Here is a 144,179-nt window from a genome sequence, read left to right as displayed (position 1 = left end):
AAGACCTGAATAGATATTTTCCAAAGAACACATACAGATGGCTAACAGCCACATGAAAATATGCTCAACATCTTTAATTACCAGAGTAATGAAAATCAAAACTACAATGAGATATCACCTCACATTGGTCAGAATGGCTATTTTCAAAAAGACCACAGATAAGAAATGTTGGAAACTATGTGGAGAAAAGGGAACCCTAGTTCAGTGGTGGTGGGTTGAAAATTCGTACAGCCACCATAGAAATGGTATGATATTCCTCAAAAAATGAAAAATAGAACTACCATATGATACCACAATTTCATTCCTGCGTATATATCCAAAGAAAACAAAAACACTAATTTGACAAGATATATGTACCCCAATGTCCATAGTAGCATTATTTGCAATAGTCGAGTTATGAAAGCGCCCTGTGTCCCTCAACAGATAAATGGATAAATAAGATGTGGTGTATATATACAATGGAAATTTACTCAGCCATAAAAATGAATGAACTTTTGTTATTTGCAACAACATGGATGGACCTGGGGGTTATTATGCTTGTTAAGTAATTCAGACAGAGAAAGTCAAATACTGTATGTTTTCACTTATATGTGGAATCTAAAAAATAAAACAAAAGAATAAATATAACAGAACAGAAACAGACTCATACATACAGAAAACAAACTAATGGTTACCAGTGGGGAGTGGGGTGAGGAGAATTACAAGAAAAGGGAAGGTGATTAAGATGTAAAAAACACTAGGTATAAAATAAGTAAGAAACAAGTATGTAATATAAAGCACAGAAAATATAACCAATATTTTATAACAACTTTAAATGGAGTATAATCTATAAAAATATTGAATTACTACATTATACACCTGGAATTAATATAACATTATAAATAACTATTCTCCAATAGAAAAATAAAATATAATAACATAAATTTCTCCAGAGAGAGTTTAAAAAATACATGCATAAAATTATTACATCAAATATTTAACATATGCATTCAATATTCATTAACTTCTTTATTTTGACTCTATAATTTCATAAGTAGGTGCACAAGTTTGATCAGCTTTAAAACACATGGCAAGAAATTTTTACTAAGTATTGTTATTTTTTTTTAAATTGGAGTATAGTTGTTTTACAAGGTTGTGTTAGTTTCTGCTGTACAGCAAAGTAGAGTTCCCTGTGCTATACAGCAGGTTCACATTAGTTATCTACTTTATACATATTAGTGTATATACGTCAACTCCAATCTCCCAATTCATCCCACCTCCCTTTCCCCCCTTGGTGTCCATACTTTTGTTCCCTACAACTGTGTCTCTATTTCTGCCTTGAAAAGTGGTTCATCTGTACCATTATTCTAGATTCCACATATATGCGTTAATATACGGTATTGGTTTTTCTCTTTCTGACTTATTTCACTCTGTATGACAGTCTCTAGGTCCATCCACGTCTCTACAAATAACCCAATTTCATCCCCTTTTTCTGGCTGAGTAATATTCCATAGTATACATGTACCACATCTTCTTTATCCATTCGTGTGTCGATGGGCATTTAGGTTGCTTCCATGACCCATCTATTGTAAATAGGGATGCAATGAACATAGGAATCCGTGTGTCTTTTCGAATTATGGTTTTCTCAGGGTATATGCTCAGCAGTGGGGTTGCTGTGTCATATGGTAATTCTATTTTTAGTTTTTAAGGAACATCCATACTGTTCTCCATAGTGGCTATATCAATTTACATTCCTACCAACAGTGCAAGAGGGTTCCATTTTCTCCACACCCTCTCCAGCATTTATCTAGATTTTTTTGATGATGACCATTTTGACTGGTGTGAGATGATACCTCATTGTAGTTTTGATTTGCATTTCTCTAATAATTAGTAATGTTGCTCATCTTTTCATGTGCCTCTTGGACATCTGTATGTCTTCTTTGGAGAAATGTCTATTTAGGTCTTCTGCCCATTTTTGGATTGGGTTGTTACTTTTTTTGATACTGAGTTGCATGAGCTGTTTGTATATTTTGGAGATTAATTCTTTGTCAGTTGCTTCATTTGCAAATATTTTCTCCCATTCTGAAGGTTGTCTTTTTGTCTTGTTTATGGTTTCCTTTGCTGTGCAAAAGATTTTAAGTTTCATTACATCCCATTTGTTTAATTTGTTTTTTATTTCCATTTCTCTAGGAGGTGGGTCAAAACAGATCTTGCTGTGATTTATGTCAAAGAGTGTTATTCCTATGTTTTCCTCTAAGAGTTTTATAATATCTGGTCTTACATTTAGGTCTTTAATCCATTTTGAATTGATTTTATGTACAGAGTTAGGGAGTGTTCTAATTTCATTCTTTTACATGTAACTGTCCAGTTTTCCCAGCACCACTTATTGAAGAGGCTGTCTTTTCTCTATTGTTTACCCTTGCCTCCTTTGTCATAGATTAGTTGACCATAGGTGCGTAGGTTTAGCTCTGAGCTTTATATCCTGTTCCATTTATCTATATTTCTGTTTTTGTGCCAGTACCATACTGACTTGTTTACTGTAGCTTTGTAGTATACTCTGAAGTCATGGAGCCTGATTCCTCCAGCTCCGTTTTATATTCTCAAGACTGCATAGGCTATTCTGGGTCTTTGGTGTCTCCATACAAATTTTAAGATTTTTTGTTCTAGTTCTGTGAAAAATGCCATTGGTAATTTGATAGAGATGGCACTGAATATGTAGATTGCTTTGGGTAGTAAAGTAATTTTTTGCAATATTGATTCTTCCAATCCAAGAACACGGTTATATCTCTCCATCTGTTTGTGTCATGTTTGATTTCTTTCAACAGTGTTTTATAGTTTTCTGAGTACAGGACTTTTACCTACTTAGGTAGGTTTATTCCTAAGTATTTTATTCTTTTTGTTGCAATGGTGAATGGGATTGTTTCCTTAATTGCTCTTTCTGATCTTTCATTGTTAGTGTATAGGAATACAAGAGATTTCTGTGCATTAATTTTGTATCCTGCAACTTTACCAAATTCATTGATTAGCTCTAGTCATTTTCTGGTGGTATCTTTAGGATTTTATATGTATAGTATCATGTCATCTGCAAAGAGTAACAGTTTTACTTCTTCTTTTCCAAACTGGATTCCTTTGATCTCTTTTTCTTCTCTGATTGCCACAGCTAGGACTTCCAAACTGTATTAAATAATAGTGGTGAGAGTGGACATCCTTTTCTTGTTTCTGATCTTAGAGGAGATGCTTTTACTTTTTCACCATTGAGAACAATGTTTGCTGCCGGTTTGTCGTATATGGCCTTTACTGTGTTGAGGTAGGTTCCCTCTATGCCCACATTCTGGAGCATTTTTATCATAAATGGGTATTGAATTTTGTCAAAAGATTTTTGGCATCTATTGACACGATAATATTGTTTTTATTCTTCAATTTGTGAATGTGCTGTATCACATTGATTGATTTGCATATATTGAAGAATCCTTGCATCACTGGGATAAATCACACTTGATCATGGTATATGATCCTTTTAACGTGTTGCTGGATTCTGTTTGCTAGTGTTCTGTTTAGGATAGTTACGTTTATATTCATCATTGATATTGGTCTGTAAATCTTTTTTTGTGATATCTTTATCTGCTTTTGGTATCAGGGTGATGGTGGCCTCGTAGAATGAGTATGGGAGTGCTCCTTCCCCTGTAATTTTTGGAAGAGTTTGAGAAGGATAGGTCAGCTCTTCTCTAAATGTCTGATAGAATTCACCTCTGAAACCATCCGGTCCTGGACTTTTGTTTGTTGGAAGATTTTTTCAACACGGTTTCAATTTCAGTGCTTATGATTGGTCTGTTCATATATTCTATTTCTTCCTGGTTCAGTCTTGGAATGTTATACCTTTCTAAGAATTTGTCAATTTCTTCCAGGTTGTCCATTTTATTGGCATATAGTTGCTTGTGTAGTCTCTTAGGATCTTTGTATTTCTGCAGTGTCCATTTAACTTCTCCTTTTTCATTTCTAATGTCATTAATTTGAGTCCTCTCCCTCTTTTTTATGATGAGTCTGGCTAAAATTTTATCAATTTTGTTTATCTTTTCAAAGAACCATCTTTCAGTTTTATTGATCTTTGCTATTGTTTTCTTTGTTTCTATTTCATTTATTTCTGCTATGATCTATATGATTTCTTTCTTCTAACTTTAGGATTGTCTGTTCTTCTTTCTCTAGTTGCTTTAGGTGTAAGGTTAGGTTGTTTATTTGAAGTACCTCTCGTTTCATGAGGTAGGAGTTTATTGTTATAAATTTCACTCTTAGAACTGCTTTTGCTGCATCCCATAGGTTTTGGGTCATCGTGTGTTCATTGTCATTTGTCCCTAGGTATTTTTTAATTTCCTCTTTTATATCTTCAGTTATGCATTGGTTGCTTAATAACATATTGTTTAGCCTCCAAGTGTTTGTTTTCTACAGTGTTTTTTTCTGTAATTTATTTCTAATCCCATAGCATTGTGGTAAGAATAGATACTTGATACATTTCAATTTTCTTAAACTTACCGAGTCTTGATTTGTGAGCCAAGATGTGATCTGTCCTGGAGAGCATTCTGTTTGCACTTGAGAAGAAAGTGTATTCTGCTGTTTTCGGATGGACTGTCCTATAAATATCAATTAAATCTATCTGGTCTATTGTGTCATTTAAACCTGTGTTTCCTTATTAATTTTCTGTCTGGATGGTCAGTCCATTGGTGTAAGTGAGGTGTTAAACTCCCCAGGAATTACTGTGTTTCTGTCAACTTCCCCTTTTTATAACTGTTAGCATTTGCCTTATGTATTGTGGTGCTCCTATGTTGGGTGCATATATATTTATATTTGTGATAGCTTCTTCTTGGATTGATCCCTTGATCGTTATGTAGTGGCCTTACTTGTCTCTTGCAATAGTCTTAAAGTCTACTTCATCTGTTATGAGTATTGCTACTCCAGCTTTCTTCTGACTTCCATTTGCATGGAATATCTCTTTCCATCCCCTCACTTTCAGCCTGTATGTGTTCCTAGGTCTGAAATGGGTCTTTTGTAGACAGCATATATACAGGTCTTGTTTTTGTGTCCATTCAGCCAGTCTGTGTCATTTGGTTGGAGCATTTAATCCATTCACATTTAAGGTAATTATCGATATATGTGTTCCTTTTACCATTTTCTTAATTGTTTTGGGTTTGTTTTTGTAGGTCTTTTTCTTCTCTTGTGTTTAATATGTAGAGAAGTTCCTTTAGCATTTGTTGTAGAGCTTGTTTGTTGGTGCTGAATTCTCTTAGCTTTTGCTTGTCTGTAAAGCTTTTGATTTCTCTGTCTTATCTGAATGAGATCCTTGTTGGGTACAGTAATCTTGGTTGTAGATTTTCCCTTTCATCACTTTAAATATATCCTGCCACTCCCTTCTGTCCTGCAGAATTTCTGCTGAAAAATCAGCCGATAACCTTAGGGGGATTCCCTTGTATGTTATTTGTTGATTTTCCCTTGCTGCTTTAATATTTTTCCTTTGCATTTAATTTTTGATAGTTTGATTAATATGTGTCTTGGCATGTTTCTCCTTGGATTTACCCTGTATGGGACTCTCTGTGCTTCCTGAACTTAACTGACTATTTCCTTTCCCTTGTTAGGGAAGTTTCCAACTACAATCTCTTCATATATTTTCTCAGACCCTTTCTCTTTCTCTTCTTCTTCTGGGACCCCTATAATTCAAATGTTGGTGGGTTTAATGTTGTCCCAGAGGTCTCTGAGACTGTCCTCAATTCTTTTCATTCTTTTTTCTTTATTCTGCTTTGTGGTAGTTATTTAGTTATTTTTACCATTCTATCTTCCGGCTCACTTATCCATTCTTCTGCTTCAGTTAGTCTGCTATTGATTCCTTCTAGAGTATTTATAATTTGAGTTATTGTGTTGTTCATCACTGTTTGTTTGTTCTTTAGTTCTTCTATGTCCTTGTTAAACGTGTCTTGTATTTCCTCCATTCTTTTTCCAAGATTTTGGATCATCTTTACTATCATTACTCTGAATTCTTTTTCAGGTAGACTGCATATTTCCTCTTCATTTGCTTCATCTTGTGGGTTTTTACTTTGCTCCTTCATCTGCAGCATATTTCTCTGTCTTCTCATTTTGTTTAACTTACTATGTTTGGGGTCTCATTTCCGCAAGCTGCAGGGTCATAGTTCCTCTTACTACTGGTGTCTGCCCCCAGTGGGTGAGGTTGGTCTTGTGACTTGTTTATGCTTCCTGATGGGGGGGATTGGTGCCTGTTTTGCAGTGGGTGGACCTGGATCTTCTCCCTCTGATAGGCAGGGCATCCGATGGTGTGTTTTGAGGTTTCTGTGAGGCAACCTCACAGAGGCTGAGGCAACCTGTCTGCTAATGGGTGGGGTTGTTTTCCTGTCTTGCTATTTGTTTGCCATGAGGTGTCCAGCACTGGAGCTTGCTGGCCGTTTGGTGGAGCCAGGACTTGGTATTGAGATGGAGACCTCTGGGAGTGGTCTCGCTGATTAACATTCCCTGAGACTGGAACTTCTCTGGAGATCAAACGTCCTGGAATTGGCTCTCCCACCTCAGAGGCTCAGATCCAACCCCTGGCCAGAGCACCAAGACCCTGCAAGCCACATGGTACAGAAGAAAAGGGGAAAGAAAAACGGAAACATACAGACAAACAAAACCCCAAGATGAATAGTAAAAGCAAAACCAAAGAGACAAAAACACAAAAAGTAACACACACACACACAAAGAGAGAAAACAAAAAAGAGAGCAGCCAAACAAATAAACAAACCCCAAAATGAAAACAAACACTAAAAACTAAACTAACAACAACAAAAAAAACAAAAATCAAAGGCAGAAAGCAAACTAAAAAAAGGTAAAGAAAGCATAAAACAAACACACAATAAAGATCAAACAAAAGATAAAAACAAAAGAAAGAGGAAAACACAAAACACCAGAAAAGTAAAGTAAAAATATAAAATATAGTTTAAAAAGATAAAAAAAAAGTAAAACAAAGGGGAAAAAAACTAAAACAAGGACAAAACACAATACAACAAAAATATAGACCTAAATAGACATTTCTCCAAAGAATATATACAGATTGCCAACAAACACATGAAAGGATGCTCAACATCACTAATCATTAGAGAAATGCAAATCAAAACCACAATGAGGTATCACCTCACCCTGGTCAGAATGACCATCATCAAAAAATCTACAAACAATAAATGCTGGAGAGGGTGTGGAGAAAGGGAACCCTTTGACACTGTTGGTGGGAATGTAAATTAATGCAGCCACTATGGAGAACAGCATGGAGGTTCCTTAAAAACCTAAAAATAGAACTACCATATGGCCCAGCAATCCCACTACTGGGCATATACCTTGAGAAAACCATAATTCAATAAGAGACATGTACTATAATGTTCAATGCAGCACTCTTTACAGTAGCCAGGACATGGAAACAACCTAAGTGTCCATTGACAGAGGAATGGGTAAAGAAAATATGGCACATATATACAATGGAATATTACTCAGCTGTAAAAAGAAATGAAATTAAGTTATTTGTAGTGAGGTGGATGGACCTAGAGTCTGTCATACAGAGTGAAGTAAGTCAGAAAGAGAAAAACAAAACCATATGCTAACACATATATATAGAACCTAAAAAATATGGTTCTGATGAACCCGGGGCAGGACAGGAATAAAGATGCAGATGTAGAGAATGGACTTGAGGACACAGGAAACGGGAAGTGTAAGCTGGGACAAGAGAGAGTAGCATTGACATATATATACTGCCAAATGTAAAATAGATAGCTAGTGGGAAGCAGCTGCATAGCACAGGGAGATCAGGTCTGTGCTTTGTGACCACCTAGAGGGGTGGGATAGGGAGGGTGAGAGGGAGGCACAAGAGAGAGGTGGCATGGGGATATATGTATATGTATATCTGGTTCACTTTGTCATACACCAGAAACTAACATAACATTGTAAAGCAATTATACTCCAATAAAGATGTTAAAAAATAAGAAATAGAAAAAAATAAAATAAAAATTATGTTAAAATAAGTATAAAAAGAAAATAAAAATAAATAAAAATTAAAAGAATAATGAAAAAAAGAACAACAATAGAACAAAATGAAACAAAAAAATACTAATAATAATATTTTCCTTGGGCCTCAGCTGTCAGTGTCCTTGCCACCACAGTGAGCCACAGCCAATCTCTGCCTACCACGAAAGTCCTCCAATACTTCCAGGTAGGTCCCTGGACCTGCTGTGGCACTGTATGGCCAGCTCCTTCTCTGACCTGGCCTTATTCCTGTGTGTACTTTCCTCCAAAGTCCACACTGTCCACAGTCCCCAAAGTCCACAGCCTCAATTGTGAGAACATGTTGTGTATTCAGATTTTCTACAGATGCAGTGTTTACCAAGTTGACTGTGGGGATTTAATCCGCTGTTCCTGTGGCTGCATGGAAAGATTTCCCTTCCTCTTCTTTGGTAGCACCACCACTGGGGTTCAGCTTTGATTTTCGCCCCACCTTTGTGATTGGGCCACCTTCAGGCATCTGTTTCCCACCCAGGCAAGAGGGGCAGCAGCTGATTAGGGCTCACTTGCTCACCCAGGCTGGGGAGAGGAAGGGATACTGCAGTCACAACTGGGATGTTCAGGGAATGCTTGCAGTGGCAGAGGCCAGCAGGAAGTTGCAACTTTCTGAGGTGCATCAGGTGCTCTCCTGGGGAAGTTGGCCCCAGATCGTGTGGCGTGACACTTGGCAGTGGTGGGCTGCACAGGCTCCCGGGAAGTTGTGCGCAGTGACCTGCATTTTCTCACTGGACCCTTGGTGGCAGTGGCAGCAGTGGTAGCCTTCTGCACCCGCCCCTGGTGTTCAAGATATCAGCCATGTCTCATGCCTATCCCCAGAGCTTGCGCAGGTAGCACCCTGTCGCCTGTGAGCACACAGAGAAAGAAGTTCCTATGGCTGGCCTGCCCCTCTCCTTGTGCATCCCTCAACTATGGTCCCTTGCCACTCCAGCAGGCCCAGGTCTCTTCCCGGACTCTGTCAGCTATGGCATACCAGTGCCCCCCCCCAGGGTTTCTTCACACAGCCAACCCCAGTCCTCTCTCTGTGGTCTGACCTCTCAAGCCCGAGCCTCAACACCCAGCCCCACCTGCTCCAGTGGACAGACAAGCGTCTCAGACTGGGGAGTGTTGGTCGGCATCGTTCCAATCCTCTGTGTGGGATTCTCTCTGCTTTGCCCTCCACGCCCCTGCTGCTGTGCTCTCCTCTGAGACTCCCCTGTCCCCACCAGTGAGAGGACTTCTTACTGTGTGGATAATTTTCCTCCTTCACAGCTCTCTCCCAGAGGCACACATCCTGTCTCAATTCCTTTGTCTCTCTTTTTTTTTTCTTTTTCTTTTTGCCCTGTCCAGTTATGTTGAGATTTCCTTGTCTTTTGGGAAGTCTGGGGTCTTCTGCCAGCGTTCAGTAGGTGTTCTGTAGGAGTTGTTCCACATGTAAATATATTTCTGATGTATCTGTGGGGAGAAGGTGATCTCCAGGTCTTACTCTTCCGCCATCTTGAAGGTTCCCCTGGTGATTGTTGTTAGTTAGACTTATTGTCTAGTTATCATTATGTTATATAACTGAAATTAATATAATGTTATATGACAATTATATCTCAATAAAAAATTTAAAATAAATAAATAAATACACCAATTAAATGACAGAGATTGTCCAGGTGGGTCAAAAATCTAGTTCCAAGTATATATTTTCTACAATAAACTTACTTTAAATGTAAAGACACATATAGATTAAAAATAAATAAATAGTAATAAGTATATTATGCTAACACTAATCAGATGCTAGCAGAAGTAGCAATATTAATTTTAGACAGAACCAACTTCAATGCAAGGAAATTTATCAAGGATAAAGAAGGACATGTCATAATGATATGGGATAAATTCTTCAAAAAGACATATCAATCCTTATTATGTATGCACCCTAAAAGAGAGAATAAAAATGCATGAGGCAATAATTGATAGAATTGTAAGGAGACCTAGATGAATCCACTATCATACTTAGAGAATTTACTAACATACTACACATCCATCAGGCATAATATCAGTAAGGGCATAGTTGTACTCAATGACATCATCACTCAACTATATATAATGGACATCTATAGACTACTTCATCTAAAAATAACAGCATACACATTATTCTCAAGTTCACATGGAACATTTGCCAAAATAGATCACATTCTTGGCCATAAGATGCACCTTAAGTGATGTCAGAATCATTGTAGTATAAAGTGTCCCTCATTTTTGTCCCTCCTCTCAACAACAAAAATTTGGTATCCATCCACAGATATGTGCCTTTGAAGGATCTGTGGAATCCACCACCACATACCAAGTGATCCAGGAGGAACCGTGCCCACCCAAATGTACAGTAATGGGCAGACAAAACTTGGTTCTGGCTGTGGAGCCTGCAGTGGCATGTTAACTTGCTCCAGCTCCTCTCACCCAAAGTTCAGGTGCCCCTGGAAAATACTGACTTAGTCACCCACAGATGAGAGAAACTTTGTGAAAATACATGTTTCCAAGAGGTTCCAGAACACATCTGGACCAGAAAAATATGTTTTGATGCATTGAAATAAGTGAGAGTAACAGATTGACTACCTGCATCACCTCTCCCACATGGTGACACAGGTTAGAGCCAAGAGAGATCTTCCTTGGCTCATAATTTATCTCACAAGGGAAAGGGAGAACATGTGGATGAGCACCTAGCTTCCTTAGCTGTGTGGCCTGCTGCCAAAGGGGATCATTTCTCTCTCATCCCATCACTGAACTGTGATCTACATGACCTGGGAGGGGTAAGAGGAGGAGAGAGAGGCAATTAGAACTCTCAGAAGACATTAAAGGAACAGAGATATACTAAATATGTCACAGGATCTATCAACAAACCCACCCACAAGCTGCTGGGAATGCCTCACCCACAGATACCCATAAATGGCACATGAGAAGTTGCAGTTCTCCACTTGCCTCACTCAAACACTCCCCCAACCTGTGGCCAGCTTACTATTATTGTTCTGGATATCAGAGTAAGCAGGCTTTGGCTAATGCCTAGTGAGCATGTGCAGAAAGTTGGCGAAACCTTGGGGCCAGAGAAAGACACAAAAACTTAAGATTTAGTACCACCTTTGTGAACACAAAAATGAGGCTGTAAGCAGCACTCTGTCTGGTACATTGCAAGACCCAGAGAAGGCACCAAGCTTAAGAATTCTGACAAAAGAGGGATCAGGAAGCATGGAGCAGGGGTATATATAAAAGTTCTGAAATCCTCAGTATCAATAGCAGGGCTGACAGAAAGTATCTCTCTTATAAAGGCATTTAGTAGAGAATGAAGGAGGTGACTGCTATTGCAAATATGAAGATGACAAGGTAAAACTTCAAAGAACATGAAAAATCAAGGTAACATGATAATATCAAAGGATCAAATTAATTTTCCTGTATCCAAATCCAAAGACATGGAGATCTGTGATTTAACAGATAAAGAATTCAAAATACTTGTTTTAAGGAAACTCAATGAACTACAAGAAAACACAGAAAAAAAATCAATGAAATCAGGAAAAAAACATGAACAAAAATAGATGTTTTACAAAGAGACAGAACTCATAAAAAAGAACGAAATAGAAATTCTGGAGCTAAGGAATACAAGGATAAAATGAAAATGAAATAGAGAGCTTCAACAGCATACTTGAGTGAGCAGAAGAAATAACCTGTGAAATTGAAGACATAAACATTGAAATTATCCAATCAGAGGAGAATAAAGAAAAACAAATGATAAAGAGTGAATAGAGTCTATGTAATATATGGATACCATCAAAGAACCATTATGAAAATTATTGGAGTTCCAGAAGGAGAAGAGAGGGAAAAGAGAAAAGAAAGATTATTTAAAGAAATAATGGCTGAGAATTTCCCAAATATGGGAAGATATTTGGTTATCCAAGTTCATGAGGCTCATAGGTCTCCAAACAATAACAACTTAAGGAGATTCTCTCCAAGACAAACTATAATAAAACTATCAAAAATCAAGGAAATGAAGAGAATCTTAAAAGGATCAGGGGAAAGAAACTTGTAATTTACAAGGGAATCCCCATAAGGATCAGGGAATTTCTCACTAGAAACCTACAGGCCAGGAGACAGTTAGATGATATATTCAAAGTGCTGAAAGAAAAAAATAGATTCCAACAAAGACTACTTTACCCGACAAAGCTGTCCTATAGAAACAAAGAACAGATACAGAAATTTTTAGAGGAAAAAATAATCTGAGGAAGTTCATCACCACTAAAATTGCCTTATAAGGAATGCTAAAAGGAATGTTTCAAGCTAAAATGAAGGATAGACATCCCAAGATGGCAGAGGAGTAGGAGGATGTGGAGTTCATCTCTCTCCATGGATGCATCAGGAATACATCTATAGATGCAACAATTCTCACTGAACACCAGCTGAACACCAGCAGAAGACCTTGGACACTGGAAAGGACTATAAAGATCCCTGCATAACTGGGTAGGATGAAGGAAAGAAGGGAGAAGGAGGAGGAGAGGCCGTGGGATGGGACATGCACCTCAGGGCCAGGGAGCTTAAGCAGAGGAGAGATTCCTGGATCAGGGGAAACCACCTCTCTGATGGGGAAACCCCCTCTCCAACGGGGAAATCGATTGGGACAGAAGGGAAGCATTTGAAGCTGTCAGTAGAGGGTGAAGAGGCTGATCTGTGGAAGATGGGACAGAGTGAGAACTACACAGATGGTCTGTACTGTGGTCTTACATGCCCTGGACTGGGACATGTGTTCACAGCTGTGCAAGGGGGCTGGGAGCTGGAGCATGGGGACTGGAGAACAGGCCCAAGGTGAGAACTGCTGGTGGCTGTGGGGAGATGGACTGAAGGGGCTGGAAGGAGGAAATCTGCAGCAGGGAATGCCTACGGAGGAAGACTGGACTGCCATGGAAGTAGGGCACTACTGCTGAGTCACACGCAGGGAGAGGAGCCACTATTGTAGCCTCTCTCTCCCCACACACCAGCACCTGCTGACAGACAATAGAAAAAGCATTCTCAGGGCTGGCCCTCGCACACCTTACTCCAGGCAACAGAAAAGGCACTCACTAGGGCCATATCTCTTGTGCTTGTGGCCCTGGCTTCCTTGTGTATGTGGCACCACTGGGGGTCCCACAATCCAAGCAGTCATACCACCTCTGCACCCTGTCTTCACTGGGGCACATCCAAAAGCTCCAAGTCAGCCCCAGGACAAGACTCATATGGGTGGACCACACACAGAGGTGGGGATAAAATCAAAGCTGAACCCCAGGGATGGGGAGACTAAGGAGGAGGATCAAAAATCTTTCCATCAGCTGCACAAGTTGCAGATTAAATCCCTGTAATCAGCTAGGTAGACCCTGCATCTATGGAATAGCTGAGTAGACAGTGAGTGCTGCCACAAATGAAAACGGTCTAGCTCTGGTAGCCATGGACTTTGGGGGTAAGCACACGCAGGAATTGGATTTTGGAAGCAAGCACCCCAGGGATGGGGTGACTAATGAAGAGGATCGAAAATCTTTCCATCAGCTGCACAAGATGCAGATTAAATCCCTGCAATCAGCTAGTTAGACCTTGCATCTGTGGAATATCTGAGTAGACAATGAGTGCTCCCACAAATGAAAATGAAGATGGTCTAGCTCTGGCAGCTGTGGACTTTTGGGGCAAGCACAAGCAGGAGTCTGAGTGGTCCCCACAGAGCCCACAGCAGGACCAGACACCAACCCAGAGGCAGAGGAGGGCCTCTTGGAGAGGCAGAGGGGGTGTGTGGCTCATGGCGTGTGCAAGGACACTTACAGCTGAGACCACAAGGAAACATAATTATTACTATTATTTTTATTATGTTTTGATTCATTCTGTTGTTGGTTCAGGCTTTTGTTCATTGTTTTGCTGTTTTAATATTTTTTTTAGGCTTTTGGTATCTTCATGTTTTATAACATATTTTGTATTTTTAAATTTTTATTATATATTTCTATTTTTACTTTGCTTTTGCATTGTTCTGTGCTCCTTTCCCTTATTTTTCTTCTTCATTTTCTTTAATATATTTTTATATATTTTTTTATATTTCCATTTCCACTTTGCTTTTCTGTTGTTCTGTGCTTTCCTCCCCCCCTTTTTTAAAAATCATTTTTATCAGTTTCTTCTGTTTCTTTACTTTATTCTTCAGTTGGCACACTGCTTTGCATTTGGTTTTAGGTTTTGTGTTTTTCTTAGTTTTGACTCTAATTGTTTGATTTCGTTTTGGGGTTCTTCTGTTTGGTTGTTCTCTTGCTTTTTGTTTTATTTGGTTCTGTATTTGTTTCTTTTGTGTGTGTGTGTGTGTGTGTGTGTGTGTGTTTCCTGGTTTCTGTTATAGTTTGTTTGATTTTGTTTTTACCATTTGTCTAGGGTTTTGTTTGTCTTTATTTTTGTTTAATATATTTGTTATTATTTTTTTTATATATATTTCTATTTCTACATTGCTTTTCCATTGTTCTGTCTTCTTTCCCCTTTTTCTTTTTTTAATCATTTTTGTCAGTTTTTTTTTTTTTGTTTCTTTGCTTCATCCTTCAATTGACACTCTGCTTTGGTTTTGTTTTTTCGTTTTGTGTTTTTCTTAGTTTTCTTTTTAATTATTTGATTTCATTCATGGCTTCCTTTGTTTGTCTGGTTGTTCTCTAGCTTTGTGTTTTATTTGGTTCTGTTTTTGTTTCTTTAGTGTATGTGCATGTTTCCTTGTTTCTGTTTTTGTTTGTTTGATTTTAGTTTGTCTGGGGTTTTGCTAGTCTTTATTTTTAATTTTTTTTTAATCCACCTTATTGCCATGATGAACAACTTGTGGTGTCTTGGCTCTCCGACCAGAAGTCAGGCCTGAGGCTCTGGGGTGGGAGCACCACTTCCAGGACGCTGAAACACTAGAGAAATCCCAGCCCCATACAGAGAATATTAATTGCTGAGAGCTCTCACAGAGACCTCTATCTGAACGCAAGACCCAGCTCCACCCAACTACCTGCAGCTCCCAGCACAGGACGGCTCACACCAAACAACAAAGGAGACAAGAACACAAACCCACCCAATAGCACACAGACTACCTACAGTCATACTAAGTTCACACACAGCCCAAAACACATCTGACATGGACCTACTCATCAGAGGGAAAAGGCTCAGCTCCACCCACCAGAACACAGGAACCAATCCCTCCCATCAGGAAGGCAATGCAAGCCACTGGACTGACCTCACCACTGATGGCAGAGAACAGAAGCAAGAGGAACTACGATTCTGCAGCCTAGGGAAAAGAGACCACAAATACTGTAAATTAGACAAAATTAGAGACGGAGAAATATCTTCCAGACAAAGTAGCAAGATAAAAACTCACAAGATGAAATAAATTAAGAAGAAATAGGCAAATTACCTAAAAAAGAATTAAGAGTAATGATAGTAAAGATGACCCAATATCTCAGAAAAACAATGGAGGCACGGACTGAGAAGATACAAGAAATGTTTAACAAGGATCTAGAAGAAGTAAAGAACAGATATCAGAGATGAAAAAAAATAACTGAAATGAAAAATACACTAGAAGGACTCAACAGCAGAATAACTGAGGCAGAAGACCAGACAGGTGAGCTGTAAGATAGAATGGTGGAAAATGCAGCATAGCAGAATAAAGAAAAAAGAATGAAAAAAAATGAAGACAGTTCAGAGACCTCTGAGACAACATTAAGTGGACCAACATTCAAATTATAGGCGTCCCAGAAGAAGAAGAGAAAAAGAAATGGTCTGAGAAAATATTTGAAGAGATTATAGTTGAAAATTTCCCGAACAGGGGAAAGGAAATAGTCAAATAAGTCCAGGAAGTGCAGAGAGTCCCATGCAGGATAAACCCAAGGAGAAACATGCCAAGACACATATTAATCAAACTATCAAAAATTAAATGCAAAGAAAAAATATTAAAAGCAGCAAGGGTAAATCAACAAATAACATACAAGGGAATCCCCATAAGGTTAACAGCTGATCTTTCAGCAGAAACTCTGCAAGCCAAAAGGAGTGACAGGACATATTTAAAGTGATGAAAGGGAAAAACCTACAACCAAGATTACTCTACCCAGCAAGGATCTCATTCAGATTTGACAGACAAATTAAAACCTTTACAGACAAGCAAAATTTAAGAGAATTCAGCACCACCCAACCAGCTTTACAACAAATGCTAAATGAACTTCTCTAGGTGGGAAACACAAGAGAAGGAAAACACCTACAATTGCAAACCCAAAACAATTAAGAAAATGGTAATAGGAACATAAATATCAATAATTACCTTAAATGTAAATGGATTAAATGCTCCAACCAAATGACACAGACTGGCTGAATGGGTACAAAAACAAGACCCATATATATACTGTCTAAAAGAGACCCACTTCAGACCTAGCAACACATATATACTGAAAGGGAGGGGATGGAAAAACATATTCAATGCAAATGGAAATCAAAAGAAAGCTGGAGTAGGAATACTCATATCAGAAAAAAAAGACTTTAAAATAAAGACTATCACAGGATGGACCTAGAGTCTCTCATACATAGTGAAGTAAGTCAGAGAGAGAAAAACAAATACCATATGCTAACACATATATATAGAATCTAAAAAGGAAAAAAAAATGTTTCTGAAGAACCTAAGGGCAGGACAGGAATGAAGACACAGACGTAGAGAATGGACTTGAGGACATGGAGAGGGGAAAGTGTAAGCTGGGACTAAGTGAGAGAGTGGAATGGACATATATACACTACCAAATGTAAAATAGATAGCTATTGGGAAACAGCCACATAGCACAGGTAGATCAGCTCCGTGCTTTGTGACCACCTAGAGGGGTGGGATAGGGAGGGTGGAAAGGAAATGCAAGATGGAGGAGATATGGGGATATATGTATATGTGTAGCTGATTCACTTTGTTATAAAGCAGAAACTAACACACCGTTGTAAAGCAAGTACACTCCAATAAAGTTGTTATTAAAAAAAAGACTATCACAAGAGACAAAGAAGGACACTACATAAAAATTAAGTGATCAATCCAAGAAGAAGATACAGTAATTGTAAATATTTATGAACCCAACGTAGGAGCAACTCAAAACATAAGGCTAATGCTAACAGCCATAAAAGGGGAAATCAACAGTAAGACAATAATCATAGGAGACTTTAACACCCCACTTTCACCAATGGACAGATCATCCAAATTGAAAATAAATAAGGAAAAACAAGCTTTAAATGACACATTAGACCAGATGACCTTAACTGATATTTATAGGACATTCCAGGCTTCACTGGTGAACAGTGGTTAAGAATCCACCTGCCTATGCAGGGGAAACAGGTTCGGGCCCTGGTCCAGCCAGATCCCACATGCCATGGATCAACTAAACCCTTGAGCAACAACTACTGAACCTGCGTTCTAGAGCCCACGAGCCACAACTACTGACCCCATGTACCAAAACTACTGAAGCTTGCGTGCCTAGAGCCTTTGCTCTGCAACAAGAGAAACCAACACAATGAGAAGCCAGTGCACCACAAAGAAGAGTAGCCCCCACTCTCCACAACTAGACAAAGACCACATGCAGCAATGAAGACCCATTGCAGCGAAAAATAAATAAATGAAATAAATACACTTATTAAAAAATATAGGACATTCCACCCAAAAACAACAGAATACACTTTCTTCTCAAGTGCTCATGGAATATTCTCTAGGATAGATCATGTCTTCGGTCACAAATCAAGCCTCGGTAAATTTAAAAAATTGAAATAATATCAAGTATATTTTCCGACCACAATGCTATGAAACTAGATATCAGTTATAGGAAAAAAAAACTGTAAAAAATACAAACACATGGAGGCTAAACAATACACTCCTAAATAACCAAGACATCACTGAAGAAATCAAAGAGGAAATCAAAAAATACCTAGAAACAAATGACAATGAAAACACGATGACCCAAAACCTATGGTATGCAGCAAAAGCATTTTTAATAGGGACGTTTAGACCAATACAATCCTACCTCAAGAAACAAAAGAAATTTCAAATAAACAACCTAACCTTACACCTAAAAAATTAGAGAAAGAAGAACAAAAAACCCCAAAGTTAGCAAAAGGAAAGAAATCATAAAGATCAGATCAGAAATAAATGAAAAAAGAAATGAAGGAAACAATAGCAAAGATCAATAAAACTAAAACCTGGTTCTTTGAGAAGATAAACAAAATTGCTAAACCATTAGCCAGATTCATCAAGAAAAACAAGGAGAAGACTCAAATAAACAGAATCAGAAATGAAAAAGGAGTAACAACTCACACTGCAAAAATACACTGGATTATGAGAGATAACTACAAGCAACTATATGCCAATAAAATGGACAACCTGGAAGAAATGGACAAATTCTTAGAAAAGTACAACCTTCCAAGATTGAACCAGGAAGAAATAGAAAATACGAACAGAACAATCACAAGCACTGAAAATGAAACTGTGATTAAAAATCTTCCAACAAACAAAAACCCAGGACCATATGGCTTCTCAGGTGAATTCTATCAATCATTTAGAAAAGAGCTAACACCTCTCCTTCTCAAACTCTTCCAAATTACAGCAGAGGGAGGAACACTCCCAAACTCGTTCTAGGAGGCCACCATGACCCTGACACCAAAACCAGAAAAAGTTGTCACAAAGAAAGAAAATTACAGGTCAATATCACTGATGAACATAGATGCAAAAATCCTCAACAAAATACTAGCAAACAGAATCCAACAGCACATTGAAAGGATAATACACCATGATCAAGTGTGGTTTATCCCAGGAATGCAAGGATTCTACCAAATAAGGTGATACACCACATGAACAAATTGAAGGGTAAAAACCATATGATAATCTTAATAGATGCAGAAAAAGTTTTGTCAAAATTCAACACCCACTTATGATAAAAACACTGCAGAAAGTATGCATAGAGGGAACCTAATTCAACATAATGAAGACCATATATGACAAATCCTAAGCCAACATCATTCTCAAAGGTGAAAAACTGAAACCATTTCCTCTAAGATCAGGAACAAGACAAGGTTGTCCACTCTCACAACTATTATTCAACATAGTTTTGGAAGTTTTTGGCATGGCCATCAGAGAAGAAAAAGAAATAAAATGAATCCAAATCACAAAAGAAGAAGTAAAACTGTCACTGTTTGCAGATGACAAGATACTACACATAGAAAATCATAAAGATGTTACCAGAAAACTATTAGAGCTAATCAATGAATTTGGTAAAGTAGCAGGATACAAAATTAATGCACAGAAATCTCCTGCATTCCTATACAATAATGATGAAAATCCTGTAAGAGAAATTAAGAAAACACTCCCATTTACCATTGCAACAAAAAGAATAAAATACCTAGGAATAAACCTACCTAAGAAGAAAAAAGCCCTGTATGCAGAAAACTATAAGACACTGACAAGAGCAATTAAAGACAACACAAACAGATGGAGAGATATACCATGTTCTTAGACTGAAATAATCAACATTGTGAAAATTGCAATACTACCCAAAGCAATCTACAGATTCAGTGCAATACCTACAAAAATACCAATGGCATATTTCACAGAAGTAGAACAAAATATTTCACAATTTCTATGGAAACACAAAAGACCCCAAATAACCAAAGCAATCTTGGGAAATAAAAATGGAGAATGTGGAATCAGGCTCCCTGACTTCAGACTATACTACAAAGCTACAGTAATCACGACAGTATGGTACTGGCGCAAAAACAGAAATATAGATCAATGGAACAGGATAGAAAGGCCAGAGATAAACCCACACACCTTATGTTTGATAAAGGAGGTCAGAATAAACAATGGAGAAAAGACAGCCTCTTCAATAATGGTGCTGGGAAAACTGAACAGCTACATGTAAAAGAATGAAATTAGAACACTCCCTAACAACACCACACACTAAAATAAACTCAGGAAAGTAGCTTCAAGATGGCAGAACAGTAAGACGTGGAGATCACCTTCCTCTCCACAAATACATCAGAAATACATCTACATGTGGAACAACTCCTACAGAACACCTACTGAACGCTGGCAGAAGACCTCAGACCTCCCCAAAGGCAAGAAACTCCCCACGTACCTGTGTAGGGCAAAAGAAAATAGAAAAAAACAGAGACAACAGAATAGGGAAGAGACCTGCACCAGCAGGAGGGAGCTGTAAAGGAGGAAAGGTTTCCACACACTAGGAAGCCCCTTCGCGGGTGCAGACTGCGGGAGGCGGAGGGGGGGAAGCTTTGGAGCCACAGAGGAGAGTGCAGCAACAGGGGTGCAGAGGGCAAAGTGGAGAGATTCCTGCACAGATGGTAGGTGCTGACCAGCACTCACCAGCCCGAGAGGCTGCTCTGCTCACCCGCTGGGATGGGTGGGGGCTGGGAGCTGAGATTCCAGCTATGGTCAGATCCCAGGGAGAGGACTGGGGTTAGCTGTGTGAACACAGCCTGAAGAGGGTTAGTGCTCCACAGCTAGCCAGGAGGGAGTCCGGGAAAAGGTCGGGAACTGCCAAAGAGGCAAAAGAGTTTTTCTTGCCTCTTTGTTTACAGGTGTGTGAGGAGAGGGGATTAAGAGTGCTGCTTAAAGGAGCTCCAGAGACCAGCGCGAGCCACGGCTATCAGTGTGGACCCCAGAGACAGGCATGAGACGCTAAGGCTGCTGCTGCAGCCACCAAGAAGCCTGTGTGCAAGCACAGGTCACCATCCACACCTCCCCTCCCGGGAGCCTGTGTAGCACACCACTGCCAGGGTCCCGTGATCCAGGGACAACATCCCCAGGATAACACAGGGCATGCCTCAGGTTGGTATAACGTCACGCCAGCCTCTGTAGCAGCAGGCTCGCCCCGCACTACGTACCCCTCACTCCCCTTGGCCTGAGTGAGCCAGAGCCCCCAATTCAGCTGCTCCATTAACCCCCTTCTGTCTGAGCATAGAACAGATGCCCTCAGGCGACCTACACGCAGAGGCAGGACCAAAGCCAAAGCTGAATCCGAGGGGCTGTGCGAACAAAGAAGAGAAAGGGAAATCTCTCCCAGAAGGCTCAGGAGCAGCGGATTAAATCTCCACAGTCAACGTGGTGTACCCTGCATCTGTGGAATACCTGAATAGGCAATGAATCATCCCACATTGAGGAAGTGGACTTTGGGAGCAACGATATATATATTTTTTGTCCGTTTTTCTCTTTTTGTGATTTTGTATGCGTATGCTTCTGTGTGTGATTTTGTCTGTATAGCTTTGCTTTTAGCATTTGTCCTAGGGTTCTGTCTGTCCGTTTTTTGGGTTTCTTTTTTTTCTGTTTGTTTGCTTTTTAGTATACTTTTTAGCACTTGTTATGATTGGTGGATTTCTTTTTTGGTTTGGTTGTTCATTCTTTCATTCTTTCTTTTTAACTACTTTTAAATTTTTTTCAATAATTATTTTTTGGTTTTTATTTTAATAACTTTTATATTTTATTTTATTTTATTTTATCTTAATCTTTCTTTCTTTCTTTCTTCTCCCTTTTATTCTGAGCAGTGTGGATGACAGGCTCTTGGTGCTCCAGCCAGGCATCAGGGCTGTGCCTCTGAGGTGGGAGAGCCAAGTTTAGGATATTGGTCCACCAGAGACCTCAGAGTTCCATGTAATATCAAAGGGCGAAAAAAACCCAGAGATCTCCATCTCAATGCCAAGACCCAGCTCCACTGAACGACCAGCAAGTTACAGTGCTGGAAAACCTATGCCAAAAAACTAGCGAGACAGGAACACAGCCCCATCCATTAGCAGAGAGGCTGCCTAAAATCATAATAGGGTCACAGACAGCAAAAAACACACCACCAGACGTGGACCTGCCAACCAGAAAGACAAGATCCAGCCTCATCCACCAGAACACAGGCACTAGTCTCCACCATCAGGAAGCCTACACAACCCACTGAACCAAACTTAGCCACAGGGGGCAGACACGAAAACAATGGGAACTACGAACCTGCAGCCTGCAAAAAGGAGACCCCAAGCACAGTAAGTTAAGCAAAATGAGAAGACAAAGAAGCACACAGCAGATGAAGGAGCAAGGTAAAAACTCACCAGACCTAAAAAATGAAGAGGAAAAAGGCAGTCTACCTGAAAAAGAATTCAGAATAATGATAGTAAAGATGATCCAAATTCTTGGAAATAGAATGGAAAAAATACAAGAAACGTTTAACAAAGACCTAGAAGAACTAAAGAGCAAACAAACAATCATGAACAACACAATAAAGGAAATTAAATATTCTCTAGAAGGGATCAATAGCAGAATACAGAGGCAGAAGAACGGATAAGTGACCTGGAAGATAAAATAGTGGAAAAAACTACTGCAGAGCAGAATAAAGAAAAAAGAAAGAAAAGAATTGAGGACAGTCTCAGAGACCCCTCGGACAATGTTAAATGCACTGACATTTGAATTATAGGGGTCCCAGAAGAAGAAGAGAAAAATAAAGGTACTGAGAAAATATTTGAAAAGATTATAGTTGAAAACTTCCCTAATATGGGTAAGGAAATAGTTAATCAAGTTCAGGAAGCACAGAGAGTCCCATACAGGATAAGTCAAAGGAGAACCACTCCAAGACACATGTTAATCAAACTATCAAAAATTAAATAAAAGAACAAATATTAAAAGCAGCAAGGGAAAAGAAACCAATAACACATAAGGAAATCCCCATAAGGTTAACAGCTGATCTTTCAGCAGAAACTCTGCAAGCCAGAAGGGAGTGGCAGGACATATTTAAAGTGATGAAGGAGAAAAACCTATAACTAAGATTACACTACCCAGCAAGGATCTCATCAGATGTGGCGGAGAAATTAAAAGCTTTACAGACAAGCAAAAGCTAGGAGAATTCAGCACCACCAAACCAGCTTTACAACAAATGCTAAAGGAACTTCTCTAGGCAGGAAACACAAGAGAAGGGAAAGACCTACAATAATACACCCAAAACAACTAAGAAAATGGTAATAGGAACATACATATTGATAATTACCTTAATGTAAATGGATTAAATGCTCCAACCAAAAGACATAGACTGGCTGAATGGATACAAAAACAAGACCCATATATATGCTATCTACATGAGACCCACTTCAGACCTAGGGACACATACAGACTGAAAGTGAGGGAATGGAAAAAGATATTCCATGCAAATGGAAATCAAAAGAAAGCTGGAGTAGCAATTCTCATATCAGACAAAATACACGTTAAAACAAAGACTATTACAAGAGCAAAAAAGGACACTAAATCATGATCAAGGGATCAATCCAAAAAGAAGATATAACAATTGTAAATATTTATGCACCCAACATAGGATCACCCAAACACATAATGCAAATACTAACAGCCATAAAAGGGGAAAGCAACAGTAACACAAACATAGTAGGGGACTTTAGCACCCCACTTTCACCAATGGACAGATCACCCAAAATGAAAATAAATAAGGAAACACAAGCTTTAAAAAATACATTAAACAAGCTGGACTTACTTGATATTTAAAGGACATTTCATGCAAAAACAACAGAATACACTTTCTTCTGAAGTGCTCGTGGAACATTCTCCAGGATAGATCATATCTTCGGTCACAAGTCAAGCCTTGGAAAATTTAAGAAAATTGAAATCATATCAAGTATCTTTTCAGACCACAGCACTTTGAGACTACATGTCAATTACATGACTAAATCTGTAAAAAATACAAACACATGGAGGCTAAACAATACACTACTTAATAACCAAGAGATCACTGAAGAAATCAAAGAAGAAAACAAAAAATAACTAGAAACAAATGACAATGAAAACACGATGCCCCAAAACCTATGGGATGCAGCAAAAGCAGTTCTAAGAGGGAAGTTTATAGCAATACAATCCTACCTTAAGAAACAAGAAACATCTCAAATAAACAATGTAACCTTACACCTAAAGCAATTAGAGAAAGAAAAACAAAAAACCCCAAAGTTAGCAGAAGGAAAGAAATCATAAAGATCAGATCAGAAATAAATGAAAAAGAAATGAAGGAAACGACAGCAAAGATCAATAAAACTAAAAGCTGGTTCTTTGAGAATATAAACAAAATTTATAAACCATTAGCAAGACTCATCATTAAAAAAAGGGAGAAGATTCAAATCAACAGAATTACAAATGAAAAAGGGGAAGTAACAACTGACACTGCAGAAATACAAAGGATCATGAGAGATTACTACAAGCAACTCTATGCCAATAAAATGGACAACCTGGAAGAAATGGACAAATTCTTAGAAATGCACAACATTCTGAGGCTGCACCAGGAAGAAATAGAAAATATGAACAGACCAATCACAAGCACTGAAATTGAAACTGTGATTAAAAATCTTCCAACAAACAAAAGCCCAGGACCAGATGGCTTCACAGGCGAATTCTATCAAACATTTAGAGAAGAGCTAACACCTATCCTTCTCAAACTCTTCCAAAATATAGCAGAAGGAGGAACACTCCCAAACTCATTCTACGAGGCCACCATCACCCTGATACCAAAACCAGACAAAGATGTCACAAAAAAGGAAAACTGCAGACCAATATCCCTGATGAACATAGATGCAAAATTCCTCAACAAAATACTAGCAAACAGAATCCAGCAGCACATTAAAAGGATCATACACCATGATCAAGTGGGGTTTATCCCAGGAATGCAAGGATTCTTCAATATACGCAAATCAATCAATGAGATACACTATATTAACAAATTGAAGGAGAAAAAACATATGATCATCTCAATAGATGCAGAGAAAGCTTTCGACAAAATTCAACACCCATTTATGATAAAGACCCTCCAGAAAGCAGGCACAGAGGGAACTTACCTCAACATAACAAAGGCCATATATGACAAACCCACAGCCAACATCGTCTTCAATGGTGAAAAACTGAAACCATTTCCACTAAGATCAGGAACAAGACAAAGTTACCCACTCTCACCACTATTATTCAACATAGTTTTGGAAATTTTAGCCACAGCAATCACAGAAGAAAAAGTAATTAAAGGAATCCAAATAGGAAAAGAAGAAGTAAAGCTGTCACTGTTTGCAGATGACATGATATTATACATAGAGAATCCTAAAAATGCTACCAGAAAACTGCTAGAGCTAATCAATGAATTTGGTAAAGCAGCAGGATACAAAATTAATGCACAGAAATCTCTTGCATTCCTATACACTAATGATGAAAAATCTGAAAGTGAAGGTAAGAAAACTCTCACATTTACCATTGCAACAAAAAGAATAAAATACCTAGGAATAAATCTACCTAAGGAGACAAAAGACCTTTATGCAGAAAATTATAATACACTGATGAAAGAAATTAAAGACGATACAAAAAGTTGGAAAGATATACCATGTTCTTGGATTGGAAGAATCAGCATTGTTAAAACGACTATACTACCCAAAGGATTCTACAGATTCAATGCAATCCCTATCAAACTACCACTGGCATTTTTCACAGAACTAGAACAAAAAATTTCACAATTTGTATGGAAACACAAAAGACCCCGAATAGCCAAAGCAATCTTGAGAAAGAAAAACTGAACTGGAGGAATCAGGCTTCTGGACTTCAGACTATACTACAAAGCTACAGTAATCAAGACAGTGTGGTACTAGCACAAAAACAGAAATATAGATCAATGGGACAGGATATAATGCCCAGAGATAAACCCACGCACATATGGTCACCATATCTTTGATAAAGGAGGCAAGACTATACAGTGGAGAAAAGACAGCCTGTTCAATATGTGGTGTTGGGAAAGCTGGACAGCTACATGTAAAAGAATGAAATAAAACACTCCCTAACCCCATACACAAAAATAAACTCAAAATGGATTAAAGACCTAAATGTATGGCCAGACACTATCAAACTCTTAGAGGAAAACATAGGCAGAACACTCTATGACATAAATCACAGCAAGATCCTTTTTGACCCACCTCCTAGAGAAATGGAAATAAAAACAAAAATAAACAAATGAGACGTAATGAAACTTAAAAGCTCTTGCACAACAAAGGAAAGCATAAACAAGACGAAAAGACAACACTCAGAATGGTAGAAAACATTTGCAAATGAAGCAACTGTCAAAGGATTAATCTCCAAAATTTACAAGTAGCCCATGCATCTCCATATCAATAAAACAAACAACCCAATCCAAAAATGGGCAGAAGACCTAAATAGACATTTCTCCAAAGAAGATATACAGATTTCCAACAAACACATGAAAGAATGCTCAACATCATTAATGATTAGAGAAATGCAAATCAAAAGTACAGTGAGATATCACCTCACACCAGTCAGAATGGCCATCATCAAAAAATCTACAAACAATAAATGCTGGAGAGGATGTGGAAAAAAGGGAACCCTCGTACACTGTTGGTGGGAATGTAAATTCATACAACCACTATGGAGAACAGTATGGAGGTTCCTTATAAAACCAAAAATAGAACTACCATAAGACCCAGCCATCCCCCTACTGGGCATATACCCTGAGAAAATCATAATTCAAAAAAGTCATCTAGCACAATGTTCATTCCAGCTCTATTTACAATAGTCAGTACATGGAAGCAACCTAATTGTTTATCAACAGATGAATGGATAAAGAAGATGTGGCACATACATACAATGTAATATTACTCAGCCAGAAAATGAAACGAAATTGAGTTATTTGTAGTGAAGTGGATGGACCTAGAGTCTGTCATACAGACTGAAGTAAGTCAGAAAGAGAAAAACAAATACCATATGCTAACACATATATAGGGGCAGGACAGGAATAAAGACGCAGACCGACTAGAGAATGGATTTGAGGACATGGGGAGGGGGAAGGGTAAGCTGGGACAACGTGAGAGAGTGGTAGTGTATATTTGGACATATAAACACTATCACATGTAAAATAGATAGCTATTGGGAAGCAGTCACATAGCACAGGGAGATCAGCTCAGTCCTTTGTGACCAGCTAGAAGGGTGGGATAGGGAGAGTGGGAGGGTGGGTGACGATAGAGGGAAGAGATATGGGGATATATGTACATGTATAACTGATTCACTTTGTTATAATGCAGAAACTAACACACCATTTTAAAGCAATTATACTCCAATAAAAACGTTAAAAGAAAAAAAATCTCAAAATGGATTAAAGACATAAATGTAAGGCCAGAGACTATAAAACTCTTAGAGGAAAACATAGGCAGAGCACTCTATGACATAAATCACTGCAAGTTCCTTTCTGACCCACCTCCTAGAGAAATGGAAATTAAACCAAAAATAAACAAATGGGACCTAATGAAACTAAAAATCTTTTGCACAGCAAAGGAAACCATAATCAAGAGGAAAAGACAATGCTCAGAATGGGAGAAAATATTTGCAAATGAAGCAACTGACAAAGGATTAATCTCCAAAATATACAAACAACTCATGCAGCTCCAAAGCAAAAAACAAACCCAATCCAAAAATGGGCAGAGGACCTCATAGACATTGGTCCAAACGATATATACAGATTGCCAACAAACGCATGAAAGAATGCTCAACATCACTAATCATTAGAGAAATGCAAATCAAAACCACAATGAGGTGTCACCTCACAGTGGTCGGAATGGCCATCATCAAAAAATCTACAAAAAATAAATGCTGGAGAGCATGTGTAAAAAAAGGGTACCCTCTTGCACTGTTGGTGGGAATGTAAATTGATACAGCCACTATGGAGAACAGTATGGAGGTTCCTTAAAAATCTAAAAATAGAACTACCATATGACCCAGGAATCCATCTCCTGGGCATGCACCCTGAGAAAACCATAATTCAAAAACAGACATGTACCATAATCTTCATTGCAGCACTATTTACAATAACCAGGATATGGAAGCAACCTAAGTACCCATCAACAGATGAATGGATAAAGAAGATGTGGCACATATGTACAATGGAATATTACCCAATCATAAAAGAAATGAAATTGAATTATTTGTAGGGAGGTGGATGGACCCAGAATCTGTCATACAGAGTGAAGTAAGTCAGAAGGAAAAAAACAAATAAAACAAATACCATATGCTAACATATATATATATATATATATATATATGTAATCTAAAAAAAAAATGTTCTGTTGAACCTAGGTACAGGACAGGAATAAAGATGCAGATGTAGAGAATGGAGTTGAGGTATTGGGGAAAGGGAAGCTGGCATGAAGTAAGAGAGTAGCATGGACATATATACAGTACCAAATGTAAAATAGAAAGCTAGTGGGAAGCAGCTGCATAGCACAGGGAGATCAGCTCGGTGCTTTGTGACCCCTCAGAGGGGTGGGATAGGGAGGGTGGGAGGGAGATGCAAGAGGGAGGGGATATGAGGATACATGTATACATATCGGTACACTTTGTTATACAGCAGAAACTAACACAACATTGTAAAGAAATTAAACTCCAGTAAAGTTGTTAAAAAATAATAAAATAAAATGAAAAAAGGTAAATAAATAAAGACAAAAATAAACAAATGGGGCGTCATTAAACCTAAAATCTTTTGCAAAGAAAACCGTAAATGAGATGAAAAGCCCACACATGGAATGGGAGAAAATACTGCAGATTATGTTACCGACAAATGATTAATCTCCAAAATATAAAAACAGCTCATGCAGCTCAATATAAAAAAAAAGAATTAATGGGCAGAAGTCTAAATAGACATTTCTCCAAGGAAGACATACAGATGGCCAATATGCACATGAAATTATACTCAATATCATTAATTATTAGAGAAATGCAAATCAAAACTGCAATTAGGTATCACCTCACGCAGGTCGGAATGGCCATCACCAAAAGTCTACAAACATACTAGCTATCTATTTTACGTTTGGTAGTGTATATATGTCCATGTGCTTTGTGACCACCTAGAGGGGTGGGATAGGGAGGGTGGGAGGGAGGGAGACGCAAGAGGGAAGAGATATGGGAACATGTGTATATGTATAACTGATTCACTTTGTTATAAAGCAGAAACTAACACACCATTGTAAAGCAATTATACTCCAATAAATATGTTAAATAAAATGCATTAAAAAAAAGTCTACAAACATAAATGTTGGAGAGGGTGTGGAGAAGAGGGAACTCTCCTACACTGTTGGTGAAAATGTAAATTGGTACAGCCACTATGGAGAGCAGTATGGAGGTTCCTTCAAAACCTAAAAATAAAACTACCATATGGTCCAGCACACCCACTTCTGGGCATATATTCATAAAAAACCGTAATTCAAAGAGATACATGCACCATGATGTTCATTTTAGCACTGTTTACTATAGCCAGGACTTGGAAGCAACTTAAATGTCCATTGACAGAAGAATGGGTAAAGAAGATATGGTATATACATATATATATACAGTGGAATGTTACTCAGCCATAGTAAAGAATGAAATAATGCCATTTGCAGCAACATGGATGGGCCTTGAGATTATCATAGTAAGTGAAGTAAGTCAGAGAGAGAAAGACAAATATCTTAATGATATCATTTATATGTGTAATGTGAAAAAATGATACAAATCAAGTTATTTACAAAACAGACTCATAACAGAATCATAGACTCATAACAGACTCATAGACTTAGAAAACAAGCTTGTCTTTACAAAGGAGAAACGTGGAGGAGAGGGATAAATTAGGAGTTTGGGATTCACATATACGCAGTACTATATATAAAATAAATAATCAACATGGACCTACTGTATAGCACAGGGAACTCTACTCAATATTCTGTAATAACCTATAAGGGAAAATAATCTGAAAAAGGATGGATATATGCATGTGTATAACTGAATCACTTTGCTTTCCACCTGAAACTAACACAATATTGTAAATCAACTAAAAAATTTTATGCTGCTTAGCATTTGTTAGTCTGTATTTTATGTTAAGCATATTTTTACTTTTGTAAGAAATTTCCAAACTGTATTCCAATATGAATATACAATTTTGTATTTCAGCAGCAATGAATGAAAGTTCCTGTTTCTCCACATCCTCAAAACGTTTGATGTCAGTGTTCCAGATTTTGGCCATTCTAATATGTGTTTAGTGCTGTCCCATTCTTGTTTTAATTTGCATTTTAATGATGATGTTATGTCGAACATCCTTTTATATACTTATTGGCCATCTGTATATCTTCTTTAGTGTGGTGTCTGATAAGGATTTTGGCCCGTTTTTATTGGATTGTTTGTTTTCTTACTGTTGAATTTTGAGAATTGGGATAACAGTCTATTATCAGAGATGTCTTTTTCAAATATCTTCTCCTAGTCTCTCTTATTGTCTCATTCTCTTGACTTTGCCTTTTTGAGGTAATATTGATTTATAACATTATATAAGTTTTCTGTGTACAACATTATATTTCAACTTCTGTATATGCTGCAGTGTGGTCACCCCCAGAATTTAGTTTTTATCTGTGAACATATGGTTGACTGTCTTTACCTGTTTTTCACTCCCCTCATCCCTTCTGGTAAACACTATTTGGTTATCTATATCTACATGTGTGTTTTTCCTTGGTTTGGTTTTGTTCACTTATTTTGTTTCTTTGTTTTCTTGCTTTTTATATTTCACATATCAGGGAAATCAAACCGTATTTATCTTTGTCTGACTTATTTCACTTAGCTTAATACCCTCAACGTCCATCCACATTGTTGCAAATGGCAAGATTTCATCTTTTAATGGCTGAGTAGTATCACATTGTATGTGAGTATGTGGATAGATAGATGATAGATAGATAGATAGATAGATAAATAGATAGATAATAGATATACATACCACATCTTTTTTATCCATTCATCTGCAAATGGCTACTATTATTCTAAGGTTGTTTCCATATCTTGGCTATTGTAAATAATGCTGCAATGAATATAGAAATGAATATGTCTTTTCAAATTATTGTTTATGTATTCTTCGGATAAATACCTAGAAGTGGAATAGCTGAATCATGTGGTAGTTCTATTCTGAATTTTTGTGGAACCTCTATACTCTTTTACACAGCAGCTGCACAATTTACATTCCCACTAATAATGTTTGAGGGTTCCCATTTCTCCACACCTGTTTTTTCTTGCCTTTTTGGTAATCACCATTCTAACATGCTTAACAAGATATCTCACTGTGATTTTGATTTGCATTTCTCTAATTGGTGTTATATTTCATGTGCCTTTTAACCATCTGTATGTTTCCTTTGAAAAAATGTTTATTCATCTCCTTTGCCCATTTTTAAACCAGGCTGTTTATTTTTTGTTGTTGAGTTATGAGTTCTTTATATAGTTTGGATATTAACCTCTTATCAGATATATAATTTGCAAATATCTTTTCCCATTCAGTAGGTTGTCTTTTCACTTTCTTAATGGTTCCCTTTGTTGTGCTGGAGGATTTTAGTTTGATGTAGTCCTATTTTAAAAATTTGATTCTGGGCTTCCCTGGTGGCACAGTGGTTGAGAGTCTGCCTGCTAATGCAGGGGACACGGGTTCGAGCCCTGGTCTGGGAAGATCCCACGTGCTGCGGAGCAACTGGGCCCGTGAGCCACAATTACTGAGCCTGCGCATCTGGAGCCTATTCTCCGCAACAGGAGAGGCCACGATAGTGAGAGACCCGCGCACCTCGATGAAGAGTGGCCCCCGCTTGCCGCAACTAGAGAAAGCCCTTGCACAGAAACGAAGACCCAACACAGCCATAAATAAATAAATAAATAAATAAATAAAATTTAAAAAAAATTTGGTTCTGTTTCCCTTGCCTGAGGAGACATATCCAGAAAGACATTGCTAATGTAAATGTCAAAGAGCATACTGCCTATGTTTTCTTCTAGGAGTTTTATAGTTAAAGGTATTACATTCAAGTCTTTGATCCATTTTGAGTTGATTTGTTTGTATGATGTGAGATAGTTGTCTAGTTTCATCCTTTTTCATGAGTCTCCCCAGTTTTCCAGACACCATTTATAGAAGAGACCATTCTTTCTCCATTGTATATTCTTTGCTCCTTTGTCTAGACTTAATTGTCCATATAAGTGTAGGTTTATTTCTGGGTTCTCGAATTTTTAACATTGATCTATATGTCTGTTTTTTTGACATTACAGTGCTGTTTTGATTACTATAACATTGTAATATAGTTTGAAATCAGCACGTGTGATATCTCCAATTTTGCTCTTTTTTTCCCTCAGGATTGTTTTGGCTATTTGGGATCTTTTGAAATTCCATACAAATTTTAGGATTTTTTGTTCTATCTTGTAAAAAAAATGTCATTTGGAATTTGATAGGGATTGCATTGAATCTGTAGATTGCTTTAGGTAATATGGGCATTTTGACAGTGTAAATTCTTCCAATCCTTGAGCACAACATATCTTTCCATTTTTTATGTGTCTTCTTCAATTTCTTTCAAGAATATTTAATAGTTTTCAAGGTACACACTTTTCACCTCTTTGGTTGAATTTATTCTGAGACATTTTATTCTTTTTGTTGTGATTTTAATTTGGAGGGTTTTCTTAATTTCTCTTTCTACTAGCTTATTGTTAGTGTACGGAAACACCACAGTTTTTGTATATTGATTTTGTACTCTGAAACATTACTGTATTCATTTACTATTTCTAATAGTTTCTTTTTTTGTTGTTTTGTAGAGTCTACAAGGTTTTCTACATGTAAAATCACAATATTTTCAAATAGGGACAGGTTTACTTCCTCCTTTCCAATTTGGATGCTTTTTATTTCTTTTCCTTGCATAATTTTTCTGGCTGGAACTTCCAATACTATGTCAAATAAGAGTGGCAAGAGTGAGCATGCTTGCCTCATTTCTTATCTTAGAGGGATAGCTTTCAGTTTTTCACCATTGAGTAGGATATCAGTTGCAGGTTTGTTATATATGGCTTTTATTATATTGAATTATTTTTTCTATACTCATTTTATTGAGTTTTTAACATAAACGGGTGCTGAATCTTGTCAGATGCTTTTTCTTCATCTATTGAGATGATTATGTAATTGTTTACTTCATTTTGTTAATTTGATGTTTCACATTGGTTGCTTTGCAAATGTTGTACCATTATTTTTTTAAATTAATTTTTATTGGAGTATAGTTGCTTTACAATGTTGTGTTAGTTTCTACTGTACAGTAAAATGAATCAGCCATACATACACATATATCCCCTCCCTTTTGGGCTTCCTTCACTTCCAGATCACCACAGTGCTTTAAGTAGAGCTCCCTGTGCTATAGAGTATGTTCTCTTTAGTTATCTATTTTATACATAGTATCAATACTGTATATGTGTCAATCCCAATCTCCCAATTCCTCCCACCATCCCTTTCCACCTTTGTATCCCTACATTTGTTCTCTACGTCTGTGTCTCTATTTCTGCTTTGCAAATAAGATCATCTATAACATTGTACCATTCTTGCATCACTGAAATAAATCCCATTTGGTCATGCTGTATGATTATTTTAAAGTATTATCAAATTTGGTTTGCTACTTTTTTTTTGAGGATTTTTGCATCTATGTTCATCAGAAATATTGACCTGTATGATTCGTTTTTTGTGTCTTACTTTTTGGTTTTGATATCAGGGTAATGTTGGCCTCAAAAAATTTAGGAAGCATTCCCTCTTCAATTTTTCGGAAGAGTTTGAGGATAGTTATTAAATCTTTGAATGGTAGAATTCATTGTGACACTGGTCTTGAACTTTAGTTTCTTGGGAGTTTGTAGTTATTGTTTTAATCTCTTTATTTGTTATCTGTCTATTCAGATTTTCTATTTCTTCATGATTCAGTTGGGAAGTAGCATGATTCTAAGAATCTCTCCATTTCTTCTAAGTTGTCTCTTTTGTTCACAAAGAGCTGTTCATAATATTCTCTTACAGTCCTTTGTATTTCTATGGCATCCATTTTTATTTCTTTTTTTATTTCTGATTTTATTTATCAGAAACTTCTCTGTTTTTATTCCTAGTGACTCTAGCTAAATTTGTCAATTTTGTTTATGTTTTCAGACGTAACTCTTAGTTAACTCTTAGTTAAAAGAAAAAAACTCTTAGTTTTATTGATCTTTTTTATTGCTTTTTAGCCTCTATTTTATTTATTTCCACTCTGATATTTATTATTTCCTTCCTTCTACTGACTTTAGGCATTGCTTTTCTTTTTTCTTCTTTTTCTAGTTTTTTTTTTTTTGGTATAAGGGTAGAATGTTTCTTTGAGATTTTTCTTGTTTCTTGAGGTAAGTCTGTATTGCTATAATCTTCCTTCTTATCACAGATTTTGCTGCATCCCATAGATTTTGGTATGTCACATTTTCATTTTTATTTGTCTTCAGGTGTTTTTTAATTCCTCATTTGATTTCTTCTTTGACTTGATAGTTGTTCTGTAGCATGTGGTTCAATCTTTACACATTTGTGATTTTTCCAGCTTTCTTCTTGTAGTTGATTTCTAATTTCATACCATTCTGATTGGAAAAGATGTTTGATACGATTTGAGTCTTAATTTTATTGAGACTTATTTTGCATCCCCACATATGGTCTATGCTTGAGAATGTTCCATGTGTACTTGATAAAAATGTGTAATGTGCTACATTTGGACATAATATTAGCTATAAATCTATCAAATCCATCTCATTTAATGTTTGATTTAAATCTGCTCTTTCCTTGTTGACTTTCTTTCTGGATGATTTATTCATTGCTGTAATTGGGGAGCTAAAGTCCCCTATTATTGTGTTGCTGTCAATTTCTCACTTTAGGTCTGCTACAAATTGCTTGGTATATTTTGGTGTTCCTGTATTAGGTGTATATATATTAATAACTCTTAGTCTTCTTGATGAATTACCCCCCTTATCATTATATAATTCTTGTCTTTGTCTCTTGTTACATTTTTTTCCTTGAAGTCTATTTTGTATGACATATATATGGCTACACCTGCTTTCTTTGGGCTGACAATAGCTTGAGGTATCATTTTTCATCCCTTCACTTTGAGAGTATGTTTGCCTTTAGAGCTGAGGGGAGTCTCTTCCAGGGAGCATACAACTGAGTCTTGTTCTTTAATCCATCCAGCCACTCTGTGTCTTTTGATTGGTGAATTTAATCCATTTACATTTAGGGTAATTATTGATAAATGAGAACTAGTACTGCCATTTATCTTTCATTTTCTGGTTGTTCTATATCTCCATTATTTATTTTTCCTTTTGTTTCTCTCTGCCATTTTAGTTTGGTAGCTTTCTATGATTTTTTTCACTTTCCACTTTCTTATATCTTGTTGTTACCATGAGTTTTTTTTTTAAAAATGTCTATATAGGGACTTCCCTGGTGGTGCAGTGGTTAAGAATCACCTGCCAATCCAGGGAACACAGGTTCGAGCCCTGGTCTGGAAAGATTCCATATGCCATGGAGCAACTAAGACCGTGCACCACAACCACTGAGCCTGCACTCATCAGTCCATGAGACACAACTACTGAGCCCATGTGCCACAACTACTGAAGCCCGTGTGCCTAGAGCCTGTGCTCTGCAAAAAGAGAAGCATATATTCATGCCTCCTTTATCACAGATAAGGTGAACATATGTGTGTGGGTTTATCTCTGGGCTTTCTATTCTGTTCCATTGATCTATATTTCTGGTTTTATGTCAGTATCATACTGTCTTGATTACTGTAGTTTGTAATTTACTCTGAAGTCAGGGACCCTGATTCTTCTAGCTCTGTTTTTCTTTCTCAAGATTGCTTTGGCTATTCGGGGTCTTTTGTGTTTCCATACAAATTGAGAAATTTTTTGTTCTAGTTCTGTGAAAAATGCAATTGGTAGCTTGATAGGGATTGCATTGAATCTGTAGATTGCTTTAGGTAGTATAGTCATTTTCACAATGTTGATTCTTCCAATCCAAGAATGTGGTATATCTCTCCATCAGTCTGTATCATCTTTAATTTCTTTCATCATTGTCTTATAGTTTTCTGCAGACAGGTCTTCTGTCTCCTTAGGTAGGTTAATTCCTAGGTATTTTATTCTTTTTGTTGCAATGGTAAATGGGAGTGTTTCCATAATTTCTTTTTCAGATTTTTCATCACTAGTGTATAGGAATGCAAGAAGTTTCTGTACATTAATTTTGTATCCTGCTACATTACCAAATTCATTGATTAGCTCCAGTACTTTTCTGGTAGCATCTTCAGGATTCTCTATAGTATCTTCTCATCTGCAAACAGTGACAGTTTTAGTTCTTCTTTTCCAATTTGGATTCCTTTTATTTCTTTTTCATTTCTCATTGCTGTGGGTAAAACTTCCAAAGCTAAGTTGAATAATAGTGGTGAGTGTGGACATCCTTGTCTTCTTCCTGATTTTAGAGGAAATGGTTTCAGGTTTTCACCATTGAGAATGATGTTGGCTGTGGGTTTCTCTATATGGCCTTTATTATGTTGAGGTAAGTTCCCTATATGCCTACTTTCTGGAGGATTTTTATCATATATCTGTGTTGAATTTTGTCGAAAGCTTTTTCTGCATCTATTTAGATGATCATATGGTTTTTCTCCTTCAATTTGTTAATATGGTTTATCACATTCATTCATCTGCATATGTTGAAGAATCGTTGCATTCCTGGGATAAACCAAGTGGGCTTGATCATGGTGTATGATCCTTTTAATGTGCTGTTGGATTCTGTTTGCTAGTATTTTTTTTAGGATTCTTACATCTATGTTCATCAGTGATATTGGTCTGTAGTTTTCCTTTTTTTTTTTTAGTTTTCCTTTTTTGTGACATCTTTGTCTGGTTTTGGTATCAGGGTGATGATGGCCTCGTAGAATGAATTTGGGAGTGTTCCTCCCTCTGTGAAATTTTGGAAGAGTTTGAGAAGGATAGGTGTTAGCTCTTCTCTAAATGTTTGATAGAATTCGCCTGTGAAGCCATCTGGTCCTGGGCTTTTGTTTGTTGGAAGATTTGTAATCACAGTTTCAATTTCAGTGCTTGTGATTGGTCTGTTTATATTTTCTATTTCTTCCTGGTTCAGTCTCAGAAGGTTGTGTTTTCTAAGAATTTGTCCATTTCTTCCAGGTTGTCCATTTTCTTGGCACATAGTTCCTTGTAGTAATCTCACGATCCTTTGTATTTCTGCAGTGTCAGTTGTTACGTCTCCTTTTTCATCTGCAATTTTGTTGATTTGAGTCTTCTCCTTTTTTTTCTTGATGAGTCTGGCTAATGGTTTATAAATTTTGTTTATCTTCTCAAAGAACCAGCTTTTAGTTTTATTGATATTTGCTATCATTTCCTTCATTTCTTTTTCATTTATTACTGATCTGATCTTTATGATTTCTTTCCTTCTGCTAACTTTGGGGTTTTTTTGTTCTTCTTTCTCTAATTCCTTTAGGTGTAAGGTTAGGTTGTTTATTTGAGATTTTTCTTGTTTCTTGAGGTAGGATTGTATTGCTATAAACTTCCCTCTTAGAACTGCTTTTGCTGCATCCCATAGGTTTTGGGTCTTCATGTTTTCATTGTCATTTGTTTCTAGGTATTTTTTGATTTCCTCTTTGATTTCTTCAGTGATGTCTTGGTTATGTAGTAGCGTATTGGTTAGCTTCCATGTGTTTTTACTTTTTATAGTTTCTTTCCTGTAATTGATATCTAGTCTCATAGCTTTGTGGTCAGAAAAGATACTTGATACGATTTCAATTTTCTTAAATTTACCAAGGCTTGATTTGTGACCTAAGATATGATCTATCCTGGAGAATGTTCCATGAGCACTTCAGAAGAAAGTGTATTCTGTTGTTTTTGGATGGAATGTCCTATAAATATCAATTAAGTTCACCTTGTTTAATGCACCATTTAAAGCTTGTGTTTCCTTATTTATTTTCATTTTGGTTGATCTGTCCATTGGTGAAAGTGGGGTGTTAAAGTGCCCTACTATTATTGTGTTGCTGTCGATTTCCCCTTTTATGGCTGTTAGCATTTTCCTTGTGTATTGAGGTGCTCCTATGTTAGATGCATAAATATTTACACTTGTTACATCATTTTCCTAGATTGATCCCTTGATCATTATGTAGTGTCCTTCTTTGTCTCTTGTAATAGTCTTTATTTTAAAGACTATTTAGTCTGATATGAGAATGCTACTCCAGCTTTCTTTTGATTTCCATTTGAGTGGAATATCTTTTTCCACTCCCTCACTTTCAGTCTGTATGTGTCCCTAGATCTGAAGTGGGTCTGTTGTAGATAGCATATATACGGGTCTTGTTTTTGTATCTATTCAGCCAGTCAATGTCTTTTTCTGGGAGAATTTAATCCATTTACATTTAAGGTAATTATCAATATGCATGTTCCTATTACCATTTTCTTAACTGTTTTGGATTTTTTATTGTTGGTCTTTTTTTTCTCTTGTGTTTCCTGCCTAGAGAAGTTCCTTTAGCATTTGTAGTAAAGCTGGTTTGGTGGTGCTGAATTCTCTTAGCTTTTGCTTGTCTGTAAAAGTTTTATTTTCTCCATTGAATCTGAATGAGATCCTTGTTGGGTAGTGTAATCTTGGTTGTAGGTTTTTCCCTTTCATCACTTTAAATATGTCCTGCTACTCCCTCTGACTTGCATAATTTCTGCTGAAATATCAGCTGTTAACCTCATGGGGATTTCCTTTTATGTTATTTCTTGCTTTTCCCTTGCTGCTTTATTTTTTTTTCATTGTTTCTAATTTTTGATGGTTTGTTTAATATGTGTTTTGGCATGTTTCTCCTTGGATTTAGCCTGTATAGGACTCTCTGCACTTCCTGGATTTGCATGACTATTTCCTTTCCCATATTAGGGAAGGTTTCAACTATAATCTCTTCAAATATTTTCTCAGTCCCTTTCTTTTTCTTTTATTCTTCTGGGACCCCTCGAATGTTGTTGCATTTAATCTTGTCCCAGAGGTCTCTGAGACTGTCCTCAATTCTTTTCATTCTCTTTTCTTTATTCTTGTCTGTGGTCGTTATTTCCACTATTTTATCTTCCAGGTCACTTATCCGTTCTTCCGCTGGAGTTATTATGCTACTGCTTCCTGCTAGAGAATTTTTCATTTCATTTATTGTGTTGTTCATCGTTGTTTGTTTGCTCTTTAGTTCTTCTAGGTCCTTGTTAAATGTTTCTTGTGTTTTCTCCATTCTATTTCCAAGATTTTGGATATATTTACTATCATTATTCTGAATTCTTTTTCAGGTAGACTGCCTATTTCCTATCCATTTGTTTGGTCTGGTGGATTTTTTACCTTGCTCCTTCATCTGCTGTGTGTTTCTCTGTCTTCTCATTTTGCTTAACTTACAGTGTTTGGAGGCTCCTTTTCACAGGCTGCATGTTCGTATTTCCCATTGTTTTTGTTGTCTGCCCCCAGTGGGTAAGGTTGGTTCAGTGGGTTGTTTAGGCTTCCTGGTGGATGGGACTGGTGCCTTTGTCCTGGTGGATGAGGCTGGATCTTGTTTTTCTTTTGGGCAGTACTGTGTCTGGTTGTGTGTTTTGGGGTGTCTGTGAACTTACTATGATTTTAGGCATCTTTGCTAATGGGTGGGGTTGTGTTCCTGTCTTGCTAGTTGTTTGGCATGGGGTTTCCAGCACTGGTGGTTGCTGGTCATTGAGTGGAGCTGGGCCTTAGTGTTGAGATGGAGATCTCTGGGAGAGCTTTTGCCGATTGATATTATGTGGGGCCAGGATGTCTCTGGTGGTCCAGTGTCCTGAACTTGACTCTTCCACCTCAGAGGCTCAGGCCTGACACCCGGCCGGAGCACCAAGACCCTGTCAGCCACATGGCAGTGAATGTGGTAGTCTCCATTATGAAGTCAGATTATGAGGGTCTACAATAGCTATTCAACTAGAACAGGCTGACTTGGTAGCAATTTGTCTTTGAGGCTGTCTCCAGCACCTGGTGGCTAAAAGAGTAGGTCTCTGCATGTGCTGTCAGAATCTTAAACGTTTATATAGAGGCCTCACTGGGTTCAGTCACGGATTCAGTACAGATGGTCTCAAGAACACCTTAGTCTCTCAAGGTTGTGTGCTTGAAACAGCTCTTAAGCCTGAGGGTCTACAAGCTGCAGGAAGACGAGACCTCCCGGGGTGGCCTGCAAGCCATGATCTTGCCACGAACCCTGCTGCTGCTGTCATGGAATCTGGCTTCCCCCGCCACTCTGCAATTTTTCAGTGAAGCTTTCTCTCTGTGCTGATGAGATTCATGCTACCTAAGTTGCCCAAAGCCATAGAGCGCTTAAATGTTGGGACTGGGGTACAAACCGAACAAATCTGGCTCCAAGGTCTGTGTTACCTCACCCAGTGAGAGTGGGAAGGCCACACACCTAAATGCCTCACCCCTGCGAGCTGCTTCCTCAAACCCGCGTTGCTGCAGGAAGAGTCGCCCACACTGACGCTCAAGAAATCAACTTATTGCCTAATGAAGATTCCTTTGTAGGCTACCATTTCCCCCCAGTTTCCTGTAAAATTTTTTCTTTGTCATTGACTTTTGACAGTTTTAATATAATTTGCCTTGGAGAAGGTCTTTTTGTGTGATGTTAAATGTTCCCTTAGTTTCATGGACTTTTATATTCATTTCCTTCCCCAGGTATGGGAAGATCTTATCTATTATTTTTTTAAATAAACTCTCTTCTCCCTTCTCCCTCTCTTCTCATTCTTGGATACCCATTATCTTAATGTTGTCCTTCCTGAATGAGTCAGATAGTTTGCATAAAATTTCTTCTTCTTCTTCTACTCCTCCTCCTCTTCATTATCCTCCTCCTTTTTCTTCTTGATCTTTAAATATCTCTCCTCTCCTCCTGTGTCATTTATAGATTTCTATCCTTGAGCTCGGTATTCTCCCTTCCATATGATTTGTTCTATTTCCAATGCTTTCTAATGCATTTTCACTTAATTTATTGAGTTCATCAGCCTTAGAATTTTTTTTTTTAGAGTTTCAATATCTTTGGTAAAGTATGCCTTCTGCTCATTAATTTTATTCCTGAGATTGTTGAACTGCTTTTCTGAGTTTTCTTGTAGCTCTTTGTGTTTCTTTATGACAACTGTTTTGAATTCTCTATCAGAATGGAATATTCCATTATTTTAACTTTGGCTTCTGAATAATTGCCATTTTCTTTTTGACACATTGTTACATGATTACATGTTACATATGGTTCTACATGGAGCTTGATGAGTTGTTCCTCTGCAAACTTATCTGAAGTGTTGAATATCTTTCTTTAAATAAAGATTTTTTTCTTTTTCTTGACTCTAATGATTCAAGGATTAGAAATTAGAGGGCTTTCTTTTGTTATTCAGTAGGTGGTGTTATAGCACAAGTTTTAGTTTTCTCTAATCTGGACTGCTTCTGGTTATATTTGATAATTGACACTTTTTTCCCCTCCACTGCCTCTGTCATAAGCATTGCCTGGTGTCTTCATTTCTGCTGCTATAGCCAGGAGGCCCAAGTTGTGTGCACTGCCTCCTTTGTGTTACTGGGTTCTCTGGGGCTGTGGGCTCAGCTGCTGTGGCTGGGGGGGGGGAGTTCAAGATCACTGGCACCATCTTTGCTGTTCCCCGGTTCTGTCTACTCTATGTGTTCCAGTCCACTCAACTATAGATGTACAGATGTGTGGTATTTTCCAGAGCCCTGGTGTGTTGGGCAGAGGAAACTTTGTTGAGTTGTGGGTGTTTTACCGGTTGTAGACTGAATGGGAGATAAAAAGGGGATATCCCGCTTCACTCTGATCCTTATTTCACTCCCTCTAAACATTGTCTTTTGCAGAGCAGGAGTTCTTCATTTTAATGAAGTCTAGATTATCAATTATTTCCTTCGTTGGTCATGCCTTTAGTGTTATACCTAAAAAGTCATAACTATAGTCTACATCATGTAAGTTTTCTTCTATGCCGTCTTCTAGGGGCTTTATAATTTTGTGTTTTACATTTAGCTCTGTAACCAAGTTTGAGTTAAATTTTGTGAAGGCAGTAAGGGCTGTATCTAGATTTATTTTTCGGCATATAATTTTCCACTTTTTCCAGCACTATTTGCTGAAAAGACTTCTCTGCTTTATTGTATTTTCTTTGCTCCTTTTTCAAAAATCAATTTACCATACTTATGTGTGTCTATTTCTGGGCTTTCTATTCTGTTTCATTTATCTATTTCTTTATTCTTTTGTCAATACCAAACTTTCTTGATGACCATAGCTTTATATTGCCTTTGTATTTGGTAGTATCAGTCCTTCAGTGTTGTTTTTCTCCTTCAATGATGTGGGCTATTCTGGTGCTTTTGTCTCTCCATATAAACTTTAAAATGAATTTGTTGATATCCACAAAATAACCTGCTGGGTTATTAATTAGCTTTGCATTGAATCTAAGGATCAAGTTGGGAAGAACTGACATCTTGAAAAATTGTGTATTCCTGTTTTGGGCATGGACTATCTGTCCATTAATTTTAATTAATTTAATGTTCCCTTGAGAACATTTGGATGGGAATGCTGGCTTGGTTCCCAGCTCAATGAGCCTTTAAAATGGACTCTGCAGTTGCCTGTGTTTTATGGTCAGGCTTACAAGATGATTGGGACTGGGCACTATGCTCATCAGTATACTGGGAATAAAGCTGATGTAAATGTGGGAGTGCAGTATCTCTTTGAGAAATTTCCTTTATCTCCTTTGGATATATGCCCCGAAGAGGGATTGCTGTATACTGTTTTCCATAGTAATTGTATCGATTTACTTACCAACCAGCAATGCATAAGACTTCCTTTTTTCAACATCTGGGCTAGCATTTGTTATTTCTTAGCTTTTAATGATGGTTATTCTACCAGGTTTATTAGTATCTCATTGAGGTTTTGATTTGCATTACTCCAATGATTAGTGATGTTGAACATCTTTTCATATACTTGTTGACCATTTGTAAGTCTTCTTTAGAGAAATGTCTTTTCAAGTCCTTTGCCAGTGTTTTAAACGTATAGTTTGTTTTTACTATTGAGTTGTATGAGTTCCTCAAATATTTTGGATATTAACCCCTTATCTGATATATCGTTTGCAAGTATTTTCTCCCATTCCATAGCTTGCCTTTTAATATTGTTTATTTCTTTTCTGTGCAGGAACTTTTTAGTTTGATGTAATCCCACTTGTTGATTTTTGATTTGTTGCCTGTACTTTTTGGTGTCATAAACACAACGACTTTGCCAAGACCAATGACAAGGAACATTTTTCCTACATTTCTTCTAAGAGTTTTATTGTTTCAGGTCTTATGTTTACATTCTTAATTCATTTTTATTTAATTTTTGTGAATGGTGTAAGATAAACATTCAATTTTATTCTTTTGCATGTGGTTATCCAGTTTTCCAACAATATTTATTGAAGATACTACCCTTTACCCATTGGATATTATAGGCTCCCTCGTCAAATATTAGTTGATCATATATGTGTGGATTTATTTCTGGGCCCTAATTCTGTTCAATTGGTCTATGTGTCTGTTTTTATGACAGGACTAAACGGTTTTTAGTACCATAGGTTTTTAATATTTGAAGTCAGGATTTCTAATACCTCCAGCTAGGCTCTTTCTCAAGATTACTTTGGCTATTAAGTCTTTTGTGGTTACATAAAACTTTTAGGATTGTATTTTTTATTTCTGTGAAAAAATGCCATTGGAATTTTGATAGAAATTGCATTGAATTTGCAGATGGCTTTGGGTAATATTGACATTTTAACAATATTAACTTTTCTTATCTATTTATACAGGCTATCTTACCTATTATTTGTGTCTTCTTTAATTCCTTTCATAAATATCTTATAGTTTAGATATTTCAAAACCATAGATCTATAGTATAGGTCTTTCACATTTTTGGTTAAATTTATTCCTAAGTATTTTCTTGTTTTTGATGTTATGGTAAATGGGATTGTTTTCTCCATTTCTTTTTCAGATAGTTCATTGTTAGCGTATAGAAATTCACCTGATTTTGTATGTTAATCTTGTATCTGGAAACTTTATGAATTTGTTTAATATGTCTAATAGTTTTTGGAGGAGTGTTTAGAATTTTCTTTATATAATACTTTATCAGCACAGAGTACTTCTTTTCCAATTTGGATGCCTTTAATTACTTATTCTTGCCTAACTGCTCTGGATAGGACCTTCCACTACTACATTGAATAGGAGTGGAAAGAGTCATCACTCTTATCTTCGTCCTGATTATAGAGAAAAAGCTTTCAACCTTTCACCATTGAGTATGGTGTTAGCTGTGGTTTATCATATATGGATATATTACATTAAGGTATGTCTCTTCTATACACAATTTGTCAAGAGTTTTTATCATGAGAGAATGTTTTAATTTGTCAAATGTTTTTGGATCTATTGAGGTAATTTTATCGTTTTTGTCTTTCATTCTATTAATGTGATGTATCCCATTTATTAATTTGTGTATGTTAAAGCAATATTGCATCCCAGGAACAAATCCATATTGATCAGGGTGAGTGATCCTCTCAATGTGCTGTTGAATTTGGTTTGCTAATATTTGTTGAGAACTTCTGTATCTATATTCATAAGGGATGTGTCTGTAGTTTTCTTAGATTCTTGCCTGGTTTTGGTGTCAGGCTGATGCTGGCCTTGTAAAATCAGGTTTTTCCCCTGTTTGATTTTTTTTGAAAAGTTTAAGAAGAATTTGCATTAATTCTTCTTTAAATGTTCGGTAGAATTCACCTGCAATGTCATATGGTCCTGGGCTTTTCTTTGTTTTGAGGTTGTTGATTGCTGATTCAAATTCCTTACTCATTATCAGTCTGTTCAGATTTTCTATTTCTTCCTCATTCAGACTTGGTACGTTATGTTTCTAGAAATTTATCCATCTCTTCTAGGTCGTCCACTTTGTTGGTGTATAATTGTTCAAAGTGATCTCTTATGAGCCTTTGTATTTCTGTGGTCTCAGTTGTAATGTCTCCTTTTAATTTATAACTTAATTTATCTCAGTTATTTCTCTTTTTTTCTGGTAAGCCTAGCTAGTGGTTTGTCAATATTTTTTTATCTTTATAAAACACCAACTCAGTTTTGTTGAACTTTTCTATTATTTTTCTATTTTCTAATTCTTTTCTTTTCTGCTCTCATTTTTGTTAGTTCCTCCTTCAGCTAACTTACAGCTTTTCCCCCCTGGTTCCTTGAGTTGTGAATTTAGATTGTTTATTTGAGATATTTTTTCCTTTAGTGTAGGTGTTATTGCTATAAACTTCCCTCTTAGCACTGTTTTTGCTACATTCAATGAGTTTTGGTATGTTATGTTTCCATGTCTCTTTTAAATTTATATTTTTGATTATTTTTCGTTTCATCTTTTATCCACTGGTTGTTCAGGAGTGTGTTTTTGGTTTCTACATATTTGTGTACTCTAGTTTTCCTCCTGTTATTGATCTCTAGTTTTATACTATTGTGGTAAAAAATATACTTGCTATGATTCTAATCTTTTAAAATTTACTGACTTGTTTCATGACCTAATATATGATTTATCCTAGAGAACATTCCGTGTGCACTAGAAGAGAATGTGTATTCTGCTGCTGTTGGATTGAAAGATCTATAATCTCTTATAGGTTCATTTGGCATAAAGTGCAATGTTTCCTTTATGATTTTCTGTCTGGATGATATATCCATTGTTGAAAGTGGGGTGTGATGTTTTTTATAGTTTTCTTTAGAAATTATTAAAGCTATATCTATTTTATTATTTTTTCTCCTTCAATCTTTACACTAGAGTTAAATGGTTAACACACTACCATATTGCAGTACTATAGTATTCTCAGTCTGATTATATACTTGCTTTACCAATGTGTTGCTTAATGTCATATGTGTTCATGTTTCTAATTAATGTCTTTTCATTTCAACCTGGAAGAACTTTCCAAGGGTGTTCACATCCCCCAACACAATAAGTGTTACTATTTCCTCTTTTACGGCTATTAGCTTTTGCCTTTTATATTGAGGTTCTCCTATGTTGGGTGCATATATATTTACAATTGTTATATCTTCTTCTTGGATCAATCCCTTGATTTTTGTGTAGTGTCCTTCTTTGTCTCTTGTAACAGTCTTTATTTTAAAGTCTATTTTGTCTGATATGAGTATTGCTATTTCAGATTTCTTTTGATTTCTATTTGCATGGAATACCTTTTTCTGTCCCCTCACTTTCAGTCTGTATGTGTCCCTAGATCTGAAATGAGTCTCTTGTAGAAAGCATATATAAGTATTTTGTTTTTATATTCATTCATTCATTCATTGTCTTTTTGTTGGAGCATTTATTCCATTTACATTTAAGGTAATTATTGATATGTTTGTTCTTATTGCCATTTTGTTAGTTGTTTTGGATTTATTTTTCTAGGTCTTTTTTCTTCCTTTACTCTTTTGTTCTTTTTTCATCTGATTTGATGACTTTCTTTAGTGTTATGTTTGGATTCCTTTTTTCTTTTTTTGTGTATGTATCCATTGTAGATTTTCAGTTTGCTGTTACCATGAGGTTTTGATATAGCAGTCTATATATATATATACACAATATTGTTTTAAGTTGCTAGTCTCTTAATTTCTTTTGCATTTCATATATCCTGCATTTGTACTCTCCTCTTCTCACGATTGCTGGTTTGGATATAATATTTCTGTGTGGATGATTTCCTACCTTTACTGTATTTTTGCCTTTACTGGTGAGCTTTCCTATTTGTAAATTTCTTTTTTTTTCTAGTTTTGAATTTTTCTTTTCAACCTAGAGAAGTTCTTTTAGCATTTATTGTAAAGCTGATTTAGTAGTGCTGAATTCTCTTAGCTTTTGCTTGTCTGTAAAGCTTTTGATTTCTCTGTCGAATGTGAATGAGAGCCTTGCTGCCTAGAATATTCTTGGTTTCAGGTTTCTCCCTTTCATTACTTTAAATATATCATGAAACTACCTTCTGGTCTGTAGATTTTCTGCTAAAAAATCAGCTGAGAACATTATGGGGATTGTCTTGTATTTGTTGCTTTTCCCTTGTTGCTTTTAACATTTTTTCTTTGTACTTAATTTTTGTTAGCTTGATTACTGTGTGTCTTGGTGTGTTCCTCCTTGGGTTCATCCTGTATGGGACTCTGTGCACTTCCTAGACTTGGATGACTGTTTCCTTTCCCATGTTAGGGAAGTTTTCAGCTATTATCTCTTCCCATATTTTCTCAGGTCATTTCTCTCTCTCTTCTCCTTCTGGGACCCTTATAATCCGAATTTTGCTGCATTTAATGTTCTCCCAGAGATCTCTTAGACTGTCCTCACTTCTTTTCATTCTTTTTTCTTTATTCTGTTCCATGGCAGTGAATTCCAACATTCTGTCTTCCATCTCATTTATCCATTCTTCTGCCTCAGTTATTTTGCTATTCATTCCTTCTTGGGTATTTTTCATTTCAGTTATTGTTTTGTTCAACCCTTGTTTGTTCTTTAAATCTTCTAGCTCTTTGTTAAACATTTCTAGTATCTTCTCAGTCTGTGCCTCTATTCTTTTTCCAAAATCTTGGATCATCTTTATTTTCATTATTCTGGAATCTTTTTCCAGTAGATTGTCTATCTCCACTTCACTTAGTTGTTCTTCTGGAGTTCTATCTCATTCATTTGTCTGGAACATATTCCTCTGCTGTCTTAGTTAGTCTGACTTTCAGTGTTTGTGGTTCCACAGGCTGCAGGGTTGTAATTCCTCTTGCTTCTGGTGTCTGCTCCCTGGTGGGTGAGGCTGGGTCTTGTCTCTATGGTGGACAAGCCCATGTCCAATGGTGCTTTTAGAGGTGGTTGTGGGCTCAGGACGACTTTAAGCAGCTTGTCTGCTGATGGGTGAGGCTGTGTTCCAGCCCTGTTAGTTGTTTGGCCTGAGGCGTCCAAGCTCTTGAGCTTACATGCTGTTGGGTGGGGCCAGGTCTTGGTGAGAAAATGGCAGCTTCCTGGAGGGCTCATGTCAATGCATACCCCCCAGAACTACCACCTCCAGTGACTTTCTCCCCGCAGTGAACCACCACCGCCCTCTGCCTCCCCAGGAGACCCTCCAAGACCAGTAGGTATGTCTGACCCAGGCTCCTATGAAGTCACCACTTTTTCCCCTGGGTCCCAGTGTGCACGGAACTTTGTGTGTACCCTCCAATAGTGAGGTTTCTGTTTCCCCCAGTCCTGTGGTTTTCCTGTGATCAAACCCTGCTGGCTTTCAAAGCCAAATGGTCTGGGGGCTTCTCCTCCTGATACCAGACCCCCAGACTGTGGAACCTGATATAGAGCTCAGAATTCTCACTCTTGTGGGAGGATGTCTGCAATATAATTATTTTCCAGTTTGTAGGTCACCCTCCCAGTGGATATGGGACTTTGATTGTATCATGAATGTGCCCCTCCTACTGTCTTGTTGTGACTTATTTTTCTTTGGAAGTAGAATATCCTTTTTGGTAGGTTCCAGTCCTTTTTTGTCAATGGTTGTTCAGCAGTTAGTTGTGATTTTAGTGTTTTCATGAGAGGAGGTGAGCTCAGGTCCTTCTACTCCACCATCATGTCCTCTCTCCCTTTTTCCTTTTCTTTTGTGCTTCATCTAGTTTCACTTTCTCATAGGGTATCACATGCAGAGGCCTCACATGTGGCACTAAGGCCAGAGCTCCTCATGGGAAACCGATGTGCCAGACACCTCAGTTCAGTTGGCCATGTCTGTGTCTTTTAAGTTTTTAATTACTCAACAGGGTAAGCTCAGAGAGGAAGGTGTTGAGCCCCGAAATTGGCTTCTTGCAGCACTCGGCTCTGCACACCTCTGCCTCATGCCAAGATGGGTTCTCCCTTGGGCTGCAACATGTTAACCAAGTTTTGTTTCTTTAAATAAGCTTTCTACCTCTTTATCCCTCTTTGCTTCTTTTGGGACACCAATGACACGTAGATTATTTTTCTTAATCATGTACCATAAGACCTATAAGATTTTTTCCTTTCTTTTTTTTTTTTTTTCTCCTCTGATGGATAATTTTAAATGATCTGTCTTCAAACTCACTGATTCTTTTTTTTTTTTCTTGATCTAGTCTTCTATTGAAGATGCTTATTGAATGTTTTAGTTAGGTCACTGTGTTCTTCAGCTCCAAAGTCTATACTTCTTTTTTATGTTTTCTTTCTTTTTTTTTAACTTATCATTTTATTCTTGTATTGTTTTCCTGGTATTGTTAAATTGTTTATGTTTGCTCTTGTAGCTCTCTGATCATCTTTAGAACAATTCTTCTGGATTCTTTGTTGGGCAATTCCTGTATCTCCATTTCTTTGTGGGCCAATTACTGGAGGCTTACTGTGTTCCTTTTGCAGAGTCATACTTTCTTGATTCTGATCCTTGTAGTCTTGAGTAGGTGTCTGCACATTTGAAGAAGCAGTCTTCTCTCCCATATTTCATGGACTGATATCTGTGAGGAATGGTCTTCACCTGTGTGTAGGGGCACACTAAAGCATGTTGTGACCTTGGGTCTAACGGTGCAGGAAGCCAAGTGCACAAGTTATAGCAGCACTGGGTCTGTGGGGGATGGTGACTAATCAACTCTGGCCATTGTGGTTCAACAACATTGACAACTGCATGGTCCTTAGCCAGTGTTCTGGGAGGTCTGCAGAGTGTATAAGGGCTGTTGGGGTTCTCAGCATTGCCTCCTGGTTTAAAAGCTAGTGTCTAGAGAAATCAGCAGTAGTGGCCAGATCCAGTGGTGTGCACATGCTTAACTTCAAGGACCAGCTACAAGTGCCTGTGTAGTGGTAGAGGTTGGTTGTAAACATACATGTAATAGTAAGGGACAGTATAGACAGCATGAGTTGAGGCCAACTGTGGGTATACTGGCAGCTGTGGTGGCACTGTCTGTCATTGTGCACTGCTGTGGCCACTGGATCTTACCATGGCATATGGTAGTGGAGGCCAATGATGGGGGTCAGGCCATGAACATCAAGGTGCTCTGTTGGAGAGTCTATCTGCAGTTTGGCCCAGGGTTGTAAGCTTGTGACAGAAGACAGCCATATCTGGCGCCTCAAGGACTTGGGGATCTGGTTTTTGGCATGCTCTCCCTTGGCAGCAGTCTCCCCATGGGCATGCACAAGGTAGTGGAGCCTGGAGATGGGGGTTGGGATGGGGATATGCAGGTGGACAGCAGGGGGGTTACTTGAAAGTGAGCCAGTGGTGCAAACCAGTGGTATAGGATAAGGCCAAATCTGGGCCATCAAGCACCTGTGGCGGCCTTGGCTATTGGTATGGTATACTATGACTGCAGGATCTTGCCTTGGATGAATACATGACAATGGAGGCTGGTGATGTGCCTCAGACCGGCAGTGTGCACAGCTGGAGAGGTTGAACCCCAGCACATTCATGGTAGTAGTAGTCAGCTGTGGAGGTCGTGCTTGCATCTTGCACTCACACAGCTGCAGAGGGCTGACTGCTGGTAGAGTTCTCAGGGTCTGGCAGTGGCAGCAAGTGGGGATGGGAGGGATCAGGGAAGGAATCAGGTAGCTGGCATAAGCAAATGAGCTTATGGTATTTCCTGGTATAAGCAAATACCTGTGGAGCAAAAAATGGTAATATCTGCAAGGAGTCCACAGCAGCTGTTCTGACCATTGGTTTCTTCAGTTGTGAAAGCAGCAGCTTTTGTCTACAGAGCAGGTTGCTGGGGATCACAGTCTCTCCTGCTGTTTGATTAATACTGGTATCTCCTGCTTATCTTCTTGTTCTTAGACAACATCTACACTCCAGAGACTGCAGAAATTATTCAAACTAGCCAATTCTAAGTTTGTTTACTATACCTCATCCATTCCTTTGCACAAAAATGCAATGAAGGCTCTAGTTATTCTCCCCACTCCCTACCTCCTGTCTAACCCTGATGCTGTCTTGCATAGAGCATCAAGGCATGGTATGCCACTCCTCTTGGAAACTGTGAGCAAAAATCTACATTTTCCATGGGTTATTTCCTGATCTTTTGACCTCACCATACCTGAATAATAGTAGAACATATTTTAAAGTAGTATCCTTCAGTCATTACCTTCAGTACTCCTCATCTTCTTCAGCCCTAGGCAACTATTAATCTACTTTCTCTCTGTATGTATTTGCCTGTTCTGCACATTTCCTATCAATGGAATCATGCAATATGCGGTCTTTTGTAATTGGCTTCTTTTACTGAACATAGTCATTTTGAGGTTCATCCATGTTGTACATGTATCAGTGCTTCATTCCTTTTATGGCCAAATAATATTCCATTATATGGCTATATCACATTTTGTTTAACTGTTCATCAGTTGATGGACATTTGGGTTGTTTTCACTTTTTTTTGCTATTATAAATAATGCCACTATCAATGTTCTTGTTCAAGTTTTTGTGTGGATATATCTTTTAATTACTCTTGGGTATACACCTAAGAGTTAAATTTCTAGGTCATATGGTAACTCTATGTTTAATTTTTGAGGAATTTACAAGCTGCTTTCCAAGGTAACTACACCATATTACATTACCAAAAGTAGTGTACTAGGTTGCCAGTTCTTCTATATGCTCACCAACACTTGTTATTATCTGTCTTTTTGATTATAGCTAAAGTAGTGGGTATGAAGTTAGGAACATATTTTTTAGCCCATATCCCAGATAGAGGCAAGTTTCCTTGTGATCTAACTGGGCAAATGGGTAGCTTTTTGAAGGTCACAGCTTTATGTAAGATTATTAATTCTAAGATCCTGCTTAATCAAGTACCAAGGATTGGTCTTCTGCCTCTGACCAAGCATTAAGATCCAAGTGCTTGACTGTCACCTGGTATGACTCCAAAACTATGCATACCCTTTATAGCATCGGCTCATTATATAGTATTCTGCATTGCCATTCCATCTTCATTTTGGAACCTAGGGAATCTGTTTCTTAAAAGCTTGATGCCACATTAAAATATTTTATTTATAATTTCTAGTTGCTTAAAGCAGAACATTTCCATGTTCTTTTAATTTGTTATTTTATTTTAAATAAAAATCTTCCAGACTATTTTGTTAAACAAATGAAAAATCTCCAAGAAATGGAAAAAAAATGAAAAGAAAAGAAAATTACCAGAGAGTATGTAAAGTAGTATCTCATATGTGTAACAAATGGGAGAAAGAAATCTGGACCCAGAAAGACAATAAACTATGGTAATCTCTGAAGAAGAGAATGGGATAAATTGGGAAGGGGGACCAATTTTTACTTTTAACTTATACATTTTGTACTTATTGATTTTTAAATAATGAAAATGTTTTACTTGTATAAAGAAAAATAACTTTTCTAAAGAAAATAATTAAAATAATATCAAGTCAACTGTTTCCTTTCTGCCCTCTACACAGAGACAAAAAATGCCATTTCCTCACTCCTTCACTGACTGTGGTAGGCTGAATAATATCCCACACAAAGATGTGCCTGTCCTAATGCCTGGAATCTGTACATTTGTTAACTTACATGGCAAAAGTGACTTTGAAGATATGGTTAACTTAAGGACCTATAGATGTAGAAAATATCCTGGATTATGTACGAGAGGCCAATGTAATCACAAGAGTCCTTATAAGAGGGAGGCAGAAAGATCAGAGTTAGAGAGATGTGAGAGGGGAAGCAGGAGGAGAAAGGCGATGTGATGAAGAGCCATGATTCAGGGATTGCAGGCAGCCTCTAGAAGCTTGAAAAGACAAGAAAATGTATTCTCCATTAGAGCCTCCAGAAGGGACGAGTCCTTGCCAACACATTGATTTTAGCCCAGTGAGGGGTATTTTGGATTTTTAATTCTAGAACTGTAAGATAATAAATTTGTATTTTTTAAATCATTAAGTTTGTTACCACGTCTGCGTCTTTATTCCTGTCCTGTCCCTAGGTTCTTCAAAACCACTTTTTAATTTTTTTAGATTCCATATATATGTGTTAGCATATGGTATTTATTTTCCTTTTTCTGACTTACTTCACTCTGTATGACAGTCTCTAGGTCCATCCACCTCACTACAAATAACTCAATTTACCAAATGTAAAATAGATAGCTAGTGGAAAGCAGCCGCATAGCACAGGGAGATCAGCTCAGTGCTTTGTGACCACTTAGAGGAGTGGGATAAGGAGGGTGGGAGGTAGACTCAAGAGGAAGGAGATATGGGGATATACATATATGTATATCTGATTCACTTTGTTATAAAGCAGAAACTAACACACCATTGTAAAGCAATTATACTCCAATAAAAATGTTAAAAAAAAATAGGTAGATAGGACTTCCCTGGTGGTGCAGTTGTTAAGAATCCGCCTGCCACTTCAGAGACACGGGTTTGATCCCTGGTCTGGGAAGATCCCACATGACTCAGAGCAGCTAGCTAAGCCCATGTGCCACAACTACTGATCCTGTGCTCTAGAGTTCGCGATCCACAACTACTGAAGCTTGTGCTCCTAGAGCCCATGCTCCACAACAAAAGAGGCCACCGCAATGAGAGGCCCATGCACCACAATGAAGAGTAGCCCCCACTCACCGCAGCTAGAGAAAGCCCGCATGCAGCAATGAAGACCCAACACAGCCAAAAATAAATAAATAAATAAAATTTTAAAAATAGATAAAGTAAAATGACAAAATACTCACAGTTGGTAAATTTAAGTAACAGGTATTTGAGAGTTCATTGTACTATTCTTGCAATTTTTCTGTAAGTTTATATATTTTTGAAATAAAAAGATGGAGAGGCAGGCATATAAATCACCAAGCCAAAGGCAATGAAATCAGTGTTTTCTTTCACAGTTTTTCTTTCATTCCTTTCAAGAAGGAATAAACTGGAGGAATAGAGAAGCCAAAGGAATTTACCCTTAATAAAAGCTGTAAAGAGATGAATGCTATTGTGACAGGTTAGATAACATTTGAATTGAACCTTAAAAGGAAGGTTCAGGCCATTCTAGGATGAGGCATGTGTCAAAAAATCATCAGCTGGGACTGGAGCCAGCATGATTTCCAGTCCCATCTGCAGCCCTGCATTGTGTGGCATCTGGCAGATTATTGCCATTCTCTGGACCTCAGACTACCAATCTACAAGTAATATAATTTCTATGAAGAAGGTGAGAGAAATACAGAGCTTTCCAAGCACTTTGCTGTGATTGAGCTACAAGTGTGCAGAAATTTCACCCTTTCAGACATTTGGGTGGTGAGTGGATTTGCTCCTCTGAAGCCCTAGCTGTTAGCAGCCTTGTCTGTTAACTCTTTGGGCGATACAGCATTCTTCTTTTCTAAATGTGATACGATATGAAAAGGTTAGGGAAGCATCAGTTATAAATCACAATCCTTTCTCATATGCATGGGTAAAAGTATTTCTAAAAATTGCATCTATTCTTAGGTGATTTGATTTTTTTTAACCTAGAGGAGGAAGATGAAGTAAGGCAGAGAGGAAAATGTTTCTGCTGTTTCACCTGCTTTAATACTTTGGGACTGAGTTTGGGTCTAGACATTAGGATGGCCAGTTCTTTTATTTCTAATCATCCCTCTGCTCTCATGAAACAAACAAAAATAATAATAAATAAATACATGAATAAATAAATAAATAAATTAATTAAATAAGCTCTCAGTATGATTTGCATATGCAAACAAACCAGTCTGGAGTCCATACCCCACCTACCTCCATTTATCAGTCTTCTTTAGTCTGACGCTATCCTCCTGCCCTAAATCACCCAAGGGCCAGGTACCAGACAACCAGTATCACCCTTAAACCTTAGAGATTGCCAAAATTATTCAAACTATCCATTCTTAAACTTGCTCAGTTTGCTTACACTGCCTTGTCTATTCCTTTCCACAAAAACCACAATAAAGGCTATTGCCTATGTTTCACCCCCATTTCTTCAGCTTCCTGACCAACCCCGGTGCTTCCTTGTGGTCTTGCATGGCATAGCATGTCCCCTCTTCTTAGAAAATGTGTATAACAAACTGCATTTTCAATGGCAGTTATCTGATCTGTTGGCCTCTCCATACCTAAATAATAATAAAACCATTATTATAAATAATAATAAAACCAATACTTAAAACAATTAAGTATTTTGAATACTCCATTTCCCCCTCATTAGGGGGGAATAATCCAATAGGGGACTGAGTCTAAAAAGACTCATTGGCTTGCCCAGTAGTACTGGCCTGATCTCCCAGACTTTGCTCTCAGGCTAAAGGTAAAGGCACCAGGGCCACATAAAGGCAACAGGCAACTTAGGTCCTGAGATTTGCCCTCCCTTCTCGACCCTGACCCTTGCACCCTGCAACCAACCAAATCACTCAGCCCTGGAGAAAATCCATAACATGTTCAGCTTCAATTGGATGGTGATGTCCTAATTCAGGTCCTCGTTGTCTTTTTCTGGGAATGTTGAAATAACCTTGAAACCAGCTTTCCTGCTTTCAGACTTACTTTTCTGATTCAATCTCTATGCTGTTTCCACCCAGTGACCCTGCCAAAGCAGATATCATGTGATTCCTTTGCCTAAATCTCTCCTCTGATGCCTCATTAGTTTCTGATTAGAGCCCAAATTTCTAAGTGGAATCTTAGAGGCCTTCAAAGTCAGACTCCTCCAGTTCCAGCATCACAACTGGACACCTCCCTACTCTCCAGCACCACTGAATTATCCACTATCTTCAAATTCCCTCATATTCTCCCTTGCTTCTGTTCATTGGAACATGGTTGCTATTTCTTCTGCCTTAAAGAGAATTTCCTGCCTCTTCTCTATCTAGAAAAGACATTTTTACCTGAAAACCCAAATCAAATGTCATTGCCTACAAAAAACCTTCTTTGATGGCATTCCTTTTGCCTTCTGTGGTCAGTTTTTCCTCCCTCCTAGCTACTTCTATAGCACTAAAATTATTTTTAACCCAAGTATGTAAGCAAACATTATGATACCATGTATGTTCTTTTCTTCTAGAATGTGAAGTCCAAGAATGTTGGGACCATTTTTTTCATCTCCTGAAAGCATATAAGACAAGTATTTACATTTAGTAAGTAGTTGCTCAATACATTTTTAAAGAATTGATTCTACTACTCATATTTCCAGGAAAGAAAGCTGCCTCTACCAACTCCAGCTAATAAATAACTTCCTGCCCCACACTGACTCATATGTCATCAATTCTTTATTTCAACTACTTGGACATCTATTGTGATTCCTTATACCACTTTGGGAAGGGCGAGGGATAGAAGCTTCCCAAGTTTATTAGGTTCAGTCTTAAGCATCCAGTCCAACCTCCTCAAGCTCCCACTAGACTGTCATCTCCATGAGGGCAGGAAATTTTGGTCTGTTTTAGTCACTGATGTGTCCCCAGTACATAGACTAGTACATAGAATACCTAGTACATAGTAGATCTTTGATAAATATTTGTTGAATGAATGCCCAAGATAGGAAAACTGAAGCTCAGAGAGGGGAAGGAATGTGTTCAAGGTCACACAGATAGTTTGTCTCAGACCCACTACTTTTGACTCTTATTCAAGTGTTTTTGTCCTTTCCTATGAACTCTGCTCTACAGTAGGCGCTCAGTAAATTAAAAACGAAACCTGCTCTTTTCACTCAACCTCAACCCCCACCTCACACCTAGAATCACACTGCCATCTGACATATTTTGTAAGCTCTCTGGAGGCTTGAAGAGAGTACCTAGAGAAAGGGCAAGGGGGTTAATCCCTTTATAGGTACTGGGAAGCCAGCCAGCCTTGATTCAACCTATCCTTGGTTCAAAATCTCTTTGACAGCACTTTGTAAAGCCTTCACAGTTTTAGAATTGCCTCTGCTGAAAACTTTGCCCATCAGTAGAAAGTATACAGAAAACATTTTAAAAATCCTATAATACTCTTCAGAATGGAGGGTGTAGTAAGAGAATATGCAGAAGAAGAAAGTAAATGTAATAAATTTCTATCTGAAATTAATCTTTGTGTGCTATTTGTTTCTCCTTATCCTTACTAGGACTTGTGACCAGCACTGGGTAGGCATTGGGAGAGGAGGATCTACTGGCCTAAAATTTGCCAGTCACAGTACCCCTAAAAGTAAATAATTACCATTTGCTGTACATTTACTAAGTGCTAGGCACTAAAAAAATTGATTCATATATAATTGTTCATGTAGTCCTAACAATAATATCATGTGATATTACTAAACTCATTTCACAGATGATGAAACTAGGAGCACAGAGAAGTAATTTGGGGTTGGGCCAGGATTTGAACTCAGGTGTTTGAACCGCTATACTATACTGCCTTCCCAGGAGGTCAGGGTCTTATATGGTGGTGAGTGAGTGTGATTTTATCTCTTCTTTTCCACGAATATCAGTCTCTGTTCCCAGGTGTCTCTCTGGAGTCCTTAGGCCTCAGTCAGTTCCCTTTCCTTTTGGGAACTGCCATGAATATCCCCGTCTACACACCCAGCTTCCTTGAACCCAAGACTGTTGCAGAGCAGGCTCAGTCTTGACAACTGTCCTTTACTCTCAATCCTAAAATAAAAATCCTGAACTGCCACTCCCTAATCCAAACAGTGCCACTGAAGACTGAGTTGGCACATGAACTTAGCATCAGCACCACAGACTGCCTGTTAAAGGGCCTCATAAAGTACTCACAAGCACTCTCTTCCCTCTTGTTTAGGCAGAAAATCAAAGGCTTTAAGGGCTCCTACTATATAATCCTTGAGGGAAGGGAAGGCACAAGCAAAGAATAAAGGATGTTTGTAGTTATTACACAGTTACCACATTTAATCTTCACAATAACCCTGTAAAGTAGGAATTATTATTCCATTTTAAGTTTGAGGGAACTGGTGCTCACTAAAGTCAAGTAAATGAGCCAAGGGCACCCGGTGGCACAACCTAGGTCCTGTCTTATTAATCAGCTTTCTCTGACCAGATCATCTAGCATTCCCCCTCCACCCAACATCCATCCACCCCAATTACTCTCTTTATCTTTATTTCATCACTCTTTAAAAAAATCTTTATAGATTTATTGTTAGATAAAACTTTGTTTACATTTTGATTGTCTGTCTTTTCCATCGAATATAAGCTCTATGAAAAAACAAACTTAAGTGCCTAGAACTGGGCCTGGACCTTTTCAATATATATTTATTGAAAGAAAGCAAGAATGAATAAATGTTGATAACCACAATATTCTTATCTTTTCTGTGAAAGGAGAGAGCCAACTATTGGCAGAAAGAAGAAAGTTCTGTTTTTTTCTGGTGTCCTTATCTGACATCTAATCTCTTCTCACAGTGACCTCTAAACTCTAACAGCTATGCTGAAAAAGCAATAGCCTATGACTAAGATCTGGGATTAAACTTGAATATCATAGTTTATTAAGTTTTTTAGCTTTCATACATTAATCTGGTCTGTGTCCCCTTTAAGAAACTGTGATGGTGGGTGACCTACTTAACACACAGCTACTGTGAGGAGTAAAATTTTTAAAAAGAAGGATAATGATAGCAGAAGCACTGTATAAAGGGAAGGATGCCAGATTGGAAGTCATCTGGCAAAATTCAGTAAGGTTAAATAATACATTTTAACTTCCATGACCCAGCACTTTAATTCTTAAGAATGTGTCCTAGAGAAACTCTTGCCCATGTACATAAGGAGACATGCAGATAGTTTATACCTCAGTTTCTAGAAAAACAAAACAAACCAACAAATAAAATATAAACAACCCAAAAAGTCTCATCAACAGGAGAATAGATTAATAAATTATGTTATGTTTATACAATGGAATAATATACAGCAGCAAAAGCAAATGAAATGCTGCTACATGCATCAACATGGATGAAGCACACAAACAAATTTGAATAATAAAACAAGCTACAGAACATTAACTGGGTCACCTTCCTCTCCATCTGAACCCAAATAAAAAGAAAATATTCAAATTTGCTTGACAATGATAGGGGTGGCAGGATCGTGCAGCAATGTAGAATTTTCTTCTCCAGATATTGTAGAACCATAGGTATATTTATCAGAACTTGGAGATATAGTCTTACAGGAAGCAGGGCAACAGAAGAGTTGACTTCTGGGTAACTTCTTGGCTCTTGGATACTGTGATTTGCTTTAGAGAATACACAGCAACTTTTAGCAGTGTTCTCTGCCTATACTCAACCCCAGTCCCAATAGAGGTTTATACCTTCTACTTTTCTTGGGGCCCAGGAAGAAGTATGGTTTCTGTATACCAGGGAATGCCTCTGTACTAAGAAAATAATGACTCTAGTTGAATTCACTGTACTTTAAGATAGACTTTCATCTTGTAACTGCCTGCCATCATGAAAAAAGCATCATACAACTGATAAAGGTCTCCTATCTGCCTCTGAAGACCAAGTTACACAACCATTGTCTGTGTTGTGCTTGACTTCATCACCACTTCTCAACTCCATCCCAATTCTGATCTCCTTTCCATGCCCCTCTTCCACTGTCTCACTTCCACTGGGGTAGAAACAGCTAGGACACCATTCCCATTTATTTAAGTGATCTGTCCTATCCTATGTTCTCTTCTAAGAGTTTTATGGTGTCATGTTTATATATAAGTGTTTAAGCCATTTTGAGTGTTTTTTATTCTAGATGTGTAAGGTGTGAGGGTATGTTCTAACTTCATTGTTTTACATGGAGCTGTCCAGCTTTCACAACACCACTTGATAAAGAGACTGTCTTTTCTCCATTGTGTATTCTTGCCTCCTTCATCATAGATTAATTGACCATAGGTGTGTGGGTTTAGTTCTGGTCTCTCTATTCTGGACCACGGACCTATGTATCTGTTTTTTGTGCCAATACCATGATGTTTTGATTACTGTAGCTTTATAGTATAGTGTGAAATCTGGAAGGGTTATGCCTCCAGCTTTGTTATTTTTCCTCAGGATTGCTTTGAATTCTGGGCCTTTTGTCATTCTGTATAAATTTTAGGATTATTTGTTCTAGTTCTGTGGAAAACGTCATGGATATTTTGATAGAGACTGCATTAAATCTGTAGATTGCATTGAGGAGTGTGGCCATTTTAAAAATATTAATTCTTCCAATCCAAGAGCATAGAATATCTTTCCATTTCTTTCAATCATCTTCAATTTCCCTTATCAATGTTTCATAGTTCTCAGTATATAACTCTTTCACCAACTTGGTCAGGTTTATTCCTAGGTTTTTTTTTTTTGATGCAATTTTAAAAGGGGTTGTTTTTTTACTTTCACTTTCTGAAATTTCATTGGCGTGTAAAGAAATGCAACCAATTTATGTGTATTAATCTTGTATCCTGCTACTTTGATGAATTTATCAGTTCTAGTAGTTTTGTGTGGAGTCTCTAGGGTTTTCTATATATAGTACCATGTCATCTGGATATGACAATTTTACCTCTTTCAATTTGGATACCTTTTATTTCTTTTTCTTGTCTGATTGCTGTGGCTAGGACTACCAATTCTATGTTGAATAGAAGTGGTGAGAGTGGTCATCCTTGTCTTGTTCCAGATTTTAGTGGGAAGGCTTTCAGCTTTTCACTGTTGAGTATTGTATTGGTTGTGGGTTTGTCATAAATAGTTTTTATTTTATTGAGATACGTTCCCTCTGTACCCACTTTGGTAAGAATTTTTTATCATGAATGGAAGTTGAATTTTATCAAAAGCACTTTCTGCATCTCTTGAGATGATCATGTGGTTTTTGTATTTTCTTCATGTGGTGTATTGCATTGATTGATTTGTGTATGTTGAACTATCCTTGTGACCCTGGAATGAATCCAATTTGATCATGGCATTTGATATTTTTTATGTGTTGTTGGATTTGGTTTGCCAATATTTTGTTGAGAATTTTTGCATCTATCTTTATCAAAGATATTGGCCTGTAATTTTCTTTTTTGGTATTGTCTTCATCTGGTTTTGGCATCAAGGTGAAGGTGGCTTCATAGAATGACTTTGGGAGTGTTCCCTCCTCTTCAGTCTTTTGGAAGAGTTTGTGAAGAATCAGTATACATTCTTTGTATGTTTGGTAGAATTCTCCAGTGAAGCCAGTGAAGTTTCATGCCATTGTGGTCAGACAGGATGCTTGAAATAATGTCTATCCTCTTAAACTTGCTGAGGCTTGTTTTGTGTCCTAGTATGTGGTCAACCCCTGAGAATGCTCCATGTGCACTTAAAAAGAATGTGTATTCTGGTTTTGGGGGGGATGTAATGTTCTGAAAATGTTGTCTGTAATGTTCTGAAAATATCAATTAAAGTCTAACTGTTCTATTGTATCATTTAGGATCTCTGTTGCCTTATTGATTTTCTGTCTGGAAGATCTGTACATTGATGTGAATGGGGTGTTAAAGTCTCCTACTCTTATTATATTCCCATCAGTTTCTCCCTTTATGTATGTTAGTATTTATTTTATGTATTTAGGTGCTCCTACTGGGTGCATATATGTTAATGAACGTAATATTCTATTCTTGTACTGATCCTTTTATTATTAAATAATGTCCTTCTTTATCCTTCTTTATGGTCTTTGTTTTACACAAGAGGGAGGAGATAGAGGGATATATGTATATGTATGTATATGTATAGCTGTTTCACTTTGTTATAAAGCAGAAACTAACACACCATTGTAAAGCAATTATACTCCAATAAAGATGTTTAAAAACTAAGATAAAATAATAAATAAATAAAGTCTACTTTGTCCGATGTTATGTTTATACAATGCTGCTACATTTGGCTACCCCCACTTTCTTGTCATTTCCATTTGCATGAAATATCTTTTTCCATCCCCTTACTTTAAATCTATGCATGTCCTTTGCCCTAAAGTGGGTGTCTTGTAGGCAGCATATTGTAGGCTCTTGTTTTTTATGCAATCTGCCACTCTATGTCTTTTGGTTTTTTTTCTTTTTTTGACTGTGTTGGGTCTTCATTGCTGCATGTGGGCTTTTTCTAGTTGCAGAGGAGCAGGGGCTACTCTTCATTGCAGTGCACAGGCTTCTCATTGTGGTGCCTTCTCTTGTTGTGGAGCATGGGCTCTAGGCGCACCGGCTTCAGTAGTTGTAGCATGCAGGCTCAGTAGTTGCAGCACATGGGCTCTAGAGCACGTGGGCTTCAGTAGCTGTGGCACACAGACCCAGTAGTTGTGTCTCACATGCTCTAGAGCACAGGCTCAGTAGTTGTGGTGCACGGGCTTAGTTGCGCCGTGGCATGTGGGATCTTCCCAGACCAGGGATCGAACTCATGTCCCCTGCATTGGCAGATGAATTCTTAACCACTGCACCACCAGGGAAGTCCCAATCTTTGCCTTTTGATTGGGCATTTAGTCCATTGACCTTTAAAGTAATTTTTGATAGATTTGTATTTATTGCTATTTTAAACTTTATTTTCCAGTTGATTTTGTATTTCTTCTTTGTTCCTTTCTTTTTCTTTTTGTTTTTCCTTTTGTGGTTTCATGGTTTTCTTTTGTATTATGCTTGTATTTGCTTTTTTTTTTGGTTTTTGTGAATCTATTGTATGTTTTTGATATGTGGTTACCCTGTTTTTCAACTATGTGAACCAATTATTATATCTACTTGCTTTGGACTGGTTATATAGGCTCAAACCCATTCTAAAAAAGTCTATATTTTCTTGCTCTCCTCCCTCATATTTTATGATATTGACATCCTCTTTTACATCTTCTTGTTTATCATTTTTTTAACACCTTCATTGGAGTATAATTGCTTTACAATGGTGTGTTAGTTAGTTTCTGCTTCATAACAAAGTGAATCAGTTATACATATACATATGTTCCCATATCTCTTCCCTCTTGCATCTCCCTCCCTCCCACCTTCCCTATCCCACCCCTCTAGGTGGTCACAAAGCACTGAGCTGATCTCCCTGTGCTATGCGGGTGATTCCCACTGGCTATCTATTTTACGTTGCATAGTGTATATATGTTCATGCCACTCTCTCACTTTGTCACAGCTTACCCTTCCCCCTCCCCATATCCTCAAGTCCATGCTCTAGTAGGTCTGTGTCTTTATTCCCATCTTGCCCCTAGGTTCTTCATGACCTTTTTTTTTTTTTCCCTTAGATTCCATGTATATGTGTTAGCATACGGTATTTGTTTTTCTCTTACTGACTTACTTCACTCTGTATGACAGACTCTAGGTCCATCCACCTCACTACAAATAACTCCATTTCGTTTCTTTTTATGACTGAGTAATATTCCATTGTATATATGTGCCACATCTTCTTTATCCATTCATCTGATGATGGACACTTAGGTTGCTTCCGTTCCTGGCTATTTTAAATAGTGCTGCAATGAACATTGTGATACATGACTCTTTGAATTACGGTTTTCTCAGGGTATATGCTCAGTAGTGGGATTGCTGGGTCATATGGTAGTTCTATTTTTAGTTTTTTAAAGAACCTCCATACTGTTCTCCAGAGTGGCTGTATCAATTTACATTCCCACGAACAGTGCAAGTGGGTTCCCTTTTCTCCACACCCTCTCCAGCATTTATTGTTTGTAGATTTTTTGATGATGGCCATTCTGACTGGTGTGAGGTGATATCTCATTGTAGTTTTGATTTACATTTCTCTAATGATTAATGATGTTGAGCATTCTTTCATGTGTTTGTTGGCAATCCATATATCTTCTTTGGAGAAATGTCTATTTAGGTCTTTTGCCCTCCCAAGCCCCGTCTCCGCCATTTAAGGGGCTTCCTAGTGTGAGGAAACTTTTCCTCCTTCACAGCTCCCTCCCAGAGGTGCAGGTCCCGTCCCTATTCTTTTGTCTCTGTTTTTTCTTTTTTCTTTTGCCCTACCCAGGTACGTGGGGCGTTTCTTGCCTTTTGGGAGGTCTGAGGTCTTCTGCCAGCGTTCAGTAGGTGTTCTATACGAGCAGTTCCACATGTAGATGTATTTCTGATGTATCTGTGGGGAGGAAGGTGATCTCTGTGTCTTACTCTTCCACCATCTTGAAGCCTTGTTTATCATTTTGCTGTTCATTGTAACTCTAATTCCTTTTACACACTTATTTGTCTTTCTCTCTGCTGTTCTGATTGAGTGATTTCTATCATTCTACCTTCCAGATCACTTATTCATCCTTCTGCATTATCCAGTTTGCTATGTGTTGCCTTTAGCTCAGCTTTTGTCTCAGCAAGTGAGTTTTGTAATTTTAATTGGCTCCTCTTTATACTTTCTAGTTCCTTTTTACAGTAAACTGTATTTCTATTGATAGTCCTTCCTTAATTCCTTCAGTATTTTCATTATCTTCTTTTTTAGCTCAGGATCTAGTAGACTGGAGAGGTCTATTTCATTGTTTGTTCTTTCCAGTGAATTCTCTTGATCTTTTAATTGGGAGTGGTTACTCTGTTTCTTCATTTTACTTATACTTCCATGACTCTATGATTTTAGGAGAAACAGTTATCTACTGTGGTCTTGAAGGGCTGTTTTCATGTGGGAGTGTCCCTGAGTAGCCTCTGTGATTCTAATATTTTTGTGTGAGGGCTGTTTTTAGTATGACTGTTTCAGGATGACTGCCAAACCTTTCCTCAGTGTGTTTTGGCTATTTTACCCTTGATGCGGGTGTGATTGTTGATGTGGTGACCAGAGTCTGAACTAGATGTTGAGCAGGGCCTCCTCTTTGCTCTGTGCTTGTTATAGCCCTGTTGGGGGCAGGGTCTGCTCCCTTGTTGTTGATTTGATGCCCCCAGATCTGCTTATGAGGTGCTGTGTGAGGTAGGGAGGATTGGAGCACTCCTGCTGGGAGATGAGCCACTGAGTTGCCTCTGCAGGAGCTGTCCACTGGGAAGTGTATTCTATGGTGTCACCCATTGTGACAGCTCACAAAGTACATTATTTTTGAATCTACCCTTGGCCCCACCTCAACCATGGGAATTCAGGCAATTGGCCTGGATGTCCCTCAGGTACTGTGTTCACAAAGCCACAGGTGCAGATTCCTTGGCACAGAACCACTGAGGTCAGGCACTGGGACTGCCGTAGTACACACCTGTACCTGCCTTGGGAGCTACTGAGTCAGCCCAGATCCTGTCCCCACCCCTGCATACACATGATCGCAAAGGTCACAGTTGCTATAGCCAGACCGCCCCAGCCATAGGAGCACCAGCAATCAGCTCGGATGCCCATCAGGCACTGACTTTACAAAGTTGCCCATGACACATAAATACACAGATTGCACGGCTGCTGGTACACTCAGATTTCAGCCCTGCTTCAGAAGTCATGTGACCCCTGAGGATGAGCTCAGATTTCAGCCCTGCTTCTGCATGTGGACAACCCACCTGTGTTTGTGCACTCCCAGAACTCATAGTGGTGGAGCTGCACTTGCTGTGAGCACTCTGAGAATGAGGCTTCTATGGTGGGCTTCACCTCTGCTTTCAAGCATGCATGTTAACAATGGAACTTCAATGGTGGACCCAGGCTCCTTCCTGTGCACACCCCTTGTTGTGGCATGGACCACACTCCAGACCCTTCAGGCTGTCTCTGTGCAGACAAACCCAGTCCTCTCCATGGTCTGTCCTCTGAAGCCCAAATTTCAGCACCCAGCCTCTGCACACACCAGCAGATGCATGTTTTGGCCTGGAAAGTGCAAGGAGGTGGCCAAGACCCTCTGTGCTGTTCTCTCTCTGTTCTGCCTGCTACAGTCCAGCTGCTACAGTCTCTTCCAAGCCTCTGAGGCTCCCTTTCTGTTCCAGCTGGTCTCCCCTCCAGTGAAGGGTCTTCCCAGGGTGAGGGAACATTTCCTTTCTCACAGATCCCACCCAGGGGTGCAGGTCCCATTCTGATTCCTTTTTTATTCTTTTGCCCCACCGAGTTATGTGGTGATCTTTCTTGAAATTTTGGTTTTATGAGATCTTCTGCCAGTATTCAGCGGGTATTCTGTGACAATTGTTCCACATGTAGATGTATTTTGAATGTATTTGTGGGAGGAGGTGAGCTCCACGTCCTTCTATTCTGCCATCTGGATCTGCCCGCCCCCCATCCTGGTGCTGTGCTGTCTCTTCCAGGCACCCAGTAGCCTCTGTGAACCACTTCCTGGGCGTAGATTCGACCCATACAGTGCTGGTGCCAGGCAGGACTCTTTGCCTTTCTTTGAGCTCTATCTGTGGGTGTCAATTGCAGCAAGCAGCAGTTCTGAAGAATTTTTAAAATTAATTCTTTGTTTTTTTGTTTGACCTATTGATTGTTCAGAAGTGTGTTATTTAATGTCCACACAACTGTGAATTTTCCAGCTTTCCTCCTGCCATTCATAACTAGTTTCATACCATTGTGGTGAGAAAAGATACTTGGTATGATTTAAACTTCTTAAATTTGCTGAGACTTTTAATTTTTTACCTGTTATATGATCTATCCTGGAGAATCTAGAGTGGGAGTCTGAAAAGAATGTCTATTCTGATGCTGTTGGATGAAATATTTATATACATCTGTTAGTTCTATTTGGCCTAAAGTATGTTTTAAGTCCAATGTATCCTTTTTAATTTTCTTTCCGGATGATATATCTATTGTTGAAAGTGTGGTTTTGACATCTATTATTATTATTATTGTACTTTTTTCTATTTCTGCTTTCATACTTGTATTTGCTTAATATATTTAAGTGCTCTGAAATTGGTGCATATATATTTATAATTGTTATCTGTCCTTGATGAATAGACTCCTTTATCATTGTATAAAAAAGATCGTCTTTGTCTCTCATTACCACTTTTGTCTCTTTTTTGTCCTATAAATATATCTACCACTGCTCATTTTTAGTTTCCACTTTCATTTGTGTCCTTAAAGCTGAAGTGAGTCTCTTGTATGCAGCATTTGGTTGGCTCTTTTAAATTAGCTATGGAGCCACTCTATGTCTTTTGATTGAAGAATTCAATCCATTTACATTCAGAGTAATTACTGACAGATAAGGACTTCGTATTCCCATTGAGATCATTATTTTTTGGCTGTTTTGTAATCCTGCTATTTCTTTCTTTCTCTCTTCCTTCCTTCCTTCCTTTATAAATTCATAATTTTTTCTAGTTGTATACTTTAATTCCTTTTTTTCATTTTTGTTTGAATCTAATATAATTATTTGTTTGTGGTTACCATGATGCTTACATAACATCTTATAGATATAACAGTCTATTTTATACTGATCACAACTCAAACACTATACTTTACTCCATTTTATGTTTTTGATATTACAATTTACCTCTTTTTTCTCAGGATTGTTGAAAAATAATTAACATATATCATTGTATAAGTTTAAAGCATACAGCATGATGGTTTGATTTACATATATTAAAAAATATTTACCACAAAAGGTTCAGCTAATATCCATCTTCTCATATAGATGCAATAAAAAGAAAAGGAAAAAAAGGAAAACAATTCTTGTGATAATAACTCAAAGGATTTACTCTCTTAACAACTTTCTCATATATCATACAGCAGTGTTAGCTATAGTCACCATGTTGTACGTTATATTTCTAGTATTTATTTAACTTATAATTGGAAGTTTGTACCTTTTGACCACCCTCCTCCAATTTCCCTTCTCTCTGCTCTGACTCTGGTAACAAGAGTCAGACTTTTTCTGTGAGTTTGTCTTTTTTGATTCCATCTGTAAGTGAGATAATACAGTATTTGGCTCTCGCTGTTTGACTTATTTCACTTAGCATAATGCTTTCAAGGTCTATCCATGTCGTTGTGAGTGATGGTAGGATTTCATGTTGTTTTTATGGCTGAATAATATTCCATTGAGTATATATATATATATATATATATATATATATATATATATATATATAATCTCACAACTTTTTTTTATCAATTTGTCAATCAGTGGACCCTTAGGTTGTTTCCATGTCTTGGCTATTGTAAATATTGCTGTTATAAACATGGGGGTGCAAATATCTTTTTGAATTAGTTTTTCCTCCCTTTGGATATATTCCAGAAGTAAAATTGCTTGATAATATGGTAGTTCTATTTTTAATTTTTTGAGGATTCTCTGTACTCTTTTCCATAGTGGTGGTACCAATGTACATTCCAAAAAGAGTACACAAGTGTTCCCTTTCTTCACATTCATACTAGCATTTGTTATCTCATCTTTTTGTTGGTGGCCATATGAACAGGTGTGAGGTGATATTTCATTGTTGTTGTTTTTTAACTTACTTAGTTTTAATGAAAAGAAAATTATTAAGATGGTTTACAGAATCTTTGGAAGGGCTGGAAAATCAGACACAGTGACCTCACGGGAAGGAAAAATATTGAACTCATATCCGTGATGGGCAAGGGCCCTGCAGTCCACACTGCAAGGCTGATCGAGGAACACAGTGCTATGAACCCTGTCATTCTCGTCATTATGCCACGCCTCACCATGCATGCCAGGGAAAGAGAATCCTGTACGATCTCCTTCCCTTCTTGCTCTCTTTCAAGCCCAGTCTTGTTACAAGGAGTCTGACTGGCCTAATGTAGGCTTTGTGCCTGATTCTGGGAAACTCAGCCCTTGTTTCTACCCTGGGATGCAAAATTCACAAAGAGGGAAACTCCATAAGTTTAAAGAGGATATTAAAGGCTGTTGGCCACAAAGTATGGCAAACCTACTACAATTCGAGAATGTATGATACTTGGCACATAATGAAAACACATTTACTATTTTTACCACATGGTATTATGAAAAGAAACAGAAACAAATTAAGTTACTCTTGATATACATACATATATCTTCTTGTTAGCACTTTCATATTTTAAAACACACATCAAGTGCAAAATATTTTATTTTTAATTATTTTTTATTAAAGTACAATTGATTTACAATATCATATTAATTTCAGGTATACAACATAGTCATTCAATATTTTTATAGATTATACTCTATTAAGTTACTACAAAATAATGGTTGTATTTCCTTGTGTTGTATCCTTGTTGCTTATTTATTTTATGCATAGTCGTTTTTGTTTCTTAATCTCATATAACAACCTCACCCCTCCCCACTTACCTCTCCTGTCTGGTAACCAAAAGTCTGTTATCTATATCTGTGAGTCTGTTTTTGTTTTGTTATAATACACCTGTTTATTTTATTTTTTAGATTCCAAATAAAAGTGATAACAAAGGATATTTGTCTTTCTCTGTCTAATTTATTCCAATAAAGGTTATACCCTCTAGGTTCATCCACATTCTTGCAAATAACAGAATTTCATTTTTTTTAAGGACTGAGTAATGTCCCATTGTATATATATAACATCTTCTTTATGCATTCATCTGTTGATAGACACTTAGTTTGCTTCCATAGCTTGGCTATTGTAAATGGTGCTGCTATAACATTGGGGTGCATGTATCTTTTCGAATGAGTGTTTTCATATTATTTCAATATATACCCAGGAGTGCGCTTGTTGGATCATATGGTAGTTCTGTTTTTAGTTTTTTGAGGACCCTTCATACAGGTTTCCACAGTGGCTGGACCAATTAACAGTCCCAACACCACATCCTCTTCAACACTTGATATTTATAGAAGTTTTGATGATAACCATTTCTAATAGGTGTGAGGTGATATCTCATTGTGGCTTGATTTGCATTTCTTTAATATTTAGTGATGTTGAGCACATTTTTATGTGCCTGTTATCCATCTATATGACTTCTTTTGAGAAATATCTATTCAGGTCTTTTTCCCATTTATAAATTGGTTTGTTTGTGGGTTTTTTTGGTATTGATTGTATGAGTTGTTTATATATTTTGGATATTAACCCCTTATCTGTCATATCACTTGAAAATATTTTCTTCCATTCAGAAGGCTGTCTTTTTATTTTGTCGATGGGTTTCATTGCTAAACAAAAGCTTTTAAGTTTGATTAGGTAATATTTGTTTATTTTTTCTTTAATTCTGTGGGCTTGGGAGATGGATCTAAGAAAATATTGCTATGATCTATGCCAGAGAATATTTTGCCTATGTTCTCTTCTAGTACCTTTACAATGTCATGTCTTATATTTAAGTCTTTAAAATATTTTGAGTTTATTTTGTGTATGGTGTGTGAGTGTGCTTTAATTGATTTACATGTGGCTGTCCAGCTTTCCCAACTCTTGCCTCCTTTGTCATAGATTAATTGACCATAGATGTGTGGGTTTATTTCTGGGCTCTGTCCTCTGTCCCATTGATCTATGTGTCTCTTTTTGTGCCAGTACCATGGTGTTCTGATTACCGTAGCTTTGTAGTATAGCCTGAACTCTGGAGGGGTTATGCCTTTAGCTTTGCTCTTTTTCCTCAGAATTGCTTTGGCAATTCTGGACCTTTTGAAGTTCCATGTAAATTTTAGGATTATTTGTTCGAGTTCTCTGAAAAACATCATGGGTATTTTGATAGGGTCTGAATTAAGTCTGTAGGTTGTGATGAGTAGTGTGGCCATTTAAAAAATATTAACTCTTCCAATCCAAGAGCATGGAATAGCTTTCTATTTCTTTGTATCATCTTCAATTTCCTTCATCAATGTGTTACAGTTTTCAGAATATAGGTCTTTCACCTCCTTGGTTTGTCACAAGTGGCCTTTATTATGTTGAAATATGTTTGCTGTATACTAACTTTGATCATAAATTGGTGTAGAATTTTGTCAAATGCTCTTTCTGTGTCTATTGAGATGATCATGTGGTTTTTAACCTTTCTTTTTTTTTTAATGTGGTGTACCACATTGATCAGTTTGCAAATATTGAACCTTCCTTTCATCCTTGGAATAAATCCCACTTGATCGCACTGTATGATGATTTTTATATATTGTTGGATTAGAATGGCTAATATTTTGTTGAGGATTTTTGCCTGTATATTCATCAAAGATATTGCCTGTAATTTTCTTTTTTTTGTAGTATTTTTGTCTGGTTTTTGTATCAGGGTAATTGTGGCCTTGTAGAATAAATTTGGAAGTGTTCTGTCCACCTGAATTTTTTGCAGTATTTTGAGAAGATTAGGAATTAGCTCCTCTTTATATGTTTGGTAGAACTCCCCCAAGAAGCTGTCCACACTTAGACTTATCCTTGCTAGGAATTTTATTTTTATTTTTTATGGATATATTTTAAATTATTAATGTTCAGGATAGAGTTAAAACAGGTTTTCCAGGGAATTCCCTGGTGGTCCAGTGGTTAGGACTCAGTGCTTTCACTGCCAAGGACCAGGGTTCAATCCCTGGTCTGGGAACTAAGGTCCCAGAAGCTGTGTAGCATGGCCAAAAACTAAAATAAAATAAAGAGCTTAAAAAACAAAACAAAACAGGTTTTCCAGTGAGATTTTTTTTTGAAGTATCATTGATTTACAATGTTGTGTTAGTTTCAGATGTAGAGCACATTGATTCATATATATATATATATTCATATATATATGCATATATATATGTTCTTTTCCATATTCTTTTCCCTTACACGTTATTACAAAATATTGAGTATAATCCCTTGTGCTATATAAATTGTAGTATGTATATGTTAATCCCAAACTCCTAGTTTATCCCTCTCTCTGCTTTCCCCTTTGGTTACCATAAGTTTGTTTTCTATGTCTGTGGGTCTATTTCTGTTTTGTAAATAAGTTCATTTGTATCTTTTTTAGATTCCACATATAAGCAATATCATATGATATTTATCTTTCTCTGTCTGGCTTACTTCACTTAGTAAGATAATCTCTAGGTCCATCCATGTTGCTGCACATGGCACTATTTCATTCTTTTTTATGGCTGAGTAATATTCCATTGTATATGTATCCCACATCTTTTATCCATTCATCTCTCGACAGACATTTAGGTTTTTTCCATGTCCTGGCTATTGTAAATAGTTCTGCAATGAACATTGGGGTGAATGTATCTTTCTGAATTATAGTTTTCTTCTGATATATGCCTATGAGTGGGATTGCAGGATCATATGGTAATTCTATTTTTAATTTTTTTAAGGAACATCCATACTGTTCTCCATAGTGGCTGTACCAATTTACATTCCCTCCAACAGTGTAGGAGGGTTCCTTTTTCTCTATACCCTCTCCAGCATTTATTATTTGTAGACTTTTTGATGATGGCCATTCTGACTGGAGAGGTGATACCTCATTGTAGTTTTGATCTCATGGCTGGGAGTTTTTAAATTATTATTATTACACTTTTAATTTCACCACTAGTGATCAGTACTTTCAGATTGTTTCCTCCTGATTCAGTATTAACAGTTTGTATGTTTCTAGAAATTTATTTATTTCTTCTAGTTGTCCAATTTGTTGACATTTAACTGTTCATAGTATTCTCTTATGAATTTTTGTATCTCCACAGTATCAGTTGTTATTTCTCCTCTTTTACTTCTAATTTTGTTTATTTGGGTCCTCTCTTTTCTTCTTGACAAGCCTGGCTAAAAGTTTATTAATATTGTTTATCTTTTCTAAAAACCACCTCTTGATTTCATTGATATTTTCTATCATTGTTTGGATGTCTATTTATGCTTTCCTTTTGGATCTTTATTTCCTTAATTCTGCTGACTTTGGGCTTTATTTGTTCTTTTTTCTAATTCATTTAAGTGGTAGGTTAGGTTGTTTATTTGAGATTTTTCTTCTTTCTTGAGGTAGGGCTGTATAGCTATAAACTTACCTCTCAGAACTTCTTTTGCTGCAATCCATAGATTCTGGAAAGTTGTGTTTCCATTTTCCTTTGTCTCAAGGTATATTCTTATTTTCTCTTTGATTTCTTAATTAATTGACCCTTTGGGGTTTTTTAGTAGCATGTTGTTTACTATCCATGTATTTGTGCTTTTCCCATTTTCCTTTCTGTAATTGATTTCTAGCTTCATACTCTTTTGTGCTGAAAAAATGTTTGATATTATTTCTATCCTCTTAAATTTGCTGAGACGTGTTTTGTGGCCAAGCATGTGATCTATCCTGGAAAACTTTGCATTTGCACTTGAAAAGAATGTTTATTCTCTTGTTTTGGGATGGAATGTCTTATAGATATTTATTAAATCCAACTACTTTTTTTGTGTCATTTAAGACCACTGTTGCCTTTTTGATTTTCTGTTTCGATGATCAGTAGGTTATGTTTAGTATTAATGAACTCTTTTAGTTTTTGCTTTTCTGAGAAGTTATCAGTCCTTTACTTCTAAAAGATAATTTTGAGGAGTACAGCACCCTTGGTTGCCAGGTTTTACTTTTCACCACATTGAATATATCATGCTGCTCCCATCTGGCCTGCAACGTTTCTGCAGAAATATCAGTTGATAGCCTTATGAGGATTCCTTGTATATAACTCTTTGTTTTTCTCTTGTTGCCTTTAAAATTCTCTCTTATCTTTACCCTTTGCCATTTTAATTGTGATATGTGTTGGTGTGAGTCTCTTTGGTTTCTTCTCATTTGGGACTGTCTTTTCTTCCTGTGCCTGGATATCTGTTTCCTCCATCAGTTTGGGGAAGTTTTTAGCCATAATTTTATCAAATACAGTTTTGACTCCTTTCTCTCTCTCTTCTCTTTCTGGGACCCCTATAGGGTGAATGTTAGTACACTTGATGTTCACCCAGAGATCTCTTAAACTGTTCTCACTTTTTTCCTGTTATGATCAGTGAAGTCCATTATTCTATCTTCCAGGTCACTTATGCATTCTTCTGTATCACTTAGTCTGCTCTTAATTACTTCTAGTAGGTTTTTTATTTCAGGTATTGAATTCTTCATTTCTTACTGGTTTCTTTTTGTATTTTCTAGCTCACCTTGGTAGGATTTAGGGCCAGAGATGGAGCAGCTAGTTCTAGCACCAGTGGCCATCACTGCCTATTGGGGCATGGTTGAATCCCAAGTTGCTGAAGTAGAAACCTTCTGGCTTGAGTCTGAGCTGTCTCTGTTCCCTTTAAGTTTATTCTCTCCTCTCTCCCAGCACCAGGACCTTTGCCCCAGAGGGAAGCAGAGCTGAGGCAAGAGGGCCTTCCATGACCTATTGGTTCATGACAGGGTGTGAGCTGCTGCAGGCCAGTTGCATTCAGAGGTCTAGCTTCCCCTGATGCACCGCTGGTGCAAGACCAGCAATGGCTACCCTCACCCTGCTCTGTTGCAGCCTCGGGTCCAACTCTCTTTTGTCCCTCACAGCAGACCAATTCCTTTCAGCTACTGCCCTGTTGTGGAGCAATGCCCCAGGACAGGCAGGGCCTGTGTGGGTTCTTGGCATGTACTGGTGCATGGGCTGTGGTAGAGCAGCTCTTGTCAAGGACCAGGGCTGCTTCTGATCTCCTGCCTGAGTAAACACCATCAACAGCTGTCCCGCCCTACACAGATGGTAAACTGGATCCAAGTTGCCCCTGTTCTGCATCCTACAGCCAAGGTGTCTCCCTGGTGATGGTAGCCCTTGGTCGAGTGTTGATCTGTGACCTGAAGTAAGTGGGGCAAGTGTGCTTGCTTGGCTCAGGCTGGGGTGTTCACTGGGGTGGTCGCAGGAAATCTGGCAACCACTGGAGCAGTCCTCAATTTGCCCTAACTGCCTTGCCTCAGGAGCAAAGCAGCATGTGCTCACTCTTCACGAGCTGATTCCAGGCTACCTACAGCCCTCCTGTTAGTCTCAGCAGCCCTCCAACCAACCAAGGGATCTTGTCTTCCGTGTGTCTGACTCCAGGACTTGGGGCACCCAATATGTGACTCAAGCTGCTCACCCCCCAAGGCTGATCTAAACCCATGTAATCTCCCTTTTCCTCTGAGTCCACTCCCAGTGTCACAAGTCGCAACCTAATCACTTCTTTTTAATTCCTACACAATTCTGTTTGAATCTCTCTTACAGCACTGGTTGTACATGAGTCTTTCTGCCAGACTCCAGTTAGTTGTCAGTGAGAATTGTTCCACATGTAGATGTATTTTTGAAATGTTTGTGAGGGAGGTGATGTCCATGTCCTCCTACTCCACCATCTTGATTGATCTCTTTTATATGAATTTTAAGAGTGCTATTTCTACTTCTATAAAAAGTACCATTGGGAACTTGATAAGGGTTACATTGAATCTGTGGATGACTTTTGGAATTGTTGACATTTAATAATATCAATTCTCCAATCCATTAACATGTGATACCTTTCCCTTTTTTTTTGTCTTCTTTGAATTTTTTAAATCAATGTCTTACATTTTTCATAGTACAGATTTTTGACCTCTTTGGTTAAATTTATTCATAAGCATTTTATTGTTTTTGATGTTATTGTAAATGGGATCAATTTATTTACTTCTTTTTTAGAAAATTCTTTGTTATTGTATAGAAACGATACTCATTTTTGTATGTTAATTTTATGCCCTGCAACATTACTGAACTCATTGATTAAATGTAACAGTGTTCTGTTTCAGTCTTTAGAATTTTCTGCATGTAAAATCATGTACTCTGAAAATAGAGATTATTTTAATTCCTTCTTTTTATTTATTTATTTTTTAACATCTTTATTGGAGTAAAATTGCTTTACAATGTTGTGTTAGTTTCTGCTGTATATCAAAGTGAATCAGCTATATGTATACAAGTATCCTCATATGCCCTCCATCTTGAGTTTTCCTGTCACCCTCCCTATCCCACCCCTCTACGTCGTCCAAAAGCATCAAGGTGATCTCCCTGTGTTTTGCGGCTGCTTCCCACTAGCCATCCAATTTACGTTTGGTAGTGTATATATGTCAATGCTACTCCCTCACTTTGTCCCAGCTTACCCTTCCCCCTCCCTATGCCCTCAAGTCCATATTCTACATCTACGTCTTTATTCCTGTCCTGCCCCTAGGTTTATCAGAACCTTTTTTTTTTAGATTCCATATATATGTGTTAGCATATGGTATTTGTTTTTCTCTTTCTGACTTACTTCACTCTGCATGACAGACTCTAGGTCCATCCACTTCACTGAAAAATAACTCAATTTCGTTTCTTTTTATGGCTGAGCAGTATTCCATTGTATATATCTGCCACATCTTCTTTATCCATTTATCTGTCAATGGACATTTAGGTTGCTTCCATGTCCTGGCTATTGTAAATAGTGCAGCAATAAACATTGTGATACATGTATCTTTTTGAATTATGGGTTTCTCAGGATATATGCCCAGTAGTGGGATTGCTGGGTCATATGGTAGTTCTATTTTTAGATTTTTAAGGAACCTCCATACTGTTCTCCATAGTGGCTGTATCAATTTACATTCCCACCAACAGTGTAAGAGGGTTCCCTTTACTCCACACCCTCTCCAGCATTTATTATTTCTAGATATTTTTTTGATTATGGCCATTCTGACTGGTGTGAAGTGATACCTCATTGTGGTTTGATTTGCAGTTCTCTAATGATTAGTGATGTTGATCATCTTTTCATGTGTTTGTTGGCAATCCGTATGTCTTCTTTGGAGAAATGTCTATTTAGGTCTTCCACCCATTTTTGGATTGTTTGGGTTGTTTGTTTTCTTTGATATTGAGCTGCATGAGCTGCTTGTATATTTAAGAGATTAATCCTTTGTCAGTTGCTTAGTTAGCAGGTATTTTCTCCCATTCTGAGGGTTGTCTTTTTGTCTTGTTTATGGTTTTCTTTGCTGGGCAAAACCTTTTAATTTTCATTAGGTCCCATTTCTTTATTTTTGTTTTTATTTCCATTATTCTAGGAGGTGGGTCAAAAAGGATCTTGCTGTGATTTATGTCATAGAGTGTTCTGCCTATGTTTTCCTCTAAGAGTTTTATAGTGCCTGACCTTACATTTAGGTCTTTAATCTGTTTTCAGTTTATTTTTGTGTATGGTGTTAGGAAGTCTTCTCATTTCATTGTTTTACATGTAGCTGTCCAGTTTTCCCAGCAGCACTTATTGAAGAATTTTCTCCTTTTTAATTTTGGTATCTTTTATTATTTTTTTCTTGCCTAATTGCCCTACCTAAGACTTATAGTATTCTGTTAAGTAGGAGTGGTAAGAGTGGGCATCTTTTTATTGTTCCTGATCTTAGAGGAAAAGCTTTCAACATTTTACCATTGGATATAATGTTAGCTGTTGGCTTGTCATAAACACCCTTTATTGTCTTGAGATGCTCCTTCTATGCCTAATTTGCTAAGAGTTTTTGTTATGAGTGGGTGTTGAATTTTGTCAAATGCTTTCTTCTGCATCTATTGAGATGATCATGCAATTTTCTCTTTCATTTTATTAACATGATGCATCACATTCATTTGCCTATGTTGAACTATCCTTGCATTCTAGGGATAAATCCTATTTGATCATAGTGTATGATTCTTTTACTGCACTGTTGAATTTGGTTTGCTAGTATTTTATTGAAAATTTTTACATTTATATTCATCAGGGATATTGACCAGTAGTTTTCTTTTCTATTAGTGTCCTTGTCTGGTTTTGGTAACAGAATAATGCTGACCTTGTAAAATGAGTTTGGGAGTTTTTTTTTTCCTCTTGAACTTTTTTTGGGAGGAGTTTGTGAAGGATTGAAGTTAATTCTTCTTTAAATGTTTGGTAAATTCACCAGTGAAACCATCTGGTTCTGGGATGATTTCGTTGGAAGATTTTAATTACTGGTTCAATCTCCTAACTAGTAATTGATCTATTCAGCTTTTCTATTTCCTCCTGATTCATTCTTGGTAAGTTGTATGTTTTTAAGAGTTTTTCCATTTCTTCTAGGTTGTCCAGTTTGTCTGCATATAGTTGTTGATAGTAGCTGTTTGTGAGCCTTTGAATTTCTGTGGTATTAGTTGTAATGTAGCCTTTGAATTTCTGTGTTATTAGTTGTAATGTATCCTTTTTCATTTATAATTATGTTGATTTGATTCATTTTCTATTTTTTCCTTGGTATTCTAGCTAAAGTCTGGTTAATTTTGTTTATCTTTTCAGAGAACCAAATCAGTTTTGTTAATCTTTTCTATTGTTTTCCTGTTCTCTGTTTCTTTCATTTCTGCTCTAATATTTATTTTCTTTCTTCTGCTAACTTTGCATTCAGTGTGTTCTTCTTTTTCCAGTTCCTTAAAGGATAGTGCTACATTGTTTATTTGGGAACTTTCTGGCTTCTTAGTGTAGGTGTTTATTGCTATGAACTTCCTTCTTAGAACTGCTTTTGCTGCATGCCACAAGTTCTGGTATGTTGTTTTTCTATTCTTATTTGTCCCCCCAAATTTAAATTCCCCCTTTAATTTCTTCTTTGATCCATTGGTTGTTCAGGAGAGTTTTCTTTAATTTCCATTTTCTGTGAATTTTTCAGTTTTCCTCTTGTTATTAATTTCTTGTTTCATGCCACTGTGGTTTGAGAAGACACTTGGAATGATTTCAATCTTCTTGCATTTTCTGAGACTTGTTCTGGGATCTAACATATAGTCTATTCTCGAAAATGTTCTTTGTGCTCTTGAGAAAAATGTGTATTCTGATGTTTTTGAATAGGTTGCTCTGTTAATGTGTTTTAGGTCTATTTGGTCTATAGCATTGTTCAAATCTACTTTTTACTTATTGATTCTCTGGATGATCTATCCATTGTTGATAGTGGGGTATTAAAATCTCCATTATTGTATAACTGTTTATTTCTTGTTTTTGTCTGTCAGTTTTTGCTTTATATATTTAGGTGCTTTAATATTGGGCACATAAATATGTACAATCATTTTTTCTGGATATATTGACCTCTTTATCATTATGTAATGACTTTATTTGTCTCTTTTTAATTTAAAGACTATTTTGTCTAATATAAGTATAGCTACCTTTGCTTTTTTTGGTTACTTTTTGCCTGAAATGTCTTTTCATTTCTGTACTCTCAGTCCATGTGTGTCTTTAAGGTGAAAATCAGTTTCTTATAAGCAGCATATTGTTGGATATTTTTTAATCCATTTAGCCATTCTTTGTGTTTAATTAAAAAATTTAATCTGTTTACATTTAAAGCAATTACTGACAGTTAAGGACTACTATTACCATGTTGTTAATTTTCTTCTGGTTGTGTTGTAGATCCTTTGTTCCTTGTTTCATATCCTGCTGCTTTTTTTTGGTGTGTTTTGATGTCATTTTGATATCAATGTGCTTTGACTTCTCTGTCATATTCTTTTGCATAATTACTACAGTATTTTCCCTTGTGGTTACCACGAGACTTACATAAAATATCTTACAATTGTAACGTCCTATTTTAAGCTGATAACAACTTAATTTCAATAAAATATGTATACTTTACACTTTTACTCCTCCACCTTCCCACATTTTATGTTATTGATGTTAAAATTTACATGTTTTTTAAATTGGATAACTAATAATGAATTATTGTTTTTATGGTTATTTTTACTACACTCATTTTTAAACTTTTAAACTAGAGTTGTAAGTGAATTAGGCACTGTTATTACCATATTGCAGAATCTAACTATGACTATATATTTACCTTTACCAGTGAGATTTACACTACCTTTTTATGATATTAATTAGTGTTCTTTACTTCCACTCAAATAACTCCCTTTAATATTTCATGTAAGGCAGGTCTGGTGGTAATGAACCCCTTCAGTGGGTCTGGGTACTATATTCTGTAGTTGATGGGGCTATGAATTGGCTTCCTTGTCCTTGCAGGGCATCAGGATGGGACCGAAGGCCTGCCTAGCTCATTGTTTGGGACCCTAATTCAGACCAGAGTGTGCAATGAATTTCCTGGTCAGGTGAGACCACTGTTTTTGCTCTGCAGATGTGGGAAGCCATGACCTAAACTCTCTGTTAAAGTGATTCTCCGTGAAGGGCTGTTGAATGGGTTATGCAGTTTCCTGTGTGCTCTGGTTAGGTTACCTGGTTAGAGAGGCTGAAGGCTTTAGTCAACAATAAGCAGGGCTAAAAATTAGATTCCCTGCCCAGGCTCAGTGGGAGAAGCAACTCTTAAAGCTGTTAAAGTTTTGTTTGTTTGTTTGTTTGTTTTGTTGTTGTTGTTTTATCATTGTTTTAACTCAAGCTGACCCACAACCCAAGTTTCATGACCAATCAGGGCCCTGGCTTTGTTCTGCAAACTACTGGCTCTGCCTGCTTGCCTCTAGGCTTGATTGTCACTGGGTTGCAGAGCTTCCAGGAGTCACCTCCAGCCCTTTTGTAAAGATTGGGTCAGAAAATACTCTTCACAGTGATGGGGCTATGGCTCTGCTCCCTTGCCTGGGCAGGAGTGGGAGGTACCACTCCACGCTACTCTCAATTTCTCAAACAGGCTCCACAGTTGGAAGGGGACAGGGGCTGCCCTCAGCCTTGGCTATGACTTAATCACCTTGACTGTGCCTAGCACAAGAATGTTCCACACCTGGTACTGGCTTTGCCCTGGGGGTGATCAGCTCTGCCTACCCAACTTTTAGGTTGAGTGCCCTTGGGCTGCACTGCTTCCTGGAGTTTTCATCATCTCTTATGGTCAGATGGGGTGGGAAGACACTCTCTGAAGCAGGTGGGGCTGTGATTCAGCTCCTTGCTTAGGTGTATGAAATTCAGGCCCTAGGTCTGCAAAACTCTTTGTTTGAGGATCTACATTAGGCCTGTCTGCCCAGTCCTTGGTTCCCTGGTCAGAGTGCTCCTCTGACTTGGTTATACAGATGAGCAAACTGCTGGTTGTGATTTCTACTTAGGCTTTGCAGGTATGAACTTGGTCTGCCAAGATCCATGTGTTGGTTGTTTCAAGCTCCTCCCCTTCTATGTCATAGTCATATTCTAAGTGGTTGAGCCCTGCAGATTCCCTTGCAATCCCCATGGCAAGAGATTACAAGATCTGAGTAGCAACTCCCAGAAAGTGACCCACAGTGCTGGGCAGGGGGCTGGTTGACCCTCCTGGATTTTCTTTTCTTATTGGAGGAACTGGAAGCTCAGGGAGACCTCTTTGTGTGATGCTGCACTGGCCTGGGGGAGAACAAAGTGATCAATGTGTAGCTGCTGCTTTTACCCTTCTAATACAGTCTGTCATGGTCTCTGTGGTGTAAAGGTGGTCCTTCAGCCTCACTCCCATGTTCTAGGACTCTCTCAATGGTACCTTGTTCTTGAATAATTGTTACTTATTCTTTTGGTGAGGGAAAAAGAAGTCAGGGATAAAATATATCACCATTTTGGTGATGTTACTTCAAAAAGATATTACATCTTTTTATATCGTGTATTTGTTATCAAATTATTATAGCTATAGTTATTTTCAATACTCTTATTATTTGAACTTTATGCTATAATTAAGTTATTAACCAATAACTATATTACAGAATTAAAGTATTCTGAATTTGACTATATACTTACTTTACCAGTGTGTTGCATAGTTTCATATGTTTTCATGTTAATAACTTGCATCCTTTCATTTCAGATTGAAGAACTCCTTCCAGCATTTCTTGTGAGGCCAGACTAGTGATGATGAATTCCCTCAGCTTTTCTTTGTCTTGAACGTATTTATCTCTCCTTTATTTCTATACAGTATCTTTGCTAGGGAAAATATTCTTGGTTGACCGTTTTCTTCTTTTAGCACTTTAAATACAACATCTCTCTCTCAGCCTGTAATCTTTCCGTTGAGAAATCTTTTGATAGATTTGTGGGAGTTCCCTTGTAAGTTACAAGCTTTTTTTTTTTCTTGTGATGCTCTTAAAATTCTGTCTTTGATTTTTGAAAGTTTAATTATAATGTGTCTTGGAGAGGATCTTTTAAGTTGATTTTGTTTTATGACCACTGAGCTTCATGAACTTGGTTAACAAAATCTCTCCTTAGATTTGGAAAATTCTCAGTCAGCAGTTCTTTAAATAAGCTTTCTGTCCCATTCTTCTTTTCTAATTCTAAAACTCCATTAATATGTAAATTTTTTCTTAAATAGTATCCCATAAATCATATAGGGTTTTATCACTCGTTTTCATTCATTTTTTCTTCGTTCTCATCTAGATAATTTGAAAGTTTTTGTATTCCATCTTACAGAGTCTTTCTACTTCTTGATTAATTCTGCTGTTGATACTCTGTATTACATTTTTCATTTTATTCATTTAATTTTTCACCTCTGGAATTTATTCTTGATTCTTTTAAGATCCATCATTCTGTTAAAATTCTCATTTCGTTTGTGCATTGTTTTCCTGATTTAACTGAACTGTATTTCTTTGTTTTCTTCTAGTTCTCTGAACTTCTTTAAACAATTACTTTGAATTCTTTATTGGGCATATCACAGATCTCCATATTTAGTGTTCATTTACTGGAAGATTATTGTGTTCCTCTGATGGTCATATTTCCTTGATTATTCATGATCCTTGAAGTTCTGTGTTGTGCTTACATTTAAAGTAGCAGTCACCTCTTCCAACCTTTACTTACTGCTTTTGGGAGATAAATACCTTCTTTCAACCATACCAGGGATTTTGAGTCTATGTCAGACCTTCTATGGATACACCTGTTCTACACTTCTTTCTACTTCTTGTGGTAGAATTCTTAAGCTTGTATGCCTTCTCTCAACGCTACAACACACCAGACCAGTACAAACAGTCTCTCATTATCTTTTCCAAAGGTGACACTAAGGTTCAAGTTGTGGTCTCTTTCTGGCTCATAGATTTGTGCCACCTTTCTGTGCAAGCTCACTAGCTTCTGTGAAGCCTGGACAAAGAGTCAGTCACTGTGTTTGTGTTTGTGTGTGAGAGGGAGAGTAAGAGAGATGGAGAGACAGAGAGAGAGAGAAAGACATATGGAGATATGTAACGCTGGGCAAGCCCATGTTCTAGTTGGGGAAATCCAAAGTTGATGCATTCCCAGCAGCTTGTGTATGAGCTACTTGATGCAGGCTGCAATATAGTTATTAGTATCTGTATCCCTTTACTGTCTTCTGAGAGTCCTTTCAGCCTCTCTCCCAGTCTCTTCCAATTCCCCCAATCATGTAGCTCATGATTTAGTACTCTGCATGGGGAAAGAGAGAAATGAGCCCCTTTGGAAGCATCCAGTACAACTGGGGAAGCTGATCGCTCACTCACATGTTCTCCCATTAACCTATGGGAGATATCGTGTACTGAGGAAACTCTCTTGGCACTAAGCTTTGCCACCTTGAGTGAGAAGTTATGCATGTAATGTCAAGCTCTTCTGTTTACACACTCCCTTGCTTCCAAACTAATTTTTTACTCCAATGACGTGTTGAACATCTTCTCTGGAAATCTGGACTTCCACAAAAGTTCTGTCATATGTGATTGATTGTGAAAGTGTTTTACAGGAGCTACTAGGCCACAGCCAAGTGCGGCTGGAGCTGGTTCACAGGACATGGGAGGATCCACAGCCAGATGTGAGGTCTGTCTGCTTATTACCCAATACGTGCCTGTGTATTCCTGCTGGGTGACTTGGCATATGGTTCTGGATCCAACAGCTTCTGCAAAGACAGTTTTGTTGAAGGTTGAATGTCAAATTTTTGTTACTGAGGAGAGGTACAAAATCGTGCATTGTCTTCTGCCACCATGATGTTTACATAACTCCACCAACAAGTGGAATTTGAAATTAAAAACAATATCATTTATATTAGCACCACCAAAATTAAAATACTTATATAAAAATCTAATAAATATTTATCATATAGATATGAGGACTACTACAAAACTCTGATGAATGATATCAAGGCATAATATATTGAGATATTTTTTATTCATGAATAGGAAGACTCAATAATGTTAAGATGTCAGTTCTTCCCAACTTGATCTGTAGATTCAACACAATTCTAACAAAACCCCAGCTCTTTAGTTTGAGGATATCAACAAACTCATACTAAAATTTATATGGAGAAGCAAAAGCCCCAGAATATTCAAAATAATATTGAGAAGAACAAAGTTGGACGACTGACACTCCCAACCTCAAATTGTATCTTAAATTTATAGTAACCAACACTGTGTGATATTGGCAAAAACAAAAAAAGAAAAAAATAAAAACAAAAAAAATAGATCAATGGAACAGAAGAGAGAGTCCAGAAATAGATTGTCATAAATATAGTCAACTGATCTTACCAAAGGAGCAAAGGGAATACAATAGAGTGAAGATAGTCTTTCCAACAAATGGTGCTGGAAAACTGGGCATCCACATGCAAAAACAACAAAAAAAATGTAGACAAAGTCATTAAACACTTCACAAAAATTAACTAAATATGGATCACAGGCTTAAATGTAAAATGCAAAATATAAAATCCCTGGAAAATAATATAAGGAAAAACCTAGATAACTTTGGGTATGGTAATATCTTTTTATTTTAATTTTTTTAACATCTTTATTGGAGAATAATTGCTTACAATGGTGTGTTAGTTTCGGCTTTATAACAAAGTGAATCAGTTATACATATACATATGTGCCCATATCTCTTCCCTCTTACGTCTCCCCCCCTCCCACCCTCCCTATCCCACCCCCTCTAGTTGGTCACAAAGCACAGAGCTGATCTCCCTGTGCTATGCGGCTGCTTCCCACTAGCTATCTATTTTACATTTGGTAGTGAATATATGTGCATGCCACTCTCTCACTTTGTCCCAGCTTACCTTTCCCCCTCCACGTATCCTCAAGTCCATGCTCTAGTAGGTCTGTGACTTTATTCCCGTCTTACCCCTAGGTTCTTCATAACCATTTTTTGTTTGTTTTTTAGACTACATATATATGTGTTAGCATATGGTATTTGATTTTCTCTTTCTGACTTACTTCACTCGGTATGACAGACGCTAGGTCCATCCACCTCACTACAAATAACTCAATTTCGTTTCTTTTTATGGCTGAGTAACATTCCATTGTATATATGTGCCACATCTTCTTTATCCATTCATCTGTTGATGGGCACTTAGATGGCTTCCATGTCCTGGCTATTGTAAATAGAGCTGCAATGAACATTTTGGTACATGACTCTTTTTGAATTATAGTTTTCTCAGGGTATATGCCCAGTAGGGGGATTGCTGGGTCGTGTGGTAGGTCTATTTTTACTTTTTAAAGGAACCTCCATACTGTTCTCCATAGTGGCTGTATCAATTTACATTCCCACCAACAGTGCAAGAGTGTTTATTTTCTCCAGGCCCTCTCCAGCATTTATTGTTTGTAGATTTTTTGATGATGGCCATTCTGACTGGTGTGAGATGATATCTCATTGTAGTTTTGATTTACATTTCTCTAATGATTAATGATGTTGATAATTCTTTCATGTGTTTGTTGGCAATCTGTATATCTTCGTTGAAGAAATGTCTATTTAGGTCTTCTGCCCATTTTTGGATTGGGTTGTTTGTTTTTTTGATATTGAGCTGCATGAGCTGCTTGTAAATTTTGGAGATTAATCCTTTGTCAGCTGCTTCATTTGCAAATATTTTCTCCCATTCTGAGGGTTGTATTTTCGTCTTGTTTATGGTTTCCTTGATGTGCAAAAGCTTTTAAATTTCATTATGTCCCATTTGTTTATTTTTGTTTTTATTTCCATTTCTCTAGGAGGTGGGTCCAAAAGGATCTTGCTGTGATTTATGTCGTAGAATGTTCTGCCTATGTTTCCTCTAAGAGTTTGATAGTGTCTGGCCTTATAGTTAGGTCTTTAATCCATGTTGAGTTTATTTTTGTGTATGGTGTTAGGGAGTATTCTAATTTCATTCTTTTACATGTAGCTGTCCAGTTTTCCCAGCACCACTTATTGAATAGGCTGTCTTTTCTCCACTGTATATGCTTGCTCCCTTTATCAAAGATAAGGTGACCATATGTGCGTTGGTTTATCTCTGGGCTTTCTATCTTCTTCCATTGATCTATATTTCTTTATTTGTGCCAGTACCATACTGTCTTGTTTACTGTAGCTTTGTAGTATAGACTGAAGTCAGGGAGCCTGAATCCACCAGCTCTGTTTTCCTTTCTCAAGATTGCTTTGACTATTCAGGGTCTTTTGTGTTTCCATACAAATTGTGAAATTTTTGGTTCAAGTTCGGTGAAAAATGCCATTGGTAGTTTGATAGGGATTCATTGAATCTGTAGATTGCTTTGGGTAGTATAGTCATTTTCACAATGTTGACTCTTACAATCCAAGAACATGGTATATCTCTCCATCTATGTGCAACATCTTTAATTTCTTTCATCAGTGTCTTATAATTTTCTCCATACAGGTCTTTTGTCTCCTTAGGTAGGTTTATTCCTAGATATTTTATTCTTTTTGTTGCAATGGTAAATGGGAGTGTTGTCTTAATTTCACTTTCAGATTTTTCATAATTTGTGTATAGGAAGGCAAGAGATTTCTGTGCATTAATTTTGTATCCTGCTACTTTACCAAATTCATTGATTAGCTCTAGCAGTTTTCTGGTAGCATCTTTAGGATTCTCTATGTATAGTATCATGTCATCTGCAAACAGTGACAGCTTTACTTCTTCTTTTCCAATTTGGATTCATTTTATTTCTTTTTGTTCTCTGATTGCTGTGGCTAAAACTTCCAAAATATGTTGAATAATAGTGGTGAGAGTGGACAACCTTGTCTTGCTCCTGATCTTAGTGGAAATGTTTTCAGTTTTTCACCATTGAGGACGATGTTAGCTGTGGGTTTGTCATAAAAGGCCTTTATTATGTTGAGGTAAGTTCCCTCTTTGCCTACTTTCTGGAGGGTTTTTATCATAATTTAGTGATATGAATTTTGTCGAAAGCTTTCTCTGCATCTATTGAGATGATCGTATGGTTTTTCTCCTTCAATTTGTTAATATGGTGTATCACATTGATTGATTTGCGTATTTTGAAGAATCCTTGCATTCCTGGGATAAACCCCACTTGATCATGGTGTATCATCCTTTTAATGTGCTGTTGGATTCTGCTTGCTAGTATTTTGTTGAGGATTTTTGCATCTATATCATCAGTGATATTGGCCTGTAGTTTTCTTTCTTTATGACATCTTTGTCTGGTTATGGTATCAGGGTGGTTGTGGCCCCATAGAATGAGTTTGGGAGTGTTCCTCCCTCTGTTATATTTTGGAAGAGTTTGAGAAGGAAACTTGTTAGCTCTTCTCCAAATTTGCCTGTGAAGCCATCTGGCCCTATGCTATTGTTTGTTGGAAGATTTTTAACTACAGTTTCAATTTCAGTGCTTGTGATTGGTCTGTTCATATTTTCTATTTCTTCCTGGTTCAGTCTCAGAAGGTTGTGCATTTCTAAGAATTTGTCCATTTCTTCCAGGTTGTCCATTTTATTGGCATACAGTTGCTTGTAGTAATCTCTCATGATCCTTTGTATTTCTGCAGTGTCAGTTGTTACTTCTCCTTTTTCATTTCTACTTCTATTGATTTGAGTCTTCTCTCTTTTTTCTTGATGAGTCTGGCTAATGGTTTATCAATTTTGTTTATCTTCTCAAAAATCAGCTTTTAGTTTTATTGATCTTTGCTATCATTTCCTTCATTTCTTTTTTGTTTATTTCTGATCTGATCTTTATGATTTCTTTCCTTCTGCTAACTTTGGGGGTTTTTTTGTTCTTCTTTCTCTAATTGCTTTAGGTGTAAGGTTAGGTTGTTTATTTGAGATGTTTCTTGTTTCTAGGTAGGATTGTATTGTTATAAACTTCCCTCTTAGAACTGCTTTTGCTGCATCCCATAGATTTTGGGTCATCATGTTTCCATTGTCATTTGTTTCTAGGTATTTTTTGATTTCCTCCTTGATTTATTCAGTGATCTCTTGGTTATTAAGTAGTGTGTTGTTTACCCTCCATGTGTTTGTATTTTTAACAGACTTTTTCCTGTAATTGATATTTAGCCTCATAGCACTGTGGTCGGAAAAGATACTTGATATGATTTCAATTTTCTTAAATTTACCAAGCCTTGATTTGTGACCCAAGATATGATCTATCCTGGAGAATGTTCCATGAGCACTGGAGAAAGAAGTGTATTCTGTTGTTTTTGGATGGAATGTCCTATAAATATCAATTAAGTCCGTCTTGTTTAATGTATCATTTAAAGCTTGTTTCCTTATTTATTTTCATTTTGGATGGTCTGTCCATTGGTGAAAGTGGGGTGTTAACGTCCCCTACTATGTTTGTGTTACTGTTGATTTCCCCTTTTATGGCTGTTAGTATTTGCCTTATGTATTGAGATGCTCCTATGTTGGGTGCATAAATATTTACAATTGTTATATCTTCTTCTTGGATTGATCCATTGATCATCATTTAGTGTCCTTCTTTGTCTCTTGTAATAGTCTTTGTTTTAAAGTCTATTTTGTCTGATATGAGAACTGCTACTCCAGCTTTCTTTTGATTTCCATTTGCATGGAATATCTTTTTCCATCCCTTCACTTTCAGTCTTTATTTGTCCCTAGGTCTGAAGTGGGTCTCTTGTCGACAGCATATATATGGGTCTTGTTTTTCTATCCATTCAGCCAGTCCACGTCTTTTGGTTGGAGCATTTAATCATTTACATTTGAGGTAATTATTGATATGTATGTTCCTATTACCATTTTCTTAGCTGTTTTTGGTTTGTTTTTGTAGGTCTTTTCCTCTTCTGTGTTTTCTGCCTAGAGAAGTTCCTTTAGCATTTGTTGTAAAGCTGGTTTGGTGTTGCTGAATTCTCCTAGCTTTTGCTTGTCTCTAAAGGTTTTAATTTCTCCATCAAATCTGAATGAGATCCTTGCTGGGTAGAGTAATCTTGGTTGTTGGTTTTTCCCCTTCATCACTTTAAATATGTCCTGCCACTCCCTTCTGGCTTGCAGAGTTTCTGCTGAAAGATCAGCTGTTAACCTTATGGGGATTCCCTTGTGTGTTATTTGTTGTTTTTCCCTTGCTGCTTTTAATATGTTTTCTTTATATTTAATTTTTGATAGTTTGATTAATACGTGTCTTGGCGTGTTTCTCCTTGGATTTATCCTGTATGGGACTCTCTGTGCTTCCTGGACTTGATTAACTCTTTCCTTACCCATATTAGGGAAGTTTTCAACTATAATATCTTCAAATATTTTTCAGTCCCTTTCTTTTTCTCTTCTTCTTCTGGGACCCCTATAATTCGAATGTTGGTGTGTTTAATGTTGTCCCAGAGGTCTCTGAGACTGTCCTCAATTCTTTTCATTCTTTTTTCTTTATTCTGCTCTGCACTAGTTATTTCCACTATTTTGTTATCCGTTCTTCTGACTCAGTTATTCTGCTATTGATCCCTTCTAACGAATTTTTAATTTCATTTATTGTGTTGTTCATCACTGTTTGTTTGCTCTTTAGTTCTTCTAGGTCCTTGTTAAACATTTCTTGTATTTTCTCCATTCTATTTCCAAGATTTTGGATCATCTTTACTATCATTATTCTGAATTCTTTTTCAGGTAGACTGCCTTTTTCCTCTTCATTTGTTAGGTCTGGTGGGTTTTTGCCTGGCTCCTTCATCTGCTTTGTGTTTCTCTCTCTTCTTATTTTGCTTAACTTACTGTGTTTGGGGTCTCCTTTCTGCCGGCTGCAGGTTCGTAGTTCCCGTTGTTTTTGGTGTCTGCCCTCAGTGGCTAAAGTTGGTTCAGTGGGTTGTCTAAGCTTCCTGGTGGAGGGGACTAGTGGCTGTGTTCTGGTGGATGAGGCTGGATCATTTCTCTCTGTTGGCAGGTCCACGTCTGGTGATGTGTTTTCAGGTGTCTGTGGCCTTATTATAATTTGGGGCAGCTTCTCTGCTAATGGGTGGGGTTGTGTTCCTGTCTTGCTAGTTGTTTGGCATAGGGTGTCCAGCACTGTAGCTTGCTGGTCGTTGAATGGAGCTGGGCCTTGACGTTGTGATGGAGATCTCTGTGAGATTTTCGCTGTTTGATATTACGTGGAGCTGGGAGGTCTCTTGTGGACCAATGTCCTGAACTTGGCTCTCCCACCTCAGAGGCACTGCCCTGATGCCTGGCTGTCGCACCTACAGCCTGTCATCCACATGGCTCAAATAAAAGGGAGAAAAAAATGAAAGAAAGAAAGAAAGAGAAGGTAAAATAAAGTTAAATAAAGTTAATGAAATAAAACGTTAAAAAATAATTATTAAAAATAATTTTTAAGGTAATAAAAAAGAAAAGGAAGGAAGAAAGAAAGAAGAGAGCAACCAAACCAAAAAACTAATCCACCTATGATAACAAGAGCTAAAAACTATACCCAAATAAATACAAACAAAAGAAAACCTGACAGACAGAACCCTAGGAAAAATGGTAAAAGCCAAGCTATACAGACAAAATCATACACAGAAGCATATACATACACACTCACAAAAAGAGAAAAAGGGAAAAAATATATGTATCATTGCTTCCAAAGTCCACCTCCTCAATTTGGGATGATTCGTTGTCTATTCAGGTATTCCACAGATGCAGGGCACATCAAGTTAACTTTGGACATTTACTCTGCTGCTCCTGAGGCTGCTGGGAGAAATTTCCCTTTCCCTTCTCTGTTCACACAGCTCTTGGGGTTCACCTTTGGATTTGGCCCTGCCTCTGCATGTAGGTTGCCTGAGGATGCCTGTTCTTAGCTCAGACAGAACGGCTTAAAGCAGTAGCTGATTTGGGGGCTCTGGCTCACTCAGGCCAGGGGGTGGGAGGGTATGGATTGCGGGGTGAGCCTGCGGTGGCAGAGGCCAGTGTCACGTTGCACCAGCCTGAGCCGCGCTGTGTGTTCTCCCGGGGTAGTTGTCCCTGGATCACGGGACGCTGGCAGTTGCAGGCTGCACAGGCTCCCATGAAGGGAGGTGTGGATAGTGACCTGTGCTTGCACACAGGCTTCTTGGTGGCTGCAGCAGCAGCCTTAGCAGCCCATGCCCGTCTCTGGGGTCTGCATTTATAGCCGTGGCTTGCACCCATCTCTCGAGCTCCTTTAAGGGGCACTTTTAATTCCCTCTCCTCACACACCAGGAAACAAATAGACAAGAAAATGTCTCTTGTCTCTTCGGCAGCTCCAGCCTTTTTCCCGGACTCCCTCCCTGATAGCTGTCATGCACTAGTCCCCTTCAGGCTGTGTTCACGCAGCCAACCCCAGTCCTCTCCCTGGGATCTGAACTCTGAAGCCGGATCCTCAGCTTCCAGCCCCCGCTTGTCCCGGCAGGTGAACAGACAAGTCTCTCGGGCTGGTGAGTGCAGGTCGGCACCAATCCTCTGTGCAGGAATCTCTCCGCTTTGCCCTCCACACCCCTGTTCCTGCACTCTCCTCCGTGGCTCCAAAGTTTCCCCTCCCCCTGCAGTCTCCGTCCGCGAAGGGCCTTCCTAGTGTGTGGAAACCTTTCCTCCTTCACAGCTCCCTCCCACTGGTGCAGGTCCCATCCTTATTCTTTTGTCTCTGTTTTTTCTTTTTTCTTTTGCCCTACCCAGTTACGTGGGGGAGTTTCTTGCCTTTTGGGGGGTCTGAGGTCTTCTGCCAGCGTTCAATAGGTGTTCTGTATCAGTTGTTCCACATGTAGATGTATTTCTGATGTATTTGTGGGGAGGAAGGTGATCTCTACGTCTTACTCTTCTGCCATCTTGAAGCTCCTCTGGTAATATCTTTTTAGATAAAACACCATACACCTTGAAAGAAATAACTGTTAATCTGGACATTCTTAAAATTAAAATCCTCTGTTATGTGAAATATAACATCAAGAGATTAGAAAAGAAGCCATAGAGCCTCAGAATACATTGACCAAAGACACATTTGATAATTGACTGTTATTTTAAAAATACAAAGAACTTTTAAAACTCAACAATAATGAAACAAACTACCTAATTCAGAAAAAAGCAAAAGTTCCTGAAACCTCACCACAGAAGATATAAAGATGACAAGTAACCATATTAAAAAATACTCTACATCATGTGTTATCAGGGAAATGCAAATTAAAACGACAGTGAGATACGACTACACACCTATTAAAACTGTCAAAATCTGGAACACTAACAACATCAAATTCTGGTCAGCTTGTGGTGCAACAGGAACTCTTGCATGTTGCTGGTGGTAATACAAAAATGGTACAGCCTCTTTGAAAGAGTGTGACAGTTTCTTACAAAACGAAAAACACTCTTCCCATACAATCCAACAATTGCACTCCTTGGTATTTACTCACAGGAATTGAAAACTTATGTCCACACAAAAACCTCCACACAGATGTTCATGGCAGCTTCTTTTATAATTGCTAAAACTTGGAAGTATCCAAGATGTCCTTCAGTAGGTAAATGGATAAATAAATTGTGATTGATCCAGATAATGAAATATTATTCAAAACTAAAAAGAAATGAGATATGAAGTCATGAAGAGACATAGAGAGACCTTACATTCATGTTAATAAGTTAAAAAAGCCAATCTACAAAGGCTATATACAGTATTATTCCAAATGTATGATACAGTTTAATAGGCAAAGCTATAGAGGAAAAAATATCAGTGTTTTCCAAGGGTGGATGGGTGTGGAGAAATTAGTAGGCATAGCAGAGAGGATTTTTAAGGCAGGGAAAGTACTATGAATGATATAATAAGGATGTATGTATGTCACTGTACAGTTATCAAACCCATAGAAAGTACAACATCAAGAATGAACCCTAAAGTAAACTATGGAGTTTGGGTCATTATGTTGTGTCAATTTTAGCTCATCCTAGGTAAAAGAAATGGACCATTCTGGTGAGTTACGTTGATAATGGGGGAGATTATGCATGTGTGAGGCCTGAGTGTACGTGGAAAATCTCTCTACCTTCCTCTCAACTTTGTTGTAGGCCTAAATTTACTCTAAAAATTAAAATATTTAACAAAAATCATTGAAGTTTTGTGGTTGTTTGTTACTTCATCGTAACCTAGTATAGTAATTGAATTGAGGAGTCGCCAACAGATTTGCTGAAATTTTCTTGGTTAAGCAGTTGAAGATGCTTCCAACCAATCTCTTCTATTTTTCTCCTTTACCTGGGGTTAGACATATTCTGAAAAAAAGCAGTATGACAGCTTTTCTGACTTTACACAGCTCCTCCTTATTTTTCCTCACATGTGCATTCCCCCAAATAAAATCCTTGTGCATTTTACTCCATCTCAATTCGTTTTGGAATACCCGTGTTAAAATAGCTGAAGTATAATTGGCTTCAGGAGGGTGTGTAGAGCAGAAAGGAGTCTTCCAGAGGGGTCATAATGATCCAACCTTTAGAAAAATCCTAAAGTGACAGATCTTCATACATTCGAGTGCCTGGATAGTATCCTGTGTACTGGGAGTTGGAGTCCCAGAGTAGCTGACATATCCAAGTGTAGATCAAAGTAGGAAAAGCATATCAATGTTAAACATAGAAAAACAAAGTATCTTCTCAAGTCAAATAGAAACAACTCCTTTATCTCCCTGGGCTTGCAAAAAGATATTAAACTTTGCCTGGAAAGAGAAATGCACATTTCTACCAATGAGGCTGTGAATTCCTCATATTTAGTGGCCATGAACAGTTTTGTAGCTTAGAAATAACAGGAAGGGGGGGAAATCAAGATGGCAGTGTAGGAGGATGTAGAGCTCACTTCCCCCATCAAACATATCAAAAATACATCTACATGTGGAACAATTCTCATGGAAAACTAATTGGAAACTGGCAGAAGAACTCCTATACAACAAAAGCTGCAAGGAATATGTCAACATAAAGAGATATGATAGAAAAAAGGCATAGGTTTGGGACCCCCAACTTTGAGAGGGAACTGAAAGGAAGAGAAGGTCTGCACAGGTAAGCCCTCATCCTGGGGAGTGAGCAGGTTGAATCGCAGGATGGGTATCTCTGTCCTGGGTTCCTGTACAAAGGAAACAAACCCCATTAGCTACTTGGGGAACTGCTGGGACAGAGAAAAGGGCTGGAGAAGACTAGATTCTACTCAATTCACTAGGAGATGGTGCTTGTTGGCTTGACATAAACAGGGCAGAGAGAGCTTGGCATTGGTGGCTGCTGCCTAGCCACACTCCACAATCCAAAGGCAGTGAAGACTCCAGCCCCACTAACTCCACACAGCAGCTTACTGCTGGATCTGGGGTATACAGGCCACAGGAGAAGACTTGATCTGGCTAAGCAGAGACAGTCCTGGGGTTCTAGGGTGTGGCCCAGGTAGGGCAACAGTGGACATTGTCAGCACTCACTCAGGCAGCCCTGCAGGAGCATGCTGAGGTTCCTCTCCCACCTTGGCCCCGCCTAATCCACACCACAGCTTAGCACTGGGTATGGGGCTGACAGGTCCTGGGAGAAGAATGCCACAGAGGAAACCCAGATTTCTGACAGTTGTGTAGCCACCTCAATTGCTGCAGCTACAACACCCTGATCCCCAGCCCCAGTCTAGCAAGTGCTCTAGTCCTGCCCACTCCATGCCACAGCCTTTCACTAAATCTCGACCAAACACAACAGGGAAAGGGTTGTGAACTTGGACTGTGTCTCAGGAGAGCCACAGATGCCTATACAGGTGACACATCAGCCCTCTGTGAGCACATGGGCCTTACTTTCTTCAGCAATACCCATTGTGGGGAAGGTAACACACACAAGGGGAATGGACCCTGATCAAGCCTGACCCTCTGGGCTTCAACTCTAACAACTGGGGAGACGACCCCACCCTGGACAGGGTGGCAACAGACATCTGGAACAGAGAAAAAATTCCCCTTCACACCCTACACAGGCTTTAGATCCCCCAACACCAATGACAGCCCCTATCCAAGGTGATAAAGGCTAGTTCACCCCGAGGAGAGACGTGGCTGGCATCCTTCACATCAAAGACATTGGACACACAGAGTCTACACAGGGATGCTACCACATAAAAACACCCCTTCAAGACTACAATAGATAACTGTCTCCTAAATTCATTGAGACAGAGAAAGTTAAGTAAGAGGAAAAGGCATGGGAATTACTCCCAATTAAAAGAGCAAGAGGAAATATTTGAAAAAACAAATAATGAAATTGAGCTCACCAGTTTATCAGACCTTGAGTATAAAAAAGTATTAGTAAGATTACTAACTGAATTAAAAAATATTATGAAAATAAATGCAGATCATTGTAACAAGGAACTAGAAAATATAAAGAAGAACCAATCAAAAATAGATAATTCAATTTCTGAAAGAAAAAGCAATCTGGAAGAAATGAATAGTCAAATAAATGACACAGAAGAACAAATAAGTCATCTTGAAGACAGAATAATAAAAATTACCCAAACTGAACAACAGGCAGAAAGATGAATGAAAACAAATGAAAGCAACATACTAGATCTATGGGACAATATAAAAGGTGGTAATCTATGTATAATAGGGGACCCAGAAGGAGAAGAGAGAGAGAAGGGGATCGGAAATGTATCTGAAGATATTTTGGCTGAAAACATCCCAAACCTAAAGAAGGAAACAGATATCCTGGTACAGGAAGCACAGAGTGTCCCAAACAAGATAAACCCAAACAGACTGACAAGAAGACATATAATTAAAATGGCAAAAGTTAAAGATAAAGAGAGGATGCTAAAGGCAGCAAGAAAGAAACAAAAAGAATCATTTACAAGGGAACCCTCATAAGGCTATCAGCTGATTTCTCTGCAGAAACTTTGCATACCAGAAGGGAATGACATGATATATCCAAAGTCCTGAAAGGGAAAAATCTGCAACCTGGGGTACTCTATCCAGCAAGATTATCATTTAGAACAGAGGAAAAGATAAAGAATTTCTCAGACAAGCAACAATTAAAATAATTCAGCAATACTAAACCTACCCTAAAAGAAATATTGAAGAGCCTTCTCTAAATAGAAAAGAAGCAAGAATCTATAGGAAAGGGAAAAATCACAATAGAAAAGGCAAATATATAGTAACAAGCTATAGAAATTATCCCTGAAAGTATAGTCTTAACACAAATATATAATTGAAGCTCACTTAAATAAACCAGTATGTAGATTAAAAAACTAATTAAAAAGTTATAAAAGTGATTAAAACAATAAACAATAAAAGAATAAACATGAAGATGTAAAAGAGGACATCAAAATCACAAAATGTGGGGGAAGGGAGTATAAAATGTAGATATTTCAGAATGAGTTTAAACTTGAATGACTATCAATCTAAAGCAAGTAGATTACAGGTCAACATACATGAACTCCATGGTAACCACAAATCTAAAACATACAACAGATTCACAAAAAACAAAAAGAAAAGAACACAAGCATACTACAAAATAAAATCATCAAACCACAGAAGGAAAAAACAAAAGAAGAAATGAACAAAGAACTACAAACTACAACTGAAAAACAAGGATTAAAATGGCAATAAGTACATACCTATTGATAATTACTTTATTCATTTTGGGGGGTAGTTTTTTTCAGGAAAAGGCATTTTATTTTAAATATAGCAGTGTGTACATGTCAATCCCAAACTCCCAATCTATCTCTCACTCCCACCCTTCCCCCTGGTAGCCATAAGTTCATTCTCTAAGTCTGTGAGTCTGTTTCTATTTTGTAAATAAGTTCATTTGTATTATTTTTTTTAGATTCCACATATAAGTGATATCATATGATATTTGTCTTTCTCTGTCTGACTTATTTCACTTAGTATGATAATCTCCAGGTCCATCCATGTTGCTACAAATGACATACTTTCATTCTTTTTAATGGCTAAGTAATATTCCATTGTATATATGTACCACATCTTTTTGATCCATTTATCTGTCAATGGACATTTAGGTCCCTTCCATGTCTTCACTATTGTAAACAGTGCTGCAGTGAACGTTGGGGTGTATGTATACTTTCAAACCATGTTTTTCTCCAGATATATGCCCAAGAGTGGGATTGCTAGATCATATGGTAGCTATATTTTCGGTTTTTTAAGGAACCTCCATCCTGTCTTCTATAATGGTTGTACCAATTTACATTCCCACCAGCAGTGGAAAGTAAATTCTACACACACTCTCCAGAATTTATTGTACGTAGATTTTTTGATGATGACCATTCTGACCTGTGTGAGGTTACATCTCATAGTTTTGATTTGTATTTCTCTAATAATTAGTGATGTTTAGCATCTTATCATATGCCTCTTAGCCATCTGTATGTTTTCTTTGGAGAAATGTCTCTTTAGGTATTCTGCCCATTTTATGATTTCGTTTTTTGTTTTTTTGAATTGAGGTGCATGAGCTATTTGTAAATTTTGGAGACCAGTGCTTTGTCAGTCACATTGTTTGCAAATATTTTCTCCCATTCTGTGAATTGTCTTTTCGTTTTGTTTATGGTTTCCTTGGCTGTGCAAAAGCTTTTGAGTTTATTTAGGTCCCATTTGATTATTTTTATTTTTATTTCTATTTCCATTACTCTGGGAGACAGATCAAAAAAGATATTGCTGTGATTTATGTCAAAGAGTGTTCTTCCTATGTTTTCCTCTAAGTTTTTTATACTATCTGGTCTTACATTTAGGTCTTTAATCCATTTTCAGTTTATTTTTGTGTATGGCGTTAAAGAATGTTCTAATTTCATTTTTTCCCATGTAGCTGTCCAGTTTTCTCAGCATCATTTATTGAAGAGACTGTCTTTCCTCCATTTATTAGTCTTGCATCCTTTGTCATAGATTAATTAGCCATAGGTGCATGGGTTTATTTCTGGGCTTTCTATCATGTTGTGCCAGTACATACTGTTTTGATGACTGTAGCTTTGTTGTATAGTCTGAAGTCAGGGAGGCTGATTCTTCCAGCTCTGTTTTTCTTTCTCAGGATTGCTTTGGCTATTCGGGCTCTTTTGTGTCACCTTACAAATTTTAAGATTGTTTGTTCTTGTTCTGTGAAAAATGACATTGGTAATTTGATAGAGATTCCATTGAATCTGTAGATTGTCTTGGGTAGTATAGCCATTTTGACAATATTGATTCTTCCAATCCAAGAACATGATATATCTTTTCACCTGTTTGAGTTGTCTTCGATTACTTTCATCAAAGTCCTATAGTTTTCAGAGTACAGGATTTGTCTCCTTAAGTAGGTATATTCCTAGGTGTTATATTCTTTTTGATACAATGGTAAATGGGATTGTATCTTTAATTTCTCTTTATGATCTTTTGTTGTTAGTGTATAGAAATGCAACAGATTTCTGTGTATTAATGTTGTATCCTGCAAATTTACCAAATTCATCGATGAGCTCTAGTAGTTTTCTAGTAGCATCTTTAGGATTTTCTATATATAGTATCATGTCATCTGCAAGCAGTGACAGTTTTATTTCATCTTTTCCAATTTGGATTTCTTTTATTTCTTTTTCTTCTCTGGTTGCTGTGGCTAGGAGTTTCAGAACTATGTTGAATAAAAGTGGTGAGAGTGGACATCCTTGTCTTGTTCTTGATCTTAGAGGAAATGCTTTCAGCTTTTCACCATTGAGTATGAAGTTAGCTGTAGGTTTGTCATAGATGGCCTTTACTGTTTTGAGTTATGTTCTCTCTCTGCCCACATTATGGAGAGTTTTTTATCATAAATGGGTGTTGAATTCTGTCAGAAGCTTTTTCTGTGCCTATTGAGATGATCATACAGTTTTTATTCTTCAATTTGCAGATCTGGTGAATCAAAACGGTTGATTTACATATATTGAAGAATCCTTGCATCCCTGGGATAAATCTCACTTGATCATGGTGTATGATCCTGTTAATGTATTGTTGGATTTGGATTGCTAGTATTTTGTTGAGGATTTTTGCATCTATGTTTATGAGTGATACTGACCTGTAATTTTCTTTTCTTTTCTATTTTTGTATCTCTGTCTGGTTTTGGTGTCAGCATGATGGTGGACTCATAGAATGAGTTTGGGAGTATTCCCTATGCTGCAGTTGTTTGGTGTAGTTTCAGAAGTATAAGTGTTAATTCTAAATGTTTGATAGAATTCGCCTGTGAGTTCATCAGCTTCTGGACTTTTGTTTGTTGGGAGTTTTGAAATCACAGTTTCAATTTCAGTACTTGTGATCAGTCTGTTCATATTTTCTATTTCTTCTTGGTGTAGTCTTGGAAGGTTGTACCTTTCTAAGAACTTGTCCATTTCTTCCAGGTTGTCCTTTTTATTGCCATATAGTTGCTTGTATAAGCCTCTTATGATCCTTTGTATTTCTGTAGTGTCTGTTGTAACTTCTCCTATTTCACTTATAATTTTATTAATCTGAGACTTCTCCCTCTTTTCTTAATGTGTCTGCCTAAAAGTTCGTCAATTTTGTTTATCTTTTCAAAGAACCAGCTTTTAGTTTCATTGCTCTTTTCTATTGTTTTCTTCATTTCTATTTCATTTATTTCTGCTCTGACATTTATGATTTCTTTCCTTCTGCTAACTTTGGGTTTTGTTTGTTCTTCTTTCTTTAGTTGCTCTAAGTTTAAGGTTAAGTTGTTTATTTGTGATTTTTCTTTTTTCCTGAGGTAAGATTGTATTGCTACAAACTTCCCTCTTAGAACTGCTGTTGCTGGGTCCCATAGGTTTTGGATCATCGCAGTTTCATTGTCATTTCTCTCTAGGTATTTTTTTTTATTTCCCCTTTGATTTCTTCAGTGATCCACTGGTTGTTTAGTAGCATATTGTTTAGCCTCCAAGTGTTTGTTAAAATTTTTTTCTTGTAGTTGATTTCTAATCTCATAGTTTTGTGGTCAGAAAAGATGCTTCATATGATTTCAAATTTCTTAAATTTACCAAGGCTTGCACTGTGGCCCAGCAGGTGATCAAGCCTGGAGAATGTTCCATCTGCACTAAACATCAGTAAAGTTCATCTGATCTAATGTGTCTTTTAAGGCCTGTGTTTCCTTGCCAATTTTCTGTCTGGGTGATCTGTTCATTGATGAAAGTTGGGTATTAAATCCCCCAGTATTATTGTGTTACTATCGATTTCTCCCTTTATGACTGCTAGTTTTTGCCTTATTTATTGAGGTCCTCCTATATTGGGGTCATGTATATTTACAATTGTTACATCTCCTTCTTGGATGAATCTCTTGATCATTATGGAGTGTCCTTCTTTGTCTCTTGAACAGTCTTTATTTTAAAATCTATTTTGTCTGATATGGGCATTGCTACTCCAGCTTTCTTTTGATTTCCATTTCCACAAAATACCTTTTTTGGTCCCTTCATTTTCGTTCTGTATGTGTCCCTTGGTATGAAGTGGGTCTCTTGCAGACAGCATATATACAGGTCTTATTTTTGTATCCATTCAACCAGTCTATGTCTTTTGATTGGAGTCATTAATCCATTTACATTTAAGGTAATTATGGATATTTATGTTCTTATTGCCATTTTGTTAATTGTTTTGGATTTGTTTTTGCAGAGCTTTCTTCTTCCCTTCCTCTTTTTCTTCTTTCTTGTGTTTCTTGCCTTGATAGCTTCCTTTAGCAATTATGTAAAGCTGGTTGGTGGTGCTGAATTGTCTTAACTTTTGCTTGTCTGTAAAGCTTTTGATTTCTCCATCAAATCTAAATGAGAACCTTGTTGGGTAGAGTATTCTTGGTTGTAGGTTCTTCCCTTTCATCACTTTAAATATATCATGCCACCCCCTTCTGACCTGCAGAGTTTCTGCTGAGAAATCAGCTGATAACCTTATGTGGATTCCCCTAAAAGTTATTTATTGTTTTTCCCTTGTAACTTTTAATATTTTTTCAGTGTCTTCAGTTTTCATCAATTTGATTACTATCTGTCTTGGCATGTTCCTCCTTGGTTTTATTCTGCCTAGGACTCTGTGCACTTCCTGGACTTGGATGACTGTTTCCTTTCCCATGTTAGGGAAATTTTCAGCTATTATTTCTTCAAATATTTTCTGAGGTCCTTTCTCTCCCTTTTCTCCTGCTGGGACCTCTATAATGTGAATGTCGGTGTATTTAATATTGTCCCAGAGGTCTCTTAGACTGTCTTCATTTCTTTTCATTGTTTTTTCTTTATTCTTTTCCATGGCAGTGATTTCTACCGTTCTGTCTTCCAGGTCACTTATTCGTTCTTCTGCCTCAGTTATTCTGCTATTGAGTCCTTCTACTGTATTCTTCATTTCAGTTCTTGTATTGTTCATCTCTGTTTGTTTGTTCTTTAGTTCTTCTAGGTCTTTGTAAACATTTCTTGCATCTCCCCGTTCCTTGCCTCCATTCTTTTTCTGAGATTTTGGGTCATCTTCACTATCATTTTTTCTGAATTCTTTTTCTAGTAGGTTGCCTATCTCCATTTATCTTAGTTGTTCTTCTTGGGTTTTATCCTGTTCCTTCGTCTGGGACATATTCCTTTGCCATCTCATGTTGTTTAACTGTCTGTGATTGTGGTTTCCATTTCACAGGCAGTAGGATTGTAGTTCTTCTTGCTTCTGATGTCTGCTCGCTGGTGGATGAGGCTCTTAAAAGCTTGTGCAGGCTCCTTGATGGGAAGGGCTGGCTCCTGCCTACTGGTGTGTTGAGCTGGGTCTTGTCTCTCTGGTGGGCAGGGTTGTGCTCAGGAAAACTTTCAGCAGCTTCTCTGCTGATGGGTGAGGCTGTGTTTCCGCCCTGTTGGTGTCTTTTCCTGAGTCATCCCAGCACTGGAGCCTACAGACTGTAGGATGGGGTGAATGGTGGCCTCTGGGTGGGCTCACCAGAACTTCTGCTGCCAGTGTCTTTGTCTCCCCTGTGAGCCACAACTGTCCCCCACTTCTGCAGGAGACCCTTCAATACCAACAGATAGGTCTGGCCCATTCTCTTTATGAGGACACTGCTTTCTTCCCCTTGGTCTTGGTGTGCACATGACCTTGTGTGTGCCCTCCAAAAGTGGAGTTTCTGCTTCCCCCATCCCTGTGGAATTCCTGCAATCAAATGACACTAGACTTCAAAGCCAGAGTCTCTTGGGGCTCCTCCTCTTATTCCTGGGCCCCAGGCTGGGAAGCCTAATGTGGGGCTCAGGACTTTCACTCATGTGGCAGAACTTCAGTGGTATAATTTTTTTTCCAATTTGTTGGTCGCTCACCCAGCAGGTATGGGATTTTATTTTTTTCTTGATTGTACCCCTCCTACCATCTCACTGTGGCTCCTTCTTTGCCTTTGGTTGTAGGGTATCTTTTTTGGTTGGTTCCATCATTTTTTTTTGTCAGTGGTTGTTCAGCAGTTGGTTATGATTTTGGTGTTTATGTAAGGAGGGGTGAGCTCACATCCTTCTTCTCTGTCATCTTGAGCTGATGTCCACCTATCGATAATTACTTTAAATGTCAATGTACTAAATGCTCTGATCAAAAGACATAGAGTGGCTGATTGGATTAAAAAGAAAAAAGAACCTCCAATATGCTGTCTACAAGAGACCCATTTCAGGACTAAAGACACACACAGACTGAAAGTGAGAGGATGGGAAAATATTTAATATAAATGGAAATGACAAGAAAGCAGTGGTAACAATACGCTTCTCAGACAAAATAGACTTTAAGACAAAGGCCATATAGAAAAACAAAGAGGGACATTATATAATAATAAAGGGATCAATATAAGAAGAGAATGTTACACTCATTAACACATGTGCTGCCAATATGGGAACACTTTTAAATATATTAAAAAAAATACTAACAGAAACAAAAGGAGAAAATGGCAGTAATAAAATAGTAACAGGAGATTTTAACACCACACTGACATCAATGGACAGACAAAAAATCAGTAGGGCAACAGAGGTCCTAAATGATGCAATAGACCAGTTGGGCTTAATATCTAAGGACACTACATCCTAAAAAGGCAAAATACAGATTCTTTTAAAGTGTGCATGGAATATTCTCTAGGGTTGACCACATACTAGGTCAAAAAACAAGCTTTAAAGAGGATAAAAAAATGGTTCTGAAGAACCTAGGGACAGGAGAGGAATAAAGATGCAGACATACAGAATGGGCTTGAGGACACAGGGAGGAGGAAGGGTAAGCTGGGAGGAAGTAAAAGACTGGCATGGACTTATATATACTACCGAATGTAAATTAGACAGCTAGTGGGAAGCAGCCACAAAGCACAGGGAGATCAGCTTCATGCTTTGTGACCACCTAGAGGGGTGGGATAGGGAGGGTGGGAGGGAGACACAAGAGGGAAGAGATATGGGGATATATGTACATGTATAGCTGATTCACTTTGTTATAAAGCAGAAACTAACACACCATTGTAAAGCAATTATACTCCAATAAAGATGTTAAAAAAATTATTTTTAAATAAAATATACCCAATCCGTCAAAAAAAAAAATTAAGAGGATAGAAATTATATCAAGCATTTTTTCTGACCACAATGGTATGAAACTAAAATTCAACTATGAAAAGAAAAAAAGGGAAAAGAATAAACACATGGAAACTAAAAAACATGCTACTAAAAAAACCAATGGGTCAATGATGAAATCAAATAAGTTGTCAGAAAATACCTAGAGATAAATGAAAAAAACCTCACAATTTTACAAAATCTATCAGATGGAGCAAATCATTTCTAAGAGAGAAGTTTATAGCTATAAAGGCCTACTTCAAGAAACAAGAAAAATCACACACACAAAAAAACACGTCACCTATGACATAAAAGAAATAGACAGGAAATAACAAAACCCAAAGTCAATAGAAGGAGGGAAATAAAAAATCAGAGAGGAAATAAATAGAGAATTTTAAAAATGATTAGTTAAACCAAAGCTGTTCTTTTGAAAATATAAGCAAAATCAACAAACCTCTACCCAGGCTCAGCAAGAAGAAAAGTGAAAGGACACAAATAAACAAAATAAGAGTTGAAAGAGGAGAAATAACAACCAATACCACAGAAATACAAAAAATAATAAGAGAATACTATGAACAGTTATATGTCAATTAACTGAACAACCTAGATGAAATGGACAAATTTATAGAAACATACAGCCTGCCAAGACTGAGTTAAGAAAACAAATGAAGTAAGAAGTAAAATAGAATCTGTAATAATAATAAAAAAAACCACCTCCCTACAAACAAAAGTCCAGGAATGGATGACTTCACTGGAGAATTCTACAAAACATAAAAAGAAGAACTTATACCTATACTCAAACAATTCCAAAAAATTGAAGAGGAGGGAACACTCCCAAATTCATTCTCTGAGGCACACGTTACCCTGATTCTAAAACCAGGAAAAACCACTACAAAAAAAAGAAAATTACAGGCCAATAGCTTTGATGAATATAGACGCAAAGATTGTCAACAAAATATTAGCAAACTCAATTTAACAATGCATAAAAAGGATCATACACCATAATCAAGTTGGGGTCATTCCAAGGTCACAAGGATTTTTCACCATATGCAAATCAATCAATGTGATACACAACATTAACAAAAAGAAAGACAAAAACGACATGATGATATCAATAGATGTAAAAAAACAACTGATCATAGTTTTTTATTCTTCAATTTGTTAATGTGGTGTATCACATTGATTGATCTGTGGATATTGAAAATCCTTGTGTCCCTGGGGTAAATCTCACTTGATCATGTGTTGCTGGGAGTGTAAATTGGTATATACCATATAATCCAGCAATCCCACTCCTGGGCATGTATATGGAGAAAACTATAATTTGAAAAGATACATACAACCCAATGTTCATAGCAGCACTATTTACAATAACCAAGACATGGAAGCCACCTAATTGTCCATCGACAGATGAATAGATAAAGAAATTGTGATATATATACAAAATGGAATATTACTCACCCATAAAAAGAATGAAATAATGCCATTTGCAGCAATATGGATAGACCTAGAGAATATTATGCTAAGTGAAATAAGTCAGACAAAGACAAATACTGTATGATTTCACGTATGTGTAGACTCTTAAAAAATGATACAAATGAACTTATTTATGAAACAGAAATAGATTCACAGAGATAGAAAACAAACTTATGGTTACCAAAGGGGAAAAGGGGTGAGGGAAAGATTAGGGGTTTGGATTAAAATATACACACTCATATTTGTAAAATAGATAACTTACAAGGACCTACTGTATAGCACAGGGAGTTATACTCAATATCTTTTAATAATCTGTAATGGAAAAGAATCTAGAAAATAATATATTATATATATGTATATAATATATATACATATATATATCTGAATCACTTTGCTGTACACCTGACACTAGTACAACATTGTAAATCAACTATATTTTAATAAACAATTTAAAAAAGAAATGATAAGATCACTAATGTGCAAAAAAAGCAACATACATTCCTGATAAAAACTCTCATCAAAGTGGGTATAGATGAAGCATATCTCAACATAATAAAAGTTATTTATGAAAACAATACAACCAACATAATACTCAGCAATGAAAAGTTGAAGGTCTTTCCACTAAATTCAGGAACAAGAGAAGTACATCAATTCTCACAGCTTCTATTCAACATAGTTTTGGAATTCCTAGCTACAGGAATCAGACAAGAAAAATAAATAAAAGTTATCCAAATTGGGAGGGAACAGGAGGCAAAACTGTTACTATTTGCAGATGACATGATACTCTAATAAACTTTAAAGTCTCCACACAAAAGCTATTAGAATAAATGATTACAGGAAGGTAACAGGATAAAAGATTAATATACAGAAATTTGTTGCATTTCTATAAACTCATAATGAAATATCAGAAAGAGAATGTAAAAGAAAATTTAGTTTAAAATCATGTCAAAAATAAATTATCTAGGAATAAACTTAACCAAGGAGGTGAAGACCTATAAGCTTGAAAACTATAAAACATCAATAAAGAAAATTTATGATGATTCAAGGAAATGGGAAGATATCCCATCCATTTGGATTGGAAGAATTAATATGGTTAAAATAGCCAGATAACCCCAAGCAGTCTACAATTTTAATGCAACCCCTTTCAAAATCCCCATCACATTTTTCACAGAACTAGAACAAATATTTCTAAATTTATATGGCACCACAAAAGACCAAGAATTGCCAAAGAAATTCTGAGAAAAAAGAACAAAGCTAGAGGTATAACCCGTCCAGACTTCAGACTATACTGCAAAGGTACAATAATCAAAACAGTGTGGCATTGGCACAAAAACAGATACATAGATCAATGGGACAGAATAGAGAGCCCACAAATATACCCACACACTTATGATCTAATAATCTATCATACACAATTGAGAAGACAGTCTCTTCAACAAGTGATGTTGGGAAAACTGTACACCTAAAGGTAAAACAATAAAATTAGAAAGTTCCCTCATACCATATACAAAAATAAACTCAGAATGGTTTAAAGACCTAAATGTAAGTCATGACACCACAGAAGTTCTGGAAATGTACATAGGTGAAATACTCTTTGATATAAATTGTAACAGTATTTCCTTGTATCAGTCTCTCAAGGCAAAAGAAATAAAAGTAAAAATAAACAACTGGGACCTAATTAAACTTAAAAGCTTTAGGAAAGCAAAGGAAACCATCAACAAAATGAAAATATAACCTACTGAAAAAGAGAAAATATTTGTAAATTATGCTACTGACAAAGGGTTAATATCCAAAATATACAAACATCTCATACAACTCAATATAAAAATATAACCCAATCATAAATTTGGCAGAAGACCTAATTAGACATTTTTCCAAAGAAGACATACAAATGGCCAATAGGCATGTGAAAAGATGCTCAACATTACTAATTATTAGAGAAATGCAAATCAAAATCACAATGCGGTGTCACCATACACTTCTCAGAATGGCCGTCTTCAAATAGTCTACATGTAATAAATTCTGGAGAGAATGTAGAGAAAAGGGAACCCTCAAACTCTGTTGGTGGTAATGTAAATTGGTACAGCCAATATGGTAAGCAGTATGTAGTTTTCTTAAAAAGTAAAAAGAGAACCACCATATGATCAAACAATTCCACTTCTGGGTATACATCCAAAAAGAATGAAAACTCTAATTCAAAAAGATACATGCACCCCAATGTTCATTGCTGTACTATATGTACTATGCAATAGCCAACATATTGAAGCAACCCAAGTGCCCATCAACATACAGCTGGCTTAAGAAGGTGTGGTGTATATATACAATGGAATATTACTCAGCCAAAAAAAGAATAAAATATTGTCATTTGCAACTTCATGGATGGACCTACAGAATATTGTGCTTAGTGAAATAAGCTAGATAAAGAAAGACAAACACTATATGATATAACTTATATGTTCAATCTAAAAATTAATACAAATTATCTATATGCAAAACAGAAACAGACTCAGAGACATAGAAAACATATTTATGGTTACCAAAGGGGAGAGGGAAAAAGGGAGGGACAGATATTAGGGGTATGGGATTAACAGATACAATCTACTATGCATAAAATAGGTAAGCATCAAGGATTTACTTTATAGTACAGGGAATTATACCCAATATCTTGTAATAACCTATAATGGTATATATTCTGCAAATAAATTTTAAAAAACCAAATTACTATGTCATACACCTGTAGCTAACACAGTTTTGTATATCAGCTATACTTTGATTCAAAAAAGAAATAATAGGAAGATTTTCTTACCTCCTCCCCAAAGTAGCACCCCATGTCCATAGAGCCAAGATGAGGGCCCAGTGTAAATTCTAGTCTTCTTCTTCTTTTTTTTAACGTGTTTATTGGAGTATAATTGCTTTACAATGGTGTGTTAGTTTCTGCTTTATAACAAAGTGAATCAGTTATACATATACATATGTTCCCATATCTCTTCCCTCTTGCATCTCACTCCCTCCCACCCTCCCTATCCCACCCCTCTAGGTGGTCACAAAGCACAGAGCTGATCTCCCTGTGCTATGCGGTTGCTTCCCACTAGTTATCTATTTTACATTTGGTAGTGTATATATGTCCATGCCACTCTCTCACTTTTCTAGTCTTATTCTTACTCTTCCCCCTTATACCGTCAAGCCAGAGGAGGCTTTTCCTCATCACTCAAATAACCATTAAGGTCTTAACACCTCCACTGTGCTCACATTGTTCCTGACACTTTGAATACTCTTTACCTTCTTCCACCACTTGTGGAAATCCTACTTATTCCTCAAGATAGTGAAAATACACCTTCATTCATGAATATGCATCTATTCAGAATGTATCTGTTGAGCACCTACCATGTGCTATCTCTTGCTTTGGTTGTTTTGGAGGAGACTAAAATGAATGAGACAGAACTCCTGCACTCAGGGTCTTGGATATGTAATTAGGTACATAGTCATGTAAACAGCTACCTGCAGAAGCAGTAGTAGGAGAAATCATAATGGTAATGATAGCTAGGAATTATTGAGTGCATTTTACACCATACTAAGTTTTTACCCCAATTAGCTCATTTAATTCTCACAACAGTCTTGTAAACTATGCATTATTTTAGCCCCATGTTATAGATGAGGAAACTAAGGCCCTATCAGGATCAGTCATTTATCCAAGATCACACAGCTGAAATTGGCAAGGCTGGTTTTCATCCCTATCTGTGTGACTCCAAAGTCTCTGCTCTGGTCCTCCATGCAGAACTGCTTCTCACTAAATCACCCTATAAAGCCATGAAAAATAAAATAAGTACTCTATAAAATACAGAAACATGATAGAGGAGCCCTAAAGTAAGATTGCTCAGTTCTTTTTTTTAATGATCAAGTGCATGAGCTTTATTATTGTTTTTTAAATTGAGGTATAATTGGCTTATAACATTATATTAATTTCAGGTGTATAACATAATCATTCTATTTTTGTATATGTGAAATGATTACCACAATAAGTCTAGTCAGCATACATCACCATATATAATTAAAAATGTTTTTTGTGATGAGAACTTTTAGGATCTACTCTTTTAGAAACTTTCAAATAAGCAATACAGTATTATTAATATAGTCATAATGTACATTATATTTCCATAATTTATTTATTCTATAACTGCAAGTTTGAACCTTTTAACCACTTTCATCCATTTCACCCACCCACCCCCACACCCTATCTCTGGCAACCACCAGTCTGTTCTCTGTATCTGTGAGGTGGGTACTTTTTTTAATATTCCACATATAAGTGAGATCATACTATATTTGCCTTTCTCTATCTGACTTATTTTACTAAGCATAATGCCCTCAAGGTCCATCCATGTTGTTGCAAATGGCAAGATTTTTTTTTTTTTTTTTTTTTTTTATTTATTTATTTTTGGCTGTGTTGGGTCTTCGTTTCTGTGCGAGGGCTTTCTCTAGTTGCGGCGAGTGGGGGCCACTCTTCATCGCGGTGCGCGGGCCTCTCACTATCGCGGCCTCTCTTGTTGCGGAGCACAGGCTCCAGACGCGCAGGCTCAGTAGTTGTGGCTCACGGGCCTAGTTGCTCCGCGGCATGTGGGATCTTCCCAGACCAGGGCTCAAACCCGTGTCCCCTGCGTTGGCAGGCAGATTCTCAACCACTGCGCCACCAGGGAAGCCCGCAAATGGCAAGATTTTATGTTTTTTTATAGCTGAATAATCTTCCATTGTATACACATTTTCTTTATCCACTGGCCCATCAATGGATTCTAGGTTTTTTTCCATATCTTAGTTATTGTAAATAATGCTGCAATAAATATGGAGTTGCATATATTTTTTGAGTTCGTGTTTTTTTATTTTTATTTTATATTGGAGTATATAGTTGATTAACAATGTTGTGTCAGTTTCAGGTGTACAGAAAAGTGATTCAGTTTTACATATACATGTATACATTCTTTTTCAAATTCTTTTCCCACTTAGGTTATTACATAGTATTGAGCAGAGTTCCCTCTGCTATCCAGTAGTTACTTGTTGGTTATCTATTTAAAATATAGCAGCATGTACATGTCAATCCCAAACTCCCAAGCTATCTCTGGATAACATGGTAGTTATATTTTTCATTTTTTGAGAAAACTCCATACTGTTTTCCATAGTTATTGCACCAACTTACATTCCCACCAACAGGGCACAAGGGTTTCCATTCTCCATATCCTTGCCAACACTTGTTATTTCTTGTCATTTTTATAATAACCATTCTTACCAGTGTAAGGTGATATCTCACTGTGATATTGATTTGCATTTCCCTGATAATTAGTGTTGCTGAGCATCTTTACTAGAAGCTGTTGGCTGTCTGTATGTTTTCTCTGTAAAAATGTCTATTTGGATCCTCTATTTTTAAATCAGATTGTTTTATTTGTTATTGAGTTGTATAATTTTTCTATACTTTGGATATTAATCCCTTACCAGATAGATGGTTTGCAAATATTTTCTCCCATTCAGCAGGTTACTCTTTCATTTTGCTGATTCCTATTGCTGTGCAAACATTTTTTTTTTCATGTAGGCTCATTTGTTTAATTTAGCTTTTGTCTCCTTTACTTTTGGTGTGAAATCCAAAATATCATTGCCGAGACTGATATCAAGGAGCTTACCACCTATGGTTTCTACTAGGAATTTTAAGGTTTACAGTCTTACTTTCGAGTCTTTAAACTATTTTGAGTTTATTTTTGTGTATATTGTAAGATAGTGGTCCAGTTTTCTTTTTTTGCATGTGGCTGTCCAGATTTCCCAACAACATTTGTTAAGAGACTGTCCTTTCCCAATTATATGTTCTTGGCTCCTTTGTTAGAAATTAATTGACCATATGCATGTGGGTTTATTTCTGGGCTGTCTATTCTGATCCACTACCTATGTCTCTATTTTCATGCAATGCCATACTGTTTTGGTTATTATAGCTTTCTTTTTTATTGAAATATAGTTGATTTAGAATATTATATACAATTCCATTGTTATATATAATTATATAATGCATATAATAGTTATATATATTATATAATTTTCCATTATAATATGTTATATACATAGTTGTTATAATGGAATACCACCCAGCCATAAAAAAGAATGAAATTCTGATATTTGCAACAATGTGAATGGATATAGACAGCATTATGCTTAGTGAAATAAGTAAGAAAGAGAAAAGACAAATACTCTGTTATCACTTATAGGTAGAATATAAGTACCATATATACCATGCTTTATCCATTCATCAGTTGATGGACACTTAGGCTGCTGCCATATCTTGGTTATTTCAAATACTAATGCTTCTATGAACATTGGGGTGCAAGTATCTTTTCAAATTAGTGTTTTCATATTCTTTGGATACATACCCAAGAGTGCAATTGCTGGATCATATGGTAGTTCTATTTTTAGTTTTCTGAGAAGCCTCCATACTGTTTTCCATAGTGGCTGCTCCAATTTACATTTCCACCAACAGTGCACAAGGGTTCCCTTTTCTCCACATCCTCACCAATATTTGTTATTTGTAGACTTTTTCATGATAGTCATTCGGACAGGTGTGAGGTAATATCTTTATTTTTTTGATTTGCACTTCTCTAATGATTAGTGATGTTAGCATCTTTCAATATGTTTGTGAGCTATATATATGTTGCTTTTGGAAAATGTCTATTTAGGTTTTCTGCCCATCTTTTAATCGAGTGTTTTATAGATATTGTGTTGTATTAGCTCTTTATATATTTTGGATATTAACTCCTTATTGGCCATATCATTTGCAAATATTTTCTCCTGTTCCATAGGTTTTCTTTTCGTTTTGTCATAGTTTCCTTTGTTTTGAAAAAGTATTTAAGTTTAATTAAAGCCCATATGTTTATTTTTGCTTTTGTTTCTTTTGCTTTAGGAGACAGATACTAAAAATATTGCTATGATTTATGTCAAAAAGTGTTCTGCTCACGTTCTCTTCTAGATTATGTTTTTTTTTGTTTTAGGTCTTACTATACATTTAGGTTTTTAATCTGTTTTGAGTTTATTTTTTATATGGTGTGATGAAATGTTCTAATCTCATTCTTTTCCATGGAGCTGTCCAGTTTTCCCAGCATCACTTATTGAAGAGACTGTCTTTTCTCCATTGTATATTCTTGCCTCCTTTGTTATAGATTAATTAACCATAAGTGTGTGTTCTTATTTCTGGGCTCTCTATTCTGTTCATTTAATCTATGTGTCTGTTCATGTGTCAGTACCATACTATTTTTATTAATGTAGCTTTTTAGTATAGTCTGAAGTCACAGAGCATGATACCTCCAGCTTTGTTCTTTTTTAAAAAATTAATTAATTTATTTATATTTTAAAGTTTTTGGCTGTGTTGGGTCTTCGTTGCTGGGAGTAGGCTTTCTCTAGTTGCGGCAAGCAGGGGCTACTCTTTGTTGCAGTGCATGGGCTTCTCATTGCAGTGGCTTCTCTTGTTGAGGAGCAAGGGATCTAGGTGTGTGGGCTCAGTAGTTGTGGGTGTGTGGGCTTTGTTCTTTATTCTCAATATTGCTTTAGCAATTTTGGGTCATTTGAGGTCCCATATAAGTTTTAGGATTATTTGTTCTAGTTCTGTGAAAAGTATCATGAGTATTTTGATAGGGATTGCATTAAATCTGTAGATTGCCTTGGGAAATATTGACATTTTAAACATATTATTTCTTCCAAACCAAGGGCATGGGATATCTTTCCATTTCTTTGTATTATCTTCCATTTTTTTCATCAGTGAGGATTGGAATCATATATGCCCATCTTTCCCCTGACACCATATCCCCAAATACTGTACTCATGCTGAGGCCATAATTCCATGTGGCCAGGAGTGAAATTCCAGACACTAGTGGCTTTTGATCTCATCCTAATTCAGCACAGTTGGATAGCCTCTTTCAGTGTCCTAGACAGAAAGCAGAAATGTGTTATAATATACTATAGAATACTATAGTATACTAACAGTAATTACTGATCGCTATCTATTGTCATTTTATTACTTGTTTTCTGTTTATTTTTGTAGTTTTTCTCTGTTCTTTTTCTTTTAGTTTCTTCTCTTGTGGTTTGATGGTTTTCTTTAGTGGTGGGCTTGTGTTCCTATCTCTCTAGTTTTTGTGTATCTGTTGTAGGTTTTTGATTTGTGGCTCCCATGGGGTTTATGTGAATTGACTTATAACTATATCTACTTGTTTTAAACTGATAGTCATTTAATTTCAAACACATTCTAAAAAACCTATATTTTTACTTCTCTCTCCCATGTTATGTGGTTTTGATGTCATATTTTACATATTCATGTTTATCCCTTCACTGTTTATCTTAGTTATAGTTGCTTTTACAATTTTTTGTCCTTTCATATTCTTACTAACTTATTTAAGAAGTTGATCATCATCCTTTGCTATATACTTGCCCTTACTAGTGGGATTTTTCCTTTCCTATAGATTCTTACTTTTTGTTATAGCCTTTTCTTTTCCACCTAGAGAAGACCCTTTAACATTTATTTTAGGGTAGGTTTAGTATTGATGAACTTTTTCAGTTTTTGCTTGTCTGAGTTCTTTATCTGTTCTTTGATTCTAAATGACAGTCTTGCTGAATAGAGTATCTTAGTTTGTAGCTTCTTCCATTTTAGCACTTTGAATATATCATGCCACTCTCTTCTTACCTGCAACGTCTCTGCATTCTGATTGTCTTATGGGGGTTCCCTGGTATATGACTCTTTGTTTTTTCTTTGCTACCTTTAAAATTCTCTTTTATCTTTATATTTTGCCATTTTAATTATGATATGTCTTGGTGTGAGTTTGTTTGGGTTCATCTTTTTTTGAGACCCTCTGTGCTTCCTGTAGCTGGATGTCTGTTTCCTTATTCCTTAGTTTTGGGAAGTTTTCAGCCATAATTTCATCAAATACATTTTTGACTCCTTTCTATCTCTCTTCTTCTGGGACTCTTGTAATATGAATATTGATACACTTGATGTTTGTTATCCCAATAATCTCTTAAACTGTTTTTTCTTTCTAAATTTTTTTTACCCTTCTGATTGTGTGATTTTATTATTCTATCTTCCAGATCACTTTTGTTTTCTTCTGTATCATCTAGTCTGCTCTTATTTACTTGTAGTGTGTTTCTCATTTCAGTTATTGTATTCTTCACTTCTGCCTGGTTCTTTCTTATATTTTCTAGTTCCATGTGAAAATTCTTACTGTGAATTCATCTATTCTTTTCCCTAATTCAGTTAGCATTCTTATTACTAATGCTTCAGTAATAAGATTCTTTATCTGGCAAATTGTTTATTTCTGTTTCATTATTTTTTTCAGTGGTTTTCTCTTGCTTTTTCAATTGAGGCAAATTTCTCTGTCTTCTCATTTTGTTTAACTCTCTCTCTCTATGAAATTAGTTGAAACAATTGAGGTCTTGAAGGAGTGTCCTTAGGTGGGAGCTTCCCTATACAGTCTGTGTGTGCCCAGTGGTTTTGGTTGGAGGATGGATTTGATGTGAACACTGTCATCTTTTCTCAGGGTGTGCTGACAACTATCACCTAGGTAGGAGATGGGGCTGGAGAAGGAGGGGCTAGGGCAAGAGCCAGGTGTCAGCCAGGGCTTCTTCTCTGCTCAGTGGTCCTTACCACTCTATTGGGGCAAGAGAGGCCCTAAGTTTTTGGAGTAGAATCCCTGAGATTTGGGTCCAAGCTGGCTCTTTTCCTTTTTAGGCATGAGCTTTCCCCACTCTCAGTACCAGTTCCCTCATCCCAGAGGGAAGCAAAGCTGGAGCAAGATGGGACCATGCAGATTCTCTGCATGTAATTGGGTGCTGGCTGCAATTGTTCAGCTGTAGACAGAATTTGGGGCTGCTTCTGATTTGATGCCTGTACAAGTGCCAGCAAATGGCTTCCCCCACCCTGCTCAGATACTTCTTTGAGTCTGAGCAACCTCTGTGTCATGACCAAGTTCTTTCCTTGGTTGTAGCAGTCCTCACTCCATTATGGAGCTGTGACATTAAGTAAACAAGGGTGGTCATGGGAAACCAGTCAGTCACCCACACAGTTTTAGTCCACACTCTCTGCCCTGTTTCAGGACAACCAGCCAAGGAGGCTCATATTTCCTGTGTTGGACCCCAAGACTGGCTCAAACCACTCACTCCCTAGGGATGATTTTCACCCATGTGATCTCCCTTTTGCTCTTAGTCCCCTACCCTAAGGCAAAGGCCCCACCCTGATTGCTTCTCTTCCCTTCCTGCCTGATTCTGTGTGGGTCCTTCTCTCAGCCTTGATTGTACAGGAGCCTTTCTGCCAGTTTCAGTTAGTTTTCAGTGAGAATTGTTCCACATAAAGATGTGTTTTTAACGTGTTTGTGTGGGAATGTGGGTTTCACATTCTCCCACTCTGCCATCTTGATCTCCCTCTAATATAGCTTTCTAATATAGTTTGAAATCCAGGACCATGGTGCCTCCAGCTTTGTTCATCTTTCTCAATTTGTTTAGGCTATTTGACATCTTTTGTGGTTCCATACATATATTAGGATAGTTTGCTCTATTTCTTTGAAAAATGCCATTGGAATTTTGATAGAGATTGTACTGAATCTGGAGATTACTTTGGGTCCTATGGACATTTTAACAATATTAATTCTTCCAATCCATGAGTTTGGAATATCTTTTCATTTATTTGTGACTTCTTCAATTTGTTTCATTAATGTCTTATAGTTTTCAGTGTATGTAGGTTGTTCATCTCTTTGTTTATTTCTAGATATTTTATTCTTTTTGATGAAGTTGTAAATGTGATTGTTTCCTTAACTTTTTTCTGATAATTCTCTATTAGTCTAAAGATACACAACAGATTTTAATAGCTTTTTTTGTGGAGTCTTCAGATTTTTTTATATATAATATTATGTCATCTGCAACTAGTGATAGTCTCCCTTCTTCCTTTCCAATTTGTATGCTTAAAAAATTATTATTAGTGGTAGTAGTAGTATATTGCCTCTTTGTTATTACTAGACTTCAATTCCTATTTTGAATAAAAGTGGCACAAGTGTGCATCCATGTCTTTCTTCTGATCTTAGAAGAAAAGCTTTCAGCTTTCCATCTATGAGAATGATGTTAGCTGTGGGCTTACCATATACAAACTTTATTATGTTGAGAAGCATTTCCTCTATACACACTTTTTAGATTTTTTAAAATTTTAAATGGATTTTTAAGATTGTTTAATGCTTTTTCTGCATCTATTGAGATTTTATTTTGTTAATATGGTATATCACATTGATTTGCAGATGTTGAACCATTCTTATATCCCTGGAATTAATCCCACTTAATTATGATGTATGATACTTTTAATGTATTGTTGACTATGATTTGCTAATATTTTGTTGATAACTTTTGCATCTATGTTTACCAGGGACAATAATGACCTATAATTTAATTTTTTTTTGGTGTCCTTGTCTGGTTTTTGTATCAGAGTAATTCTGGCCTCATAATCTGAGTTTGGAAGAGTTCCTACATCTATTTTTTGAAGGCGTTTGAGAAGGAATGGTGTTAATTCTTTGAATGTTTGGTAGAATTCACCAGTGAAGTCTTCTGGTGCTGGACTTTTGTTTGATGGGCGGCTTTTGATTATTGATTCAGTATCCTTATTAGCAATTTGTCTGTTTAGATTTCTATTTATGATTCTTTCTTGATAGTTTGTATGCTTCTAGGTATTTCTTCTAGGTTGTCAAATTTGTTAGCATATAATGGTTTGTAGTAATCCTTTATGATCCTTTGTATTTCTGTGGTATCAGATTTTATTTATATAAATCTCTTTTTTCTTGGTGAGTCTAGCTAAAATTTTGTCTATTTTTTCAAAGAACCATTCCTTAATTCCATTGATATTTTCTATATTCTTTTTAGTCTCTATTTTATTTCTGCCTTGATTTTTATTATTCCCTTCCACTTACCTTGTACTTTGATTGTTTTTCTTTTCTAGTTTCTTGAGGTGTCAACTTAGGTTGTTTGAGATTTCTCTTGTTTCTTGATGTAAGCATTTATCACTATGAACTTCCCACTTAGAACTTCTTTTGCTGCATCTTATAAGATTTGGTATGTTGTGTTTCCATTTTCATTTGTGTCCAGGTGTTTTTAATATCTTTTGATTTCTCCATTGAACCATTTGTCATTTATTAGCATGTGTAATCTCCACATATTTGTGAATTTTCCAGTTTTCTTCTTGCATTTTATTTCTAGTTTCATACAATTGAATTTGGAAAAGATGGTTGGTATGATTTCTGTCTTCTTAAATTTATTAAAACTTGTTTTGTGGCCTAGAATGAAATCTATGCAGAGAAATTTTCCATGTGCTCTGAGAAGAATGTTTATTCTTTTGCTTTTGGATGGTGCATTCTGTATATATCTGTTAAGTTCATCTGATTTAATGTGTTTAAGGGCAAATTATTCTTAATGATTTTTTTGACTGGTTGATATATCCATTGATGTAAGTGGAGTATTAACATCCTCCACTGTTATTGTGCTTCTGTTTATTTCTCCCTTTAGGTCTGTTAATATTTGCTTTATATATTTTGGTGCTTTGATGTTGGTGCATAAATATTTACAAATGTTATATCCTCTTGTTGGATTAAGAACTTTATCATTATGTAATGTACTCTTTGTCTTGTACAATAATCTTTGTTTTTAAGTCTATATTGTCTGATATAGGAATAGCTACCTTAGCTTACCTTTGATTTTATTTCATATGGAATATCATTTTCCATCCCTTCACTTTCAGCCTGTGTGTGTTTAAATCTGAAGTGAATTTCTTGCAGGCATCATATACATGTGTCTTGCTTTTTTATTCATTCAGCCACTCTATGTCTTTCTTTTGCTTGGAGAATATGGTCCATTTACATTTAAATTAATTAATAATAAGTATGTACTTATTGACATTTTGTTAATTTTTTCCTAGTTGTTTTGTAGTCCTCTCTGTTCCTTTCTTCTCTTGCTCTCTCTCTTTGTGATTTGATGACTTTCTTTAGTGGTATGCTTAGATTCCTTTCTCTTTATGTTTTTGTATCTACTATAGGTTTTTCTTTGTGTTTACCATGCGGCTTATATATAACGACCAATTTTGAGTTCATAATAAGTTAATTTTGAACACATTCTAAAACTCAACATTTTTGCTCTGCCCTCCATTGTTTTATGTTTTTGATGTCACATTTTACATCTTTTAATCTTGTGTATCTCTTATTATTGTAGCTATAGTTATTTTTACTACTCTTGTTTTTTTATACTAGCTTTATAAATGATTGATTCACACTTTACCAGTGTGATTTATACTTTTATATGTTTTCTTGTTACTAACTAGTACTGTTTCTTTTCTGCTTAAAGAAGTCCCTTTAATATTTCTTGTAAGGTTGGTTTAGTGGTGATGAAATTTTTCCCTTTTGCTTGCCTGGAAAACTAATCTCTCCTTCAATTCTGAATGATAATTTTGGCCCTTAAAGTATGCTTTGTTGGAAGATTTTTTTCTTTCAGCACTTTGAATATATTGTGCCACTCTTTTCTGTCCTGAAGTTTCTGCTGAAAAATCTGCACAACCTGTGCTCATTTATTATTTCTAAGGTTTTTTTTTCTTTTTTTTTACTGGTGTCTTTAAGGTTTTCTATATATAAAATCATGTCACCCACAAATAGTGACATTTTTCTTTCTTTCCAATTTGGATGACTTTTGTTTTCTTGCCTAATTGCTCTGGTTACTACCTCCAATATTATGTTGAATATGAATGATTGTAATGGAGATCTTTGTCTTCTTCTTGATCTTAAAGGGATAGCTTTCCATTTTTCCCATTGAGTATGATGTTACCTGTGGTTTTGTCATATATGGCTTTTATTTTGTTAAGGTATCTTCCTTTAGATGCATCTTATTGACAGTTTTTTAATGTAAATGGGTGTTGAATTTTGTCAAGTTTTTCCTTGATTTTGATAATCATGATTTTTATCCTTCCTTTTGTTAATGTGCTGTATTACCATGATTGATTTGTGGATGTTGAACCACACTTGCATCACTGAAATAAATTTCAACTGATCATGGTGTATGATCATTTTAATGTATTGTTTTATTTTTGCTAATATTTTGTTAAGGAATTTTGCATCTATATTCACTAATGATACTAGCCTGTAATCTTCTACTTTTGTGTGTTGTCTGGTTTTGATATCAGGGTAATATTGCACTCTTAAATGAGTTAGGAAGTGTTCCCTCTTCAATGTTTTGGAAAAGCTGAGAAGAATATGTCTTAAATTTTATAATATTTGGTAGGCTTCAACTGTGAAGTCATCTGGTTCAGGACTTTGGATTTCTGGGAGGTTTTTGATTACTGGTGCAATTTCTTTACTAGTGATTTGTCTATTCAGATTTTCTGTTTCTTTATAATTCAGCTTTAGAAGGTTTTATGATTATAAGAATTTGTCTGTTTCTCCTAGATTGTCCAATTTGTTGGTGTATATCTGTTCATAATATTATTACTTAATCTTCATATTTCTGTGGTAATTGTTATTTCTTCTCTTTTGTTTCTGATTCTATCAGAGTCTTCTCCCTTTTCTTTAGTGACTGTAGCTAAAGATTTGACAATTTTGTTTACTTTTTCAAAGGGTTAGCTCTTAGTTTCATTGATATAGTCTATTGTCTTTTTGGTCTCTTTATTTCTGTTCTGATATTTATTATTTCTTTCCTTCTACTGACTTTCAGCTTCACTTGTTCTCTACTTTCTATTTCCTTTAGGTGTAAAATTAGATTGTTCATTTGAGATTTTTCTTATATTTTGAGCTAGTATGATATCACTGTAAAATTCTCTCATAGGATCCCCTGTTCTATATTCCATATATTTTGGTATGTCATATTTCCATTTTCACTTGGCTTCAGGTATTTGTAATTTTTTTTATGGAACTATAGTTGTTTTATACTGTTGTGTTAATTTCTGCTATATAGCAAATTGATTCAGTTATACATGTATATAAACATTCTTTTATATATTCTTTTCTACTATGGTTTATCAAGTATATTGAATATATTGGGTTGGCCAAAAAGTTCGTTTGGGTTTTTCCATGATATGAAAAATCCCAAACAAACTTTTTGGCCAACACAATAGTTCCATGTGTTATAAAGTAGAACCTTGTTGTTAATCCATTCTATATATAATAATTTACATCTGCTAACACCAACTACCCACTCTATCCCTCCCTCACCCCCTCTCCCCCTTGGCAACCACAGGTCTGTCCTCAGTGTCTGTGAGTCTGCTTCCATTTCATAGGTAGGTTCCTTTGTGTCATATTTTAGATTCCACATATAAGTAATATTATATGGTATTTACCTTTATTTTTCTGACTGACATCACTTAGTATGATAATCTCTAGTTCCAACTATGTTGCTGCTAATGGCATTATTTCATTTTTTATGGCTGACTTGTATTCCATTGTGTATATATATATATATATATGTATATATATATATATATATATACATATATATATATATATATATATACCACATCTTCTTTAGCCATTCATCTGTCAATGGACATTTACGTTGCTTCCATGTCTTGACTATTGTGAATATGTTGTGTGAACATTGGGATACATGTATCTTTTTTGAATTATAGTTTCGTCTGGATATATGCCCAGGAGTGGGATTGCTAGATCATATGGTAATTCTACTTTTAGATTTTTGAGGAACCTCCGTACAGTTTTCCATAGTGGTTGCACCAACTTACAATCCCACCAACAGTGTAGGAGTGTTCCCTTTTCTCCACACCCTCTCTAGCATTTATTATTTGTAGAGTATTTTAAACATTTAAAAATTTTTTGAATTTAAAAATTTTTTCTTAAATGTTTTTTTTAATTTTAATTGAAGTATAATTAATGTCTTCTGTACAGCAAAATGACTCAGTTATACACATATATACATTCTTTTTTATATTCTTTTCCATTATGGTTTATCACATGATATTCAATATTCTTCCCCGTGCTATACATTAGGACCTTGTTGTTTATCCATTCTAAATGTAATAGTTTGCATCTACCAACAACAAACTCCCAGTCCATCCCTCTCCCTCCCCCCCACCCCCTTGGCAACCACAAGTCTGTTCTCTATGTCTATGAGTCTGTTTCTGTTTTGTAGATAGCTGCATTTGTGCCATATTTTAGATTCCACATATAAGTGATATCATATAATATTTGTCTTTCTCTTTCTGACTAACTTCACTTAGTATGGTAATCTCTAGTTGTATCCACGTTGCTGAAAATGGCATTATTTCATTCTTTTTTATGGCTGAGCAGTAATCCATTGTATATATGCAACACATCTTCTTTATCTGTTCATATGTCGATGGACATTTAGGTTGTTTCCATGTTTTGGCTATTGTGAACAGTGCTGCTATGAACATAGGGGTGCATGTATCTTTTTGAATTATAGCTTTGTCCGGGTATATTCCCAGGAGTGGGATTGCTGGATCATATGGTAATTCTAGTTTTAGTTTTCTGAGGAACCTCCGTACTGTTTTCCATAGTGGCTCTACCAACTTACATTCCCATCAACAGTGGAGGAGGGTTCCCTTTTCTTCACTTCCTCTCCAGCATTTGTTATTTGTAGACTTTTTAATGATGGCCATTCAGACCAGTGTGAGGTGGTACCTCATTGTAGTTTTGATTTGAATTTCTCTAATAAGTAGTGATGCTGAGCATCTTTTCATGTGCCTCTTGGCCATCTGTATGTCTTCTTTGGAGAAATTTCTATTAAGGTCTTCTACCCATTTTTTGATTGGGTTATTTGGGTTTTTTGTTGTTGTTGTTGAGTTGTATGAGTTGTTTGCATATTTTTTTTAATTTACTTTTTTTAATCGGGTATAGTTGCTTTACAATTTTGTGTTATTTTCTGCTATACAACGAAATGAATCAGCTATACGTATACATATATCCCCTCCCTCTTGGACCTTCCTCCCATCCCCCCATCCCACCCATCTAGGTCACAACCAAGCTGAGCTCCCTGCGCTATACAGCAGGTTACCACAAGCTATCTCTTTTACACATGGTAATGTATATATGCCAAACCCAATCTCCCAATTTATCCACCCCCTCCCCCACCCCCATATACACACGTCTGTTCTCTACGTCTACATCTCTATTCCTGCCCTGTAAATAGGTTCATCTTTACTATATTTGTATATTCCACATACATGTGTTAATATATGATATTTGTTTTTCTCTTTCTGACTTACTTCACTCTGTATGATAGACTTTGGGTCCATTCACGCCTCTACAAATGCCCCAATTTCATTCCTTTGTATGGCTGAGTAATATTCCACTGTATATATATACCACATCTTCTTTATCCATTCATCTGTTGATGGACATTTAAGTTGCTTCCATGTCCTGGCTATTGTAAATAGTGCTGCAGTGAACATTGGGGTGCATGTGTCTTTTTGAATTATGGTTTTCTCAGGATATATGCCCAGTAGTGGGATTGCTGGGTTATATGGTAGTTCTATTTTTAGTTTTTTAAGTAGTCTCCATACTGTTCCCCATAGTGGCTGTATGAATCTACATTCCCACCAACAGTGCAAGAGGGTTCCCTTTTCTCCACACCCTTTCCAGCATTTACTGTTTGTAGATTTTTTGATGATGACCATTCTGCTTGGTGTCAGGTGATACCTCATGGTAGTTTTGATCACATTTCTCTAAAAGTTAGTGATGTTGAGCATCTTTTCATGTGCCTCTTGGACATCTGTGTGTCTTCTTTGGAGAAATGTCTACTTAAGTCTTCCTCCCATTTTCTGATCGGGTTGTTTGTTTTTTTTTCTGTTGATATTGAGCTGCATGAGCTGTTTGTATATTTTGGAGATTAATCCCTTGTCAGTTGCTTCACTTGCGAATATTTTCTCCCATTCTAAGAGTTGTCTTTTCATCTCGTTTATGGTTTTCTTTGTTGTGCAAAAGGTTTTAAGTTTCATTAGGTCCCAGTTGTTTAATTTTGTTTTTATTTTCATTATTCTAGGGGGTGGGTCAAAAATATCTTTCTGTGATTTATGTCAAAGAGTGTTCTTCCTATGTTTTCCTCTGAGAGTTTTATAGTGTCCAGCCTTACATTTAGGTATTTGATCCATTTTGAGTTTCTCCTTGGGTTTATCCTGTATGGGACTCTCTGTGCTTCCTGGGCTTGAGTGGTTATTTCTTTTCCCATGTCAGGGAAATTTTTGACTATAATCTCTTCAAATATTTTCTCAGACCGTTTGTCTTTCTCTTCTTCTCAGATCCCTATAATAAGAATATTGGTGTGTTTAATGTTGTCCCAGAGGTCTCTGAGACTGTACTCATTTCTTTTCATTCTTTTTTTCTTGTTGTTCATCACTGTTTGTTTGTTCTTTAGTTCTTCTAGGTCCTTGTTAAACCTTTCTTGTACTTTCTCAATCCATGCCTCCATTCTATTTCGAAGATTTTGAATCATCTTTACTATCACTACTCTGAAATTTTTTCAAGTAGCTTGCCTATTTCCTCTTCAGTTATTTGGTCTTGTAGGTTTTTAGCTTGCTCCTTCATCTGTAACATATTTTTTGTCATCTCGTTTTTTTGATGCATGGGGCTGTGTTCCTGTCTTGATGGTTGGCCTGAGGCGTCCAGCACTGGATTTTGCAGGCAGTTGAGTGGAGCTGGGTCTCGGTGCCACAATGAGGACCTCAAGGGGACCTCACACTGATTAATATTCCCTGTGACCTGAAGTTCTCTGTTAGTCCAGTGATTTGGATTTGGCACTCCCGAGACAGGAGCTCAGGCCTGACCCCTGACCTGAGAACAAAGACCCTGCAAACCACACAGTGTGGCCCAAAAAAAGCAACAAACAGAAAAGAACAGAATGATAAAAAACAATAAATAATAAAATAAAATTAGAAAAACAAAAACATATATTAGAAAAAATAACAATAAAACAGAACCACAGAAGCAAAAAAAAAAATTAAATTAAAAAATAAAAGAGAATTAAAAAATTTTGAAAATAAGAATAAAAATAAAAGATAAAATAAGATTAAAAAATTAAAATAAAAAATTCCTGGGTGCCTCCTCTATCAGTGTCCTTGCCCTGACTGTGAGCTACAGCCTCCCCCCACCTCCCCAGTAGGCCTCCAAGAGCTCTAGGTAGGTCTCTGGATGTGCTGTGTCAGCCCAACCTCTGTGTGTGTTCCTCTCACCAGCATCTGTACCTGAAGCTGGCTCTGAGCACACATGCACACGCAGGCCAGCTGGGGCGTATGCCTCCACAGGCCTGCTCACAGTGGCTGGCGCAGCCAGGGAGGCCTTGGAGTGGGAATTGTGCTCAGCCGGTCTGGACCCACAGGGCCAGAGGAGGCTGTGTCAGCAGTGGCACTCAGTCTGCCAGGGCCTGAGCAGCCAGAGGAGGCTTTAGTGAGGGCGGGGCTCTGGCCTGCTGGGACCCACATGGCCTGCAGAGGCTTTGGGGGTGGTGATGCTTGGACCTGATGCAACCCGCATGGTCCACAGAAGCCTTGTCAGTGGTGGTACTCAGGTCCACAAGGACCTGTGCAGATGGAGGAGGCCCTGGCTATGGAGGGGCTTAAGCCTGGGACCCACATGGCCTGTGGAGGCTTTGGTGGGGGCAGGGCTCAGGCACGAGATCTGCATGGCCAGAAGAGGCCTTGTGGGGGGGAGGTGGGGGCTCAGGACTGGGGACCCATGCCACCAGGAGAGGCCTTGAAGGGGTGGGGAATTCTGGCCCAGAACCCGTGCAGCTGAAAGAGTCCTTGGTGGAGTGGGGGGACTAAGGCCTAGGGCCCATGCAGCCAGAGGGGCTCCCAGGGGGTGGGGGTTCAGGCTTGGGACCCCATCAGGCTCACTGGGGCCTGAGCCGGTGGGGGAGACACTGGATGCACTCCCCTCCAATCCCCCAGAGTTCCCTCTCTGTGAGTGGGCCCCTCCGAGTGTGTGAATTTCTCCCCTTCTCAGCTCCCCCTCAGGGGTGCTGGTCCCATCCCGCCTCCACTTTTTTCCCCCCCTCCTTCCCTCCCACATCCTACCTGGTCACATGGGGATTCCTCCCGTCCCCTTAGGTGTCCGAGGTCCCACACCAGCACCTAATAGGTGTCCTAGTTGTCTTGTTTGTATATTTTGGAGATTAAGCCCTTGTCTGTAGGATAATTTGTAAATATTTTCTCCTATTCAGTAGGTTGTTTTCTCTTTTTTTTATGATTTCTTTTGCTATGTGTAGACTTTTTAATGATGGCCATTCTGAAAGGTGTGAGGTGGTACCTCATTGCAGTTTTGATTTGCAGTTCTGTAATAATTAGAGATGTTGAGAATCTTTTCATGTGCCTATTGGCCATCTTTATTTCTTCTTTGGAGAAATGTCTGTTTAGATCTTCAGCACATTTTTCAATTGGGTTGTTTGTTTTTTTGTTGTTGAGTTTTATGAGCTGTTTGTGTAGTTTGGAAATTAAACTCTGGTCTGTAGCATTGTTTGCAAATATTTTCTCCCATTCTATAGGTTGTCTTTTCATTTTGTTTATGTTTTCCTTTGCTGTTCAAAGCTTGTAAGTTTGATTAGGTTCCATTTGTATATTTTTGTTTTTATTTCTACTGTCTTGGCATACTCTCCTATGAAAACTTTGGTATGATTTATGTCAGAGAATGTTTTGCCTATGATCTCCCTGGGAGTTTTATGGTGTCATGTCTTATGTTTAAGTTTTTAATCCATTTTGAGTTTATTTTTGTGTATAGTGTGAGGGTGTGTTCTAACTTCATTGATTTACATGAGGCTGTCCAACTTTCCCAACCCCACTTGCTGAAGAGACTGTTGTTTTCCTCTTGTATATACTTGCCTCTCTTGTCAAAGATTAATTGACTGTAGGTGTGTGGGTTTATTTCTGGGTTCTCTATTGTGTTCCATTGACCCATGTCTGTTTTTGTGCAAATACCCTGCCATTTTGATTACTGTAGCTTTGTATTATTGCCTGACGTCTTGAAGGGTTATGCCTCCTGCTTTGTTCTTTTTCCTCAGAATTTCTTTGGCAATTCTGGGTCTTTTATGGTTTTATATAAATTTTAGGATTATTTGTTCAAGTTCTCTGAAAAACGTCATGGGTAATTTGATAGGTATCACATTACACATGTATGTTGCCTTGGGTAGTACAGACATTTTAACAATATCAATTCTTTCAATTCAAGAGCATGGTATATCTTTCCATTTCTTTGAATCATCTTCAGTTTCCTTTTTAACGTTTTACAGTTCTCAGCATATAAGTCTTTCACCACATTGGCGAGGTTTATTCCTAAGTATTTTTTTGGACATGATTTTTAAAGTTTTTTCCTTTTACTTTTCCTTTCTGATATTTCATTGTTAGGGTAAAGAAATGCAACCAATTTCTGTATGTTAATCTTGTATCCTGCTACCTTGCTGAATTCATTTATCAGTTCTAGTAGTTTTATGATTATATGTCTATTAGTCTGAAAAGGTCTATTTCATTGTATGTTCTTTCAGGAGAATTCTCTTAATCTTTTAACTGGGAATGGTTCTTCTGCTTCTTCACTTTACTTATATTTCTCTTACTTTGTGAGTTTAGGAGAAACAATTATCTACTGTGATCTTGAACGCCTATTTATATATGGGAGCATCCCTGTGTAGCTTGTGTGGGTTTAGCATTTTTGGTGCAAGGGCTGTTTTTAGTATGGATGCCTGCCACCTGTTTCCTCAGCATGTTCTGGCCATTATTCTCTTGATAGGGGCTGTGCAGGTGTGGTGGCTGGTGCTCTCTTCCAGAGCCTGCAATGGTGGTGGAGGTGGTTCAAGGGCACCCAGTGGCAGAGGCAGCTGCTCACATGCACCCCCAGAGCCTGTGACAGTGATGGAAGTGGCTCGTGCCTGCTCCCAGAGCCCACAATGGTGGCAGAGCCTCTTTGCACCCATTCTTGGAAGCCCACCATAGCCTCTTCAGGTATCTTTTGATTTCTCTTTTGATTTCTTCATTAACCCAACAGTTTTTCAGTAGCATGTGTTCAGTCTTCAAATACATGTGATTTTTCCAGCTTTCTTCTTATAGTTGATTTCTAGTTTTATACAATTGTTATCAGTAATAATGGTTGATAGTATTTCAATCTTTTTTAATTTGTTGAAGCTTGTTTTGTGTCCCAACGTATGGTCTATCCTTGAGAATATTTCATGTGCTCTTTAGAAGAATGTGTATTCTGCTACATTTGGGTGGAAGCATTCTGTACAAATCTATCAAATCCACGTGGTCTAATGTTTCATTTTAGGCCACTGTTTTCCTGTTGACTTTCTGTCTGGATGATGTACATTGATGTAAGAGGGGTGTTAAAGTACCCTACTATTACTGTGTGACTTTCAATTTATCCCTTTAGGTCTGTTAATAACTGCTTTATGTATTTTGGTAGTCTTATGTTAGGTTCATATATATTAATAGATGTTATTCTCTTCTTCATGAATTGTCCCCTTTATCATTATATAATGTCAATCTTTGTTTCTTGTTACTTTTTTTTTATTGGATTGAAGTCTATATTATCTGATATTAGTATGGTTACACCTACTTTCTTTTGACTGCCATTTGATTGAAGTATCATCTTACATTCCTCTGCTTTGAGCCTATGTTTATCTTTAGATCTTAGATGAGTCACCTGGAGGCAGCATATAGCTGGGTCTTGTTAATTAATCCATCCAAGTAACTGTGGCTTTTGATCTATATGTCTGTTTTTATGCTATTACCATACAGTTTTAATTACTATACCTTTGTAATATAGTTTGAAATCAAGGACTGTGGTGCTTCCAACTATGCTCGTCATTCTCAAGATTGTTTTGGCTATTCAGTGTGTTTTGTGGTTCTAGCACACATCTTAGAATTTTGTTCTAGTTTTGTGAAAAATGCTATTGAACTTTTTATAGGAATTTCACTGAACCTCTAGATTGCTTTGGGTAGTATGGAGATTTTAACAGTATTAATTCTTCCAGTTCATGAGAATAAAATATCTTGTCATTTATTTGTGTTTTCTTCCATTTAATTCACTAATGTTTTGCAGTTTTCAATGTGGAGCTTTCACCTTTTTGGTTAATTTATTTCTAGATATTTTATTGTTTTTGATGTTATTGTGAATAGGATTGTTTTCTTAAGTTGTTTTTCGATTGTTCCTTATTAGTTATAGAAAAACAACGAAACACTGAGTATTGATTTTGTATCCTGCAACTTTACTGAATTTGTTTAGTTCTAATATTTTTTTGGTCATAGGAGTTTTAATACATGTTACCTTGACATATGCAAAAACTTACAGCTTTACTAGGTTATTTCCAATTTGGGTGCCTTTTATTTCTCTTTCTTGCCTAATTGATTTGACTAGATCTTCTAAATCTAATGTTGAACAAACATGGTGAGGGTGAGCATCCTTGTCTTTTCTTAATCTTAGAGTAAAAATTTTCAACTTTTCACCATTGAATATGATGTAAACTTTGTGATTGTCATATACGGCCTTTATTTTGTTGAGATACATTCTCTCTATGCCAACTTCATTGAGAATTTTTATCATAAATTTATGATTAATTTTGTCAAATGTTTTTTATTTCCGCATCTATTGAGATGGTCATATGATTTTTTAACTTTTTATTTTATTTTATTATTTTTTTAGTGTTCTTTTTTTATTGGAGTGTAGTTGCTTTACAATGTTGTGTTAATTTCTGCTGTACAGCAAAGTGAATCAGCCAGATGTATACATATATCCCCTCTTCCTTGGATTTCCTTCCCATTTAGGTCACCACAGAGCATTGAGTGGAGTTCCCTCTGCTATACAGTCTGTTTTCATTAGTTATCTATTTTATACATAGTAGTGTATATATGCCAATCCCAATCTCCCAATCCATCCCAATTCCCCTTCCCCTCTTGGTATGCATACGTTTGTTCTCTGCACCTCTGTCTCTATTTCTGCTTTGCAAATAAGTTCATCTATGCCATTTTTCTATATTCCACATATATGTGTTAATATATATATGTGTCCTATATATATTGATTTTTCTTTTTCTGACTTATTTCACTCCGTATGACAGTCTCTAGGTCCATCCACATCTCTACAAATGACCCAATTTTGTTCCTTTTTATGGCTGAGTAACACTCCATTGCATATATGTACCACATCTTCTTTATCCATTCCTCTGTCAGTGGATATTTAAGTTGTTTCCATGTCCTGGCTATTGTAAATAGTGCTGCAATGAACATTGGGGTGTTTGTATCTTTTTGAATTATGGTTTCCTCAGGGTATATGCCCAGTAGTGGGGTTGCTGGGTCATAGGGTAGCTCTATTTTTAGTTTTTTAAGGAAACTCCATACCATTCTCCATAGTGGCTGTATCAATTTACATTGCCACCAACAGTGTAAGAGGGTTCCCTTTTCTCCATACCTTCTCTGGCATTTATTATTTGTAGATTCTTTTATGATGGCCATTCTAAGTGGTGTGACATACACAAAATAAACTCAAAATGGATCAAAGACTTAAATGTAAGGACACACTATAAAGTTCTTAGAGGAAAACATAGGCAGAACACTCTGACATAAATTGCAGCAAAATCTTTTTTGACCTACCTCCTTGAGTAATGAAAATAAAAACAAAAATAAACAAATGGGACCTAATGAAACAAAAGTTATTTCACAGAAAAGGAAACCATAAACAAAAGAAAAGACAACCCTCAGAATAGGAGAAAATATTTGCAAATGAAGCAACTGACAAAGGATTAATCTCCAAAATATACACACAGCTCATGCAGCTCAGTAACAACATAAAAAAATCAACCCAATCAAAAAATGGGCAGAAGACCTAAATCGACATTTCTCCAAAGAAGACATACAGATGGCCAACACACACATGAAAAGCTGTTCAACATCACTAATTATTAGAGAAATACAAATCAAAACTACAATGAGATCATATGATTTTTATCCTTCATTTTGTTAGTGTGGTGTATCACATTGATTGATTTGTGGATGTTGAACTATCCTTGCAACCCTGGAATTAATCCCACTTGATCATTGTTTATGATTCTTTTAATGTATTGTTGAATTCAGTTGTTTTTTAAAAAAAATTTAAATTTTTATTTATTTATTTATTTATTTAATTTTTGGGGGCTGCATTGGGTCTTCATTGCTTCACACAGGCTTTCTCTAATTGCGGCGAGCTGGGGCTACTCTTTGTTATGGTGCGTGGGCTTCTTATTGTGGTGGCTTCTCTTGTTGCAGAACACAGGCTGTAGGTGCATGGGCTTAAGTAGTTGTGGCACGCAGGCTCAGTAGTTGTGGCTCATGGGCTCTAGAGCACAGGTTCAGTAGTTGTGGCACATGGGCTTAGTTGCTCCACGGCATGTGGGATATTCCTGGACCAGGGATTGAACCCACATCCCCTGCATTGGTAGGTGGATTCTTAACCACTGGGCCACCAAGGAAGTCCACAGTTCCTTTTTTGAGGATTTTTGCATGTATGTTCATCAGGGATGTTGTCCTGTAATTTCCTTTTCTTGTGGGGTCTTTGTTTTTGGTATCTCGGTAATGCTGGCCTCATAAAATGAGTGTGGAGGTGTTTTATTATGTTTTTTTTTTATTTTGGGGAAGAGTTTTAGATGGATTGGTATCTATTCTCCTTTGACTGTTTTTTAGAAATTGCCACTGAAGCCGTCTGGTCCTAGACTTGCTTGATGGGACCTTTTTGTTTATTTATTTAATCTCCTTATCATTCAATCTTTTCAGATTTTTAATTATTCATGATTCAGTCTTGGTATGGTGCACGTTTCTACGTTGTATTTCTTCTAGGTTGTACAATTTGTTCACATAAATTTGTTCATAGTATTCTCTTATCATCCTTTGTATTTCCATGGTTTCAGTTGTAAAGTCACATCCTTCATTTCTGATTTTATTTACTTAAGTCTTCTCCATATCAGTTTTAGAGGGAGTGTGTTTGTAGCTACAAAAATTCATGATGAGTTTTGTAAAAAAAATTAATTTAATCTATATATCAATTTGGGGAGAAACGATATCTTTAGTATGTTGAGTGTACCAATCCTTTAACATGGTATATCTCTCCATTTATTTAGATATTCTTTGACACATTTTTTAGTATTTTAAACATTTCAGCATATATATTTTGTGATATTTGCATATAAATTGTGTTGTGATTTATATTACAGTACCCATGTGGTTTATGCTGGAATACAAGAATACAATTGATTTATTTATGTTGAGCTTATATCCTGGATAATTAATAAACTAACTTATACTTTTAGGAGTGTTTTCTTCTGTAGTTTTCTTGAGATTTATAATTTCATATCTATATATTCTTGTTATCTGCAAATAGGGGCAGTTTTGTTTATTCCTTTGCAATCTGTATGAGTTTATTTGCTTTTCTTACTTCTCTGTCTAGAACTTCTAATATTTTGTTAATTAAGACTAGTGAGTGCAGACATCTTTGCCTTGTTCCCAATATTATCCAAAAAATTTAGTCTTTCACCACTCACCATTGTTAGATATACAATAATTTTTATGATTTTTATGAAGTTGAGGGGTTTCCATTTTATTCCTAAATTATTGAGAATTTTTAACAAAAATTGGTGTTGGATTTGATAAAATGCTTTTTCTGCATCAGTTGATATATGATTTTACTTTGTTAGCCTGTTAATATGGTGGATTACATTGATTGATTTTCAGATATTGAAGCAGCCTTGAATCATGGAAAAAAGATCACTTGGTCATAATGTATAAAACTTTTTATATATGCTGAAGTCTATCTGCTAATATATTTTAAGGATTTTACGTCTATATTCATGAGGGGTATTTGTCTGTAGTTTTCTATTGTCTTTGTCTGGTTTTGGCATTAAAATAATACTAGCCTCATGAAATGAATTAGGAAGAGTTTTATTCCCTTCTATTTATATTGGGATCATGAAGAATTGTTAATTCCTCTTTGAATATGTGGTAACATAATTTAGAAAAGCTATCTGTACCTAGGTATTTCATTTTGGGGAGCTGCTTAATAATAAATTCAATTTTGCTAATAGTTTTAAGAGTGAATTAATGTTCTATTTCTGCTAGAGAAAGTATCAACAGGACCAAGGGAAAGCAAAACTTCCAGCCCACATACCTGCAGAAAAGTAGAGTGTTAGTCAGGACTCCACTGCTGTCAGGGTCCTGTTCATGAAACCCAGTGGGAAGTTAAGCATACACACCCACCAGGATCTCTTATTACATCAGAGCACCAGGATCTCTTATTACATTACATTGCCTGCTTACAAAAATTAAAATATCTAAAATCTTATAATATAATATACAAAATGTCCAGGATAAAATTGAAAATTACTTGTCATACCAATAATCCATAAAAATGTCAACTTGACTGGAAAACACAATTGACAGATGCCAATGCCGACATGACCCAGATGTTGGAATTATCTGACAAAGATTTTAGAGCAGCCATCATAAAACTGTTTCATCAAACAATTATGGATTCTCTTGAAACAAGTAAAAAAAATGGAAAATCTCAGCAAAGAAATATAGAAGAAATAAAATTAGAAATAATAGGACTGAAAAATATAATAACAAATAAAAACCACTCATTGGATAAGCTGAAGAGTAGAATGGAGATGATAGAGGATAGAATCAGTGAGTTTCAAAATAGATCATTAGAATTTACCCATTTACAACAGAAAGTAGACTGCAGAAAAAATGAGCAGAGCCTCACACACCTGTGGGATAATAAAAAAATCTAACATTCCCAACATCACAGGCTGAGAGAGAAAGGAGTAAGGGAGTGGGACTAAAAAACATTAAAAGAAATAACAATAAATTTTAAAATCCCCAAATAATTGTGAAAGACATTATATTTGGAGGTTGAAGCAAAAAAGTATAACACCATGCTCAATGTGAATAGAGAAAATGCAATTGCTCCAAAGAAAACGACATATATAGGTGTAAACCTGTCAAAATATGTACAATACTTTTATGCTGAAAATTACAATTATGATTATAATGAAAGAAATTAAGGAAGATCTAAATAAATGGACAAACATGTTATTTTTACGGATTGAAATATTCAACGTAGTAAAGATGTCACCTCTTTCCAAAATGATTTATGAGTTTAATGAAACCCTATCAAATTCTCAGAAAGAATTTTGTAGACTTAGATAAGGTTATTTTAAAATTTACATAGAAATGCATGAACCAAACAGTAAGTTAAATAATGTTGAAAAGAAGAATAAAGTGGGAGAAATTGCTCTACTTGATTTTATGTCTTTTGATATAGCAATAGTAATCAAAGCAATGCAGTATTGGCAGAAGGATAGACATATATAAATAAATATAACAAAGTAAAGAACTCATAACAGGCCCACAAAAATATGCTTAACTTATATTTGACAAAGATAAAAAAGCAATTTAATGGAGGAAGTATATCCTTTTCAACAAATGGGGCTTGGAGCAATTGGACATCCATAACCAAAAAAAAAAAAAGAACCTACACACAAAACTGCTTTCTTACATAAAAATTAACTCTAAATGCATCATGGACATACATGTAAAATGTAAAACTATAACACTTTTAGGAAAAAGTCATAGGGGAAAATCTTTGGGGTAAGAATTCTTACATTTGAATCTAATAGCATGATCCTTTATAAAAGCCAGAATTGATATATTCAACCTCATCAAAAATTTAAAAATTTGCACTGCAAATGATACTGTGAAGAGTATGAAATGATATGTTATATACTGAAAGAAAATTTTTGAAATCCACATATCCTACAAAGAACTAGTGTCTAGATTATGTAAAGAATTCTTAACATTCATCAGCAAAAAATCCAAATAATTCTATTAGAAAATGAGCAAGTGACATGAAAAGATATTTCACCAAAGAGAATATACAAATGTCAAGCACACATATGAAAAAAATGTTTAGCATTTTTAGCCGTTTTGGAAATGTAAATTAAAATCATAGCTAGGACTCCTGAGTTAACCAATCTGCAGTCATAGAATTTGTTCATTGGAAAAAAATCACAAAATCACTCCTATGTCAGAACTAGAAGAGACTTACCAATCATCCCATCCAATTCTATTATTTTACAGTTGGCCCAAAGAGGTGTCTTGACATGTCTGAGGTCACAAATAATAAGGTAAATTTCTATTTCATTTAATTCAGCAAACATTTATTTGGCTGATGGTATTAAGTTTCTAAATTCAAGAAAGATATGGAGTGAATCATCCTTACTTTACCTCATTGGGGAGTTGTGTGGATCAAATAATATGACACATATGAAACTGTTTTGTAAACTCTAAGATACAATACAATTGTGAGTGGTTATTTTTAATAAAAAAAAGAAATCTGCCTTACCAGGCACTACATAGGCTTTCAAGCTCAACTTAAAAACAAAACAAAAATTAATTAAATCACAATGAGATATCAATACATACCTATAATAAAGACTAAAATTAAAAAAAAAATAATGGTAACACCAAATGTTGGCCAAGCATCAGAGAAATGGGATCATTCATACACTGCTGGTGGGAATGCAAATTGGAAAGTAGTATGGCAGTTTCATAAAAATCTAAATGTGCACTTAACATATAACCTAGAAATTGCATTCTTGGGCATTTAATCTAGAGAAATAAGAACTATTTTCTCATAAAAATTTGTACAGGACTATTCATAATAGCTTTATCTGTAATAGTCCAAAACTGGAAATAATCCAAATGTTAAAACAACAGTCCTAGCCAAGGCAAACAGAGAAGCAAAAAACACTAATATTTTACCCCATATTATTGCTTGCATGGCTTCTGACAAGAGACCTGCTGTAACTCTTGGTCTTTTTCTCTATAGTTAAGGTACTGCATTACCTCTGTCTTCTTTCAAGATGTTTCTCTTTGTCTTGGTTTTCTGAAGTTTGAAGGTTATATGCCTAGGTGTAGTGTTTTTGTTTTGTTTTGTTTTGTTTTTTGTATTTTTATTGTTTCACATTCTCTGAGATTCCTAGATTTGTGGTTTAATGTCTGTCATTAATCTTGGAAAATCCTGTCATTATTACTTCAAACATTTCTTTTGCTTTGCTCTGTTTCTCCTTCCTCTGATATTCTAATTATGCATATGCTATACCTTTTGAAATTATCTCACATTTCTTAGATATTCTGGAGGTTTTTATTCTTTTTTTTTAAATAGACTTTATTTCTTAGAGCAGTTGTACGTTTACAGCAAGATTGAGGGGAAGATATAGAAATTTCCCATATATTCCCTGTCCCCACACATGCACATCCTGCCCCGCTATCAACATCCTGCAACAGAGTGGCATATTCGTTACAATCAGTGAATGTGCATTGACACAACATTATCACCCAAAGTACATACTAAACTTGACCTTGTAAATTCTAACAAATGTGTAATGACATATATTTACAATTATAGTACCATATAGAATAGTTTCACTACCCTAAAAATCCTTTGTGCCCTGCCAATTTATCCCTCCCTTTCTCCTAATTCCTAGCAATCACTCTTCCTTTTGCTGTCTCCATAGTTTTGCCTTTTCCAGAATGTCATATAGTTGGAACCATGCAATAGGTAGTCTTTTCAGATGGGCTTCTTTCACTTAGTAATACGCATTTAAGATTCTTCCATATCTGTTGTTGGCTTGATAGCTTAATTCCTTTTAGCACTAAAAATATTTTATTGTTTGGATGTACCACAGCTTGTTTATCCATTCATATACTGAAGTTCCAAGTTTTGCTTCCAAGTTATGGCAATTATGAAATAACACTCCTATAAACATCTGCGTGTAGGTTTTTTTGAAGACATACTTTTTCCATTTATTTGAAAAAACAATGAGATATCACTATGCACCTCTTAGAATGGACTAAATCCAAAAAGGTTGACAACACAAAATGCTGGTGAGAATGTGGAGCAACAGAAACTCTCATTCATTGCTGGTAAGAATGCAAAGTGGTAGAGCCACTTTGGAAGACAGTTTGGCAGTTTCTTACAAAATTAAAGATACTCTTAATGCAAGCTACAGCAATTGCGTTCTTTGTGTTTACCCAAAGAAAATCTTTATTGTTTTACTGATATAAATATCCCTCTGAACACTGTCTACACTGCATCCCATAAGTTTTCATATGTTGTATATTTATATTTTTTGTTGGAGTACTTGAAGTACTTTTGTGTGTTACTTCCTGCTGTACAGCAAAGTGAATCTGTTGTACATATACATATATCCACTCTTTTTTAGATTCTTTTCCCATATAGGTCATTACAGAGTACTGAGTAGAGTTCCCTGTGCTATACAGTGGGTCCTTATTAGTTATCTATTTTGTATACAGTGTGTATTTGCCTATCCCAATCTCCCAATTTATCTCTCTCCTGCTTTCCCCCCTGGTAACCATAAGATTGTTTTCTTCATCTGTGAATTTAAAAAAATGGTACAAATGAACTTATTTACAAAACAGAAATAGAGTCACAAATGTATACTCATTTTTATTTATCTATTAGTATTTTCTAATTTCTCTTGTGATTTTTTTCTTCTATACACATCAAGAGAGTGATGTTTACTTTCTACACATTTGTAAATTTTCCAGTTTTCCTTCTGCTATTTTTTTAGGTTTATTTCTTTGTGGACAGAGGAGATATTTTGTACAATTCAAACCTTCTTAAATTTATTGAAACTTATACACACACAAAGGCCTAAATATGGTCTATCCTGGGGAATTTTTCATGTGCACTTTAGAAGGATTTTTATTATGCTGTCTTTGGGTAGAGTGATCTATGTATGTCTACTAGATCTATTTGGTTTATAGTGTTATTTCTGTCCTCTGTTTCCATATTGATTTTCTGTCTAAATTCTTTACATTCTTTAAGTGTCTCAGGTAGAAAGATTATGGTTGTATTATGTTTTGATACTTTTTGCCAATCTCTGCATTTATATTGGAGTGTTTAATCCATTTACATTTAAATAATTTACCAATAAGGAAAGATTTCTATCTCTTTGCTGTTTGTTTTCTGTATGTCTTATAGCATTTTCCCCTCATTTCCTCCATTATTGTCTTCTTTGTGTTTAGCTGATTTTTTGAATTGAACCATTTCAATTCCTTTATTTCCTCTTTGTGTACATTTAAAAAAATATATTTTTGTGTGTTTACTGTAGAAATTACATTTAACATCTTGAATGTATAATTATCTATTTGAATTGATTCCAACTTAACTTTAATAGCATAAAAACCCTGCCCCTATACAGTTTCATCTTCCCTTTTATGTTACTGATGTCACAGATTACATCCATATACATTGTGTGGGCTATAACATAGTTTTGTAATTATTTTCATATATTTGTCTTTCAAATTCTGTAGGAAATAAAAACAGAATTACATACCAAAAATACAATAATACTGGCTTTTATATTTGCCTGCTCTAACAATCTTTATATCTTCCTATGACTTCTGGTTACTCTCTAGTGTCCTTCATTTCAATCTGAAGAATTCAGATTCTTAAATGCTTGCCTTAGCATTTTTTCTAAGGCAAGCCTTGTGGTAATGAATATCCTCAGATTTGGTTTATCTGGAAATCTTAAATTCGCCCTCCTTTTTGAAGGACAATTTTGTTAAATATAGAATTCTTGATAACCTTGTTTTTCTTTTAGCATTTTAAATATGTCATCCCATTGCTTTATGGCCTTCATGGTTTCTGATAAGAAATTGGCCGTTGATCTTATTGAGGACCTATTTGTATGTAAAGAGTTGCCTGTCTATTGCTGCTTTCAAGATTTTCTCTTTGTCTTTCAACAGTTTGATTATAAAGTGTCTTGATGTGGGTGGTCTATTTGAGTTTATCCCACATGTTGTGACATCATTTTTCTGATCTTTATTTGTTCTTTGGCCATGTGTTCCTCTTCTTCCCCAGGTTGTTTTAAAGTCTTTGTCTAGTAAGTTTGATGTTTGGGATTCCTTAGAGATTGTTTCTGTCAATTTAGTTTTTTCCTTTGCTGGGCCATACTTTCCTGTTCTTTGTATAACTTGTGAATATCTATTGAAAATTGGACACTTGAATATTATAATGTAGTATTTCTGGAAGTCATATTTCCCCTTGCCCAAGAATTTCTAACCTTGGTTTTTAAAAATTATTCTTGACAGCTGCAGTAGTCCATTTGTTTAGGGCTTTAGCTAACTAATTTTGCAAAGACTGTATGCCTTGTCTTTCATCACTAAAGTCTCTTTTCCTTTAGCTCATGTTCAGCTAATCTTTTACAGAGATTTCTGTGAATTCAGGAGGTAAAACACACAAACTAACACCACCAACAAATAAAAACAAAATACCTCTTCCAGTTTTTGCATATTGTCTCTTTGATGCAGCACTCCAACACTTAGCAAGGTTTGCACTGAGCCCAGGGATGAGCCCAAGGTGGAAGGTTAGGGTCTTCTAAGATCACTTCTGTGGATGTGTCTTTCCTTGGCATATGCTTGGCTTTCTAAATGCCTTTACATACATGGACCCTTTTGATTAACCTAGTTTTCCAAAGAATATCCCTTAGGTTTTCCTCCCATTCCTCAAGCAGTGTACTGTATGTTTTGACCATAATTTTTGGCTTCAGATGTCTGTGAATTATTAGTTAATCTTTATGTGTGTTTTAATCAAGGCCTGCTGTTTTTCTGGCTTGAGATCTGGGTTAAATAAAACATAGATGGTTATGCTGCATCAGTCTTTCAGGTAACCCCCAGAAAGGTTAGAGCATTTATACACAGTGTTTTTTCCAATAAAGGCTTTTATTCTCTCTCTGGAACCAGAGACCAGGGTCTCACGCTGGGAACACAGGATGCTGCCATGCTAGGAATGAGGTAGGGCATGGGCAAGTAAAAATGGCACAAAGCTTTCCTACAATTTTCAAGTTGCCTTTTTAAAAGTTAGATGTTTTTTTGGTTGCTATTAATATTTGACTGTTTTCCAGAATTCTGACAAAAATGGTTCTGACAGTTTTTGCTTGTTTTTTTTTTGATGTTTCTCTGTGGGGACAAGAGATGGAGCTCCATCCTTTTGCTGATGTCTTCCCTGTATTATTTTTTCAACTGCATATGAATCAATAATTATCTCAAAAAATCTTAAAGGTTTAAAAAACTATCAGAAGGACTTTTATTTTTCAACCACTGAAAGAAGTATATAACTAACAGATTTATTATCTCCAAACCCAGGGATTATACTGAGGTGGGTTTTTTGTTGTTGTTGAAAAACAAAGAAAATCACAAACTTAATAAAGAGAAGAAATTTCTCATAAGCACAAACAAAAAATGTAGTTATATTTGAAGTGATGATTAAAAATAAGTACAATTTTTGAACAACCTCTATTTCTGACACTAGATATGTTTTTTCAGTTTTCTAAAACATGCCTCATAAATCTTGATTTCTTTGTTAGGGTAACATTGTGGCTGTCACAAATAAATCTTAGCATTTCTATGGATTAATACAATAAATGTTTATTTCTCATTCATGGAAGAGTCTAATGCAGGTGTTCTTCATTGTCAGTAGTGGGTGGCTCTGATCCACACAACATTCAGTAAATAACTCTCTCAGAAGCTCTATTATATTCAATGCATGACTTTCTTTTTTTTTAACATCTTTATTGGAGTATAATTGCTTTACAATGGTGTGTTAGTTTCTGCTTTATAATAAAGTGAATCAGTTATATATATACATATATCCCCATATCTCTTCCCTTTTGCATCTCCCTCCCTCCCAACCTCCCTATCCCACCCCTCTAGGTGGTCACAAAGCACTGAGCTGATCTCCCTGTGCTATGTGGCTGCTTCCCACTAGCTATCTATTTTACGTTTGGTAGTGTATGTATGTTCATGTCAGTCTTTCACTTTGTCCCAGCTTACCCTTCCCCCTCCCCATATCCTCAAGTCCATTCTCTAGTAGGTTTGCATCTTTATTCTCGTCTTGCCCCTAGGTTCTTCATGACCTTTTTTTTTTTTTTAAGATTCCATATATATGTGTTAGCATACGGTATTTGTTTTTCTCTTTCTGACTTACTTCACTCTGTATGACAGACTCTAGGTCCATCCACCTCACTACAAATAACTCAATTTCATTTCTTTTTATGGCTGAGTAATATTCCATTGTACATATGTGCCACATCTTCTTTATCCATTCATCTGTTGATGGACACTTAGGTTGCTTCCATGTCCTGGCTATTGTAAATAAAGCTGCAATGAACATTGTGGTACATGACTCTTTTTTAATTATGGACTTTCAAAATCGTACTTGGAGGTCACCATTCCAGCTAACCAGAAGTTTTAAAGAGCATGGAAGATTACATGTTAATAGTCTGATGAATCTTGCCTCTAGCAGTCCATTGGTGAGAACTTAGTATGCAGCCACACCCAACATCAAAGGAGGATGGAAAAGGCAGTGTAGCTCTGTGCCTAAGGAAAAAAACTGGTTTGGTAAACAGCTAGCCAGTGTCTGCCACAAAGTATTACAAACACTTTAATAGTCACACAGAAATACCTCAACTTCACATAGGGCTTTCTTGATCATTCTATAAATAGCATGTAACTTTTTGTCCCTTACTGGTTTTATTTTCTGTATAGCACTCAGTTGTAATTTCAGCTACCTTTTTTTTTGAATTTTTGAATCTTATTTATTTTTTTATACAGCAGGTTCTTATTAGTTATCTATTTTATACATATTAGTGTATATGTGTCAATCCCAATCTCCCAATTTCATCCCACCACCACCACCCCTCAGCTTCCTTATTGGCTTTCCTGGAAGATTTAAAACACAGTAGCTGAATAAACAATGTACATTTGCTTCCAAGTAATTTGCTTCATAATTTCTGATTAATACATTGATTTCCATTTTATAGGAACACATTACTGACTCCATATTTTCCTTTCACAAAGAGGGGACTTGTATTATTCAGTGATTATAATGGATGGATCCTTGGAGAGAAAGCAAGGAAAAATCATAGAAAAGATTTAACTTTACAGAAGGCCAGATGGATCAGGGTTGGAAAGGCTGAATTCTGATCACTAGGAAAACAGTTTGTCTCCAATATGTCCCTGGATGGAAAGGTTGGAACATCAAGTTACACTAAGCCTCAGGTCCTGGCTTGTATGCATGTAGTTTGTGCCAGCTCTTCACAGAAAGGAGAACACAAACACGTGGTGTCACTGAAATAGTTCTTCTAATTCACAACAGTATAAGTATCTACTTTTGTACATTTAATGTTTCCCTTGATTACTATGTATTACTTTCTAAAAATATTTTTTAACTGTGGTAAGATAAACATAACATAAAGTTTGCCACTTCAACCATTTTTAAGTGTATAGTTCAGTGGTAGCCAGTACAGTCATCATATTGTGCAGACATCACAACCATCCACAGTCATAACTCTTTTAACTTTGTAAAACTCAATACCCATTAAATAACTCACCAATAAAAAATAACTCCCCATTACCTCTTTCCCCCAGCTCCTGTCAACCAACCTTCTACTTTATCTCTATGATATCAACTACTCTAAGTACCTCTTAAAGTGGAATCATACAGTCTTTGTTTTTCTGTGATTGGCTTATTTCACTTAGCATAACGACTGCAAAATTTCACCATGTTGTAGCATATTGCAGACTTTCCTTCCTTTTAAGGCTGAATAATATACCACATTTTCCTTATGCATTCATCTGTCAGTGTACACTTGGGATGCTTCTACATTTTAGCTATTGTAAATAATGCTGCTAAGAACATAAATGCAGAAATAACACTTTGAGACCCTGTTTTCAATTCTTTTGGGTTTATACTCAGAAGTGAAATTGCTGGATTATATAATAATTCTCTTTTTAATTTTTTTAGAAAGTTACATACTGTTTTCAACAGTGACTGTACCATTTTACATTTCTACCAAGAGTACACAAATGTTTTTATTTCTCCACATTCTCACCAACACTTGTTATTTTCTGTTTTTTATTCATTTATTTTTAACTTTACTTAGGAATAATTGGCAAATATCATTGTGTATATTTAAAGTGTACGATGTGATGAGTGAATAGAAATCAAATGCATATACATTGTACAATAATTACCAAGATCAAGATAATTAACACATTTATTACATCACATTGTTAACATTGGTAACTTGTGTGTGTGTGTGTCTGTGTGTGTGTGTGAGAGAGAGAGAGAGAGAATATTCAAGATCTACTCTCAACCATTTTCAGGTATCAATATTGTATTATCAACTATGTTGTACATTAGATCTTCAGGATATATTATTTTGTAAATTAAAATTTGCTCTCTTTCCCTTACACAACCACATGTTTCCCTCTCTCCAGCCTCTGGCAACCACCATCCTATTCTCTGTTTCTATGAAAGCAAAAAAAGAATATTACAGACCAATATTGTTTCTTGTTTTTTTGTTTTTGTTTTTTCTTTTTAGATTCCATATGTAAGTGAAAGCATACAGTATTTGTCTTTCTCTTTCTAGCTTACTTTACTTAGCATAATGCCCACCAGATTCATTCATGTTGTTGCAAAGAGCAGTATTTCCTTCCTTTCCATGACTGATTAATATTCCTCTGTGTGTGGATTTGTGTATCTCATTTTCTTTATGAATTCATCTGTTGAAGAACATTTAGGTTGTTTCCATATTTTACCTACTGTGAATAAACCTGCAATGAACATGTGTGTTCAGATATATGTTTGAGATACTGATTTCAATTTCTTTGGATATATACTCAGGAGTGGGATTGCTGGATCATAAGGTAGTTCGATTAATAATTTTTTGAGGAACTACCATATTGTTTTCCATAATGGTGTACCATTTTACATTCTCAACAACAGTGTATAAGGGTTTCATTTTCTCCATGTTCTCACCAACATTTGTTATCTCTTATATTTTTGATAATAGCCATCCTAACAGATATTACATTTTGGTTTTGATTTTCATTTCCCTAATGATTAGTGATGTTGACAATCTTCATATACTTATTGGCCATTTTAATGTCTTCTTTGGAAAAGTGTCTATTCAGGTCATTTGCTCATTTTTTAAATGGGATTCTTTGCTTCTGTTCTATTGAATTGTAGAATTATTTATATATTTAAATATTAATCCTTTATTAGATATGTAGTTTGTGAATATTTTCTCCCATTCTGTAGGTTGCATTTTCAATTTATTTGAGTGTTTCCTTTGCTGCTCAGAGGCACTTTAGCTTAATGTAGTTTCATCTTTTAATTTTGGTGTTTTTTTTGCCTGTGCTTCTGAGGTGTTATCAAGAAATCATTGCCAGGATTCCCCTGATGGTGCAGTGGTTAAGAATCTGCCTGCCAATGCAGGGGACAGAGGTTATATCCCTGATCCAGGAAGATCCCACATACCATGGAACAACTAAGCCTGTGTGCCACAACACTGAGCCTGTGCTCTAGAGCCTGTGAGCTACAACTACTGAAGCCCAGGCACCTAGAGCCTGTGCTCCACAACAAGAGAAGCCACTGCAATGGGAGTCTGTGCACCACAACAAAGAGTAGCCCCCATTTGCCACAACTAGAGAAAGCCCACACACAGCAAAGAAGACCCAATGCAGCCAAAAACTAATTTATTTATTTATATATTAAAAAAAAAGAAATCATTGCCAAGATATACAACAATGATATATTTTCATAAATTTTCTTCTAGGAGTTTTATGATTTTAGATCTTATATTTAAGTATTTGATCCATTTTAGTTAATATTTGTGAGTTGTGTAATAATAGAGGTCCAATTCCAATTTTTTGCATGTGGATATCCAGTTTTCCCAACACCATTTATTGAAGAGAGAGTTTTTCCCTTGTTTGGCACCCTTGTTAAGAATTAGTTGACTGGGAGGAGGGGTCAGGATAGCAGAATATGAGGACCAGGAGTTTAAACTCTCCCCACAAGTACAGAAAGAATAGATATACAAATGGAACAATTTGCACAGAGCACCTGCTGAACACTAGCAGAGGACTATGGACACCTAAAATGGCAAGAAAATGTCCCCACATAACTGGGTAGGATGAAAGAGACAAAAGAAAGAAAAAGAAAATAGGAAATGGGATGGGACCCACATCTCTGGGAGGTGAAGCTGAAGGAGAGGAGAGCTTCCTGTACCCGAGTAAGCCCCCTTACTGGTGTGGAGATCAGCTGAGATAGAAGGGGAGCCTGGGGGGTTATGAGAGGAAAGTGCAGCAACAGGTCTGTGACAGGCAGGACAGAATGGGACTTAGATGCTCCAAGCCACAACCCTGCACATCCCAGCCTGAGATGGGTGTCTGCCAGTGCTGACAGGGGCTGAGTGCTGGAACTTTTGGTTTGGAGAGCAGATCCACGGAGAAGACTGCTGTTGGCTGTGCAGAGACAGACCAAGGGGATGGTGTGAGGAGATCCACAACTGGGAATGCTCCTGGAAGAAGCTCGGACTACCACAGAAGAGAGGCACCATTGTTGAGTGACAAGTGAAGGCCAGGGCTGCCATCACAGCCTCTTCCCACACACAAGCCCCTGACTCCACAGGCACTAAGAAGAGCTCCCACTGGAGCTAGCTTGCACCCCAGTCATTGCTACCTCCTGCCCCTCCCATATAAGTGAGCATGCATGCCCCAGTCAGTTGCTGCCCCAGCCCCTCTGACTGAAACAGGCCAGTGTGCCCGCAGTTGCTGCCTTTGCCTCCCCTTACCTGAGCAGGGGGCAAACACGTAGAGGTGAGGATGAAACCAAAGCTGAGCCCCAGGGGCTGTACAACTAAAAAACAACTGATACCTTGCCTTGTAGCTGCACAAGCCATGGAATAAACTCCCACAACTGTCTTGGTAAACTCATTGCCTGTAGAACTTTTGAATGGGCAATGAGTGCTCCAGCAACTGACACAGGTCTAGCTTTAGCAGCTGTGGACTTTGCAGGCATGTACATAGAGGAGTTGGGCCAGGTCAGAGTCTGAGCTGCCCCCACAGTGCCCATAGCAGGTACAGAGACCTACCTAGAGTTATTG

This window comes from Eubalaena glacialis, chromosome X (genome assembly GCF_028564815.1).
Source record: "Eubalaena glacialis isolate mEubGla1 chromosome X, mEubGla1.1.hap2.+ XY, whole genome shotgun sequence".
In the NCBI taxonomy this organism is placed as follows: Eukaryota; Metazoa; Chordata; class Mammalia; order Artiodactyla; family Balaenidae; genus Eubalaena; species Eubalaena glacialis.
Note: the sequence above shows the minus strand (reverse complement) of the source record.